At 39.7% G+C, this 121896-nt stretch overlaps 1 protein-coding gene and 1 long non-coding RNA gene across 3 annotated transcripts; both read right to left on the bottom strand.

Annotated features, from left to right (window-relative positions):
* Positions 1-2080: 2080 nt before the first annotated feature.
* Positions 2081-108460, bottom strand: Sdc2 (syndecan 2). 2 transcript variants are annotated; one of them, XM_034516691.2, is made up of 5 exons: positions 107810-108460; positions 16733-16844; positions 10158-10291; positions 5674-5809; positions 2081-4426 (listed from the first exon to the last, which is right to left on the bottom strand). In XM_034516691.2, the coding sequence occupies exons 1-5, from the start codon at positions 107867-107869 to the stop codon at positions 4263-4265; spliced, it is 606 nt and encodes a 201-aa protein (XP_034372582.1). In that variant the 5' UTR covers positions 107870-108460; the 3' UTR covers positions 2081-4262. The 2 variants fall into 2 exon arrangements, with proteins under 2 accessions (XP_034372582.1, XP_076767355.1); XM_076911240.1 differs by lacking the exon at positions 107810-108460 and adding an exon at positions 43947-44035.
* LOC143434044 (uncharacterized) lies at positions 91322-107803 on the bottom strand. Its single transcript, XR_013103211.1, has 2 exons — positions 106851-107803; positions 91322-93782 (listed from the first exon to the last, which is right to left on the bottom strand). It is a non-coding gene; the product is annotated as an uncharacterized LOC143434044 (long non-coding RNA).
* Positions 108461-121896: the final 13436 nt, after the last annotated feature.

Genomic DNA, 121896 nt, shown 5'->3' with positions numbered 1-121896 from the left:
ACACACTTGCTAACTTTATATATATTTACTGACTTAATCTGTCCACATCAGTCATCACTGTGTCCCTAACTTCCTAAAGTGTCCTGTGCATTCAGTAAGCAAATATTTGTCGATTGAACTTTCAGTTGCTGGCAAAAATAATTTTTACTTCAACAAAACGGGATCCAATGAATCCTGAGCCCAGTATGTTCAAAGCACCAAAGCCTAAGTCTTTATTTTGCCAGTATCAAGATGGACTGACAGCTTGGGTTACAGCCTTCCAGCCAGCTAACAGGAAATCAAATTGCTTCCAATGCCTCCAGGATTCTTTGGTTAGAAAAGGGCCTGCTTCAGAGCATAGGGAACAAGAAATGAGACCTTAAAATCCTTAGAGGGGCATTACCCCAGTCAGAAGGGGGTGGGACAAACTTCATTTGAACGCTATTTTTACTATTAATTCTACCTGTTTTAAAGTTTTAAATTCTACTTTCGTTTTAAAGTATGGCCTAATCTAATTTCTCAGAAAGGACCAAGTCTCAGATTTCACAATTAGTATAAGATATTAATACCAAAGAGGGCTTTACCTACTGACTTTAATATAGAGCAACCACTTTTCATTTGTTTTGACTGAAGTTCACTGGAAACTGCTAAGGATCTCACAGTTGCTTTCTAGAGACTTAGAAGGGAGAAGTTCACACTAGATATTGTCCTTATTTGCTTGTTGGCTTTCATTTTGGTGGATGGTGAGTATATGACCCAGGGCCTTTTGTATGCATACATGACAATAAAGGCAAAAGATCTATTAAAATCTGCCAGAACTTAGACCCAACCCCAGTACTTCAACCCTATCCTAGACTTTGTTCTGGGGAGTGTGTCCTTACTATATTGTCCAACCTGGTCCCATGTTCTTTGACCGGCATGATTCCCCTGACTTAGTTTCCAATGTAGCTGATTCTGTAGATATATATCATCCAAATATTTTTTTAAAAATACACTGCTTTTACTCTCATTTAACTGTAATAAGGTTAAAAAGATCCCACTTACCAAATTAATTTGTTTGCTTTGTGTTGCTGTGATAAAACATTGACCAAAACCAACCCAGAGAGGAAATGGCTATTTGGTATATATTTCCCTGTCATAGTTCATTATTTAGGGAAATCAAGGCAGGGACTCAAGCAGGAACCTGAAGGCAGGAACTGAAGCAGAGTCCATGGAGGAGTGGTCTTTACTGGTTTGTTCCTCATTGTTTGCTCATTCGAAATCAATGATGGCCCCGACCACAGTGGGCTAGGCCCTTCTACATATGATTAATCAAGAAAATACCCACTCAGACTTACCTATCAGCTGACCTATGGAAGCATTTTTTTCAATGAAGGTGCCCTCTTCCCAAATGATCCTAGTTTGGATCAAGTTGGCAAAAAATTAACCAGCACCCCAAACAAACCTAGTAATATTTTTAGGTTTTTGTTCCTCACTTAAATTTTTTTTGGAATTTTGAATATGTCTAAGATTTTGAACAAATAAGCACCTAAGAACTATGAAGGTATTTTTAGGGCATTTTAGTTTCTTTAAGTTGTCTGTATAAGACACCTATGCACTGCTTAGTTACAATTCTATCTACACCCTACATCAACTGTACTAAGTATATCCTCAACAAGGGAACTGCATCAAAGTGATAAATGGTGTTCCTAGCTATAAGTTCACTGGACATGTGACAGGAAGTTATCAACTATTAACATTGAGGGCAGTTTCTGCATTGTTCCAAGTTCTGGTGCTTTTTACCTGTAATGAAAAGTTTTATTTATTCTTTAGTGTGTTCTTCCCATTTGCCAACCATGAGCTAAAAACAGGGCAGTTCAAATGCTGCAGTCTCTCAAACAAAAAGCAGTACTCACACAGGGAGTTCATTCACATGTGGTTTTAAAAGCAGGAAATACCATACTGGCTTTAATATTTATATTCTACCAAAATTTTTCTGAACTCAGTAATGACTACTAACAGTTTTTTATGATATTATTTACCATGTCTTAAAGGTTAAAAAAAAAAAAAAAACACTAAGCAGAGAGCGTACAAGAAAACTGGATGTGAGTCTATACAATGATTTACTTTCGGCACGACAGACTTTATTTTGGCACTTTAACAAATTTGCTTTACAGCAGTGACAAAATATTTGCCAGGAATTTTTTCCCTGGCATAGATATTCCAAGCAAGTTATTCTACCAATAGAATTCCACTATTTTGCACAATTAGAGGTATACCCACTACATTCTCAGCCTCCGTGACTGAGGGGCATCGTGCAGCTTTGGAAGGGCCCATCATTATTTCCTCTTCATCCTAAACAAGGTGAATTACAGCTGTAATTGGACAGAAACTTAGGAATTAAGGCCATTGAGGATTCAGACACAACACTGTTCCAAGTGGTACTTTAGTTTTGTTTGAATGAGTTCTGTGACAAGCTCAGGGAAGGTGCTCAAGCATGGTCAAACTTTATCAAAAGTTAATTTTATGCTGGAAAACTTGTGGTTCTTGCTGTCTTCTTTCTACTTCCATGGCTCACAGTTTAAAACTAAAAACTAATGGTAAAATAGAAAATAGAACAGAAAAAGGAAAGGCTGGGTTCAGTGAGTACCCAACAGGGGTACCCCCATGCCTCCACCTCCTCCTCTGGCATTACTTTTTCTAGAAACATCCATCCTAAATAGCCAGGCTGTTATTTAGCATGCAGAGCCTCCCTCTCCTCCCTCCCCTCCTGCCCCATGGAGTGGCTGTGGTTGTCTCTCACAGGGTTCTTCTGCAGGGGAGCTTTAACAGGTTAGTCATTCTGTAGGTACCCCAGATACCTACTTCTAGAAAGGTCCCTTTGCTTCTTTGGAATTTATACTTTTAAGAGTAAATTACAAAAGAAGGCATCTGTCTCAATATTGTCAGTAGCTACACTACAAAGGTTGAAAACCTTGAAATCCCCTAGCAGTCATCCTATCCCTGCACCCACATGCAGGATAACACATACATTTCCTCTGACCAATTCAGAGGTAAATCTGGTAATAAACAGCCTCACTAAGGGGCTCTTTGGTCTTGACTTACAGACACCATGGGATACTCAGAAATCAAACCCACACAGTCACTGAGAGCAGACAGTCATAGCAAAGGGGAGATGTACATTTGATAAGAAATGTACAAAATTTATAAGAGTGACATTTTCAATATTAGGCCATGTGATTTATTCAGTAGTTGTTTGTTTCCAAATTACAATTTATGTCTATTCATGAGACTACAAAAGTTACCATTAGAATTTTCTGTGCTTATAAAATACCAACTTTTTTTAAACTGTTATATATACTCATTAACACCAGTCCGCAACACATTACATAGAATTATAGGCACTTCAAAGGCTTAAAAAGATGTTAACAACTTAAATGTGTATTTAAGAAAAAAAATTGATCTTTTTTCTTTAAACTCCTTCTTGTACCTTCAAATTGCAAGAAATTAACAAGTACAGTGGCCAAAGGAATCTGCAGCAATTTCTCAAAATACTGTTAGCATCTTTGGGTTTGCTGAGGCTTGTCAGTTATGTCAAATCATCCCAAAAGAATATCTGCTTAGATAGCTAGGACTCAACAGTTTCGTAGTAATAATCCAATTTTACACATTAATTTGCCTTTGCAAATCTGCCTGAAGCTATAGGTAATGAAAATTAACGCAAGTGTAAAATGGATAGTCTGACATTTAAAAAATTACATAAAGTGGAGGTTAAGGTTAACATATTTGAAAAAAAATCACATATACACTAAATTACCATCATTGTAATTATTCAAAGACAAATTGCACCATGACAGCTACAAAAGGCATAAGGTTTTGTTTTTAAGGAAGGGGACAAGAAGGGAGGGCAGAGAAGAGGGACAAGAGATAAATTAATGCAGACCAACTCAGTAAGGTCAACTGGAGACCTGCTGACAAGGGGAACAGCAGGCATCTTTGAACCAGAGGACAAACACAATCATTTTGTATTTGCACATAGTTGTTCAAATCAATTCCATGAATGTCAAGGGTTTTTGTAACATAATATTTTGCCACTGCTATTCACAGAACACTGCAGATGTTAAATTTTTACTTTTATGTCATTCTAAAGAAATACATGAAAATACAATGGGATTTTCATCATTAAAGGGCCAGGACGGCTCTGTAATGAACAAAACAGATAACAAAGATCTTCATTATTCTATGCCAAAGCTTTATTTTGAAAAGTTCAGTGATCTCCTAAATAGAGACACTAAGTGGGAGCTTTATGCATAAAACTCCTTAGTGGGTGCCTTCTGGTAAGCTGCGCTGGATGGTTTGCGTTCTCCAAGATCATAGCTCCCTTCATCTTTCTTCCGCATGCGGTACACCAACAGCAGGATGAGGAAAATGGCAAAGAGGAAGCCGATCACACCACCCGCAATTACAGCTGAGACAAGAGGAGAAAAAGAGGAGAGTCAAGGTTTTCTGGAATTAATTTGGCCAGTTCCAATCTATTGATTTTTTTTTTAAACAATTTGAGAACTCAACTTTTAAAAACAATAATCTGGAGTCACTCTTCAGAAAGGTACATTGTATCAACAACACAAAGCTTGCAAAGTTTTCCATAAGAAAAACCCAGCTGTAACTTCACCTAACTCTACACTGTCAGATACTTGTGTTTGGCGCTTGTATTTTTTAGTGTAATCTTCAAATCACAATGAAAGCATAAAACATGATATAATAGATTTTTTTTTAAATGAAGAACAAATACAAAAAGCATGCAGATGTCTACCTATTCTTGAATTTGAGGAGACCTTTGTATAAATTAGGTGTTGTTAAATCTTTCACATCTTGCTCTTTAAAACAAGTATCAGTGCAGGCTTCAGTGGCTATCTCTTTTCAGAAATATCCGGAACCAGGAGGGTTTCCATGTACGTATTTTTTTTTTAAATATTTACATACATGGAATGAATTATTAGGGATCACCTCCAAATCTAAACATGAAATATATTTATATTTTCATATATAGTTTATACACGTAGTTCAAGGGAAAACTTATAGAAGTTAACAAATAATTATGTTCATAGAATAAGGTTTATGTAGTGTCCTCCTGTTTTGGGTGCAATCCATCCTGAGCGCAGGAAATGGAGCATCCCATTTGTGGCATCATGTCAGGCTTGAAACATGTTGGAGGTTTGGAATTTTCCCGATGCTCAGGTCTGTGAGGCTTAACCTGTACTTTTATCAGGTGAATTTTAATCAGAGGCAAAATCCTTATCATGGCAGCAGCAGTAGCTGTGCCTTTTCCTTCACTGAAGTTGGTTCTGAACTCCAGAGTTTACCTGAACCAAGACTGTCTGACTGGCATCTCCTACACCCAACAGTTCCTAGCCTATTCAATTTACTACTTCAAGCTCCTGCCACTTTGATGTCCTTGCCAGAATGGACTGTAACCTGACATTGTGTCCCATCTTAGCCTCTTATCAATGGCTGGCTGAGGAATAGACTAGGGGAGTTAGGAGAAGATAGACAAAGTAGTCCTAACCTCTCACCTGTCATTCTCAAATAAAAACCTTGGAGATTGCTTCCAGGAGGCCAGTGATGTGCAGCAAGCTTTCATCTAGCCACGGAATGCCACCTATCCCAGGGAGGTCTCCTTAAGTTCCTTCCCACTTGACAAGGCTGGCAACTCACCTGCTAGAACTTCTGTCCGTTTAAACAGATTGTCTGAATGCTTCTCGGTGTACACGTCTGTGCTTTTTACAGCAGGGCCCAGCTTCTCTTCTGCCTCAGAGATGTCAACTTCCTCCTTGTCAGTTTCTTTAGGTGACTAGTGTGGGCAAGAAAAAAAAATCACAAATACCTCTCTTTCAATATGTTCTTGGAAGAAGAAACAATACTAACTATATTCTTAATTTTCTTTCTATTAAAAATTAGTTCAGTAAGTATCATTAATAATAATGTGTATGATGTTTATAAGCCAGTTGTTGAGGCCTTAGTTTGAACCCACGTAGCTTGTGGTTCTGGTATCATGGAAGCAAAGATGTGGAGTTAATGAGTTCCTAATATAAGAATGATAAGAATGATATGTATAGTTATTTTAGTTGACAATTCTCAGAATCTTTACTTTCTGGGCTGTGAAGATTGCCCCAGCATTAAAGTACTTGCTTGTTTGCAAGCATAAGAACCTGAGTTAGTCCCTCTGAAGTCCCATGAAAGCACTGTGTTGAGGGTATGGTGGAATCCCAAGGCTCTGGACAGCTTGTTAAGTGACTTGTAGGCCAATGAGGCAGCCAACCTCCACCGCTTCACACACACACACACACACACACACACACACACACACACACACACACACCCTTTGAATATGCTGTTCACTTGGTTTGCTGATTTTTATTGTCATTGAAAGTCCCTTAGATGACAGTATGGTTTGAGAAGCCCTGATTTAGAAAAGTTAGATTAAATAAGCTGCTATTTTCTAACAGGTGAATTTCTTTCTCATTGGCTAACACTACTGATGGGAAAACATTGTCAATTTCTTTAAGCTGTCTTAGTTAGGGTTTCTGTTGCTGTGGCCAAACACCATGACAAGAAAGCAAGGTAGGGAAAAGGGGGTTTATTTGGCTCACACTTTCATATTGCTGGTCATTCTTGAAGGAAGTCAGGAGAGGAACTAAAGCATGGCAGGATCCTAGCAGCAAGAGCTGATGGAGAAGCCATGGAATGGTGTGCTTACTGGCTGGCTTCCCCTAGCTTGCTAGCTTGCTTTCTTATAGAACCCAGGACCACCAGCACAGGGCTGGTAATACCCACAGTGGGCTGGGCCCTCCCACAATGATCGCTGACTGAGAAAATGCCTTATAGCTGGATCTCATGGAGGCAATTCCTTAACAGAGGCTCCTTCCTCTCTGATGACTCTTGTGTCAGGTTGACACAAAACCAGCCAGTACAAGCTATCAAGTCAGCAGACAATGAGTCTTCTCCCTATTCCAGTTTTTCCTATGAATTCCCAGCCATCTTAGCTAGAGTAATGTGTATCATTCAGATGCTTTGTGAAGTCTGGAATACATCCTAGTAAAGACAGCAAAAGACCTAAGAAAATAGTTCATTATCTTGGACTGCCTCAAAGTCATCTTTATGCCTAGAAAAAACCACAAAATAGACAAAGTGGATTCACTTGGACTCTAGTGAACACTGGCAATCAATGGGTACTCCTTTCAGTGACCAGAACACAACAAGGCTTCCAACAAACACAGTAATAACATGTGACAGAGTCATTTTTCCCAAGATACAAGAAACCCTGTACTTCATAAATCTTAAGCTGCCATAATTTTCACAAGTTATAATTTTTTTGTCACTGCATAAATATAAAGTCGTTTCACTGTTTTCTGTCTGAGTATAGAAGAAAACATGGTCAGTCTTCCTAAGTCGTGCTATGTCCAAGTAAAGCAGATGAGAGAAGCCTGTTTGCAGTATTTTGTAGGTTCTCCCCATTTTCTTCTTAGAGGATTCCCGTGGTAACTAGTTGTCTGGCAGGGAGGCGCAGTTTGGAGAATGGTTTATCTGAGTCCTCATCAAGGAAGCACATGGTTCCTTGCTCATTAGCATTGTTTTGGTTGCTAGGCTTTCAGAAGTTAGTAAAGGGAGAGAAAAAAAAATCAAGAAGATGGAATGACACCCATGTGCATCCAGGGAAAGAGGTGAGTGAACACTGTAGGAAATGAGAACGATACTGACGCTTTGACCCCAAGTTTATGTAATGCTTATCATCATTACTCTGTTATTAAGATAAGCCACAAGGCTCTACCTATTGTTAAGTCCCTAAAGTCATTTAAGAGTTGACTTGCTCTGTTCCCTTTGACTCAACTTCTGAATAAGAAGGACACAAAACAATTCATTTAAGTGATGATCTAGAAAGCTCTCAACAGAAATGGCACTTAAGACTAGCGGTCAATCAGTATATAAGCCTCAAGGTGCTCTAGACAAAGAAAACCTTTATAAAGTGAAATGCTCAGTTAAACAGAAGAAGCGCAGGCTCTATGCTTCTATGATGTAGAAACTATGACCCAATATGAATCTGAAGCGGCTCTCACATATATGTCTGTGTAATTATGAAACGGGAGCACTCATAATTGAATGAAGACAACTTAAAGGTTATTAGATTGATGTTTGGATTCTAGGAACTGTGGAAAAAACTAGGCTCCACAGAAAAAAGGAAGGGTTCTTTCTATTCTTCAGTCACATAGCTGTACAACACAGTGGATAGACTATCTATACATATGATAGTAATGCCATTGTGAGACCAATTAAAACACAAAATTGTCACTAATGGCAAGGTTTAATCTAGCTGTACCATGTAACTATAAAACAGAACGTTACATTGCTGCTATTGTTACTCATTATCAATATCTTCACCATGGGCACCTAGAACAGTGTTTGATGTACACCGAATAAAACTCCCATGAATAGATGAATTCTTGCCATCTCATTAAATAGAACTAAAAATAAAATATTTGCATTAACACGTTCAGGAATCTCTAATTTCTAAACTCACCTACCAAATGTCTGTTAACAAAGGCCAATTCATTGTGTTTTAGGGCTAATTTCTACAAACTTAAATCAATTTTCAATCTTTACTTGTCAGTAGTCCATAAATCTATATCAAACTGGGTTTGTTTAGGATAAAACTATTGAAGACTGAAAGCCAAAGCTTCTCCTAGAGAGTTTGACTCTGAGATATTGAGTCTTAATGGTCACTGAGTTGAAAACATTGTTATAAGAGATCAAGTAAAACTGTGGGAGAGACCAAGCGCATCTCTCCATGGGCACACAAGCTTCATTTAATTCTGCCACACCTGCCTGCTCTGACTATTGAGCCATCCTACCATCAACAGACCTGCTGCTTTTTGTTTCTTCTCTCCTCATCTCTTTTATTCATTCAACTTAGAAACCAATGGAATAGCTCCCAGAAAATGCTAGGTATGTCTGCCCCGGTTCTCAGAGTATCTCCTTGCCTTCCTCTTTCCTAGCTGTGGAATGGCTCTGCTTTCAATAGTGCCAATGCCTGTTAAGCCTAGAAAGAGAATGTTAATCCACACAGAGCTGAGCTCTTGGCTACTGCATGTCTGCAGGGAGCTATGTGCTATAACTTCATGATCCCAGGAGTCAGGAAAATCAAGAAAGAGGAGGAACAGAGTACTCTACTGAGTAAGAAAACACTCTGTGTGTTCTTGCTAGCACAGGGATGCTTCTAATACTGCAAAGATTGCCACAAAACCTGCGTGCCGCAAGGGCTTGGCAGCATCTTATTTGTAAATCAACAGATGGGCGAACTGAAAAACAGGATGCTTGTGTTGTTAAGTTTTCATAAGCAGTATGCCATCCCAAAACTGTGTAAAGTCTACCACTAAATGATTACGCACGCTCACTTGGTGAACTGGCTTGTCTCTTCTGCTCCACCAAATTCAAGTAACATTTACAAAGTGAAATGAGGAACCAGGTCTTGGGTACCTGCTACATAATATTCACATCCAATCTTTCTAATGATCCAAGAAATTTGACTAGATCCAGGAATCAACGCTTAGGCTCTCCTTGAGCGCTACTATGCAATTTCCATATTAAATAGCTAACTGCAAAGCAGTAACTCAGTGTTTTCATTACCAAGGTATTTTCCCTGTTCTAAGTCCAGTGGTCTCATTCGTATTAAGCTCTCACAACAAATAAATGCAGCTACACCAGATACATGTGTATCTGAGAGTAGATCAAGTGTATACAACACTGACGGTAGGTGTAGACACTCATTGAGACCTTAAGACAGGACCCAGAACTTCCCTCCTTAACCTGGTCCAATGGATCTAAAGTTTACAGTGTGTTTAACATGAGAAAAAAATCTGACTCTCAGCTAAGTAGCTTGAGAGTTTGCTTTATAACTGGGCTAAAAAAGTTCTGCCAAGAAAAGTGCATGTTAAAAACAGTATAGTCCTAAGGAAGATAGGCCTAGCTGATAAGAACAGTAAGCAGGTGAAGTGTAAAATGTTGGGAGTAAGAGCAAAGAGCCATTTACAGCAATAGAGTGGAAGGGCTATTAACCCCGATATAATTTTATGTGGGCCTTCTCCCACAGAGAACTGTTCTGTGCAGTCAAAAGGCAGCAGTATTCACAATGGCAGGCAACGCACCTCGGTCTGAGCAGGTGTAATGCTTTGTGTCTTCAATGTCATGGTTTCCACTTTGGGAGCAGCACTAGTGAGCGAGACCTTTGGAATCAGTCGGGATGTTGTCAGATCTGGACTTTCTATGTCTTCGTCAGCTCCTAGGAAAAAAGTAGAGATGAGCTGATCATGTGACTCATGACTCACATTGGTACACTATCAGGCAGTATCGCAGAATGTTGACTCAGAATCAAGCTCTCAAGTTGCCAGGCTTAAGTTTCTAGTACAGATCAACCTATGGTCTTCAGTAACTTTGCAGGGCCTCTGGGAATATGGCAATTTTTTTCCAGTTAGAAAGAGTGTTAATCCACACAATGCTGAGTCCTTGGCTACTTCATGGCTGCAGGGAGCCACCCTTGAGCCCTTCCCAATAGCCCTGCTTCTCTTGCATGTTCAGTCTCTTCCTCTATGTGATATTTTTGCCATCTCAAAACCCAGAACTACTCAAAACATGAAAAGGGTAAACTCTCTTTTACCTGACTGCTTATCTCATGGAGAGCTTCTGTCTTCTCTAACATTTTATAGTCAGTCTTCCCAAAGATGGTGTGCTGTGGTCCTTCACCAACTCCTGTCCTGCCCATGCCCTCCATCTGCCTGTCCCTGCCATCCACTACTGATACATTTTGTTAAGATTATCAATGTCTTCCATGTTGGTCTATCCAATGGCTTTATATTTAAACTCACTTAAACAGCCATTCTTGTACTGTTTGGATAAATGTCCCCCAAAGCCCACGTGCTAGACTGCCTATCAACTCTCAATGCTATTGGAAGATAGTGAAACCTTTAAAACAATAATTCTCAACCTTCCTAGTGCTGTGACCTTTAAATACAGTTCCTCATCTTGTGGTGACTCTCAACCATAAAATTATTTTGTTGTTGTTTTATAGCTGTGATTTTACTACCGTTATGAATTGTAATGTAAATATCTGATATGCAGAATATATGATATTTAACCCCCATAGGGTTTGTAAGACACAGGTTAAGAACTGCTGCTTTAAAAGGTGGGACTTCCAGGAAGATCAGTCCGAGATTAGTCCCTTCAACAGAATACTGTGAGCATGACCTCTTCCTGTATCTCTTTTATTAACAGACCCCCACGAGGCACTCCAAGCAGGATGCTTTGCCTGGCTACAGGCTCCAAAGCAACAGGTCATTCTACCATGGACTAAGCCTTCACACAAGGGAGCCAAATAATATTTCGTCTTCATTAAGTTGCTAAGTTTAGATATTTTGTTATGATAATAAAAATCTGACTAACACATTCCTATCACCATTGAACACTGCGAACTGCCACCTCCTTGATACACTCTATTTCTTTGACAGTTTACAACTTCCCAATTTTCTCCTACTTTTGTATAAACAGATATATTTACCCTCCTCCACTAAAATGGTAGCTAAGTTCCCTTTATGGCTAAGCTTTAGTCCTCCCCTTTTAAGAAGTTTTGTAGTGTGCATATGTGTGCATGCTTGAGCACCCACCAGGGCTGTGTTTAATAACAATACTTTCTCCGTATGCTATTCCCCACCCCAAGTTCAAAGGTGGAAACGTTGTCTCCACTACAATAGTAAAAAGGGACATTAAGGAGATGATGAGGTAATGAGGGTTCTATCTGCTCCTGTGAATGAAAGAAGCCAGTGAGAACCTGTTTGCCTATTCTATCAAGTAAAAATGCAGCAAAAAGGTATCACCTCTGAAGCAGAAAGAAAACACTCACATACACCACATCCACTGATGACTTGATCTTTGACTTTCCAGCCTACACAACTGTGACCAATATACTTAGGCTGTTGGTTAAGTTACCCACAGAAAAGTATTTTGTTATAGTATTCCAAATGGATCAAGATGATTTAGAACATGTTTTACAAATAAAATATTTGTAAATATTTCCAACATGGAAGACATTGATGATCTTAACAAAATGTATCAGTAGTGGATGGCAGGGACAGGCAGATGGAGGGCATGGGCAGGACAGGAGTTGGTGAAGGACCACAGCACACCATCTTTGGGAAGACTGACTATAAAATGTTAGAGAAGACAGAAGCTTGCCATGAGATAAGCAGTCAGGTAAAAGAGAGTTTACCCTTTTCATGTTTTGAGTAGTTCTGGGTTTTGAGATGGCAAAAATATCACATAGAGGAAGAGATTGAACATGCAAGAGAAGCAGGGCTATTGGGAAGGGTTCAAGGGTGGCTCCCTGCAGCCATGAAGTAGCCAAGGACTCAGCATTGTGTGGATTAACACTCTTTCTCACTGGAAAAAAAAATGAACAAAATGAACGAAATTTGGAAACATAGATAAAGGAATGAAGGGAAGTGCCTCTCCATCATAGAAAGTATTGTATTGTATTGTATTGTATCGTATTGTATTTATTTATTTACTGAGGTGTTCCTAGAATGAAGGATGTCTGTTCCCACATTAAAGTAGATGCTTCATAAATATGTGATCAATTAATAACTTAACTATCTTCTGCATCTCTTCATTTTCCAGTAAGTTTTCTTATTTCTAATACTGGAGTTCCACTTTCATGAACTGTTTGGTTGTGTCCCCTTCTTGTTTTACTATTAAAACATCTCCTTGCCTCTTGGAATTAGTTTTTCTGACATTTTCTTCTTTTTCTGAGTTTTCTTCTCTCTTGATTTTGAGCTTTTCAGGTCACTGTGCAGGAAATTTCTGCCACACATCCAGCTCAAATTCTTAGAGTTTTGTGTCTAAAATGCACGGTGTTTTCAGCAATAGGAACTTACCTTGAACTTCTAGGGGACAACCTATATTGTTTTAGGAGTCTCTTGGACTCCCTTGATCTTTGTTTTCAATAATTAATCTGTGAAGGGTTAACCTATGATGGAAGGAATGGTCTATTTGTTTCTTAAAGAGATTTTCAGCTATTAACCCTGAGGTTAGCCTCACTTTCATGCGCCCCCCCCACCCCCATTTATGCATCATCTCTGGGTCTGTGTGGCCTTCTGCAGCACTCTGGTTTATGTCCCGGTGCTTCCCAGTGCAAAATTCAGTTCTGAGCTCCATCTTTTCATGTCTACCAAGACTGGTGCTATACAACTATGTGCTTCTTTGGCTTTTATTGGAGTTACTGTATCACCATTCTCATGAGTTCATGTTCAACTCTTTTAATATCACTTTTATCTTGAATGTGGCAAGTTTTCTGCTCAATTTGTCATCTTTAACCAGAAGCATATTGTTTATTTTTGTTGGACAGTACCTTCTGTTGTCACCAATCACACGGCATTATGATTTTTTTTAAATTTCTAGAATTCTCTGAATACTTTCTCTCTTGGGTGTGAAAAATATTCTTTTCTCTGTGTGTTTTAAACGTTTAGCCCTTGGTGTGGAAGGCTTCACAAATGCTCGTGAAGACTCTCAGTTTGTTGGTTCCCACTCTGAATCTATATTTATGTAATATAAGTCCCTTCTTCTTGCTGGAATGTACTCTCTGGGCCTTTAGAGATCCTGTTCCAGGCCATTTACTTTCCTACTGGATAGCATGAGAGGAAGTAGGCCAGGAGGTACATTGAGCAAAATACTTATTGGTTTCATTGTTTACAGCTGGGACTGGGTATTTGTGAGGCAAAGCCTCTTAATGGTAAGATGGGGTTTTCCAACATAAGACGTAAAATAGCAAGGACTGAAAGGCAAGGCCTTCTCTCAAGCTGTATTTCTTGTTTCCTGGTCCCTTGCTTTCTGACAGCCTTACATGGTACAATGAGAGCAATCTCCTTCATCTCTCTGCATCATGTATTGTCTCAAGTGATAGTGGAAATGATAATAGAATCAGGAAGATCTTTATAACTGAGTTGTTACATGAATAAGGTACTTTCTATCACAAAGTACTTCACAAATATTACTTACACAGACTAGTAAGTGAAAAAAAAATCCATAGCAGAGCTCAAAGTAGTTTCTAAAATCAAGAAAAATTCTTTTTCTGTTTTGTTTTTCAGCAAAAATCTGTCTAAAGTTAGTTCTATGGCTGAAGAAATTTGCCCACATTTAAGCCTAATCTGGTCCATATGATGAGTGGGTTCAAAGCTTTGAAAGTGACACTCCAAGTAACCGGATGAGGCATGTACCCATTTCTCTTATACCATATGTAAACACAGTCTTGGGAGAAGTCAGCAAAATGAGTTAATCAACTTCTACTGATCACCAACAACCCTTGAATACTAAGATCTGTGAAGAAATGGGGGACCACAATGATGCATATTTATTATTTCCCAGGACATTTTGAAATGAAAGTTACAAGGCACTTTTGAGATATTAAACAAAAGAGGTATCATGAGTGAAAGATATTAATAGCGTTGTGGGCTTCAGAGAGCAACTATTTCACACTTGTTCTGCATGTGTGACATGCATCACACTCCCTTGAATAACTAGGTCTATTTTTACAGCAGGATGTTACTAGGTCAGCCACTGCCTCTCATCTTTTCAGATTGGTCATTTTAAAACTCAAACACTTATGAGTCTAGATCTTCACCAGAAACAATTGACCTTCATTTGTTCTAGGACATTCTGAAACCTAGGCCAACTGCATTGGCCCATATTTATATTCAGGATAGTAACTGTTACCATAGTTAGATCTTATCTGCAAGAGACACTCTAAGAAAGGAAGGTCTTGCTAAGAATTTCCTTACATGCTACACACCAGATATTTCTGGTTTGTCCACTGACTACATATTCAGCTCTTCCCTTTTCTCAGTTTCTTGGGAGCCATTCCTGGCACAGGTGAAACATTTCCAGGTAAACTACATTGAAAAAAAAAAAGTGTCCAGGCACCATTTCCTCCTCTCTGTACCTACATCCTCTGTAATATGATGATAGCTGCCTCAGTTAGGAGGTCATGCATCTTGGGGCTGGAAACATTGCTTAGTTGTATGCATGCATGGGACTCTGAGTGTTATGACTTGAATATGAAATGTGGCCCCACAGACTCATGTATTCAACCCTTGGTCCCTACCTAGTGGTGCTATTTTGCAAGGTATTATAAGCTTTAGATGGCAGGAGATGTTGACAGCAGGGTATGCCTTGGGAAGTTATACCTAGTTATCACTGCCTTCCTCCACATTATCTGCTTCCCGTCAACTATGAGGTGAATGGCTTCCTCCATTATTCCAATTGTTATGTTCTACATAAGCACATAAGACCAAACAAATCATCTGAAACTAAGAGTCTTCTTCTTTTGTGACAGTTCTTTCAGCTACTTGGTCACAGGGAAAAAAAAAAGCTAACATACTGGCTTTGATCATTATACCATCAACACACACATACACACAAGTGAACATGCACACAACACACACATGCATATGTATATACACATGCACTCATATTCATATGTACATGAGTGCACACATGCATACGCATGCACACACACAGACAAATGGTGTTGTATCAAACTGTAAGTTTAGGATTAGATTTTTGCTTCTGTCTGTGAAAATGTGGCTGGCTACCTGGAGATTGAAGGGCCATGTGGACTAAAGCCAAGTCTGCTCAGTTTTCCCAGACACATGACAGAGCTAAACTAAAATCAGCCAAGCTTCAGTTGCAAGCACATGTGGAGCCAGCCCCTAACCGGAAAACATGCAGAATAATGAATTAACCAAATGCCCACTGCTGCAAGGTACTGAGTGCTGGGAAGGTTTGTTAGACAGCATTGAAGAGGCAATAGATAACTAATCACTGAAGAAGTCAAAGACATAAATCTCTATATATTATATGGCTGCTGTGCTGTTCTCCTACTTACGAACAATATACTTTAAAAGCCTGTAAGTTTTTGGATTTGTGTATAACCTTAATATAAAACAGGCATTTTATGAAACTGATATTTGAAGGATCTTTTAGAGGGTGGTTTCTATGACAATACTGAGAAATTTTTAACAATAAAATTGAAGGCTAAAAACACCTCAACTCAATTTATACGTGAAAAACTTTATATGGTTGTGGTAGTTTGAATAGATATAGCCCTGATAGACTCATGTGTTTGAATGCTTGGCCATAGGAAGTGGCACTATTAGGAGGTGTGGCCTTGTTGAAGTAGGTGTGGCCTTATTGGAGGAAGTATGTCACTGTGAGGGTAGGCTTTGGGGTCTCCAAGCTATGCCTAGTGTGGCACACAGTCTCCTGCTGCCTGCAGACCACGATGTTGAACTCTAACTCTTCCAGCACAATGTCTGTGCACACTACCATGCTTGTTGCCGTGATGGTAATTACTAAGCCTCTGAAACTGTAGGCCAATCCCAATTAAAGGTTTTCCTTTATGAGTTGCTGTCAGGTGTCTGTCTCTTCACAGAGATGAATTTGTACCTAACTCGGTGGTAAATATAGTTATTTATTTCTACTTTATAAATGAAGAAACTGAGATTCAGCAAAGTTAGATTCCAAAGTTCTCATACCTTAAATTACAAAGAACTGGAATTTGTACCCTAAAACCAAAACCATACTCATGACTGCGGCACATGCTGTGTTTGTCCTGGAAGGCAAAGAGAAATGTGTGCATGCCCAGGTTTAGAGAACGGCATCCAGCAGGCAGCCTTACCTGAGCCAGAGGCAGAAGAATAGTCATCATCATCAATAGGATATACTCCCGAAGCTTCCTCAATGGAGCTGTTGTCAAGGTACATGTCTTTATCGGATGTCAGCTCTGCTCTCTGAGAAAGGAAAGACAAGCAATTCAGGACGGTCAGATTAAGAAAGACTCTGCTTTGTCTACAGTTCAAATTTTGCATATTGCTGCATTGAAGACCTGATGCTCTCTCTAGCTGTGCTCTCCATCCTCATGTCTAGCCACCCTTTACCAGACGACGTAGCAACTTATATGAAATCAAAGGCTGAAAACGCACACGCACACACGTGCACACGCGCACGCGCACACGTGCACACACACACACATTCATTCCCAATCCCCAAGGAAGCTCATGTGGTCTAATCCTATAGAATGATGACATCACAGACATCCATGGCTAGCATAGGTTTAGTTCATTCCACTCCACTTCACTAACCTGAGTATCTGTTATCCCAATTTACTAAACTATCTCAGAATTTGTTCTATCACAAATGAGATTCGTTGATGATTAAAGCTAAGCTACAGAATGCCTAAATCATTTACGACTTTCTTGGAAACATAAAGCAAGATGTTATGTATGACACTAGGCTAAATAATCACTCAGGAACCTATCAAGACACATCAGACACTCACAGGCTTGGCCATGCTTGGCTTTCTCACTACAGATAAATGTTCCCCGGTAGCTGTGGAATTCCAGAGATTTCTGTACAGACAAGACACACACTGACACCAGGCAAGGCAACCTGTGTAGAACAGGACCTGGGGGCTCATCTGCCAATGGCAAAAGTCCACAGCAAGCCTACTTCTCAGGCTTGCTGGCTTAGCAAAGTTTAATGACAAACACAGATAAACCCACAAGAGTACTTTTTCTTGTATTACTGGCACTTGGTGATAGCAAGTCATAGGCTTGATGTGGAGAGGGATCGAATCACCAAATATCCCATTTCTAGAGCTTCTCAGCCTTTCAATAAGAGGCCACGATTAAAATTCACTCTAATCTTGCCAAAGAAGTAACTTGCATGAACTGCAGACAGAGCAGAGAAAGAATTTTTTTTTTAAAGGATTTATAGTAAATTGATATTTTACTACCAGTATCTCAGACTAGCAGCTTTTGGAGCAGATGACATTCATTATTATTCTATTTTTAATGATCAAATTGGATGTTTGTCCCTCACAGAAATTATTTAAAAAAATGTTTCCTTTACTATGCTGGTTTCAACTAGATTTCTACTAAAACTAAACCTTGGTTTCAGCAATCCACATGAGTGAACCTCCTTGGGAAAACTAGCAGGCACACTCTGAACAGTAACACTTTATCCTCTCAAGTTTCAGGGGCTGGCTAGAGAGGCAGGAGGATGTTCAATGTGAGTTCACAATCTCCATAGGCCTTGATGCCAAGGAACAAAGAAGGATGGGAATCACTTTGAGATATCACACTGAGAGATTCAGAGGCCAGAGCTCTTAGGGATTTGGGTTCCAGCAGGCTGGTTTGCAGGCATGAGTAATACCCTTCCCACAGCAGACAAGAATGTTCTGGAGCTGTCCTGACACACAGTTAGAGGTTTTGTCTGTAATTTGTGGCAGTTTTACAAAATACCAGTTTCCAAGCCTCTGATCATTCCACACTTTAATTCTCAAAGCTTTCAAACTGAATAGGGACTTCTGCATACTTTAGCCCCGTGCACCTGACCCCATTACATTCTCAACACTCTTGTGGGAGAAGGCTGTGCACATAGCACCCCACATTGCTGGGTTACACACTTATACATCCATGGATCCAAACTACTGTAGGTTCAAAAAAATGTGTGTGTGTGTGTGTGTGTGTGTGTGTGTGTGTGTGTGTGTGTGTGTGTAAATATATGATGGTACTAATGAGTCTGAGGTAGGACAATCACAAGTTTGAGGGCATCCTGGGCTACCTAATAAGACCCTGTTTCAAAACAAATAAGTAAATATAAATTAGAAAATCAGTACTGAGCATTTACCATAATAAGCATCAGATATTAGCACAACCATTGTAAGTAGCCAGGAGATTACTTAAAGTATACAGGAAAAACCTGGGTATGTGGAACTATCATTTTATATAAAAAAGACTTCTCATTTTATATAAAAAACATAAGCATTTGTAAGTGTTGGTATACAAGGCATCCTAGACTCAACAATAGGATTTTCCTGAAAGCCTCCACACTGCATACTACTAAATCTTAGTGCCTAGAGTACAGTAGGTGCCCAGAAAACACTCCTTTAGTTGAACTAGTTTGTGCTCCCACCTCAAACTGCTGTTGATTCTGCCTGGATTAAACCTTGTCTTTATAAATTACCTAAGGAACCACCTACCCTGTCAAAGTCTGACTGCTTTTCAAAACACACTGACTTCTCCAGTCATTTTTCTTGTAAGCTATGAACTTGTTTTTGACTTTGTAGCACATGCACCAGGGAAGATAGAGGTTTGCTGTTGTTAACTGGCTCATGTGTATTCTCCTTGCCTCTGGATGAAAACAAAGTGTTGATGCAGGTCTGGAATAACCTGTATGACCTTGTTCTTTGTCCAGCTCAAAGTACATGAGTACTCAATAAATATTTGTCTATTGCGATTACTGAATCACACTGGCTTAAGCAACCTTTGACTCAGGTTTCAGTAACATACATTGACTGTTAGGATCCTTTTAGTTCAAAACTCTGGAATTCAAGCCTGGAAGGTAACCTGTCCCACACTTCCCACACTTTGCACTGCATCTACTTAAGTGACCCAGGGTCCTTAAAGTAAAATGAAGATTTTAGAAACCAGTTTCTCTTTCTCTCTCTCTTTTTTTAAACACCAAATACATTTCATTCTCTTCTTTGTTGTTTCTCAGAGAAATCTGACATGGCAGTGTTAATACCGAGATAATTAATTCTTACATACCAATCAAGTTTCTAGCTTTAGATGACCCAGTTATCAGGACAAGCATTCTGTCCCAATGCCTGGCATGTGGGATTCTCACAGAGAATCCCAGCAACATCATATTTTAGCACACTGAGTACCATGACCAGCCAGTGGCAGAGGTGATCACAAGGCTTGGACTTCAGACTTGAGACAGGACCAGGGGACATCTAGAGACAGAGTCTGGTTGAAGCCACTTTGGTACTGTAGCACCAGGGTAGTTCAGGGCTGCTCAGATGCCTGATGTATTTGGAGGCAGTCAAAAGTATTTGTTTCTCCATCATCCACTAGGATCAAAGTAATTTTGACATGAAATTAAAATCATTCCCCCCTGCTTTGATTTCAGGAACACTGGCAACAAAGTGGGGATCAGTCACATCCTTCTACAGAATCCACTTTGAGAGCAAGCAGGACCTTTTTCACCTATAGCAGCTAATGCTCTATGAACTCCCCAATGCCGCCCCCCCCCCCGAAACACTGTTCCAAACAAGACAAATGTTACTTCTGAAGACTTCACACCCTGTGTTGGTAAAAGATTTTGCAGTTTCTATGCTGAAAAGGCTAATAAATTATGTACCAGCATTCCCTTAAGATGTGATGTGCATCTCTCGAAGGCTATGCTAAGGGGATCTCACAACTATCGATTTTCCACCTAGATGAACATCCACTCCCCTAGACAGTATATGTTCCGCACATCCAGTCAGTTGGCTCAGTGTCACTGTGACTGGGTGGAAGTGACTGGGAGGAGAAACACAGAAGCCAGCAATGGAACTATGTGATTTCATACAGAGGCTGTTTAATTTGGGTCTCATCATGGCTATGAGGAGCTGATGCCCTTGGCTAATAGGATTCAGAGAACAAAGCTGGCCTTTCACACCTTCCCCCTCTTGGCTGCTGTAAGATGTGAAATCAGGGTCAGAAAGGAATCTGTGGAAAGCATGGAAGTGGAGAAAACTTGTTAGAGACTGAGCCAGGAGGAACTGTCTCAACAGTTCTAATCCCCCTCATGGAACAAAAATGCAACAACAAAAAAGAACTCTGGACAAAGTCACTCCTGTCCTTTACTGTGGTGGATCTGAGAGAGGAACAAGCCCTTAGATATTTACAAGCACTCATTTTAAGGGTTTAAAGAGACATGTCTACTATCTAACAATTTCCTAAGCTTATACCATTTTCTCATATACATTTCATCTAAGCTATTAGTAGAAAAAATGGAGTTGAATAGGGAAAAAAATTCTTAAAACCAACTCTTAAGAAACTCATAATTCAGTCTCCCAGCCAATTTGCTCCCCTCTGGAAACTGAGTCTGGAAGCACCTTAGAGAGGTCACGGACTACAGAGCTGCAGAGGTACCCAAGAGAGGTAAAGGACCACAGAGCTGCAGGCATCCTAGAGAGAACATGGCCCACAGAGCTGCAGAGCAGGGGACACCATATCCTGAAGCATTCAGAGCAGCAAACACCTAGCTGGTCTACTACCATGGGGACACCATATCCTGAAATATCCTAAAGAAGCCACTGTACCCAGAGCAGCTGGAGCTCAGGATCACAGAGTCATCCAGACCCCGAGGAGTTCTGACACAACCAAGATAACTGGAAAGGCAGACTACAGTCAGAACCAGTGAGTGCAAGTAGCACTACAGCTAACCAAATGGTGAAAGGCAAGCTTAAGAATGTAAACAACAGAAACCAAAGTTACTTGGCATCACCAGAACCCAGTTCTCCCACCACAGCAAGTCCTTAACACCACATCACACCAGAAAAGCACAACTCAGAATTAAAATCACTTCTCATGATGAGGATGGAGGACTTTAAAAAGGACATAAACAACACTCTCAAAGAATTTGAGGAGAAGGCAGGTAAACAGGTAGAAGCCCTTAAAGAAATGCAAGAAAACACAACCAAACAGGTGAAGGAATTACACAAAACTGTCCAGGATCTAAAAATTGAAGTACAAACAATAAAGAAATCTCAAATGGGAGACTACCCTGGAGATAGAAAACCTAGGAAAAAGATCAGGAGTCATAGACGCAAGCATCACCAACAGAATACAAGATATAGAAGAGAGAATTTCATGTGCAGGAGATACCATGGAAAACATTGACACAATGGTCAAAGAAAATGTGAAATGTAAAAAGCTCCTAACACAAAACATCCAGGAATTCCAGGACACAATGAGAAGACCAAACCTAAAGATAACAGGTATAGATGAAGGTGAAGACTCCCAACTTAAAGGGCCAGTAAATATCTTCAACAAAATTATAGAGGAAAACTTCCCTAACCTAAAGAAAGAGATGTCCATAAATATACAAGAAGCCTACAGAACCCCAAATAGACTAGAACAAAAAAGAAACACCTCCTGTCACATAATAATCTAAACATCAAATATACAAAACAAAGAGAAGATACTAAAAACAGTAAGGGAAAAAGGCAAAGTAACATCTAAAGGCAGACCTATAAGAATTACACCAGATTTCTCACCAAAGACTATAAAAGCCAGAAGATCCTGGACTGATATCATACAGGCCCTAAGAGAACACAAATGCCAGCCCAGACTACTATTCCCAGCAAAACTCTCAATACTATTGATGGAGAAACCAAAATATTCCATGACAAATCCAAATTTACACAATATCTTACCACAAATCCAGCACTTCAAAGGAAAATTGGTGGAAAACTCCAACACAAGGAGGGAAAGTACAACCTAGAAAAAGCAAGAAAGTAATCTTCCAACAACTCTAAAAGAAGGTCGCTATACAAACATAACACCACTGCCAAGAACAAAAATAACAGGAAACAGCATTCATTTTTCCTTAATAGCTCTTAATATCAACGGACTCAATTCTCCAATAAAAAGACATAGACTATCAGATTGGATACATAAACAGGACCCAACATTTTGCTGCATACAGGAAACACACCTTTATGAAAAAGACAGACACTACCTCAGAGTAAAAGGTTGGAAAACAATCTTCCAAGCAAATGGTCCCAAGAAACAAGCTGGAGTAGCAATTCTAATATCAAATAAAATCGTTTTTCAACCAAAAGTAATCAAAAAAGATAAAGAAGGACACTTCATATTCATCAAAGAAAAAATGTACCAAGAGGAACTTGCAATTCTGAACATCTATGCTCCAAATGCAAGGGCACCCACATACATAAAAGAAACTTTACTAAAGCTTAAAGCATACATTTCATCTCACACAATAATAGTGGGAGATTTCAACACTCCATTCTCAGCTATGGACAGATCTTGTAAACAGAAACTAAACCAAGACACAATGAAACTAACAGAAGTTATGAACCAATTGGACTTAACTGACATCTATAGAACATTTCATCCTAAAACAAAAGAATATACCCTCTTCTCAGCACTTCATGGTACCTTCTCCAAAATAGACCATATAATTGGTCACAAAACAGGCCTCAACAGATACAAAAAGATCGAAATAATCCTTCTTCCCTATCAGACCATGTACTAAGACTCGTCTTTGACATGGACAAAAACTACGGAAAGCCCACATACAGATGGAAACTGAACAATGCTCTACTCAATGATAACTTGGTCATTGAAGAAATAAAGAAAGAAATTAAAGACTTTTTAGATTTAAATTAAAATGAGGACACATCATATCAAAATTTGTGGGACTCCATGAATGCAGCACTAAGAGGAAAAATCATAGCTCTAAGTGCCCACAAAAAGAAAAGAAAATGGAAAGAGCATACATTAATAACCTGACAGCACACCTGAAAGCATTAGAACAAAAAGAAACTAATGTACCCAAGAGGAGTAGATGGCAGGAAATAATCAAACTCAGGGCTGAAATCAACCAAGTTGAAACAGAAAGAACTATACAAAATATCAACAAAACCAGGAGCTGGTTCTTTGAGAAAATCAACAAGATAGACAAACCCTTAGCCAGACTAACCAAAGGGCATAGAGACAACATTCAAATTAATAAAATCAGAACTGAAAAGGGAGACATAACAACAGAAACAGAGGAAATTTAAAAAATTATCAGATCCTACTACAAAGGCCTATACTCAACAAAATTGGAAAATCTGGAGGAAATGGACAATTTTCTAGATAGACACCAGGTACCAAAATTAAATCAGGAGCAGATAAACCATCTAAACAGTCGCATAACCCCTAAAGAAATAGAAGCAGTCATTAAAAATCTCCCCACCAAAAAAAGTCCGGGGCCAGATGGACTTAGTGCAGAATTCTATCAGACCTTCCAGGAAGACCTAATACCAATTCTCTTCAAACTATTCCACAGAATAGAAATAGAAGGAACAATACCCAATTTGTTCTATGAAGCTACAATTACGCTCATACCTAAGCCCCACAAAGACCCAACAAAGAAAGAGAACTACAGACCAATTTCTCTTATGAATATTGATGCAAAAATACTCAATAAAATTCTCGCAAACCGAATCCAAGAACACATCAAAGCAATCAGCCATCATGATCAAGTAGGCTTTATCCCAGGAATGTAGGGATGGTTCAATATTTGGAAATCCATCAATGTAATCCACTACATAAATAAACTCAAAGAAAAAAACCATATGATCGTCTCACTAGATGCTGAGAAAGCATTTGACAAAATTCAACATCCCTTCATGTTAAAAGTCTTGGAAAGATTAGGAATTCAAGGTCCATACCTAAACATAGTAAAAGCAATATACAACAAGCCAGTAGCCAACATCAAACTAAATGGAGAGAATCTTGAAGCAATCCCACTAAGATCAGAGACTAGACAAGACTGCCCACTCTCACCCTACCTATTCAATAGAGTACTGGAAGTCCTAGCTAGAGCGATTAGACAACAAAAGGAAGTCAAAGAGATACAAATAGGAAAGGAAGAAGTCAAAATTTCACTATTAGTAGATGATATGACAGTATACTTAAGTGACACTAAAACTTCCACCAGAGAACTCCTAAACCTGATAAACAACTTTAGCAACGTGGCTGGATATAAAATCAACTGAAACAAATGAGTAGCCTTCCTATACTCAAAAGATAAACAAGCTGAGAACGAAATTATGGAAATGACACCCTTCACAATAGTTACAAATAATATAAAATATCTTGGAGTGAATCTAACCAAGCAAGTGAAAGATCTGTATGACAAGAACTTCAAGTCTCTGAAGAAAGAAATAGAAGAAGATCTCAGAAGATGGAAAGATCTCCCAAGCTCCTAGATTGGCAGTATTAATTTAGTAAAAATGGCCATCTTGCCAAACGCAATCTATAGATTCAATGCAATCCCCATCAAAATTCCAAATCAATTCTTCATAGAGATAGAAAGAGCATTTTGCAAATTTATTTGGAACAACAAAAAACCCAGGATAGAGAGAACTATTCTCAACAATAAAAGAACATCTGGGGGAATCACCATCCCTGACCTCAAAGTGTACTACAGATCAGTAGTGATAAAAACTGCATGGTATTGGTACAGAGACAAGCAGGAATATCAGTGGAATAGAATTGAAGATCCAGAAATGAACCCACACACCTATGGTCACTTGATCTTTGACAAAGGGACTAAAACCATCCAGTGGAAAAAGGACAGCATTTTCAGCAAATGGTGCTGGTTCAGCTGGAGGTTAAGATGTAGAAGGATTCATATCAATCCATTCATATCTCCTTGTACAAAGCTCAAATCCAAGTGGATAAAAGACCTTCACTTAAAACCAGATACACTGAAACTAATAGAAGAGAAAGTGGGAAAGACCCTCGAATACCTCGGCACAGGGGAAAAGTTCCTGAACAGAACACCAATGGCTTATGCTCTAAGAATTGACAAATGGGACCTCATAAAATTGCAAAGCTTCTGTAAAGCAAAGGATATTGTCAATAAGACAAATCAGCAACCAACAGATTGGGTAAAGATCTTAACCAATCCTACATCCAATAGAGGGCTAATATCCAAGATATAGAAAGAACTCAAGAAATTATACTCCAGACAACCATATAACCCTATTAAAAATGGGGTACAGAGCTAAACAAAGAATTCTCAACTGAGGAAACTCAAATGGCTGAGAAGCACCTTAAGAAATGCTCCACATCCTTAGTCATCAGGGAAATGCAAATCAAAACAACCCTGAGATACCACCTCACACCAGTCAGAATGGCTAAGATCAAAAACTCAGGTGATAATAGATGCTGGCAAGGATGTGGAGAAAGAGGAACACTCCTCCATTGTTGGTGGGATTGCAAGCTGGTACAACCACTCTGGAAATCAGTTTAGCAGTTCCTCAGAAAACTGGACATAGCATTACCTGAGGATCCAGCTATACCACTCCTGGGCATATACCCAGAAGATGCTCTAACATATAATAAGGACATATGCTCCACTATGTTCATAGCAGCCTTATTTATAATAGCCAGAAGCTGGAAAGAACCAAGATGTCCCTCAACAGAGGAATGGATACAAAAAAATGTGGTACATCTACACAATGGAGTATTACTCAGCTATTAAAAATAATGAATTCAAGAAATTTTTAGGTAAATGGATGGATCTAGAAATTATCATCCTGAGTGAGTTAACCCAATCACAAAAGAACACAGATGGTATTTACTCACTGTTAAACTGATGTTAGCCCAAAAGCTTGGAATAGCAAAGACTCGACCCCCAGAACACATGAAGCTCATGAAGAAGGAAGACCAACAGGGGATGCCTCAGTTCTACTTAGAACGAGTAACAAAAATACTCAAGGGAGCAAATATGGAAACAAAACATGGAACTGAAACTGAAGGAGGGGCCATCAGGAGACCATTCCACCTGGGTATTCATCCCATGTACAGTCACCTAAGGTAGACACTGATGTGGATGGCTGGAAGTGCACGCTGTCAAGAATATGATATACCTGTCTACTTAGAGGTCTGCTAAAGACTAACACATTCAGAGGACAATGCTCACAGCTAACCACTGATATGATCAAAAGTTTTCCAATGGAGAACTTAGAGAGAAGACTGAAAGAGCAGAAAGGGTTTGTGACCCCAGGAGGAAAACAACAATACAAAACAACCAGAGTCCCCCCACCCCCCCAGGGTCTAAACCACCAGCCTGGGAGCACATAGGGAGGGACCCATGACTCCAGCAGTATATGTAGGGGAGGATGGCTTTGTTGGGCATAGGTGGGAGAGGAGTTTCTTGGTTCCATAAAAAATGAACACAGAGTGTGTGGGGGGGAATGTGAGGGTGGGGAGGGGGTGGTGGGGGGTAGGTGCGGGCACTGCCTCATAGAAGCATGAAGAGGGGGGATGGGATAGGAGGTTTCTGGGTGGTGGGAGGAAGTGGGGTAAGGGGATAAAATCTGAAAGGTAAATATAATACCCAATTTTAAAAAGAGAGATGAAAAAGGGGGGAAGGAGAAAAAAAGAGAAAAAAGAAAAAAAGAAAGAAAAAAGAAAAATAGGAGATTTAATAACACAAAGGGAAGGATTTAGAAACTTAGGAGGCAGTTTATGTTAATGGAAACAGCATCATAGAAACTGGAAAATCACACCCCCATAGAAGCACAAGGAGGGGGGATGGGATAAGGGGTTCCTGGGTGGTGGGGGGAATGGGATAAGGGGATAAAACTTGAAATGTAAATATTACAACCAATTTTAAAAAGGGGGGAAAAAAGAAAAGTTGTTAGAACCAACATCTTTTTAAAAATGTCAGCCCTTTAGGAAAAAAAATTTTTTTTTCTTGATACTAAAACTTGTTCTGAGAATTGTATATTGCAGAATACACAGCCTTGGTGTATCCACTCATCAAGCATACTGAGCAGACCTGCCCAAACCTCCAATGTCCTGAAATTCCATCTGGATGCAGTGAAGACACAGCATCAGAGGTTTATCAACTTACTCTTCCCCCCAACCCTCTTCTAATATCTCAATGCCAGTAATCAGCTTGAAGAAGTTAATGAAGAGTCGGCGCCCCATTCCCTGGGCTTGGGGACTAAGGTGGTTAATATTGATCTGTCTTTCTAGGGAAAAGTAGTGGTTTTGTTGGAACAGGGAGGATTAGCTAGGACTTATTGCATAGCCATAACCTATTGGTAGAAATCTGTATAATTATTATGAAGATGAAGTTATAATTTCTTAAATGGTACACAATTTACTTTGATTTCAAATTTAAGGTTTTCATTGGTATGAGCTTCTTATTGATATAAAAGTGAGATGAATATTGATACTCTCATGGGCATTGTGCCTGTATAACACATTTAGGAATACAAGGCTTAGACCCAGTCCTTCTTTAACTTTTTTAACTGATTTGGGACGGTTAGCCTATGAGTTAAGGGACTATAGCAAATTCATGACTTTGAGTTTATTGTTAGGGTGTTTTCCATATTTTATTTAGATATAGCTGAGAGGAGTTAACAGACAACAGTCCAGGTTACCTTACATGGATAGTTGGTTTTCAAAACATCAGAAGTCCATAGAATTGATGTTACAAATATTTCTATATTAATGTTCATTTTGATTAGAGACCTGTCTGCTCCTGACAGCTTCCTGTCATGGATTCTAAGAAGAAATTGTGCATCCTTGGAGTTACTCCAGTTGTGCAGTGACTAGGCAAGAATTGCCTCTTTCCATCTACAAACAAAATACTGTCCAGAAAAGTACACACATACAGAATAGTCGACTGATTATATCTGCCTAGACAGAGTAATCAGCCCTTAATAACTCTGCATCACTAGGTCTGTCAGATGATTCTAGGCCAGAAGCTGTAGATTTGATGCTCCAATGTTCAGTAGTATAGGGGCTTTCCAGGTGTTCAGCGGTCTCTATAAATTGGCTAAGTTTTAGAAGCTGTGTTTAGTGCTTTCCATAACTTCAGTTAACGCAGTCATTCTGGATTTCTGACGGGGTTGAAGACCTCTAGTCTCATAGCCAATCCTAGCTATTTACTTTGAGAGAAAAGATCTGAGTGGATGGTTTTCAGCTGACATTCATTCTAAAGCCAAGAAAAAAGCCAGGTTCAAAACTAAGTGTTTAGTTAGGACAGATGACAGAGGTTCTGATTAGTCAACAAAACGATGGACTGGGTATTAGGACTATCTTGTACCTCACTGATACAATTAGGAATGATCATGCTCTAATTGCATTTTGAGAGAAAAGTTTTATTTTAACAGGAAGGGTGAAGCTAGGTGATGAGAGAAAGATAGGGGGAGGCATGGAGGCAGATGTTCATGTGTCTCCACCAGTCATAGTTTATATATCTAGGTTGGGTATTGGGTTACACTTCTGATTGAGCACTACCAAACTTATAAAGCCTTTGATTAACATTTTTAAAAAATGTATAAAAGAAAAAAGGAAAAGGGGGCATGGGATAGGGGTTTTCTAGGGAGGGGAAATGGGGAAAGGAGATGGCATCTGAAATGTAAATAAAATAGAAAGAAAGAAAGAAAGAAAGAAAGAAAGAAAGAAAGAAAGAAAGAAAGAAAGAATTATGCAAAAAAAATAAGGTGGAGACCTTTATAGGAAGATACCTAACATTAACCTCTGACTAGCATATGTGCACATATACATGAATGTAATAAATGCATACTTATAAAAAGAAAACAAAAAAAAAACCTCATAATTCACACCTATATCAAATGGTACTTGTAGGTCCTTAACCACAGAGAAAGCTTAGTGATGTGGTGGTGTGGTGGTGTGGTGGTGTGGTGGTGTGGTGGTGTGGTGGTGTGGTGGTGTGTGGTGTGGTGGTGTGGTGGTGGTGTGTGTGTGCAGGTATGTATGTGCATGTGTATGTACATGTGTGTGTGTGTGTGTTTGTGTGTCTGTTTGCACTTGTGTGTAGAGAAGGAGAAGACTCATAGAAAAGTGAACACAAGCAAATTATTGTGTGTGTGTATGAAAACATATATGAAAATGTTGTAAGGAAATACTTGACTTTGCATTCTAACCAGAAGTTAATTTAAAAACTAATAAACATAGTTTGAGTGAGGATATAACTTAGTGGAAGAACCTGCTTCAGTGTCTTCTGCATTCTTCCTTGTCTACACCTTGCCTACACAAATACCAGTATGCTCTGGGAGGCAGCACGAGAAGGCTCAACAAAGAGAAGTCCAAGTTTCCTGATCTGCTGAGTCTTTAGGCCACTTAAAGACAACCTAGTTGACTCCACATCTGGGAAAAATCCATCCACATTTTCTTTCTTTCTTTTCTTTTTTAAAATTTTATTCACATTTCAGATGCCATCCCCTTTCCCCATTTCCCCTCCCTAGAAAACCACTATCCCATGCCCCCTTTTCCTACATCCACATTTTCTTGCCTTTACGGAAGGGTATTCTGAGTGAGCTCCAAATGTAAGGAAGGCTTGTGGGAGAAACCCCAACATTAAGAATGTCTCCAATGAGCTAGCTGATGGTGCTCACATGTAATTCCAACACTTAGGAAGGCGAGACAAGAGGATCAGAGTTTAAGGTCAGTTTGTTTGGCAAATCAACTTCAAGCTATACTGGGCTACATTGTGAGAGTCTGTCTCAAAAACAACAAAAGAAGGAAGCAGCTAAAGAAGGAAAGAAAGTAGAAGCATAGTGTTCTAATGCTCTCATGCACAGAAAAACTAAATGTTTCTAATGAGCCAACAAAACACCAGTTTTGGGAACAAATGAAAATGTCTGAAAATGGTTTTTAAAAAGTAACAGTGAGTAGTGCATGACACTGACTCTCTGATTAAAAAAAGAACAGCATCCAGTCAAAAGCAGCCATATTTCCTAAGCCAAAATTCTCATGTAAGATTGTGCTTTACTACAATGTTTAGTACAATAATCAATACACACACACACACACACACACACACACACACACACACACACACACACACACACGTGCGCAAGCACACCCTTTACCTAAGCCAAAACACCTTGCCAGGTTGTTGTATGGCCCCTGAACACTAAGTAGAATGAATCATTGCTTTCAGAAAAGGTGTCTCACTGCATGGATGCTGGTGTATACAGCACTACAGAACTATTTGGTTTCCCACTGTGTTGTTTATTGATTCTACTGAATAGTTCCTGGCTCAATCACTTGTTTGTTAGATAAATTTAAAGTAACAACTCAAATTTGTGGGTCCAAACAATCTTCTACTCCCATGCATTAGAATACACAAACAGGGTATCTCTTTCTCAGTCTCTTGTCTCTTGAATATAGAATTTGGTGACAATGAGTAACCCCAATCATATATACTACTGCATATATGTTCATTTGCTGACAACCGCATTCCTGGTATATTATTCGCCAAAACTAGAAACATAATCCCTTGGTTTTCACACTCCACATTTTCATGGTGAAGAACACTTACCTGAAGAAATCAAGCAAGAAAAACACCCAAATCTCTGCACCTAAATTCTTGACACATCTCTTGCTTAGTTACTTGCTTGCATAGTTACAGAGAAAACCTTACTAAGAGCAAAATATTCTATCTGAAGACAATTTTCACTTGTTGTCATTCGGAAACTCTAAAATTTAAAACCACTCCATTGTAAATCTTAATTAATATATCTGCTTTTAAAAAGTACCTTTCTGGGGCCAAAGAAGTAGCTCATCGGCAGACCACTTGCTTGCTTCGCACGTGTAAAGTCCTGGATTCCATGCCCAGCATCACAAACAAACACACAAACAAATCCTAAAACCAGTTGCTTTATTGCTCATCCTAAAAAAAATAAGAGTTTTCCTCCTTGGTAACAACCACAGCAGAAAATATGACCAAGGGAGGAAAGAAAAACATGAGCAGAAGACACTGCAAGCCACACTTCTGTATTCAGTGGTGGCTTCAGATTCCCAAGTCAGGGAAGAAGGGAAGCACCCTTTGTGTTGAATTAAATTTGTTGGCAACAGAAACAGGGATCTCCAAAGCAATACTCAGTAAGGCAGCGCCAGGGATGGTGAGTGGGTTATGATGAATATGCATGACACAGAAAAGGAAAATGTCCATTGCTTGCAGATGTCCTCCACCATGTGCCTGATTCCTTTTTTGGAATAGCAGAGAAAAGCAGGATGTCTGCAGCTATGTTATTGTAGGTATTACTGCCTTTTCCTCTCACATGTTAAAATCTTCCAGTATTTATTTTGATATCTATATGACCATAGCATAGACTACAGGAAAAAAAAAAGCACTATGGGTTAAACCTGAAAGATTCAAGTTTGGAGAAAGTCAGTATTAATAAATTCTAACTAAAGTAATGAGATGCTCTTTCTTGGTAGAGTTTACCAGGAGATGGGGGAATCATATTTGGAGTTTATTTTTTATTCATAAGTATTTTGTGAAAACTATCATCATAGAACAGATTCTAAGCTAAGCACAGGGAGCCAACTACCTCTGGTTTGGATTTAATAGTTCACTCTAAGGAAGTTTTCAATACCTACAATTCTAGGTCCATATGCATTCTCCACCCAAATCAGTGCCAGGGAAAACTTATGGGACAGAAAGATGGGAATGACCTTGACCTGAAAGATCAAGTTAGATGCTGCAGCCAATGCTGGGCATGAACCAGGACTCTCAGGCCTGCAGCAGTGACAGATGATTACCAACTCAGTGGTGTTGTAGGGAGCTGAACTCGAAGTGAGTCAAAAGTAAGGTAACTGCAGCACTCTACTGCTGCTACAAAAAGAATCCTGTGCTATCTAGCCAATGCTAACAGAGGCTCCCACCCTTTAGAAATCACCTTGGCATTTGTGGAGCTTCCAAGCTGGGTGTGTGGTCCCAGCAAGTGGCAAGAAAACAATGAACTCAAGGCTTGTCTGGGCTATGGTGGTGTATGCCCATTTCTAACCAAAAAGGGGGCAGGAAGAAGGAAAGAAAAAAAAAGAAGAGAAGATGGAAGGAGAGAAAAATGGAGGGAGAGAGAAAGGAGGAGATGGAAAGAGCAGAGGAAGAAAAGCTATGAGAATCTCACTATTCATGCGCTTATATCGTTCAGAAATTATCAGTTAGAAATGTATTAAATTCAAGAACAACAGTGGTATCTACTATCCTGACAAATGGCTGTGCTGTCCCTTAGCACATCAAAGACCAGGATAGCCTTGGGCTCATTCAGTACTTGTGGCTCTTTGGTCTTCTCACACTGCCCACGTCTTAAACGTCTCCAGCTCAAGGGCAGGGCTTCCCTCCAGACATCATATTATTCCTAAATAGCCTTTCCATTTAGGCAATATACTCTCTTGGTCTTCTTTTGTCTTCCTCTCTTCTCTTCCTCTCTCACTGTTACTCAGAGATGTCTCTCCTTACTGGCCCGGTTCTGCTGGCCCACATTTGAATACATGTTGACTATATTATTTTTTTCTCCCTCATCTGAACTCTTCTAGATGCCTCTGACTGGAGTCTCCCTCATATCTACAATAAAATTTTCCTCACATCCATACCTTGATGAGATCATGTCCCCACTTTATACATTGCCACAGGGCATACGTTCTAAAGCACATAGCCCTGCCTCTCCTGGGATGAGCTGAGAACCACATGGGCTACGCTCTACAGAAGTAAACAGTTTGTAGAGAGCAATCCTCATCAGAGAAACTTCCTATTGAGTAGATACCAATTACTACAGAAACTTTACAACTAGTCAGAGAATGGAGAATAACTCTGTAAAGTGCTCGGCCCCAAATGCTCAAGGATCATCACAGAGAGGGGGCAAGTTCTTAAGAATCAAAGACTGCAGAGAACTATTGAGAAACTTTTCCAGATGGAGCTGGAACTCACAGTGGCTGTGACTACATACACGAGTCCAAAGATCAAACCAGACAAAACTCCTACGTGAATGGGGGAGGAAGCTACTAACTTAGAAGCTACTGGCAGGTGAAGGTTACTGGGGAGGAAGAATCTGTTTTCTTCACAGATGTGTGCCCTAAGAAGTCGTCCATGTTCTAGCAATGGTCCTCTCCACATACATACTAGTAGCACTGAACAAACTCAGTGAGGAGAAATAAATAAATAAATAAAGCACATAAAGTTAGGAGAAGTGGTGGGGGATTATGGGAGAAGTTGAAGGGGGGGAAATGAGTAACTAAGATATACTGTATGCATGGACTTCTCAATAAATAAGTAAAAATTAACAGATAAGAGTGGGGGGTGGGATAGGTGCTAAATTCTGTTTGTGAGTACCTGGAAAGCATGTTATCCTGTGAAATGAGAGGAACAATAAAACCATGGACAGTAATATTATTTCCACCAACAATGAACATTCATAGCTGTGCATACTGATATGCTGGCCAAAGTCTGCAAAGCTCTGAAAGGGAACCTAATTCCCTGGGAATCTGTGTGGCCCTTTCTGATCCGCTTTCACCAGAACTTAGATCTGTTTATGAACATACTCTGACTTTCTGTTCATAAGATGACATAAGCATTTGCTGTAGGATTAGAGAGGATGTATCAGGTAAAAAAGAGATGACAAATGATAAAATTATGTGCTTTATTAAAACTGTTTTTAAGAATCACACTAAAGAAAGTATTTTTAAGAACCAGCATATTTTATTATTTTTTTGCCCCAAAGGAGGATAATATATGAAAATTAAAAGTAGTGATTGAAATGCTTATCCATAAACACCAATTTGTCTAACAAAACATTTAGTTTATTAAAAATATGAGAGATTGACGGGCCATGGTGGCGCACGCCTTTAATCCCAGCACTTGGGAGGCAGAGTCAGGCGGATTTCTGAGTTCGAGGCCAGCCTGGTCTACAGAGTGAGTTCCAGGACAGCCAGGGCTACACAGAAAAACCCTGTCTCGAAAAAGTAAAAAAAAAAAAAAAAAAAAAAAAAAAAAAAAGAGAGAGAGAGAGAGAGAGAGAGAGAGAGAGATTAACAAAAGTAAATCTTTGAGTCATATCCTTCTTATCATCCCAGAAACTCAAAGATTTCTTTCTCTAACTTAATCCAAGACCAGTGGAAGTTACCAGTTGATTCCTCCAGGTTTTGTCACAAGTCATTCAGAAGGTTTCCTTTCATGTTGATGCAGCATCCAAGGGTGCTGAGTACACACAATGATGCAATCATCAGTCACCCTCTATACCCTATGCTAAGCAGAATCTTCAGTGTGTCCAAAGTAACTAACAGACAGCCCCATTGAGTATGTATAAAAATGTTCACTGGCCAGGCATGGTGGCAGACATCTACAATGATGCCAGTGGGGAAGCTGAGGCAGGAGAGTCACAAGTTAAAGGCCAGCTTTGGCTACACAGTGAAAACCTGTCAAAACAGCAACACCCAAAAGATATTATCTAATGTTCTTCATTTTTTTTTTTTTTCAAAACGAAAGCCCCTCCTCAGTTTCATCTTAATTATCCAGGAAATGCAATTGGTGCAGAAGTAGAACTGGTGCAGATCGGCATGCAGTATGAGTAGCCAGGTCTCAGTGTAATGTGTGAAATACCAAAGGAAAATGTGCTTACTCCCAACAGCCTTGGCACAACAACAGAGTGGGGGTATTTAGAAAGTGAAGGCTGGGGAGCAATCGCTCGCCACTGCCCCCAGTTCTGAATGGAGGTCCCTAGCTCTGCCCAGTGCTCTGAAACACACCCATACTTCTGACTTCCCTTCTTGCAGCTTCTGACCCTTGTGCGCTGTGGCCTTTGTAAGAGCAACTTGTCTCTTTCTCTCCTGCTTTGCAGGGTGAAGAATCTGGCTGAATGAGTGCAGCTGCCAGGACAACCTCTCTGTAATGTATGCCAGTTACTCCTCATCTAAGTCCCTTTCTCCTGCCTAGATGCCACTGTCCCACTGGCAATGGGACAACCACAGCTTCTTCCAGTGGTCACATTGTAGGGCAGCCCCCATGGAAACCCATTTGGAACTGTTTCAAGTTCATACATGAGAATGATGTTTTTAATACAGATTGTTCTTTTAGATCCTGTACAAAAGCAGCTGTAATCAATTATGCTGGGATGGGTTGGGGCTCTGTAAAAAGCTGCCATTTCAAAAGCCTTAATATTGATTCTTTCCCTCTTCCACAGCTTTTAAGGAAACAATTTAATGCTAAGAAACCATAATCAATTCTTCTAAACTTCACTAACATGAAACATTCTTTAAATTATATATATGTACATATATACATATATATGTATATATATATACATACACACATGTGTATATACACACACATATATATATATATATATATAAAACATAGCACATATGACAAAGTCATCTGATACACTGCCTTTTGTTTAATGGAGACAGAGTGGAGGTGTTTTTTTCTTTGTAATGTCAGTTGAATAAACCCAATAATTGTTAAATACTGATTAAATACTGATTTGAATGGAAATTCATCTTCATTCAAGATCTGGCATTTCAAATTATCAATTTGCAAGATAATATATTATTTTCTTTGTGCCTATTTTTAGAGAAAGCTATCAATCTGTATTTATAGCCAGTTATGTTTCAAGTGCTCACACCCTGACTGAACTTCCAAATACTAGAATATGTTAAGTCTTTTTACAGGCATTATGGTAGATATATTATTCTGTCAAGTTCACTTTTTTGTACTATGTCTCTTCGAAACTTGGACTTTTTATAAGGCAAGAAATCAATACTTAAAGTTTGAATGTACAGACAGAGCAATTTGGCATTTGCATCCAAAATCATATTTTAAAACATCACTAATGTCAACAGCCAATTTCCAGGTTAGACACCAATGAAAAGCACTATTTAATGCAATGTTTGTTACTGGTGCTTTTGTTTCAAAGGGAAAACTGTGACTTTATTAAAATACTATATAGAAGATGAACATAAAATTGAAATCCAAATTGAGTGTCAACCTGCAACACTGTGCACCAGTGTGACACCCACCATGTGAATGAAATTAGATCTAACCACATCCAAAGAGCTGGCAAAAAGAAAAGAAAAACCTAATTGCTATTTGCTTTGCTTTCAAATAACAGTAATTTCGATTTCAAGGAGCTAGCTACAATTTCGGTGGCACATGTCCACTATCATTCAAGCTTCACATTCCTGGCATGCAGCATCCATAGCAATTTATGGAAGGGATGGACACAACCTTCTCCGTTTTTCCATGAGAAGTTGAACTCCCTCTCAACATCTATCCTATCCCCCCAAATTAGAGAAAGCCTTTGCCTCTTTCCCAACTAAATTAGCAAAGGTTGAGAATTCTGTAAGACTCCTTAACACTTAGCTGATCAAGGGCCCAGACTGTTTACAAGCCAAGCATCCTGGGGCTGTCACCTAGGGGCATTTCACAGCCTCACTGTTCCAGGCAGCCTTTTCATCCAAGCAACATTTCTCCCCAGCAAACAGATCTCTGGGATTCATCTCTTCTATTGTAAAGTGGCGATGGCACAAAAGAGCTAATGCATTAGAGAAACCAGAATCTGCTGGGTCAACTAATTCCAATCCCATACTCCAGTTGGAATGCTTTTATGTGAATCAGGGCTAGCCAGTGACAATTTCTGCAGTGAAGAAAATTTCTACATCTGTGCTATTCAAAATGGTAGCCACTAGCCATAGACAGCTACGGAACAGTGGGAAGGGAGCTGAACAACTGAGATCCTCCGTTTTTTATTTACCTTTAATAAATTTATGTTCCAGTAGCCACAAGTGTCTGGAGGCAACCGATATGGGACAATGTATTTCTAGGAGATTTGAGATCCTGGTTAAAAGTCTGGGCCTTCAAAAGCCATCTACTTTGCTAAGCTTTTCTGGCTTGGGTAAGCTGCTTAACTTACATTTGCAGTAGTCACTGCCTAACAACTTAATTCCCTGTCTACCTCAATTTATCTAACCAGATCATTTACTGGCCATTGCTTCAACAGCTTTTATGCACAGAAGCTTGCTATTATTTGATTGAAAAATACAACAGTAAAGGCCAGTGATGCTGTTCAGTGCATAAAGGTGCCTGCTGCCTTGAGGACTTGAGTTGGATCTCTAGGACCCATGTGGTGGAAGAGAGAATAGACATCCATAGCTGGACTTCTGACCTTCACACACTCACATTTTAAAATATACAGTAGTAAGTTATGCGAATAGGTAGATCAACTGGCCCATGAAGGCACTGGAATATTACAATACTTGTGGAATAAACACCAATGAGCTATTGAGAAATAGGGAAAAATTATGACTTGCATCTTGCTCAACAGAAAAAAGCCAGTATGAAAAGACTATGTATGTATCATATGGATTCCTTTTCAGGATATTTTGTAAAAGGCAAAATTATACAAATATTAAAAATATCAGTAGTTACCACGGAAATTGACATTAAAAAAGGAAGATAAACAGGTACAGAATGCTTGATTTGGGGCAATGAAATGTTCTGCATTATCCTATGACAGTGGACACATGACAATATGAAGTTATCAAAACCCCACAGAATAATGCAGTGTGAGTAACCAACCTTAATATCAATTCTAAATTATAGTTAATAATCATGTCTCATTATGAATAATCACGAATACTAGTTCACTGATTGCAAAAGTACACCTCACTAATCTCAATGTATTAGTATGCAAAATGGGGAAAGGAAGATATTAGCAGAAGGTTAGATTTAGTTGTCAACACGGCTCTGAAATACCTTGAAAGAGAGTCTCAATGAGGCATTATCTACACTGGGTTTTCTGACCAGTAGACACATCTGTCCAGGATTTTCCTGATTGAATTAGTTTCCTAGGCAGGGTGTCCCCAACTGTATGAAGACATTGAACTGAGCACAAGCAAGCAAGGCAAGGAGACATGCATCCATTACTTTCTGCTCCAGACTGTGCATGTGATGTGAATGGCTCTTAAGTTCCCACCACCTTAGCTTCCCTGCTATGGTGCATTGTAACCTGGAGTTATGACCCAAAATAGATCCTTTCTCCCCAAAGTTATTTCTGTCAGGACATTTTATCATAAAGACCGAAACTGAACTAAAATGATGGCATGTGAAATATTATGTACTGTCTACTCAGTTATTCTACAAACCTAAAATGTTACAAAAATTATGGCTATTAATTATCACAAAGCCAAATTCCTAGAGAATTTCTGAGGCCTCCCACGTATTCTGAGCAATAGCCTGGGTATGGTTCCTACTACAATAACAAGGTGTTTTCTTAGTAAATCAGTCTAGAACGAATACTTCCTGGTCAGTAATAATTTAGGTGCCCCTTTGTCTTATCTTCATAGTAAGACTCAATTAGCATCAGCAAACAGGCCGAGTAGCTCATTCATAAGTGTGTGAGTGTTTTCTATTCACTTTTAGTCAATTCTAGACAGCTTGAGGTACTAGTCAATTCTAGACAGCTAGAGGTGCTGCTGGTACATCAAGAGCCAGAGAAACTGCCAGGAAAGTGGAGTCTAGATTACAGATATAGGTCATTTGCCCACATATCTTATACAACTAGTTTTCGCTGATCCATCCATTTAGCTATCACAACTGCATGAACAGTCTCTGATGTATTAACTGAATTTCAGAATATAAAGATTCATTAGACCACAGTTTTTTTTTTTTCCAAAAACAAGCTGGGAAAGACATTTTTGGGACAACTGGAAAATCTGACTGTAGGCCGGATATTAGACAATATTGTTGAATCATTAACTTTCTTATATAAGATTATTCTTATAGTGGGGACTACTAAAGTCTTCAGGGGAGAAGTCTTATCTTACTTCCTACTGATGGAACTACCAAAAGATATAAATACATAATAGACATATACATAAATACACATATCATACATACTATTATGATAATGTATTACAAATTATTAAATTTAGATATATATTATCCTGTAATTTTAACTTCTCTAAATATTTAAAAGTTTACAATTAAAAAGTGGAGGTAGGGGACAATTCCAGCTGAAAAATTTTCACTGATTTCATGCTAGTTAGAAGAACAAGCTGAATTTCACTAAGAATTATGCCATCTTGTAGGTAATTGGGACCCAGGATGTACAGGAACAGGGCAGTGGTTATCAGATTGTCTTGGAGAAAAGGTGGCTCTCAACAGGTCATCACATCCTAAATGGAAGAGTATGCTTTAAGAATAGAAAGGGAAATACAATGTCTTAGGTGTGGTTTGTCCTGAGGCTCATGAGTTGTATAAAAGGTGGTAGGACATGGGCTGTTGTTGTTTAATTATTTCGTGTGGGGCTGGGGCACATATGGGCTACAGCATACATGTGGAACTCAGGCAAAAACTTGTAGAACTTGGTTCTCTCCTACCCATGGGCTTTGGAGATCAAGCTCAGAGTATGAAGCTTGCAGTAAGCACTTTTTAAGCCTAGTAGGAGCTTTCAGAAGTGAGACCAAGTAGGATCTTTAGGCCATTGGAAGAGCTTCCCTCCAATGGGATTAAAGTAGCCCTTGTAGAAGAAGTCTTGTACTCTTTCTTAAAAACTGAGTTGTTGTAAAAAGCAACTTGAGTCTTCCAGCTTCTTGTTTGGTGATGTGACCTCCCCTGACACATGACACTCCAGTCATTGTGATGCCTCTACTGTGGGTCCTCACTAGAGCTGAGCTGCTGACAGCACCATGCTTTTGAATTGCCCAAACATTGAGCTAAACGAGCCTTTCTTAGTGTACGGTTAGCCAGTGTTTGTTATGTCTTTATAGAAACAGAAAAAAAATCTATAAGGAGAAATGCTTAAAAGAACAGGATGTGTCTTCAAAGGGGAGAAAATAGAATCAATCAAGATAGAAATCTTGCTTATCTGAATTGCATGTGCAACCAATTCTTTGGTACCTTTCCACTGGACAAACAGATCCAATTCACAACAGAAACAATGTCTATATGTACGCAGCTGTGATGGAATTCCTGTGTTTATTCAAGGGCTAAAAGAAAATAGAATTGAAGGCTAAGAAAAGAAAATACAAGTTGTGAGTGACTCAGATATTATCACAGGGTGGGAGGAGACCCTTCACCTTCTCAAAAATGTGGAGAAGTTATTATATGACCATTTTAAGAGAGAATAATTCAGGTGCAGCCCAGTGACAGAATGCATACTTAGCATACACAAGACTCCAGGATCAGCCACCAATAGGAAAAAAAAAAAAAAGAAACAAGAAAGCATAATTCAAAATTTCTGTCTCCAACGTGGAGACAATTAAAGTAGCTAAAAAAAATAGACAATAATTTCAATATCTAAATTATTTATGGGTTACATATTACTTGATATATTTAAAAGACAATTTGAATTCAAGCTGCAGACTGCAGATTTGTGTACTTTTCTATTATACTTCAGTGTAATGTTGACTCAAATAAATTTAATATTTTAATTTTAGTTAAAATTAGTAAGTAATAAATTTACTTGTGCATGTGTGTATTTATGTATGTGAAGGTGTACATGCAATGTGTGCCACTTGTGTGTAGAGGCTGAATGTCAACTACAGATGATAATTAATTTTTAAAAGCTCTACCCACCTTGGTTTATTTATTTATTTATTTATTTATTTTTTTATTTTGAGTCTACTTCTAGGAACTGCAGCTGACTGATTAGATTATGCTGGCTGGCTGGCAATTGACCAAAAGATCTCCAGTCTCCGTTCCCATTGCCTAAATTACAAATACATACCACCATACCTAGATTTTTACATAAGTGCTCTGGTGAAATACAGGTTCTTACGCTTGCCTCTTAAACTTTACTAAGTGAGCTGCCTTCCCAGTGCTCATTTTCTAATGCATGCTTGCAATTGCATACACTTACAGCACCCATGCTGGATGCATCCCGTGGCTCTTTTCTAGGCATGCCTATATATGTGAGAGATAATTCAGAAGTGCAGCCAGAAATTCAAAGAACAGTTAAGAGTCTTGGCACCTTACAGAAGCAAAGCAAATCCTCCCCTCTCCACCTCATGTTCATAAAGAAGAAAATCTTTGCTTACTAATTGTTTGGAACATACACGTAACGTGTATTTTTCTATAGTCTATAGTTTCCCCTCCCAAACTAACCATGAAACAAAGCTGTGTGTCTCACAAAACGGAGAGGCTAGACTGGAGCCTCAACACCGTTAGTAGGGAGCTAAGCCTTCTATCATGATGGAGTAAGATTCTCAAGGCTTTAGAGACAGCAAATCTGTCTTGTTTCTCAGCTAGTTGAGGTTTAATTCACCGAAACCATAGATAACATACTCTTACCTGATTGCCACCTGAAGGAAAACTGAGATACTTTTGTGGGGCGTTCTTAGGAGGCAATTACGGTTTAAATGCTGAATAAGCTCATGATAGCAGCTCTAGACAAATTACTTTTGGGCCAAAGGCTGTTGCAGTCACCTCAAATTCAGAAAACCACAGGAAGCTTTCCTATTGTGGATAAAGCAAGCAGTTTGTGGTGACAGTGCTATTTCTTTTCTGCTGAGGCCCTGAGTGCTCTGATATTTACCCAAAGAACCCATGCTGTGCCATGTTCAAAATGGAGACTGTAAGGACTCCCTAGGCTAAAGATGCTGGCCACCATTGTACACCAAGAGCTAATTCGTATATTTATGTGCTTCTGAGGAATGAGGCAGTGGGACAAGCCAACTGGAGCTTCTGCAATAAAACTTGGAAACAATACTTGACAAAGAATTATCTTTTCAGCTTAGATAGTTGGGTTCTTGAAGCCCTCTGGCTACTTCCAAAATGCAAATCAACATGGGAGATGTGGGAAAAGAGAACCCAATCTGAAGCCAATAAAAATTCTGCACTGCCCATCCCATGGGCAACAACCAATCCCTAATACTCACTATTAATGATGCTCTGTCATGCTTGCAGACAGGAGCCTAGCATAACTGTCTTCTGAGAGTCTCCGTCCAGCAATTGACCAAAACAGATGCAGAGACTGACAGCCAAACATTAGATGGATCTAGGGGAGTCTAATTCAAGAGTTGGGGGAAGAACTGAGGAACCCAGAGGGGATAAGGACACCACAAGAAAATCAACAGAGTCAACTAATTTGGACCCTTGGGGGCCTCCCAGAGACTGAGCCACCAACCAAAGAGCATACAAGGACTGGACTTAGGCTACCCTGCACATATGTAGCAGATGGGAAGCTTGGTTTTTATGTGGGTCCCACAACAACTGGAGCAAGGACTGTCCCTGAACCTGTTTCCTGCCTGTGGATCCTGTTCCCCAACTGGGTTGCCTTGTCTGGCCTCAGTGGGAGAGGATATACCTAGTTCTGTAGTGACTTGAGGTGCCAGGGTGGGTTGACACATAGGTGGAAGGAATCTCCCCCTTCTCAGAGGTGAAGGGGAGGGATAGAAGACCCATGCGAGGGAGGAAGCTGGGAAAAATGGGGGTTACTGTGATGAGAAGGTAAGGTGAATAAATTAATTAATGAGGGGGAAGAAAATGTATAGAAAAAAAAAGAAGAAGATATAGTAGACAAATCGGCAAGAGTTTATTTTATAATACTTCTCTGGACCTGCTGAATTCTCACTCTCACCATAAATGTAATGGTATCATACCTTGTAGTAACTTTTTTCAGGTTAATATAACCTTCAAAGTTGAGATAGCTTGGCCAAAGGTAAGCAAAAAAACTGCACTGGAGCTCTGAAGTTGAGTCTACCTATAAAATGAGAAAATAGTAATGACTGACGCCAAGTTTTCATGGAAAGGCTAAAGAGAGGAAGTGGTTCATGTAAACCGCAATAGGAATCCATGCAAACAGTTCCTTCTATGTGTGAGGCTGTACCTGCCCTGTTGAGCAGGCAGGCAATGTGCCATGTGCAGAGACTGCTTGGAACTGAGCCAGGTGGTCAGCATGAATGGCCCATTGGCATGAACTTGGATTCCATGACAGTGATCCTACAGGAATGGCCCATCATATGCAGAGTTGAGCAATCTTCTAGACAGTGTATGTTCATTTCTAGATTGTGATTTATATGCCTATAGATATATAATGTGCAAAAGAGTAGATCTTTGCTGTTTTTAGCAAATTAATTTATACCACACCTAGGATGTGAGGCAATATCCAGGAATTCCAGTGGAGCACAAAGTGCCTAGTGAACCTGAAAATTCAACATGGTCTGAAGAACTTGCAGTTACCCCTCTACTTTCCAGAACCAGGGATGATGCTTGAACACTGTGAGAGTGGAGTCCACGTGTAACATAGAATACCTTTAAAAAGAGAGAACAAAGGAGTGCCTGCTATAACTGCTAGACCCAATGACCCCCTACACAAAGCCAGAGTTGTTTCAAAGCCAAGAAATATTTCTATGCAATGAAAGATTTCAAGGTATTAGAGCCAGCATGGATGGCCTTTAATAGGAGGCCAAACAAACTCAAACTTTCTTGCCTAACAACACGTCAATCCTTTAATTTTCTTGTCCTGTGCCATGACCTTTCTGGAGATAAAATTGTACCTGCACAGTAATAATGATGGTCCTGGTGACTTGACTGAGTCAGGATCCGAAGGTGCCAATAATAAACTTATGTCTTCCCCCGGGCTCCACAAACCAGCATGCTAAGGCAGAACCTGACCACAGTGAAAAGATTCAAGGTAAGGCTTTCCAACTTCTTACTATTTGTGACAGTTTTAGTGTATCCCCAGGTCTATAAAAAATCATAAATATATATATATATATATAAATAAAAATATTTGGTATGCTTTTTCCATACTGTTTTCATATCTGCCATGTGTTTTATGTTTACAGCATTTTGTGGTGTGGTTTAGCCACCTATCTAGGGCTCAACGGACACATGTCATGAGTACACTCGCAATGGCCACTTGTGGTATCTTATTTACTTTAATTACTTATTTAGTTTTTCAAATGACACTATTTCCATCCTGTGTTTAAACATTTCGCAATGCACCAGACTATACATTCCCAAGAGCATGGGTTCATCTCTAGTTTTCTTTGTTCCCTGCTCTATTCAAGCTCATATGAAATGAAATATAACCATATAAGTGTCTCTAGGTAAGTATTTTAAAGTAACTACTTTTGGAAATGCAGAGATCTGACTCCAAATGCCACAATGATCTTATAATATCTGAACAGAGATATCAATATTACTTGAGACATTATTTTTCCCCCAGATTTCTGGCCTTCTTAAGTTCCTGCTTTGGTTTTCCTCAATGGTGGACTATGATCCAGATGCGGAAGCCAAATAAACTTTTTCCTCTGCAAGTTATTTTTGGTCACTGTTTCATCATAGCAACAGAATGTAACTAATATAACAAATAACTGGTAAAATAGGGTTGGTAAGGACAAAACAGACATAATATGGATATTATTGATATATCTTTGATATTAGACCACAGTACCATCCAATAACTATGAATTCAATGGTTTGTGTATGAGTACCAACTATCTGTAGAATATACTCACTCAAAGCTACACTACACACCCTGACGAAAAAAGCTGCTTTAAATTCCCACTTTTGTGGGGTCCGTTGAGAATCCGATGTTTGCTTATGTTTTCAATTCATTTCACATGAGGCTGTTTGCTAATACCTAAAAGCCAGAAGTTGCCCAAGTGTCCCTGGGCTGTGTCCTACATGGCTGGGAGTTCAATATCCCTTTTCCTGTAGAACTGGAATTATAAAACTCACACTCTTGAAAGCCAATGACACGCCCAAACCAAGATACAAATGTAATACCTAGCTTTAATCACTAAACCATTACCAAAAATTTCCTTTTTGCCAATAAAGCAGGAAAGTGAAACATGCTGGAAGCAATACCTGGGGTGTGGCTCCACAAACAGCAAATTAGACTGACATCACCAGACAGTCTGCTTGCATTCACAGCTTCATTTTTCTGCTTCTCTCTGCAGTCTCCTCCTTTATAAACCTCAACTCCCCCGCCTGGCCCCACAATCCTACTTAGTTTACCACATCTTACTAACAGTCTACATTCCCTCCTCTTCATGCCACATAAAACACTGCCATCTCTAGCAACCCGGGATTCTGGAATCATTTCTTCTTTCTTTCTTCTGGTGAAACCTTTTAAATTCCATCCTGTGTCACCTTCCTCAGCCCCTTACTCTCTGTGAAGTCTCTCTTCTCACCCTAGTCTGCCAGATTCACTTGTGTCAGAAGCATAGACAGTTAGCTGAATCATCAGTTTTCTGGGTAAATGTACTTCTTAATCCGACTTAAGTCATGTAAAAACAATTCAAAAATAAACCAGAGGAATCTGGGCATTAACTGTGACTTTTTGAAGTAGAATCTGAGGGCTGACAAGATGGCTCAATGTGTTAAAAGTTCCTGCTGTAAAAGCCCACTGACCTGAATCCAAAGTGTGAAAAGCCACATGTGGTATCTTGTATCTGTCATTCCAGGACTCTGGCACAGAAGTAGCTGGAGACACCTGGAAGTTCCAGGACCAGCTAGTCTAAAACACATTGCACAGTGGCAGAAGCAAGAGTGTTCCTGCCTCATCAAATGGAAGAAAATTGGAAAAGTTCCTCAGGCCTTTGCATGCTATCATCCACTGTGATAACAATAATTACAAACAAACAAACAAACAAAAGAAAACCAATATCTGACTTGAGCCTTTATTGAAATGCTTCTCAAACATAAACATTTAATTTACTACTATAGTCACAATGATCAGAAATGGGAAAAACAAGTCATGTTTAAAAAAAGTGAATATTGATTTTCATAGACTTACCACATATCAAAATTATATTCACTCTTTTTCTCAACAGTATTTTTAGATACTGATTAGGTATCAGAAACTTGGTCACAGAACCCCAAGGCAGTCTGAGGAGGTAAAAAGTATTCACTGTTATACACTAGAATGTCAAAGGTAAATTTGAGGACAACCCAAACATATGCGTACACAGGAAGACACCTTCAGTGAAGGCTGTTCACCACAAACCTACCCAAAGCCCCATCCTTTGCTTAGTCAGTCTTTATTTTCCCAATCTTGAGAAAGAATCACAAATCTTCTTCTCCTCACCAAGAACAAAAGCAAACCCATTTCAGCTCAGCCTATCTCCACCCACCAGAGAAACAGCATGGCCGAACCCTCAATAACACCTAGCTGTACTCAACACTTATAATCTTCCCAACCACCAAGAATAGAATGGATCCTTTTCTCTCAAGCATATTCATGCAATTACAACTCCTCTGACTACTCGTGCAAGCCAATTATGGGTTTTCCTTACAAAGCACACTGAATGGAGACATGGTTTTGGCACACGCGTTTGTCCGCTGCATCAGCTCCATGTATTTATGCACTTCTGTTCTTCCATCCCTGCCTCTAAACATACCTGAAGTTGCCATTCTACTGCACACAAAAGCTATGGACTGAGGTTTAAAACAAGCCATTAAATAGACAAATGCCAGAAAAGAGGGAGACAAACTGTCTAGACACGTGGCAAAATACTAATGGTTATAATCTTTAAATTATTTTTTTAAAATTGTGTGTGGAGGAGTATGTTTCATATTTATTTTCTTTCTGATAGAATAAAATTCATTACTACAGCAAACATGTATATAACTTTTCAAAGTGTCACACACACACACACACACACACACAGAGTTTAAAAATATGCAATATGAGGATAGGAACTCCATAGGAAGACCAACAGAGTCAACTAACCTGGACCCTTGGGGCTCTCAAGAGTCTGAAACACCAGCCAAAGAACATACATGGGCTGGACCTAGGCCTCCCCACACATATATAGCAGATGTGCAGCTTGGTCTTCAAGTGGGTCCTGAACAACTGGAACAGGGGCTGTCCCAGAAGCTGTTGCCTGTAAGTGGGATATGTTTTAGCTGGGCAGCCTTGTCTGGCCTCAATAACCTTGCAGAAACTTGAAGTGCCAGGGTGGAGGGAATGCCCAGAGGGACCCCACTCGATCAGAGGACAAGGGGAAGGTGGATGAGGGGAGGAGAGTAGGGGGGTGACTGGGAGGGGACAGTGAGAGGGATGCAAAATGAATGATTTAAAAAAGTTAAATTAAATTTAAAAAAAGAAATACATACTATCATTACAGAAATAATCCAAGCTATACATTTCCTAGTTCAGTCTGACATTCAAGTATACCATGTATAATCAATCACATTTATGTATATTGTATATGTGCAATATTCTGAAACTTTATTTCAAACTCTAATGTCATACTGAGTTTAAAAAGCAGAAAGACAGCTTTTGGAAAGTTAAACAACTTATTCTTTAAGCCAAAAGCAAAACAAAACATCACCACAACCACCAATAACAAAAGCACAAAACACTGGCTCAAACCTATCCTGCACCAGGCAAAATAGTTTTTATTTGGTTGTGGTGTTATGTTATGTTGTCGCTCTTACTTTTGAGACGGGACCCCTCTAGGTAGTCCTGGCTACCTAGAAATCATTATGTAGACCAGGCTGGCTAGAACTCACACTGACTCCAAGTGCTTAGCCTCCAGGCCTGGCTATGAAGTTTTTAAATATGTGAATTTATATGTACATTCCAACTTGCAGGAAGAAGATGGGTGTGTAAGAAGACATTATACGTGAAGGCTATGCTTTAACAGAAACAAATTAGCAAGGATCTAATATTTTTAAAACTTTCAAAACCTACATATCAAAGGGGGGAAACCATAAAATCCTGCCTAGTTTCATTCATACTTTATGGATGGCACAGTCTGTGTGAGAATGGTCCTGCCTGTTTTCCTATTGGTATCTGTGCTCATCCATAGATAGCTGCCAGCAGCTAAAAAAGTATCATCTTCTACACTTGGTAAACATGGTCAAATGCTAATATATAGAAATAAAGAGAATGGCAGAGGTAAAACAGGTCCTGTTTCATACTCCACAAACACTGGTTAACTTATTGGAGCTGGAAGAAAACAAAACAAAGGGCTCCTGATATGTTTGAACCTAACTATACTAGATAAGTTCTGAGAAAGGAGGCAAGACAAAATCTGTACAATCAGTACATCTTTGCTGTACAAAATTAATCAGTACAGTCATTTATTCTTCCAACTATCCACCCATCCATCCATCCATCCATCCATCCATCCATCCATCCACCCATCTATCCATCCATCCATCCATCCACCCATCCATCCACCCACCTATCCATCCATCCATTCACCCACTCATCCATCCACCCACCTATCCATCCATCCATCCATCCATCCATCCATCCATCCATTCATCCACCCATCCACCCACCCACCCATCCACCCACCCACCCATCCACCCACCCATCCATCCATCCCTTCCTCCCTCCCTTCACCCAGATGTATAGTGCCTCTTACATGCCAAGCACTGTGCTAGGACCTGAGAATACAGTAAGGTGAAAGCTGGGCAAAAAGCTTTTTAAGGAAAGTTTAGTTTAATGCAAGAGAGAACCATTAGACACAAAAAGGTAAACTTTAGGAAAAAAAAAAAGTTTGAAAGAAGCCGGGAGTGGAACTCTGAGAGTCATGGTGGGGAGACTGGAGAAAGGTTCAAAAGGCTTTCACATCAGCCTAAAGGATGATTGGGTCTTAACCACAAGAAGGGAGAGAGAGAAAAAAACAAAGCAAGGAGAAAGGACGTATGTAGAAATAACGCATTACAGAAAAGCAACTGCAGAGAAGCTGGACACAGGAGAAAGATGAACTAACCTGCTAGCCTGAGGCAGGGCAGAGGACAGACAAGCAGACACAACCGGACCTGCAGCTCAGGTAGAGATCTGTCTTTATCTTTATACAAGAACAAATGAATTTCTGTAGCATGGATGACCATGAGATCTAGGTGCCAACCAGCTCAGACACTGACGGATGACCCTCATCCCACTGGTGTAGACTCGAGTTATAACTCCTATGCCAGCGTCCAAATGGGAGAAACGAAACAGACTATGGATATGGAAACTGCTTTGTAAAAATAAACTGTTCCAAAAATGAACATTATTATAGATCAACTTGAAAAACCAAATGCTAGAACACAAACCTGCTTAAACCACAACCTGCTTAAAGCTTACTTTTTCCTTTTAAAACTCAAAGATTTATATATATATATATATATATATATATATATATAGTGTCCAAAATGATAATAGTTTGAAAAAGCATATATTAATACTTTAAAAAGTGTTAAGAGAATAAGATCCATAAAAGTTAAAAGACTTTTATTAAAATGTATAAATTAATCTGTACTATAACTTTATAAATGTCAGGCTGTAAACATCCCACTGCATCAATCAAGCCTGGGCACACATGAGATCACAGAGATGGAAGTGGCAAGCACGAGGCCTGCATGGGTGTGCGTCAGGTTCTGTGTGTGTATGTTGTGGCTGTTATCTTGGTGGTTTTATAAGAATAGCTGTGGGAATCAGTGTTTCTCTGACTCTTTTGATGGTTCTTGGGACTTTTCCTCCTGTCAGTTTGCACTGTCCAGCTTCGGTGCAACTCGTGGTTTATTTATTTTGTCATGTATGGTTGTTGTCTCTTGGAGGCCTGCTTTTTCCTGAAGGGGGAGGGAGAAGGAGTGAATTTGGGGAAGAGGAGAGATGGGAGAGCTGGCAAGAGTGGAGGGAAAGAAACTGGTCAGGATGCATTTGCATAAGAGAATAATCTATTTTCAATAAAAAATAAATTAATCAATTAATTTAGAAAATGGCAGGCTATAAAATAACACAGACAATTATGCTTCCGTAGAGCACAGGCTTGCATTTAAAGCAATCATGCAAACTTCACCAAGAGAAAACAAAAAAAGCCTAGGTGTAAATCCAAAGCTGCCTGTCTTCAGCCCATTACCTTATTAAAGAGAGTTTAGAGCCAGCCACATGAAGAATCTTTATAAAACTACCAATATGCAGAAGGGCAGTTGCTCTTACCGTCTAGCCAGTATTTTAATGTCAAGTAATAAAGTCATGAGAGAGAATATCACAGTGAACTCAAACTAAAAGGAGATAAATGGCTATACCATCTGCTCCATTATTGATATGTACAGTTTTTTGTGCTGGAAAAAAAAAAAAGCAGAATGAGGAAAGTCCTCTGATATTGATGTTGGTATATTGAAGCCTATCTCTCCGACCCCTTCTCCCCTTATCTCTCTCCCAGAGAAGGCTGTTACTCTGCTACTGTAAGGAAACAGAGGCCCAGCACTAACTCATTAAGACAAAGTCATTTTCCAAGTTTAAAATTGTAAAGCATAACATGGGCCAATCATTCTTCTAATAAGTGAGTGACTAACTGAAAATATTCTTTGTAAAGTCAAACCGTATACAACTTGCATGGACAGAGAATGTATACAGAGGTCCGTGATCAAAATGATATTACATTTTTCTAAAATCAGGTCTTTCAAACCAATGAAACCAAAACTATTCTATATTTTTGCAATTTCTTCCTGAATGCAAAAGGACATTTTGTAAAATAACAGTGCAGATTTTTACATCACTGTTAAAAACTGCAACTTGCATTATCTCATGCCTAAAAACAGCTTTCTTTCCACTGGGCTGATTATAAAACAGCTATTCAGGAATTCCTGAAATACCTACAATTCTTCACTCAATACCAAAAGTCCCTTAGAAGATTAATGAATTGGAGAAACATTACTTTCTTAACAAGATGCTTCCGGACACCTGAGAAATGTCACCATTCAGAATGTCCTGACATGAGGGAGGTATGGCCGGAAGAATGTTATTTCACTTTACATGGAAAGTGACAACAGCAAACAGTAGAAACCTTCCACAGAACAAGGAGTACAAAAAACAAACAAACAAACAAACAAAACAAAACAAAAAAACAAAATCAGGTCTTCAAAAAAAAAAAAAAGATGCCACAATCCACCAGTCAGAAACAACCTCCACAAACCCATGTCCCCTTCAGTTTCAAAATTTGAAGTAGAGCAGGGAGCTTTACAGTGATGATCAGAATAAACCTCTCCCAGGGGCACAGAACTCATGCGTGAGCTGCTCACCTCTTCCCTTAGTTTTATTTTGTGCTTTAATTGGTGAACTTTTTCAAGATTTGAATGCAACTGTTCGTGTTTAAAAAACAAAAATCACATGAGAGTCCAGAGTTAGATTTCTCTATGTCAAATGTGTCATTTACCTATAGATTTAGATTCTGTGTTTCAGCAACTTGACACATTCAGCTTGTCTAAAAGGTCACTTTTTGTTTTGTGTTGTTTTCTTTTTAAGGTAAAGTGCGAACTGGCTTCATGGTGATGAAGATCATAGCTGCCTAAAGTCCCTTCCCTCAGTGGCTGGGCAGAATGCAGCCAAAAGCATGGTAACATGACACCACTTGCTGCTCTCTTGATTTTGAAACCTTTGGCCAAGATCAGTAACACGAGATACGATTCAAGAACTTTAATATATCAAAACAAGGGAATAAGCAAAACTCCCAGCCTGTAGATAGAACATAATCCCAAGATGGAGTCCAGAATAAAAACAAAGTTAAAGTTTGATATTAAATACTAGCATCAGTATTTCATACTTATTTCACCTGGAGGTGAGGCACCAACTGGAATACAATTTGGATAAATCAGGACTTCTGGTTGTGCCCATAGACAACATAGTACCATCATCCCTGTGCCCCTGATTCTACTGCAGAATAATGGGACTTGATGTTTTGGCCAAACCAGGGGGTATTCACATACTCTAAGGAGGCAGCGTAAATTGGGAATCCCTGCCAATCAGGTCCCTGCAGCCCCATAACCCACGCCCAACAAGAAACTGGCTGATCTCATTTCAGAAAATAGGAAAGGAGGAAAAAAAAATTGGAAAGAGGAGATACCTGAGAAAACCTATTCCAGGAAAATGGAAATGAGCCCAAGAGAACATGACTCCTAAGTCCAGGGAAGCTGAAGCAAAGGGAGCCTGGTGGCTGCCCAGGGCTAAGTGAGGGCTGTCCAGAGTGCAGGGCTATCCCGCGTGCGGGGCTAGTGAAGTCTTTTTGGTGGATCATGTCCCACCCAGTGTTTACAAAATGACCTGCCTGCACTTAAAGAGAAGCAAGCTCAATTGAACCCATCTTGCCCTTGGTGACAGAGGTGCGACTGGTTAAGACCAGGGATCTACAGCTACCTAGGGTTTTCCAGGGCCCACCATTCCCAAAACTTGGTTAAATAGCTGAACTGTTGTGTCTCTGCTCTTCTTCTGTGTGAATGACTGATGGCCATGTACCTGACCCAGGAGATGGCTGTGAAAGTTCAATGACTTCAGGCATATGATGCTGAGAGGATGGGTTTGCACTCAGTAAACACCACAAAGAAATGATTATCCCTGGTCACTACCCTCTGAAGAAGAGGCCCATTTCATGATGTGGCATGAGAAAAAGGTAAGCTTTGTCATTCTGAGGGGTTGGGGGGGTGTAAATATGGAGAATACATGAGGCTTCCTGGCCAGGCAGCTTACATCACTAGATAATCTCCAGGTAGGTAGAAATGCTTAAGTAAAAGACAAGGGGGGAGAGCTGCCAAGGAATAACACCTAAGGTTGCAGCACATATGTAACTACACAAATGCACACCCATATGCACGCAGACCAAAAATCATGTTTTGACTAGGAAAATGGTAAGCATGATCAGACTCTCTTCTAGTCATGTTTCATAGGGGCTTCCAGAAAGAATGTGATGCAACCTCTGGCCGCCACGACATGAACTCTGCATCGACGCTACCTGTCTAAAATAGGTGTGGGACCATGAAACTCTCTCCAGGCCAGGTTCCCCGGAGAAAGCCACCTACTATCTCTGCTCACTGGTGTTGCCAATGGAGACCTGTGCTGATCACTAGGGAAGCAGGAGGTAATTGCTCCTGAAGTAACTCCTGACCTGGAAAAACCTGCAGATCTCAACAGACATGACCATAGAGACTGCAGGTAAAAACAAACAAACAAGGACCAATAATCCCGAATCTAGAAAACAGCTTGAGAGAGCCATCAGTAGGAAGCCACTTGACCCTTGTTATTCGTGGGTGAGCCATGTGTAGGCGGCTGAGGGGGGGGGAACACTCAAAGAAGGGTATGGACCACTAACCATGACCTGCTCCCCTTGTCTAAGAACCACTGCAAGTATGCTTCAACTAGACCTTATCAAATGTTTCTCACCCAACATGCCTAGAGAGCAGAGGTTGGTTCTTGGAAACCCTTACTATACTATTTCCTAAGGACTCTGGTCATCCTTGTTTATATAGTAATTAATCCATGTCAGTGAGCATGTGACACATACCTGTTGGGGGAATATTGAAGCCACTATTTCATCAGCATCTTTGGAAACAGTTGCATGGATAATAGAAGACACCAGCAGCCACTCAATTTTGGAGTGGAATTTCTTTCTCTCTAAGAATAACTAAACATCTTGCACATGTGTTTGGATTATAATTATTCTCAAAGCCTCAATACCTTAGGGGCAGATACCTGTTTTCCATCCTGGTTTTAATTTTTATATTTAAAAGCATAGATAGCTATAGATCTGAGATCTCTGACGAGCTTTGCGGGTTTCTATTTTCTGAGAAGCAGAGCCACTCCTAGCCTGCAGAACCTCACTGTGTATTTGGGACTACTATATAAACCAGGGAGACGCTGAAATTCCAAGTGTAAATTTCCAAGCCCGGCTTGCCGGTTCAACACTTAACACTCAAGAGCCAAAAAGGTTGTAATATTCCAATCTGTCAGTGAAAAAAGGCACACACACTACCACATTTCAGCAGAAAGCGTATTTTAAATGTGCTCATAAGAAAAATTTTAAAAGCCTCAATACCTTAATACTATTCACTGAATTGCTAAATAAAATTATTTTTTTTTTGAAGAGATGTAACTATATTGTGTCAGAAACTGACATGAAGTCAGTTAAAACTGAATTTTTTTTTTTTTTTTTTTTTTTTTTTTTTTTTTTTTGGATGGGAGATACCATGGTAACAGTCTGGCGAAGCTACCCTAAATAAATAAATGAAACAAACGGGCAATTAGCAAGCATTCCTCAAATTATTGGCTCCCACTAGCCTATCAGGTGGAGGACGATTGCATCTATGCATCTGTCAGCTGGGTTAGAGTGCCCTTTCTCCCAGAGCTGTGCAGCCACCAATTTCTCCCCAAGCTGTGGCACTACCAACAGTCCATACAGAGTTCTCAAAGGTAAGACTTCATTTTCCAGGGCTACTTACACGATAAGGTTTTTGCTATTCCATTCTGAACCTCTTTTGTTTCCTTTGTGTCTGATTCAGGAGTCAGACATGTTAGAAAAATAAAAACAACTTATTTTGTTTTCTCTAAGCCAAGACCCATAGTTGGCAGAAAATGTGGAAGAGGTAAAAATGATGAGGGAAATTTGTAAATAGTCAAAACTCATTTTAAACAACATGGCTATTTAATGTTTTCATCACAAGAGGTCTCCTCAATTTTAGTACAAAGGGGTTCGGTTGAACACTGTCTTTAGATTCCTTCACCTAAAACTACTCAAGAAATGTTTCTGATAGATACAATTTGTATAGCAATACAAGACAGAAGAGGCTCTTGGGCACATTTCAGTTCAGTTTTCTGAGCATGCTGGTGAGGGAAGTTTGCACAACGCAGTATTGTGCTGTGGTTCCTATTAAATGACACATCTAGGCCGTGCCATGTGTGCACTGCTTGCTCAGATATGCTCGGCTGCCCTGTTCCATATAAAGAGCTGGAGCCAAAGCTTTCCTATATACAAATGCATGGGCTCAAAGCTTTCAAAGACATACTGTGTATTTCGAAGACATACTGTGAAGCCAGTCATGTCCACTACTCTCAACTCTGCAAAGTCCTTCCTTCTTTCATGTGTACTGCCAAGTAAAATTTCACTCTTCAAACTGATTTTTAAAGCTAGACTCAGACTTTGCACTCTGAGACTCAGACTCCAGCTGCAGCCATCTCCTGGACCTCTACACCTTGCACTAAAAGGCAGTACCACAGTGATGACATGAAATATAGGTTAAAAACGAGTTTTTGTTTTTGTTTTTTTAACGGGCCAAATACACACTCAAGCCTGAACACACAAAAAGAACTTCTCTGACAAGATGAATCACACCATATATCTACAGCAGAAAGTATTTGCGATTCTGAGACCTGTCTTTTTTCCTTTGGCAGACTCTGTTTGGGAAGACATCTGTCATACAGCAGACATTACAGCATCATGACTATTTTTATAATTGGAAATCACAAGCAGCAACAGAAAAAGTACCTTAAGGGTCTAAGAAAGTAGGACTCAGATCTCACCAGGAACAATATTAAGACAGTAGGCCACAAGAGGGTATTGGGTCCCCTAGAACTACAGTGACAGGTAGTTGTGAGCTGCCCAACATAGGTACCAAGAACTGAACTCAGGTCCTCTGGAAAAGCAGCAAGTACTCTTAACCACTGAACTGTCTCTCAAGCCTGTGGCATTTGTAATTCTTATGGAGAACTCACTGAACACTAGCCCTGTTGGCCTGACACACAAGCCACCTAACAACTTCCACAAATAGCCCAGTGCAGAGCATTGGTGGGGAGGGGTCTCCAAGTTTACAGGAGAGCTTGAGTCCTAACTAGGCCTTCTAGATCCACACTCACAGCAACTCACACTGTAGTGGAACTATAGAAGTCATTTCTCATGTAAAATAATGAATCGGATTTTCACATGTATGACTGAATCTTGAGTTGCAAGCAGACTTTCCACAAAAGGCAAGCACCATCACTGAAACATTGTCAGTGCAAAGCTTCAAGACATAGTAATAAATTGAAGAAGGAAAAAAAAAAAACAAACAGTCAGCATCTCCTTCTCAACTCAGATATGACACTATTCACTCTGACACAAAGAGGTTTTGCAAATCAATAGACCATTTAGAAGTGGCCTGTTTTCATTCTAACATAGTCACTTTTTAAAAACTGTCACACCCAATAGCAGGCTCCAGGGTCTGTGGAAGTGCCAGTTCAGAAAAGCTTTGCTTATTGTGATGGTTACCATTGGCAGAAGGAGTTCACAGCAGGATGCTCACCAGGTCCATAAATCAATATATGGAAATCCAGACAAAAGGCTTGTTTAGCTCTTCTTACTAAAAGCATTTTAAATTCCACAAAGGAATCAGAAGCCATAGACTGTAGCCTGGTTAGAGGGCTAACTGTTCTGACAAATCTTTAATGAAACACTTGAGGAACCCATTCACACAAGATCCTGTTTCATATATCAGCTTTTTTCTTCCAGCTGCAAAGCTGATAGTAATTCAGCTCCTCACTGTTAAAATTGCTATCCCTTTGTACTTCAGCCTAAACCAATGATACAGCTCCTTACAAAACAGAAAAATTTATCATACATGCTACAAAACACCTCTTTTTTTTTGTTACCCCTTTCCCAGTTAATGACAGCGGCCCACCCACAGAGAAGCAAGACAGCCAGCCTTGTCTTCCCCAGACACATCTCATGACTCTTTTGTCTTCTTTGACAAATCTAAGTGAGGGCATGTTTGAGAATATAGTCAAGGCTATGGCCCTTCTTCTCCAAAAAGCAAATCTGCACCATTCTACTATTTCAGGGAATTGGTTCAATGGGCTTCAGTACATTTAGGGTTCATGGTCCCAAGTGAAATATCTCTATAAGCTCAATTTCTAACCCTGGACTATATGGAGTATCTATGAGGATTTATTACCAGACCTGTTGAAGAATGTATTTAAAAGCTTGCCTTTTGAAAAAAATTTCAATGAATAGCAAATGAAAAACAAACAAACAAAAACCCAAAACACCCCAAACAAACCAAAATAAACCAACAAACAAATGCTTTGGAATTTCTCATCACTTCCCAGCTGCCCATACCTTCAAGCCTAGAAAAGTTCTACCTTGAATTTCTGTTTGCTATTTCTTTCTTGTATGAACTGCCTCTGAGGCTTCCTCAGCATCCCTGATAGAGACTCCCAGGTACAGCACTAGACTCCTCTTTCTGATTACTCCACTGCAAGCTGTAGGCACTGCCATCTGAGGAGTGGTTTCACAAAGCAGGGTTCCAACATTCCAAGCTCACTTAGGTGCCTCCTGGCAATGCAGATCCCAGGAGATACACTAATCCCAGAACACTACACTGAACAGAGTTTCAGGGTAAAAAGCAGGACTGTGAATGATTTCCTAGGGCATCTGAAGCTCCCTAGATCTCTCTCTCTCTCTGAAGAGATCCATCTTCCACTGAAATATGGTTATGCCTCTATGGCCACTTTCTTTTCAAATGCCATGTATTCATCCTTGTCCTGGACTTCGTCCTTACTTCTTCGTTCTTACTTCGTTCTTACTTCTGTAAGAGAATCATCTCCTCTCTACTTGCCTGTATCTTACACTTTTCAAAAAACATGTATCTAACTTTTTTATTCCTGGATACTATTTCTAGTCTTGTGTCTCTCTTGGTTAATTTTTGTCTGAGTCCTGACACCAGAATGACTTTAGTAGGGAGGGAGAAGGGAAGTGTGTGTGTGTGTGTGTGTGTGTGTGTGTGTGTGTGTGTGTGTGTAAAATCAGCATTCAAGAAACAATGTACATAAATAGAACTCTCACAAGACACCAACGACTTGTCTATAGAACTTTTATTTAAAACAATAACAATATAAAGCCAACCAAAATATTTCTAGAATGGTTTCCTAGGCAGAGAGTTGAAATAGTAAAACCTATCTCTTACTTAGCTAATGCAGGAATCAAAGCAGCAAAACTACTCAGCTATGCTCCAACTTAGCCCATTAGGATATACTGATAACAGGAGACAGAGAAGTGAGCTTAAAGAAAAAGCCCATCTCTGTACCTCTCCAAATCACTTATGTGACATCATGAAGTGGTGGGCCCATGAATGTATGGCAGCCTTCAAATAATGCATAATAACCAATACAAAAAATATCCAATTATGTTCCTTAATTATCTACAAACCAGATGATATTTATACTAAACAAGGTTTTCTGTAACATTCATGTGCTTTAAAAATCTACAATTGCTTCATCTCTTGTAAGTGGGTATGACTATCTCTAATCCCATTCATATACTAAGAAAGAAAAAAAAAAAAAAAGCCACAGAATTTCCTAGGGCTGCTGCTGCACTAAGCTAAGTACAGCAGGCCCATCACAATGAATGAGGAAGCTCCCGCCCTTGAGCAGTTCACACAGTCATGTAGGAGAAACACAGGAAAGACAAACAGCCACTGTGCAAAGCAGTATGTGATAAGGGCCAATGGAGAAATCTGAAGTACTGCAGGAGGAACAGCAGTTACCATAGTAGATGGAGGAAGCACCAGAGAAAGAGAGAGCAGCATTTGTGGTTATTGAAGGGTGAGCATAAGTCTTTCAAGCAGAGGTTGGGACTAAGAAGGTAGTCAGAAAGAAGAGTTTTGAAGAGTGGTAACACACAGGAACACTAACCCAGAAATGTAGCAAAAAGGCATTGAGGCAGTTGACCACAGACATGTGAACCCAGAATCCTTCATGTCAGTTCACCTGTAAGGTGGTCAGAATTTTACATCAGTTAAGTGTGCACTGCAAATGAGAAAGCCATATTTAGTGGATCCAAACTCATCTTGGTTCTTTTCCCTCTAAGAAGGTTAAGTGTGGCATAACCCTAAGTAAACCTAAATGATAAAGAAATATTAAGAACAGTTCTCTCTTAATATTCTGTGAAGAGGTTTAAGAGGTAGCCTCAAGCCTAGACTAAACAGAATAAAGTTAAAGACCTGGCTTTGAGTCCAATTTCATCCTCCATTCTTCCCATCATACCTAGAGTAAGACTGTTTCTTCCACACCCTGAAAAAACTCTGTGCAATTCATGATAGAGGGTTCCCTTTAAAAGGATAAAGTTTTTAAAAACACAGTGTAGTATTGCAGGGTAACTTTTTGAAAATACTTACTTTTAGAGCATACATACTTTATACACATATCTCACACCTACTCACACACACAAATACATAAATGCTGTTGTGATTAAAACAGGAAAACAGGAAGGTTCTCCACAGCAAGGGAGAGTCAGCTGTCAGGGACTATGGATGCTAAGATGCTGGGCTGCTGAGAAGTGCACAGGACCATCCATGCTAAGATGCTGGGCTGCTGAGCATATCAGCACTGAAAGAACCCTCTATCTTCTCTTTCCATTTATTTCAACTGATAGTATGCCTTCATATAAACTTAGCCTGTCATAGTTAATGTTTCTATTGCTGCAACACTACACTATAGCCAACTGTATTGTTGTTCACTATACAGGAAGTCAGGACAGGAACCCAAACTGGACAGAAACCTGGAGCCAGGAACTAATGCAGAGGCCAGGTAGGGTTGCTGCTTACTGACCTACACTCTACGGCTTGCTCATCATGCTTTCTTACAGCACTAAGGACCACCAAGCCCAGGGATGGAACCACATACAATGAACTGGGCCCTCCCCTACCAATCACTAATTAAGAAAATGCCTTGCAGCTGGATCTTATGGAAGCATCTCCTGAGTTGAAGTTCCCTCCTTTCAGATAGCTCTAGTTTGTGTTTCAAGTTGACAAAAAGAATAGTCAGCACATAGCACAAAATGGTTTAAGCTGAAACTTTGAGCATAAACATCCCCTAAGTGATACTTGATTCTAAAACACTCATTTTGTTCCTTGAATTTCATGTGTGTGTGTGTGTGTGTGTGTGTGTGTGTAAGTATAAATATTATGATCCTACCTTGCTTTCCAATATTAAATACTAGGTGATATTAATCAGTACTGAATATCCACTGTACAATTATCTAAGTCAAACAAACACTACTAATCAGAATTTTAACAAACCAAGTTGTTTCCCATAGTTACTGTAACAACAACAACAAAAAAGTGTATCTGAGCATGGTAAGTCATGTCTCTAATTCCAGATGCCACAAGTTTGAAGGCCTGCATGGTCTACACAGCAAAACTCAGCCTCAGAAGAAGAAAAACAAATGTAAAGGTAGAAATAAAAGAAAGAAATGCAAGTCTACATGTGTACACAAATCTATACACTAAAATTAATCTCTTAGCCTTAAAAATGTTTAATTCTAACATGTTAAGCTGTTAGTCAGAACTACACTATAACTAATTAAAATCATCTCTGAAGCAGTCTAAGCTCTTAGCATATAACATATTAGACTACATAATTAAAAGGGAAATATCTTTCCACCCCAAAACGAACATGCCAGCCTATATAGTTCTTCGCCAATTTCTTTTGGATCTGCCATCCTAGTTTGCCCTTGATCTTTCTTTTACCTCCACATATAACTGACTTTCTCTACTTATGACTTTTGTAGTAAAAAATAAAATTACCATTAAAAAATATTCTATAGACTAAAAAGAAGGTTCTTAACAATTGTAAGCTGGTACAACCACTATGGAAAGCAGTCTGGCGGTTCCTTAGAAAATCGAACATAGTATTACCTGAGGACCCAGCTATTCCACTCCTGGGTGTATACCCAAAAGATGCTCCAACATACAACAGGGACACATGCTCCACTGTGTTCATAGCAGCCTTATTTATAATAGCCAGAAGCTGGAAAGAACCCAGATGTCCTTCAACAGAGGAATGGATACAGAAAATGCGGTACATGTACACAATGGTGTACTACTCAGCTATTAAAAACAACGAATTAATGAAATTCTTAGGCAAATGGATGGAACTAGAAAATATCATTCTGAGTGAGGTAACCCAATCACAAAAGAACACACATAGTATTCACTTACTGATAAGTGGATATTAGCCTAAAAGCTCACAATACTAAGATACAATGCACAGACCACATGAAGCTCAAGAAGAAGTTAGACCAAAGTGCTTCAGTCCTCAGAAGGAGTGACAAAATACTCACAGGAGCAAATATGGAGACAAAGTGTGGAGGAAAGACTGGAGGAGGGACTGTCTGGAAACGGCCCCACGTGGGGATCCATCCCATGTGCAGTCACTAAATGCAGACACTGTTGTAGATGCCAGAAAATGCATGCTGACAGGAGCCTGGCATACCTGTCTCTTGAGAGGCTCTCCCAGTGCCTAACATAAACAGAGGCAGATGGTCAAAGCTAACCATTGAACTGAATGCACAGTCCCCAATGTGGGGGGTAGGGGGGTTGGTTAAAAAGAAGACTGAAGGAGCTGAAGGGGCTGGCAGCCACATGGGGAGTGCAACAATACCAAACAACCAGAGTTCCCAGGGTCCAAACCACCATCCTGGAAACACAAAGGGAGAGACTCATGGCTCCACCTGTATAGGTAGTTGAGGGTGGCCCTGTCAGACATCAGTGGAAGAGGAGGGCCTTGTTTCTTGAAAGTCTGGATGCCCTAGTGTGGGGGAATTCAAGAGCAGGGAGGCAGGCATGGGTGGATGGGTGGGGCACACCCTCATAGAAGTAGGAGGAGGGATGATGGGATAAGGGGTTTGGGGGAAATGGGGAGAGGGGATAACATTTGAAAGGTAAATATATAAAATATCCAATTAAAAAAAAAACAGATAATGGAACTGGCAATTGTAGTCGAGCAGTTGAGACTTTTTGTCAACAATTTATTACAGAGATTCCTTATAATCCTCAAGCACAAGGTATTGTGGAAGGGGCCCATGGAATTTTAAAACAGTATCTTCATAAAATAAAAAAGGGGGAGGTATATCCCCATATACCACAAATTTATTTCAATCATGCTCTTTTTATTTTTTACTTTAAATTTAAAAATAAACAAATTTGAATGCTAAGGAACTTTCTGCTGAGTGTCTATGGCACTCTACAACTAGGCATACTTATGCCTAGGTGAAAAGGAAGGATCCACTTACTGGCATGCAGCATGATCCCAACAAGGTACCTCATATGGGGAAGAGGTCATGTTTTGTATTTCTTCTGCAGGATGCTAAAAGATCATGATGGCTGCTAGAGTGATTGATGAGACATGTTGTTGCTGAGACAAAGAATGATGCTGACCTGAGAGCTTGCTGAGTGCCCTGACAAGGGTAACTGGGAAGCTGTATTGGACATATGTTCCTGACCCACCTTTGCTTGCCTATATCCCAAATGGTACAAACTCCCTTGCCTCAAGTTTTTAGACTTTGTGGGAGAGAAAATCAAAAAGAGAAATTATAATGATTTTTGTAGTTTTCTTAAACTTAACCAGTTATTCAAACTCAATCATGTATTGATCTAGAAATTAACCCAATATTGGAAATAACAGTCTTTGTTTGGAAGGCTGGATCTGGACATTTTCAGAGACATATCTGGAAGTTAGCTGCAGATCTCTATGATGTTATGACAGCAAGAGATAAAGTTGGGACAGGATCTAGATTTCAAACAAGGGTTGGTGCATGTTTTAAGGCTCTTTTAATTAACTGTCAAGCTAAAATTGGTTTTGTCTCTTCTACAGTATTTATTGTAAGTTGCATTGATTGTATAATTTCCAATTGTGTTAATGTGCTGAAACCTGGCATGTCTGTTACTGGGGTCTGTCAACCAGCTTTTGTCTTACTGCCCTGAGTATTAGAAAACCTTGATTTTCTGAAAAAAAATCTTGAAAGTGCTGGAAGAAATGAGTTAGGCTTTAAGCAGAAGCAAAAGGGTAGTGGGCTTGACTATTGCAAGTATAAAAGGTTTAATTACATTAATTGCTAGCATCACTGTTTTTGCAATAGCTTTGACACAAGAAGTTAAAACAGCTATTTTTGTTAAACATCTAGCAAAACAATGTTACTAATGTGTTGAGTATACAAGAGGATTTACATAGGTGTTTGGAACAACAGATTGATGCTCTATATCCTATTCAAATTATCCAAAGTAGGTTCAGGGTTTAAGAATTAGGAGCTATCTCAAGTGTTATGACAAATACCATTTGGAGTAGTGTTACTTCTAAAATTTACAATGATTATCATTATAATTAGAAAAAAGTTTACACACTTGTAGGGTATTTGGCATAATTCTAACACCTCTCTGGATGTTTTAACTTTGCATAGTGAGATTATGAATTTAAAGAATGCTGCTCTTTTGAGCTTTAATGCTGCAGATAATGCTGATGAAGTTATCTGTGGCCTGAAGTCAGTATTTCCATTTTGGACAAACCTCAGAAATGGCAAAAAATAGCTTGATCATGCTAGCCCCATTTGTCCTGGGAATACTGTTATTCCTGCCCATCATGTTAAAGCTTGTCTCTAACTACATCAACAGGTTGGCAGCTAAAGTACATGACTTGAAACTGTAAATGGACCCCCAGACAGAGTTATTAATTTAACAGGCTGGCAAGGCAAGGACGGGTAAGATTCTACACAGAGTTTTAGCAACCTAAGACAGAAGTGCACGGCTTTTGATAATACATATCCCATGATGGGTAAGGAAGGCATTCTTGTCAGAATGACTTAAGACAGGCTCAGTTTGGTTTATGCAATAAAAAAGGGGGAGATGTGGAGAGCTTCTGGGGCTGCCTGGCAGGAATCTAACATTGGCCAAAACCAAAGAAATGGGTTGCTTGAAAGTAATGTGGCATAGGCCAAGGACAAGGAAATGGACTGCAGGCAGGAATCTCAAATTAAAATAGAACAAAGAAGAAATTTCAGGCAGGAATCTAAATCTTAAGCTAGAACAAAGAAGTAAGCTTCAGGCATGCAAATGACTTTGGGCTAGAACAGGGAAGTAGGCTCAGGTATTTTAGTCATCCTGATAAGCCCTTAGAAATAGTGATCACAGGAGTGCTCTTGGGACTCTGTTTATTGTTCTTCGTGTTCTTTGATTATCTGAGTTTATTGTCTTGCTTTTTCCTTGACTATTTGCATCTACTGTATTGCTAGTTCCTCCACCTAGAACTGACCTTAATACTTGCATGTGATTTAAATGGTATAAAAGCTAAAAAGGAGGAAGAGGGATGGGACAGGGGGTTAATGGGGGTGGGGGTGGAAAATGGGGAAAGGGGATAACATCTGAAATGTAAATGAATAAAATATTGAATTACAAAAAAAAAAAACCACAAAACAGTTAAGCCAAGCAAACATATTTAAAAAGTAGGAATATGGTCACCCTTCTCACTATTATTCCATGTAGAGATAAAACTTTCTTCACTGAAGAAGAGAAGAAATTTATTTAGTAAATAGATGTACTTCAGTCATGGATTTTCCTTGAAATCACAAGCAGGACCCGTACATCCTTAAGTTCTCAATGGTGTACTACCACACTTCTCATCTCTCTAGAATACTAAGACAGACATACAGGGAAATAATGTGACAGAATTGCTTAGAACCAGTACAAAAAACCTAGGGTGGTTATTCATTCTCTGCTATAAAAAACAGGCCATCTTTTACCACTGAAGAGACATTAATAACCTTCAATTAAATAGGCATTAGCTATATCAGCTTCCAACTTCAGAGCTTCCTCCTTACCCAAAACATTCATTAAGTATGGTTTGCTGTGCTGGATGCTGCAAAAGTCAAATTTCAGAACCCACATCCTTTTTGAATTGAGATTCCAAGATGGAAAATGATGTGGACTGTAAAACGAAAGATACATGCAGAAGAAATAAGAGATATAAAAGAACTCACCAAGATGGAATCATAGTGCTGGATTTGGAAAAGAGCAGAAGGCATGACAATGAATAGAGTTGACAGAATGCTGTGGCCTTGGTTTGGAATACAGTAAGGATATAGCAGTTCTGCATGCTACAAGCAGGAGTTGAACAAAAGTGAATCACAGAGAGCATCGCAGTTATTTTCACAGCCAGGTTATGTCTGAGAACCAATTGAGAATCGGTGTCTCCTTGACTATGACCTATCCTGTGTCGCTGTAATCTCACCGGTCACTGTTTGTGAGCTCCCTCAAGTCCAGAAACTTTTATTGCTAACGACTGGAGAACACTGAACAAAACACAAATGTTCAATGCACATCATAATACAAATAACTGTGGTATAACAGTGCACATAAACTCTACCACCTTAACCACAAAGTTCAGTAGTTTAGTAGTGTCATGCACACTCATGCTGCTGTGCAACCACCATCCCATAAAACTCCTTCTGAACTTTCCTCATCTTGCTACATTGACGTTCATAAATCAAACACTAATCTTCAGTTTCCATCTCCCAATCCCTAGAAGCCCCATTGTTGTTTCCGTTTCTAAAAAAGTAACTGTTCTAGTAACTCCCAGAGTAAGTTTGGGGCCTTTTCTTCCAGTTTCTTTCAATTATAATGTTCTTGAGTTTTACCTCAGTAGTAGTGAATGTCAAGTTTTCTTTTCTTTAAAAAAATTTTGAGACAAGGCATCAGTGCAAAGCTATTAACTTGAAATATTCATGCTTCAGACTCCTGAATGCTGGAATTAGAGGTGTACAACACTGTATCTAGCTTCTGTAAGAGGTGCACACCATCACACCTACCTCTTCTACTCTGGGATTAGAAGTGCACACCACCACACCTAGATCATCCATTCTCTGTGTTCAAAACAGGCTGTTTACCATGATAAATCTGTTTGGAATTGATGAAGGAACTATACTTCAAAGACAGGAACACACTCACATTCAATGTTCAATCTGACAGGCACTTCAAGTCTCTTTCTTGTACCAGATAAAAGATTTGATATTTGCCAGAGAAAGAGAGATGTGCTGGAAATCAAAAAACCAAAAGTAGGTAAGGAAACGTTTCCCCAAGGCTGTTCTCAAATTCCTCCATCAAGCAAAATGGAGAACTTAATCCCCTTGACCTGTGTGAACTGAGACTTTCCTGGAAAACTGCTTTGTTTTTCCCAGCTTCTGTTCGAATGTGTCCATTCCAGTAAGACTTCCTTAACTGATGGCTGGGAGGACAACTCTTCATCTGGAAAGAGAAAAGTCACTGCTGCCAAGATAGAGTGCTAACCCTTTTGGGGTCCTGGTTTTGATGAGCCACAGAGATTTGTAAAACAGGTGTGTTTGGGGGTAGAAGAGTAGCACTGTCTCCACAAGCATGACCCCCGCACCCCCCTCCCCATAGAAGCAGGTGAACTTAGCTAACCCCTCATTGAAAGTGTCTGAACACTTGTGCTTGCCTGAAAGACTGAGGTCTAAGAGGTTCTTTTTTCCTTTTGGATCATCTTAAGGTTCCACATACAGATCTGTTATCAGTTACCTTTCTGTTGATGTGATAAAAACAAAAAAACCCTTTCTAAGGCAACTTATAGATGGAAGAGCTTATTTGTGCTCCAAGTTCCAGAGGGAAATTGTCCATCACCATCACAAAAGCATGGCCATGGCCGCAGGCAGGTAAAGTGACTGGAACAGAAGCTGACGGACACATCTTAAATCTCAAACTGGGATGGCAAAGAGGCTTTGAAACTTCAAAGGCAAACTCTGGTGATGTGCTTGCTCTAGCCACACCACTCCTCAGCCTCCCAAAACAGACACAACAACTGGGGAATCTGGTATTCAAATACCAGAACCTATGGGAGAGATTCTCATTAGAACATGACAGGATCCAAAAGCATAATTATAAATAATTTCCAGCTTCCATAACAGAACTACATTTTGTTTTTCTTTTTCTTAGTAGTCCTTTCTTGGGCACTTGATGCAATTATCTCAGTGGACTTAAGTGTAAAGGATCAGCTTTAAAAGTATATCTTGTAACAATATGGCCCATTTTTCCCATCCAAATTCATTGGTTAGAACTGTTTTCACTTAGTTATATCCTATGCTGTTCTGAGAGTAGAATAAGGGTAAATTATACCTTGATCCAGAAATGACACCTTCAAACACTGGGAAAGCTAAGCATGGGAATGACCAGTAAAGGCTATCAAGTTCATGATGTTTATAGTATAAATAGGGCCAAGGCTACTTACAGACATTTTTTTTGTTTTTTGCTTGTTTTTCCCTTGTTGGTTCTTTTGTTTTTCTTTTTTCTTTTTTTTAAAGGGAAAATGAAAGAAGACAGGATTTAAGATAAAAATGCATTTTATATTTCTTTTAAAACATCAACGAATTGTCGGGAAATAGACCAGGCATCTTTAATGGAGTACAGCCACTTCTTACATTTCTTTTGCTTCCTCCATTGCAGTGCAAGACAAGCACCAACCATCCTTAATATATGTTAATTTGCTTAAGTGTTAGCAGGAAGCCCAGAATCGATGTTGCTTTTCCCACCCTAAGACAAACTTTTAAAGCTTCAAATTCAACCAGGTAATGAGTCACTAGACTGTGAACGTACACATATGTAAAGACTTCACCACGTGCGCAGCCGCTCAAGCACAAACCTAGTTTGTAAGTAAGAAAAAGTAAGCACTCAAAAGTGTTTGAAGAAAATTCTTTAATGTCATCTCTTCTCATGCTGAGCTGTGTTTCATCTTTGAAAACATGGGAGATAAAAGACCTTCTTTAATGTCATTTCTGCCGAGACTCCAAGTTCACGTGGTGTTAGAAGAAAATTCCATGCTTGCCATTAGGCATTGGCAAGATGGAGATAAGTCTTGATTTGTCTTCTTACACTCAAAAGGAAAACCAGAAAATGATTACAGTTCGAACTATCTTTTGACCAAAATTAATCATTTGTTTACTTTGGGGGACGCACAGTCAAAAATGCTTTATTTTAACATGCTAATATAGGTATCAAATAAACACAGCTTATCTTGTAACTGCCTCCTATAGAATTCCCCCATCATCCTCTTTAAGGTTACTGTTTATAGATAATGTCTTGGTTAGCACCAGAGCAGAGCTGACCTGGATGAGAAGCCATAGACTTAGCCACCAATTTGTGTGTGTATGTTGGGGGGGGGGGGGTTGCTTTGATTTTGGTTTGGGGGTTTGTTTGTTTGTTTTGATCATGCTTAAGGCAAATGACTCTCTAGCAATTGCTCTTGTCATGGCAAAGATTTGATTGAATTCTTAATGTTGTATTCACAGCTCAGCAATGAAGATTCTTCTAAACTATAAAAGACTGGGTGACTGAAGAAGTTGCCATGGAAACTACCCTTCCTTCAACTTACAGCAATTAAGGAACTCATGTCTATCAATTTTTATATTGTAGAATTTGAGGCAAATAACTCTATTTTTAAAAAATAACACATTTTGAAGATGTTTTAAATAATAGAAAAAGAAAAACCCTTCATCTGTCTTAAGGAGATTTTACATTGAAATCATATAAGCTTCAGTCAATTTAGGCTAGTTAGAGAAAAATATCCAAAAGTAAAATTTATAGCAAATATCTTTTTACCTGTAGTATCTTTGGTTTGAAATATTTACTAAATACTTTTTAAAAACAACTGCACCTACAGTTTTGATACGTTTCTGTACCTGGTTTGTTATATAGTCTGAAATACATTTCTGGGAATGAAATGTAGGGGGGCTGGTCTGGTGCTCCTATGTATTCAATGTCCCCCAAGATATGGCTCCCCTGATCCTTAGAGCTGAGGAAATCCTCAAGTATACGAGCCTCTGTTGGGTAAACCTTACCCCACAAGTTATCACGGATTAACAACAATGCCTACAGCCTGGGCGTAATACACACCACATAACTTAACTTTCCATATAACACAGCCCACAAGAAGTAAGAGTTTGTGTATGATACACCTCACTTCTAAATGTACAGAAACCAATTAAGCCTGAAGTCAGGGCTCTCTTGTAAATAAAAAGAGGAAACTGACAGCTCTAAGTGCATAGTCCCCTAGGGAATGGAAAAAAATATCTGTATTCCACCCATTACCCTTAAAGCCAGTGACACCAACATAATATATAGGGCCCATTACAACAGTGTTTGAAACCAATAAAATAATAAAATCTCCAAAAGTAAGAACCGCTCAGAGAGAAGGCTATTAACTTCGTTCTGACTTGCATGCAGTCTTTCCTCTCTCATTATGCCTGTGCTGCCATTTCCCCCGATGGAGCCTCCACACCCACAGAATGTTCACACCATGTTCAGTTGTTTCTTAAGTATGCTATTTTCAAAATATTTCTGAGAATTAGAAATAGCTCTGGATATGAAGACATTAAATTCTCTGAACTTCAGACTAGGGACGTCAAGCAACTCAAGAAGTGTCATGTTCTACAAATGTAAGATTTCAAATCTCAAGCGGCTTCAGAAGAAGAAAGCCCCTCTCCCAACCATTGTCTTAAAAATATGAGAGTGGACTTTCAAAATCAATAGCTTTCTTTCTTCTTTACCTTCTATTCCTCCCTGTAATATTTATAAATTCTTTTGGTGAAGAGAAAAGCTATAAATCTTGCTAATACAGTATAATCTCCCTATTCTTCTAAAAATTGATTTTAGTCACTAAGATAAATCAAGTCCTACTGCTTTTCATAATAGTATTCCACAAAGGTATGACAAAGCACCAATAAGGAGGCCAACTGACTCCCTCCCTCCTTCCCTCCTTCTCTCCTTTCCTCCTTCCCTCCTCCCTCCCTTCCCTCCCCTCCATCTCTTTTTTCTTCCTTCTGCAAAGTCTTGCTAGTTACCTAGTCTGGCCTTTAATTGGAGATCCTCATGCCTCAACCTACTAATTATTAGGATTATGGGCATGTGTCACTAATTTTGTAAAGAAACATTATAACACGTGCTAGATCATGCCTTCATATTTAATAAAGAGATAAATTGATCGACAAACTATCTTACTGAATTTGGCTGCTGTCAGATTAGACTGTCCCAGATTTCCTAATAGGTACGGAAGAGCACAAATTCCACAGAGCACCACTTGTGTCTGGCTCATTCACTGCATTATCCCTAAGATGTACAATCCAAAGCCCTCTGGGCTCACAGAAGCTCTAGACATTCAGCTATCATAATGACAAAATCTGTAAGTTTCTTAAGAAACATGACTGAATGGGGCATGACCACACCAAGACCAGCCTTTACTCTACTGTTGCTGTGCAGAGCCATGACAAGCCTTTATTATTATTATTATTATTATTATTATTATTATTATTATTATTATTACTTCTGTTTTGGAGTAGAGAAGAAACAAAAAGAAGGAAAAAAAGGAAAAATTAAGATAAGCCCCTTTTCAAACTTCTCACCCATAAGTAAAACTCTTCTCCGGGCAAAGCCATCTGAGTAGTGTATCTCCATCCATGTTAGGAGATGTTAGGTGACAGACAAAATCATCCCCCTTTTGTCTTATTCCTTCAGCATCATGCCTTTGAGCTCCACGAAAATACCAACTTTTATGATTCGTAAAATGGCCTAATGTAGTTAACTGGCATAGCTGTCTTCTCAGAGTCTCTTCTGCATACATTCTTCAATTCAGACTTCCTGCTGTATTCTGAGAAAGCCAGATCTTTAGGCTTGTGACTTATGTAAGGAAGGTGAGCCTTTTCTATGTTTGGGAATGAGATGCAAAGCATGTGAATAACAATCTGGTAGGTGTCCCCTACCTCTTGGGATAAACACAGATTCCTTGTATTTGTCATGTGATCTCCTAAATTGAGGCTGATGCACATCTCAGGCCCTAAAATCCCAAAAACCCGTCTGGTTGTAAGGCTCTCATATTGACTAGCAGACATTTTCATGTTAGTAAAAGCAGGGTCTCAGGTAGGAATTAGCATCTTCTTTTACTCACCTCCTGGTCCTGAAGTCAAAATATGCCGCTTTGGAAGGAAAAGTTTTAATGAAGAAACTGGTATTCAAAGGATTACTAGACTCATATATGTAAATAAAGGGTATCTGGGTAAATATAAATTTCTGAAAACAAATATTTCTTAGCTTATCTCTCAAACAGTACACGGTTATATACTTAAACTAAACTAATTAACTAAATGAAATAAAACATATCCATTTTAATTGAGCATTCTGATCTACCTGGCACCACTATTTATGGTAGGAAACAACATGGCTAAGCCATTAAAGGGCAGAGGTCATGATGGAGTTAAGGGAAGGACAGACTTGGGAGACAAAACTAAGGATGGAAAAAGGTTCAAATGGCAAATTGCATGCTTGCTGCACAAGCATGAGGGCTTGAGTTCAGATCTCCTAGATGTTGAAATTATTTAACTCCCAGCCTGAGATCTCAAGGTTTCAAACCCACCTTAGCCTATTTAAGTTCCGGAATGAAAGACACACATACAGCCTTTATATTTACGATGATCCAGAAACAGCCCAAGATGTGGGCAAATACCTAGCCTCCCTGTTATGAGAATCTACTTTCACAACAAAAACCCTGAATTGTTACTTACTATTTACTATGTTTCATCTGGGCTGCTCTTAACCCCAATCAGGCAGACCACAGGGCCATCTTTTTTTATTTCTAACCCATGGTAGCTTGTTCTTTCTCCTCTTGCCCACCGCTGCAGTCCTCCTCCTCCTCCTCCTCCTCCTCCTCCTCCTCCTCCTCCTCCTCCTCCTCCTCCTTCCCCTCCTCCCTTTCCTCTTCTTCCTCCTCTCTTCCTCTCCCTCCTCCTCCCTTCTCCTCCTCCTCTCTTCTTCCCCCCTCCTCCTTTCTTCCTCTCCTCCTCCTCCTCCTCCTCCTCTCTTCTTCCCCCTCCTCCTCCCCCTCCTCCTACCCCCTCCCCTCCTCTCCTCCTCCTCCTCCTCTCTTCCTCCCCTCCTCCTCCTTTCTTCCTCCCTCTCCTCCTCTCTTCCTCCTCCTCCTCTCTTCCTTCCCCCTTTTCCTCCTCTCTTCCTTCCCCCTTTTCCTCCTCTCTTCCTTCCCCCCTCCTCCTCTTCCTTCTTCCTTCCTTCCTCCTCCTCCTTCATCCTTCTTCCTCCTCCCCTTTTCTTCCTCCTCCCCTTCTCCTCTTCCCCTTTCCTCCTCTTCCTGCTCCCTCCTCCTCCATCTTCCTCTTCCTCCACCTCCACTTTCTTCTTTATCTTCCTCCATCCCCAAGCCTAAGAATCCTAAACCCCACTGATGTCTCTTCTGCTGAGCTATTAACTGTTGGCATCTTTATTCACCAACCAGAAATAACCTGGGGCAGGGTCACAGGGGCTAAGGTTTGGGGGTGCACTTAGCATTACAATAGACAGTAAAAGACAAAACCTCAATGCCTGAACCCAAGTAAAAGCTAGGCATGGTAGCCCCCAATTACTGCGGAGACTTAGCCAGACAGACCCCACCAGCTAGCCAGTTAGTCTAGATGAACTGGAGGTCTAAGTTCAGTGAAGACCATAATTGTAAAAGAAAAGGAAAAGGAAAAGGTAGAGCATAGTAGAGAAATTGACTTCTGGGCTTCATACACACATGCACGGGACAATGTATCACATATACAAATACACCATACATACATGAAAACATACATAAGACTAAAGGAGGCAAAATAGTTTGAAAGGAGCTAAAATGTTTGTAGTGGAGAAGGGTATATAAGTAAGGGAACCTGAGAACCACTAACTGAAACTGAATCAGGCATTAGCATTAGATAGCTTCAAATGAGCCATAAAAAGAAACTGCCAAAATGTACACTAAAAAGATATTACTTTTGCCAGGTCTGGTAGCACACCATGTAACTCCAGTACTCCAAAAGTTGGTTTTGGAAGATGGTGAGCTGAAACAAATCTGGATTACATAGCAAGATCTTATCTCCAAATTAGTTAATTAATTAATTTAAAAATTAAAAGTCATTTCTGTAAAAGTGAAGTTACAGAAGTGAGTACAGACCTATGATTTATGGGTCACAACCTATGTTCCAAACACAGCTGTCTCAGAAGATTCAACAGATTGTTCCAGCCCAAGAATGTGGGGTAGTGCAAACAAAAAGGGCCCAGGACACTCTCAGCACCTCTGAATTCCTGTTCACACCTATCACTCAGCCAGAGGGTAGGAGTGCACACTGTTCACACCTATCACTCAGCCAGAGGGTAGGAGTGCACACTGTTCACACCTATCACTCAGACAGAGGGTAGGAGTGCACACTGTTCACACCTATCACTCAGACAGAGGGTAGGAGTGCACACTGTTCACACCTATCACTCAGCCAGAGGGTAGGAGTGCACACTGTTCACACCTATCACTCAGACAGAGGGTAGGAGTGCACACTGTTCACACCTATCACTCAGACAGAGGGTAGGAGTGAACACTGTTCACACCTATCACTCAGACAGAGGGTAGGAGTGCACACTGTTCACACCTATCACTCAGACAGAGGGTAAGAGTACACACTGTTCACACCTATCACTCAGACAGAGGGCAGGAGTGCACACTGTTCACACCTATCACTCAGACAGAGGGTAGGAGTACACACTGTTCACACCTATTACTCTGAGGGTAGAAGTGCACACTATTCACACCTATTACTCAGACAGAGGGTAGGAGTGTACACTGTTCACACCTATCACTCAGTCGGAGGGTAGGAGTGCACACTGAGCAAGCATGATGTTTCTGGGTGTCCATTATATCAACTTTTCTCCAAGACTGTAACTAGAGATAATGCTAAAAGAAGAAGCAAAACTACCAATGTCCTGGGAAACAGGTCTCTTATTTGCAGAGGGAAAAAAAAAAAACCACAAAAACACAATAGGTAGAGTTGCCAGGCTGTATACTAGGATAGTACTAAATATACATGGAGGTCCCTCACTGACCCCCAACTAATGGCAATCAAGCATGGCAATTAAAATCAATAGCAATGGGACTAGCTTGTGTTCACTATATTTACCTAGTTACTGTATCTATTTATGTATGGCAATTGTTATTCTTAAGACTTTTCAAAGATGTAACTTGTTTCTGTTATGGGTTATCTCCTACAGGATGGGATCACTCTCATTTCCCAGGTAAGGAAAGTCAAGGCAAGGAAGAATTAAGGAATATCCCAAGAACAAATTGGCAATGCTAGTCTGTAACTTCTGCCTTAAGACTAAGCTGTCCTGAGTGGCAACACAAACTCTGGAGTTTGTGGTTCTCGGAAGGAAATAAAATGAGAGTCCTCTTCTACATTAATATTGACTGGCACACATGAGCCTGTATAAGGGTGAACCAAGCAGAGTTACATTCAAATCAATGAATCCAGACAGGGGGCTGAAAGGAGTTTGAAAGTAAGCAGTAGGGACTTACAGAACCATACCATATGACCATGGTTTCTTAGTATTCCCAAAGGAACCTTATTGACCTGAAACTCACCACCCTCCTGCATCTACGTCTGTATAGGTGGGACTACAGGCATATGCCTGCACACCTAACTTGATTTTGACAAGTGAAACAATAGCTAATGTAGGTTTTCTGCACTGTGCAAACTCTTGGCTTGTGTAGACAAAATATTTTTAAAGTGGTTTTTACCGCATTTTGTAACTCAATAAAATTAGTCTTTGACAGTTTTGTACATGCATGTATTTTGATTCCTGTCACCTCTCGCTCTTTCGTTTGTCTGACTCACTTCTATTATCCCTCCTCCACCCTTCTTCACGTCTCTTTCACACATTCCTGTCTTTTTGTTTTACATAGGGCCATCTGTGTGAGCATGGGTCTGTGGTACATTAAGTGCCCACACAAATGGAGCCAACGGTTGTTTTTCCACTAGACTATGTCAGTAGCCAACAGGGAGGGGTTGGGCCCTATGACTTCCTGCCTAGATTCCTGGCTTACTGTTGACAGCATCCAGTCTTGTGCAATCCCACTCCACTACAGGCAGGCTTAGATAGCACCAGATTATGACCGAATTAGCTATGCAGTGCCCAGAAAATAACAGTTCATAGACTTTGCCCCTATTTTCCAGCTTTTACTTTACATTTTCTCTGGTTCCCTCTTCTACGATATTCCTTGGGCCTTAGAAGGGGTATTCACAACCTTAAGTTTTAAAATGACTTAAAAAATAGACTTATTTGTTTTTAATGATGTGAATATCTATGAGTCTTCTTGTGAACATGAGTGTGGGTGCCCACGAAGACCAGAAAAAAGCACTGGCTTCATGGGGCTGGACTTACAGATAAACCCCTGACATGCATACTAACAGAACTCAAAGCCTCTACATACAATTAATGGCTGAGCAAACATCTCCAAACATGGGCTTTTCAAGCAATCTGAATCCTGAGTTTTCCAAGAAATAAATCTAGTATTTGCAAGCCTAATCTTCTTCTCAACTGTATCAAAGTGAGAAGCCTTATGGGAAGATAGGCCTCTTTACGGATTCCCAATATTCTAGAACAACACCATGAGGCATCCTCTGTAAAAGAGAAGTATATATTAGATTTCAACATCTAAAATGCTTAAATTCTATATATAATATCAATAAGTCACTGTGTGACCTTGAATGAATCTTGCAGTACTTTACATCTCTTACTCTTGATGCAAATAAACAAATCTGGTTAATCTATTGGCTTAGACCACAATTTCTCAAAAGAAAAATCCTAGCCCCACTGTGCTAAGATCAGCACCCAGGACAAGTACCCAGCATTCATAATGAAGGTTCCCAGTATATCGCCTCTAGTTTAGAGTGCTGTTCTTTCTGCAATATATCCTGCAACACTTGCCAATGTGTCTGATAATATAAACTTGTTGGGAGTCACTGGATTAGTCCATGCTACCTGTGACATTTTGGCACTGTGACTTTGAGTCTTCTCAACATAGCACCCACAGCCAACCATGTGGTTCTATCATCTGCAACGAAGCACATCATGCTTTGTAAGCAGCAAGCACTCAAAACCCTGCAACAATGCTTCAAACTACAACAGACTGTTAAAAAGTAAAAGCTCTTTTAAATTTATATCTTTAATTGCAATAATACTTACTCATACTCTACTAGTTAGAAATTTCTATTAATATTTTGTTTTTGTTTATTCTCCAAATAAAATCTTAACATGGTATATAAATAAAAGAAAAAAAATCTATGCTTAACACAGTTTTAATAGTAACAGAATTATAGTAAATTGATGTATATGAGTGTAGCATGTTAACCGAGCTATTAATCACTCCAAACTTGTGTTTAAGAAGCACAGCAGTTCAGCAAATTTCCCTCTCGTGTTTTCTACCCAAATAATTGTATGATGCATGATCACATTTCATGGAAGTACTGTGCACTAACTTATTGTGATTCCAGAGCTCCACAGTCACATTTCAAAGGATTAAAGTGCCAAAGGTCAATGAAAACTCTTTTCAGAAGACCAAGAAAATGAGGCGTTTTACTAAAATGTGGATTGAAAGCACTAAAGATTAAGGGGAAAAAAAGGCACCTTAAAAAATCTGCATTAAACTGATGGATGGAAAGTTCTAGGCATCTCATTACAGGGAAGGAAGATGTAAATAAGCATGAGGGAGGGGGAGAAGGCAAACTATAATGAGTCAGGACAAGTTAAAAACAGAATCTCCATCACTTAGCTAAGTGGCCACAAGGGACATCTAACTATAAACACACAAGGGATTGAAAATAACAAAGAAAGAAATAATGATTCAACAGTCCCAAGAAAAAGAGAAAAAATATTTAGGAAGGAAAATAGGAAAAAAGCATCTGAAATCACCAACCCCAAATAAAAAACTTCTAAGGCCCACTCATAGGCTGCCTAGTAAGCCTTCAACAACCTTCAAAACAAGCACAAAAGAACCCCAGGATGCTAATGCCCTCAGTAATGGCCATGAGTGGGATGGGTTCTCTCTCTCACTTAGATTCTTAACCCTGACAGCCAAAACGATCAATTATTCCAAAATTTGGGATACAAGAGTGGTTACAAGTGTAAATCTGGTTGGTTTTGTTGTTAGTGTTTGTTTTGAGCCTAGCTGCCAACTCATAGCAATCCTCTTGCTTCCTCTGGGTTTGCAAGTGTGAGCCAATACAGCTGGAATTTGGTTACTTTAATAAATTTATCCTATTCTAAATCAAATACACTCTTAGCATAGGAAAATTTAAAGATGCATATTATAAACATGAAAATAAAAAAAAATCTTTAGATATCTTGTGATTGTCCAGTCACCAGAAATAATTACAGATAAGGTTTTAATATATTTTCTTGCATTCCTTTGTTTTTCACATGTTTCTGATATTGTAGGACTGATTCGTGGTCTATTATATTTAAAATTATCTCCTCTCCCATACAGGTGTCACTTCTAAATTTTAGATTAAGGCAAATGGCTACAAGCACATTGAATTTGTGGCAGGATTTTCACAACATATCAGAAACTAACAGCAGCTTTTGGCTGTGGCTGCAGGTGTCCTACCCAGAATCTTCCCTTGGTTGAGGGGGCGGGGATCATAGGGCTACCATCCAACGCACTCCAGGTGGGAAACTGTGAGAAGATAGTTCAGTGCCTCAGTGTCATAAACAGGAGAGTCTTGTAGTATCTGTTCCAGGGCACAAGCTAAAGACTATGGTGATGAAGAACACATTCCCTGTATAGAATTAAGTGACTTACTTAATTCAATATCACTCCATTGTTGGGGGTGGTGGGGCTTTTAAATAATCCAGAAACTTAAAAACCTGTCCCTGGGTGTGATCATCTCACCATGTTAAAAGATAAAGTCTGTTACACCTCTGGTCTTGGTGAAGTATACAAAGTACTTATGACGGTCCACCCAAAAAAATTCTCAGGGAAAAAAAAAATGTCCTTTTCACACATAACCCTTTCCCAATAAGGTACACATGCATTAGGTATACATTCCCTGAAGCTCTATGCTGGTATTCATAGAACACATAAAAGATAACTCCTATTGCCCATTTTGCCAAAAATAAGACATCTGGTATATTATCTTAAACTTCACAGAAAACAGAGAAGAAATTTGTGTAACTGTAAGAGATTGGCTATGCATTTTCTGATAATATACTTCACAACAAGTAACACACAGTTCTATAGTAACTAAGAAGTCTGTGCACTGCTTTAAGGAGATCAGTTCTGTGTTGCAGAATTGTAAGGCTCTAGTTGGTTTCATCCTTCTGAACAAAATGTAGATTAAAAAAAATTTCTAAAACAATTGTATCTAAACTGAACAAGTATATTTTGCTCTTGCCACATCCTAAACAATACTGAATAATAACTATTCACATAGTATTTATACATTGTTATTATAAACTATTACTTATAAGACATTATAAGTAATCAAAAAATTATCTGAGGTATGTGAGGAAATGTGCATGTAATTACTATTGTTATATACAAATACTATTTCTTGGCTAAGAATTTGAATATCCCATTCAGTTATCTGCGGGAACCATGAAGCTGGTTTCCACAACACAACATAAACGATGATTTTGAGGTGCTTTATTGTCTACAAAATTTGCGAAATTGTATATCTTTCAAGACTTCCATGTATAAATCCAGTCACATACAACCAGTTATATACTGACAGAATTCCTACTTCCATAAACAGCACAGTCACAGGAGAAGCCTGTAGAACCAAAATGTCAGAAAAGAACTATAAAGTAAAACATACCTGAGCCATATCCACAAGCCAGGACTGTCTATGACACATGATGCGTAAATACAGCCCAGATGTTCAGTTTGATAAGCTCCATTTGAACCTTTCTGGGACTTAATATCCACATCCATGAAACGAGGTCACTGACACCTAATCCACAGGCTATGCCAGGCCCAACTCTGGCAGTGTGTGTGCAAACAGCTATGTTCATGCCTTTGTCCTAAAGGATCTTATTTGTTCTCAACACCTTCCCCTTTGTACAAGGGAAGGGTCTTCCTCTGACTTCACATGTGGAGAAACTTAGGCCTAAGCAATGTATGAAGGACCCCACAAATCAAGAATTTCAAAGTTCTCAGAAACAAAGTTGGTGTTGCCTTTGCTAGTGAAATGAGGTACTAAGTAAGTTCTCTTAACACTTCCAAACACTAGCTTCCTTTTCAGTCAGAGATTTGTTAACTTGACTGGATGATGACGAGCTGGAAGAAGGTTTTGTCATCAAAGAGCTTGTAAGAGAAGACAGAGAGCAGAGAAACTACCTGAATGTTGTCCTCCAGAACAAGAACCCTCTTCTTGAGCCCTAAACAACTAATAAACAAAAGCCATCAAGGGACAGAAAAGATGTGTAAGATGAGGGAACAGGATAGGATTGGCTTTACCCTACGGAGTAGGTTCTTAAAAGAAACACCCAGAAAATAACGTATACCACTCCAGTACACAGGAGAGGAGGCCCACAACTCTAACTCAATCTGGGGAAGTGTGGTCCTTAGAGCTGGAACACACAATGGTGCATCTGTAATAATGGAGCAGTACTTCCATATGGTGGCCAAAAGCAAAATAGTGTTATCTCTGCCCTAAGGTCCTCATGTATTGGCCAAAAATCCTGCCACCTTTGAATCTAAGTAGAAACAGAGCACACCATGGAGAAGAGAATGGGAATCTACAAACATTGGGAGGTTAAAGTCATCCTGAGGATATGCAGGAAGAAGCGTCAGGAGGCGTTTCATTCATCTCTCTACAGTGACAGTAAAGTGCAGAACGTATTCCTTTACTACTGTGATTCAAATTCTCTGGTATCTTTAAGCTCAAATGGAAGTTGAGTTTACCCTTTAAATATCTTATTTCACTTGTATTCTAGTGTAATCAGAGGATGTTATTCGAGCAACCAGACATGGTGGCACATGCCTGAAGTCTGTTCATTGAAAGGTAGAGGTGGGAGATCAGGAGTTCAAGGACAACATTGTCTATCTCCTGAGTTCAGGGCCAGCCTAGGTTAATTTCAATGTCTTTAAAAAAAAAAAAAAACCATAATCTAGAGAGGCAGAGACAGAGAAAGAAAAAGAGAGAGAGAGAGAGAATGCAGACTGTCACTGGAAATTCTTCAGGCATCACATTTTGATCGCAAAAAAAAAAAAAAAAAATAAGAACCACCCACTGGTCTGCACAAATGGCACTACATTAGGTCTCATTAAACAGCCCAGTGAAGCTTGCAGGTATATATTAGGTGTATCCATGGCAGCACTCTGACTCTTATTGATAAGGAAGAGGATGGAGGAATGACTTTTAAATATCACCAAAGCTTGCTGATAACAAGCTTTGCAGGGTAGGCCCAGTATTCCCAGACACCCTGAAACCATTAACCATAGGTAAGAGAGGATGGGGCAAGACAATGAACCTTAGTGCTCACTCTGCATTGGAGACTTCCTAGTACAACCTTCAACAAGGCCATTTAAGAGATCCACAACTTCAGCATCTGAAACCAGAAAAGTTGTTATCCTAAACTGGAACGTCTAAAATTAGGTTCGAGTAGGTTTCATTGAGTTTTTTTTTCCCCCAGTTGTCAAGGTGTAGGGTGTGTGTGTAGATTTGCATGCATATCTCACATGCTTCACAGATGTGAGCAAAAATCAAAGCAGTGCTGCATGCAGCCCTGCAAAGCAGCTCCCTGAAACAAAGGTCGGCTACTTACAGTGACATCGCCAGAGTGATATATGTGCACATTAGAAAGTTAAATCTCATGAGAAGAATGTTCAATAAAGCCATCGGTTTTACTTGGGGTTCATCTGGCTGCAATTTCTGCCTCCAGTCATTTCATTGTGGGACAACTTAGCACCACACAGGCACCTGGATTCACTTCAGGGTCTCTGGTCCATGAACTATGGCATTCCTCACATAGTTTCCCAAAGCAAGGACTGTAATGTCAGCTCCCTAGCTCTTAGCTCACTGTAGAGCATTCCCTGCCCTTTGATGTGAAAGAAAAACACTCCACTTTACAATATTACAAGGACTGGAATTTTTTTTTTTTGAAGAAAGCCGAAACCACAGCACTCCTGAGGCCACCCTGATAGCCTTCCCAACATGGGAGACTATCTTCAAGTAATAAACACACTAAGAGTTCACCTCTTCTTAAAACCTCGTATGTCAAGAAAAAGAAGACATTTAAAAGTTTCCCCACAGTTATTGTCAAGCAAAAAGTCCACCTTATTTTCAGATGAATAGGTGTAAAAATTGTTAAGAATTTTTCCATCCTTTAAGTGCTTGGACAACTTGTTATTATTAAACGTATGTAAAGCCAACATTTTAGAACATTGCTGTTTTCAGTGATTTTTTTTTTCCTCTCTTTCCCAGCAGGAATTTGGAGCTATAATAACATTCCACAGTCACCTCCTACTGAATAATTATAATTGTGGGCCAATTAAACTAATTACCTTTTCACATATTTTTATCCAGTTTACAGATATAAATCCCTCCTGGACTGCCAAGATTGAAGGCTCCTCTCAGATGGCACCCAGGAATCTCCTAGAGAAGTCAGCATGGGGGCAAAATCAACTCCCAGGAAAGTTACTAAATAATGCTTCCAAATATGTTATATGAACAGGGGCCAGATATCCTACTGTGAGCCACTCAGAAAGGACTCCTCTAAGTCAAAACCCTCAACTTCCTGTTAATGTGGTTGAGTTTAAACAGAAATACTACGAAATCATCTAAAAAGGAGATTCCAAAAAGTACAAAATTTTAGATGCTTAATAATCTATCTCATATGTTTTTGGGGAAAAAAAAGAGTAAGGAGTAAGATGATGGATAAAGCTATCTTAAATCCTACGGTTTGTTACTGTAACAGGAACCACTAAGGATGGAACAACTGAGCTCAGAACCCATTGGAGAAATCTTCCTTGAAGACCTACATAATGCACTATCTTGGAAAGTAAAAACACACTTCTAGCCAGACATCTAGTGACAAGGAAAAGGGAAAATGCCAACCCCAGGCAAAGATAGCAGCGGGGAAACACTTCCCTTGTGTACAGCCCCTTTAGGGAGAGACATGCCAGTTCCCAGGTAAGGCACCATCTGATGAGATTTCCAACCGAGCTGACAGTGTAGAAGCAGTTCACACGGGACTTATACCTTCAGTCTGCTCATTTTGCTCTCTAAAAGTTAAATAGCACAGCTTAATAACAACTTCAAATATCCACATAGGTTACATCCTCTGCTTTAGCAGTTCAAATAGATTCTCCAAAGGTTGCAGAGTATAAATTTCATGAATTAGAACAACTGCCTAGAGAGATTACCACTTAAATTCTCTCTCAGATTCTATTCTTACCAAAAGAACAGTATTAAAAATCCTGGGATTTAAGAGACAGGAAAACAGGACTGCTTCTTTTAGTTTTAGTTTTGTTTCCTTCTTGCTTGTTTCTGTGTATCTTTGTTCACTTTAGTGTCTTTTAAGTAGCCAAAACTGTATCTCTGGTAAACAGTATCTTTTTTTTTTTTTTCCTAGGCGATGATATGGAACCCAGGTCACTGCTTGATGTGTTCATTTCCCAGCGACTTCAAAACCCTAATCGATCCAAATACATTCTGATGGGATGACTGAATAAAACCACTTCTCAAACCACAGCTGTCTGAAAGATGCTTTTCCTATGTGTGATATCAAAATCTTGGGGGGGGAAAAATAAGTGCAAAGAAAGATAATCTGTAGCATCTCAGTAAAGTGTCCTAAATACACCATTTAATTTCTAGTTTTACAGAAAGAATGGAAGAATCACAGGATCAACTACACACTGAGCTCACATTCAACCTTGAAAAATGAACAGAGTAATTAGAGATTCCACCCTTAAGAAGTTTAAAAATACAAGGCTGTGAAGACAGATCAGTCAGTAAAGTGCTTTCCACAGAAGCATTAAGAATCTGATTATAAGAATGCCCGAATAAAAACTGGGTGTGACTGTCAGGTGCCTATAATCGCGGTGCTGGAGAGGCACAGATGGCAAGATTCCCAAGGCTCAATGGCCAGCTAGCCTAGTCCAATAATTGGTGAACCCTAGGTCCCAGTAAGAAGCTTTTTCTCAAACAGTAAGGGAGAGAAACAAGTCAGGAAGACACCTAATGTCAAACTCTGGCCTCCACACTACACACATGCATGTATGTTGTGGGTGGTATTAGAAAAGAGCACATCCGGTTTGCTCCAGGCTTTGCAGCCATGTTTCTGCACTAATGCTGGCTACCCGGCCGGCCAGCCGACTAGTCCCAGCTGGGTGTCCTCCAAGCTACTCTCTCTAGCTAGCCCCAGTTGTGACCAGTCACTGTGCTTCCAGCTTCGGTTCACCCGTCCCTGGTCCCTGGAGCCGCTAGTTCCTTCACAGCCATAACCACCCTGTTGTCCACGGACCCACCTTCCAGTAACCCAGTAAATAAAAACTGTTGATGCTTAAAGTTAACCAATGAATTTATATTTATCAATATAATCTCAATACACAAGATGGCCACACAATTTAGAAGGTTATCCCAATTATCCTAAGCTTTAGAATTCATATCTTCCTATTTATTTGATGCCACGCGGCTACACGTCTGCAGCCATTTTCTTCTTTCTCCCTCTCCCCTGTGTCTCTCTGCCTTCCTTAGCTCCGCCTCACTTTTCCCCATCCAATCATAGGCCCCCCGCTGCAAATGAATTGGGCAGGGAAATTTCTGCCACACACGTATACATAAACAAGATAACACTCAAACACAAGATAGTAACTATAAAAATATGTTCCAAAACCACAAGAAATTTCAGTGGATAAGGCCATGCTGGTTTTGTTTTGTTGTTAGTGTTTGTTGGTTTGTTCCATTGAGTAGTTAAAACTCTCTAAAATAACAATATCAAAAACCCTAACCTAATAGCTCCATCCTTTAGTTGGACAAAAAAGAAGAAAACATTCACTGATTGGTTTGCATTTAATGTGTTAGTTCCTACATGAAATCATCAACACCAACCACCCAAAGGAATAACTCTATAGTTCTTGCTAAAACCATAAAGAAGGGAATCATTCAACACTCAATACACATGTTACAAAAACAGCAACGCATTAGAGAACTCAAGACAGACATCTCTGACAAAGCCTTCTCTGAAAAAGCCTTTTGTTACATGGGCAGCCTTAGGCTTAGCATCACACACTCTGAAACACCTACTTTCTCTAGGCTGCAGCCCATAATTCTCCCAGAGTACGGCCCTGGGCCACTGGAGTTGAACAAAAGAATCCACTCCATTAAAAAAGGCTCATTCTCAATGAAGCTTTCTTAGGTTCTACATTCCTTCCCAGCATACCTGCTCTGCCTTTGAGTATCACACACAGAATTTACTGTAATGATCCATCACCCACAAGTCTTATACACACTGATAAAATGCTACTTGAAAGAAAAATATCCCAGCATGCTGGATACTATACAGTGCTTAACATACAATTCCATGATTCATTTTTTTTAAAAAGTATTTTATACATATGTGTATTTTGTCTGCATACACACACACACACACACACACACTACATACAAGCCTAGTGTCCACGGAGGACAGCAGAGGGCACTGGATCTTCTGGACCTGGAGTTTGAGTGGGCAGTCTGAGGGTGTTGGGAAGTGAACCTGACTCCTTTGGTAGAATAGCTAACATTACTATTGAGCCATCTTTCCAGCCCCTGTGCTTTTTCTTTTTTTTTTTTTTTTCAAAAATATGTTTTTGTTATTTTTAACTATGTGTATGCATATATGTCTATATATGGGGATGTACACATGTGTGTGGATGCCCTTGGAGGCTGGAGACATTGAATCTCTGGGTGCTAGAGTTACAGGAAATTGTGAGTCCAGCAATGTAGGTGCTGGGAACTGAACTCAGGAATATGTATTCTTAACCATGGCTCCAGCTTTCATAATGTTTTCTCTAATGTTTCTTCTCTAAGATCAGTTTTCAAAAACACAAATGATTATCTCAAGGTGAGGATAACAACTTCAGAAATGTGGTGCCAGACTGCACTTCAGCTCTAGCTGGGGAATGGGAAGACATGAATTTCTCTGTGATAGTTTGAATGAAAATGGAGCCCGTAGGCTCATATATTTAAATGCTTGGTCCCCAGTGAGGGAAACTATTTGGGAAGGACTGGGGGGTGTCTCCTTGTTGAAGGAGGAGTGCCATTTGGGGCTGGGCTTTGAGATCTCAAATGTTATTTCCCTATTCACGAATTCTCTCTGCCTCATGCATGTGGAAAAAACTGTAAATTCTCAGCTACTATCCAGTGCTATGTCTACCTGCCTGCCGCAATCTATGCTCCCCACTATGATGGTCATAGACTCATCCTCTGAAACTATAAGTTCCCGTTAAATGCTTTCTCCCATAAGTTGCATGGTCATACTGTCTCTCTTCGTAGCGATAGAAAAATGCCTAAGAAGGTCACTTAACTTCTCTGAGCCTCTGCCCTCCTCAGCTGCTTAAGCCCTCCTGGTCCAGTCCTTTTCCCCCAAACCCCTGCCACCAGGTCTGCAAAGACAAATACTGTTCCCCAGTTCTTCTTCAGCTTTGGCTCAATGCTCCTTCAAGTTAAGTCTCCCAGAGAGCAGCCACCTTCTTTTGACCTCCACATTTTCGAGGCTTTAGTCCTTGGTTGTCCCTGGAAGAGTCTTTTGTTTAAAAAAAAACAAAAACAAAAACAAAAAAACCAGCCCTGAGGTTCCCCAGGGGCTGAGGGTTAATGCAGGTCTCTTAGAGCAGGATGTGCATAATCAGACTCAGACAGCAGCTGCTGAGCTGGAGCTAGTCCTTAGAGGACTGCTCAGCCCTCCTTGTTCTCTGGAAGTGAGATTGCCTGGCACCAGGCCTGCTCTGGCTGCTGGGCCCCGTATGTTTTCAGCATACTGCAAACAACATCATCTGTGGACTCCACTCTCAAAATGCCAACAGATTTCTCTGTTTTGCTTTATCAAGCTGCCTCTTCAGATGCAAGTACTTCAAACAGAAGCCTGGTTGGTGTCCACACACTAAAGATCATATATAAACGATGTGGGGGTGGGAAAGATGCCTAGAGAGCCATAGATGTGAAAGTCTGTGCTAACAGAACTGTTGCCATGCCTGTGTTCACATGAACAGGCAGTATTTCACGCAACACTAAAGGTGAGTCAAACATCCAAAGTCATCACTAAATATATAACTCTGACTCTACTTTCTAATCCCAATAGAATGTTCCCCTGTAGGTGTAACGCCCCTCCAATCCAATCCCATGGTACGCAAAAATAAAAATGATTCAGCTTTGTTCTCTTGGAAATATAACATGACTAACAACTTAGCTTTAGCAAAAATGTTTTCTTCGTGTAGGTTTGAGAGGATTTGCAGTATGCGTTTTAAAAATAAGAAGGTCATCATTATAAAGGTTTTTTTTGACTGGATTCTTAGATCAAACATAATTAGAACAACTCATCTTGTGCCAGGAAGTCTCAAAGTGTGTTTGAGAACCAGTCAATTCTAAGTAACAACTATGTACTGAATTTGTCAAGTTAAGGAGCAGCCTAAATCATGAGAGACTACTGATTTGTTCAGATAGTTAATATTATACTACTGTTTCTAACATACAAACAATCCAAACTCCATTGTGGTTTTAAAAATATTTTTCCATGTTAAGCATAAGTTTAGACAATTTGGTGACTGAGACTCCAGAAGCAAAGGCATTATCTTTTAATGATTCAATGTAATTAGATTTTCTTTAGTTGTTAATATTCCAAGAGTTCCCAGATCTCTATGCAAATCACTTTGTAAGTATTTACTTTTGTTACATTTTATGTATATGCATGTGCCTGTGTGAATGTGTGCAACCTGTGGATAGGTTCTAGAGTGAGAGTCACAGGTGCTGAGTGCCAAGAACCAAGATCAGAAAAGCTGTGCAAACCCTGAATGGCTGTGCTGTCTCTGCATCTGAAGCTTCAACGCTTTTCAATGCACATTCTTTGTTAGACTTACTCACTAACGAATACTTATAATTTTGGAACATTTTGAGAAACTCATTGAGACTTAAGAATCCATACTAAATAAATTCCACTCATAAATTATATTTTAGAATTTGAAGACTTCATTTAAAAACAGTGAGGGGAGAAAAATAACCTTGTAAATCTACTTTATGGTTTCAAGACAGTTATCTGGAGAATGGGAAAAGTCGCTATGCTAGTTCTGCTTCTACTTCTGCTACTGCTTCTGCTTCTACCTCTGCCTCCATCTCCTCCAGCCTGGTTCCCAACAAACTTCTGCGAAGGTGGGAGGCCCCACAGAACCTGGCAGCTCTCAAAGAAGACAGACATATTGTTGCTTCTGTTCAGACACCTCAAAGAAAGTGTTGAGGTGGATTTTGTTGGATATTGCCTGGTTTTGTGTTTTCATGTGGAAAACATTAAAATCAAACAATGAGAATCATTTTTAACAAATCAGAACAAGACAAAGTCTAAACACACTCTGACTAAAAACTAGAATGAGTGTCCTCCAAATGGTTCTACTTTACGACTTTGGCAGACTTCTGTTCAAAAACATTCAGTGGATTAAAGCTAACAGCTTAAGAGATTAAACCACATTATTTCCGATTATTATTATCATTATATTAATGTACCAGCTGCCAACAATTAAAAACACATACCATAGTGCTAAATCCCTACAGACCCAGAAATAAAATTCAAACATGTTGTAAGAACACACAGATATTTTCCCACAGTTAACAACTCTAAGTCTGACAGATGCTTCAAGAATGTCCGTGAGAGAAAACAGTCTAGAGTCAGAGCAGAGGGCTGGGTTAATGCCAGGTGTTTTATACTTTGAGAAGAAAGAAACAAGAAACCAGATCACAAATATAAACTTTCATACACCGTAAAATAAAATAACCTAGTATACTGGCACCTTATATGGGTGGGAACAATTTCACTGGTCATTTTGCTAAGTCCTTATTTACTAGCAGGTTGCAGGTCAAGGACAAGACCCACCCTATGAACTACTCCAGAAGACGCCATAATGTCTTCCATGCCAGAAAGAAAAGAAAAGGAATAAAACTATCAGCAAACCAATCAGTCTCCTATTTACTTTTCAATTTGTTGTTCTTGATTGGTTTAGGTTTTGTTGGTGGTGGTTTATTTGGTTTCTGAACAGGGCCCACTCTGTAGCCCAGGCTGGTCAGGTTGGTATAGAATTCACAGTATTGCCCACTCTGTATCCCAGGCTGGTCAGGTTGGTATAGAATTCACAGTATTGCCCAGGCTGGGCTTTAACTACAATCTTTTCTTTTTAATTTTTCTTTGTTTTTACTTTTTCTTTTATTTTTGAGATTCCAATATAATTACATTATTTCTCCCTTTTCTTTCCTCCTTTCAAACTTCCTATAAACCTCTCCTTGCTTTCTTTCAAATTCATGACGCCTCTTTACATTAAGTGTTGTTACATCCATATATGTAAATACATAGATATCCCTAACTATAACCAGCTCCATCTGCATAATGTTACTTGTATGTGTGTGTTCCGGGCTGACCTGAGACTCTGGTTCTTATGTTCTTTTCATCCCCTCTTCTGTGATGAACCCTGAACCTTAGGTCCTGTAGTTATTTTGTAGATGTGTCTATCCACTGGGACTGAGCTCCAGAACTCTGCATTTTGATTGGTTATGGCTTTCTGTTATTGTTTCTATCAGTTGTAGTGACAAGAATAGGAGGTAGACAGGAGGTAACATTATGGTTTCTAGAACTTGGTGTGGGTGGAAGAAGAAATGATTGATAATGGGGATATAAGGAGAGGGGATAAAAATGTTTTAGAATTTGACTGTGGTGACTGTTCATGCACAATTATAAATATATCGAAACCTACTGAGCATAACATCTTTAAAGGGTGAATATTTATGGTAGGTAAATCATATTTTAGCAAATCATTGTAGACAAACATCAACTATGAGCATAAAATTTTAAGGCATAAACAATTTCCAGATAAGACAAAGAATTACTTCATTTTTAGCTCAGTATTAAATTTTGCATTTGGTAGATAATCTTTTAAGTAGAACTAAAATGTTGGCACAGGGGTGAAGTCATCCTGAGCTTTCCATTTGTTAGTCTAAAGCAGTGAACTTAAAACGTCAGTGTGTTAGACAATGTGGAACAAAGGGTGGGAACCATGAATGCACATTCTACAGGGTGAGAATAAGCTGGAGTGAGCAAGCCACCTTCAGAGCATTCAGAGCACACTGGGGCTGAGAAACCAGGAGCTTCACGTGTACCTGAACTGTATTTTCAGTTTGGCCTCTAAGAATTCTTGCTGTCAAGTTCATAGACATTTGGGAGTCCTTTTGTTTTGGTTTTGGTTTTTGGTTTTTGGTTTTTCAACACAGGGTTTCTCTGTGTTACAAGCCCAGGCTGTCCTGGAACTCACTTTGTAGACCAGGCTGGCCTCAAACATAGAGATCCGCCTCCTCTTCCTTCCAAGTGCTGGGATTAAAGGCGTGCATCACCATGCCCAGCTTGGGAATCTTTCTAATAGAAAGGTCCTAGATACATCATGCTCGATAGAAGAGCTTCATCAAGCCCCTGAAATACAGTTGTTTTTTTGGCATGTACACTTGTTCACATTTGAGAAAACTATTCAGTTCCAAACAAGCCATATTGTATACTCAGTGGGTAAAATTCAGAGATTAAAAATTCAGAGAAGAAGCTGGGGTTCTCAGCTATAGAACAGGGACAGTTGGCCCTCACAACTCAGGTAGTTACCTCAGTTCTCTATCACATGGGTATTTCCTACCTACATTAAGAACTTCACCTTCTATTCCAACTTCTACTCCCTATAACAAGAGCGTCACCAATCCCATCTGAGAGGAGCTATGTGATGAAGTATCTCCAGGAGAAGATGGTTACTCATGAGTGATCAGTACATTCTACCTGACAACTACAACTGGTCTTCTTCAGGGTCAAGGAGAAGAGAAGAAGTGAGGCATAAGGCAGGACTGCATTGAAAATTTAAAGAATTTTACTCTAAGGCACTTGGTAAAAGTGTTGGAGAAATGACTTCCATAAGGAAAAGCAGAGCTATTGCATGGCCTTTGGGCATTTGTCTGTGGAGAACAACAGGAGAGCAGAAAAGAGGCTGTGCAACTTGACAAAATGGTCTGAGTTGGTGAATGACAGAAAAGCCAGCCTGTACAAACTCTAGCAAGGAAATGTGAAACCAAGAAGAAAAAGCAGTTTCTAAACTGAGTTTCCTGACCCTTGGATGATGTCAATGGTGCTTATCACTTAAGCTTCATACAGAAAGCTCAGTTTGATGTCGGTGGCAGAATGAGCATCTCAGAAGGAATGCTGATTCTTGTGGCAGACTAGAGCAGTGAACTCTTGGGTAACTCTGAGGACCTTTTAAACCCCAAGACTAGGACAGTGGCCCAGTCAGCTGTACTCCTTTGTGGTTTGCACTGCCTCTGACTGACTCCTTTGGAGGCCCTCTTCCTTCCTCAACAAGTCCACTTTTCTTGCCTTTGCCTAACTTGATACACCTCCTCCCCCAGCCTGCCCCCCCCACACACACACACCAGAATCATGCTTATCTGATTCACATGAGAGAATAAAACTGACTACTCTCCATGGTAGATGCCTATCAGAATCCTTGAAATCTAAGACAATGTCACAGTGCAATGGTTATGTTTCCCCTAACTAGACATTCGGCATTAATGTCATCTGATGCTAAAATTCCACAGTTCTACTAAAGACAGCAAGATTCCTAGCCTCTGTCAGACCAGGTCATCAATAAAGGAAGCAGAATGAATGCTAAGCTGCTTAGCACCCAACTTCAAACTGTAAGAACAGCAGCACCTCCTAAGGCTACACGGAATTGGAAAAGGCAAACTGAGCTCCACAGTCAGAGGATGTACAGTATCTCTTCTGAAGATCCAAAACCAAAGTTATCCATATGACCCAAGCATAAGCCCTATTAGCCATCACTGTCTACTTGGTCTATTCTTAATCTGCCTTCCGTTTAGAAAGCTCTTCCTTATATTCAACCCAAATCAATTCCCTCAGAGCTCCCTGTCACTGCTTCACACCAGTGTCCAAAAGAATGGGAGATCCAGGAAGAAACAATGTCCAGGCAAGTCATCACATCTGTCTAGAAACTTTCATTATTGTTTTTTTAAGTTTCTAGTAAAATAAAATCCAAACCTCTTGCACATATAAAATGCCAAAAAAAAATGTTTTTTTCATTCAATAAACAAAAAGGTCTTAACTCAATGAATACTAAACACATCTGTAAAAAGTTTATAGTATGGAATTTGTTAGAACCCTCTGGGTTTTCTGTCTTTATTTGTACCTCAAGGCACAAAACAACAAAAGCAGTCTGGTAAAGACTCACAAGAGTAGTTAATGCTCAGAGGAGAGAAATGGCAGACGCCAGGAGGCATATCGCAAATGTCCCCTTAATATTTATTAAACCAACGGCAGTGTTTGAAGTAAATCTTATTAATGGGATACACAGAGTTCTGGCAAATAAAATTTCAGTTCATTTGCATCAGATGTGCCCACAATCCTTATTTTTATTAAATGGACAATAAGCATTCAGTTGAAAAGCTTGGAATCGGTGTGTAATTTGACTATTGTGTATTACTTTTTTATCACTTTAGACGTCAAAAGTCTTTTTTAAAGCCTTACACAGAATATGTTAGACTTCGGCTGCTTATATGTCTAATTTTACTCTTTACATCATTCCTGCAGAATAATGCCTTTAGCTTTAGAAATCACTTCTAATCTTTTGTGCTCCTAGTAAGGCCTAACAAACATTAACATTCACAAAAGCTTGAGAAAGAGACGGGAAGTGAGTTCAAACCATTATTTTTATAAAACTCATTGTTTGGCTACACGCCTCTACACATTTGTAGGAATTAGACATTTAACTCATTTAATTTAGGGTATTTGAGAACAGCATTTTCCAAAAGTAAGTCTACCTCCACCTCGATTCAAATTTGCCAACCACTAAAGCATGTGATGCAGTGCTCAGAAACATACCAACACAGCCAGCAAGTGAACTTGTTCCCACAGAACCATAATTTCCAAATGTTGCAAATTCGAAGATGCCGAGAGACAGTCACACCCTTTGTCTACTTTAGGCCCCACTCCAAGTTCTCTACTTCTGTTTCTTGCCAGCTGTTTAAGCATTAGGTACAGCTCAGCCTCCACTAAGCCTGTTATTTAGTGTGTCAATGAACCGACATAGATATGAAGGGTGATAATGCCGGAACCATATTCATGATGGTGCCTCAGGACTGTGAGGCCAAGGCAGACGGCAATGTGTGCCACTCATTTCCTTCATTAAAGTCAGGATCAGGCTTGACATTGAAGGGAAGTTACAATAGGAAGTCAGAACACAGGCAATGGAAGGAGACAATGGGAGATGGGACCCATCCCACAGTATTCCCTCTTCCTTCTCAGGTAAGAATCTGTCCATCCATCTTTGGAAATCCTTCGTTCTCTACTAGAGTCCATGGGGTTCAGGTGACGAGTTCTCCATATGTGGTTCCAGTCTTGGTGCATGTATTCCAGGCCAAGGAAGGGTCAACAAGAAGCCAATCTGGGGTTCTTCCTGGAGTGGTTGACAGAGAGCTGGTAGAGAAAGAGGTTTTTTTTTTTTCCCTCCCACTGCAAATACTGAGGGAAGGCTATTAATCCAAAGATGCCATGCTCCATCTTGATGCACCCAGGGGTTAGTCTTTCCTGACCCATCAATATCTAAAAGTTGCCCTTTCTCTTCAGATGTAAGTAGGCACATCTCCTCATGTATGGAGACTGCATTCTCCACCAGGTATGGCACCATTCTAGACATGTAACTGAATTCCAACCAATGGGTTATGAGAAGAATGATGTGTTACACTTCTGGGCTCTGGCCCTTTTGATTCTTTCCTGGCTGGGAAATTAAATGGGACAGAGCCACACTGGACTTAACCAGTGAGAGGTGTATGAGAGCAAGGCAGAGCTTTTTCGCCTATCTTTGCAGTATTATGTAAAGAGGAATAAATTTATTTAAGCTACTATATTTGACGACCTTTGTGTAATAACTTAGCTGTTAGCTTAATTCTATGCCAGCAAGGAAGTGATGCACTGAGATGAGAAGCAGATCAGACTCTGCAACAATCACAGCATGTGCTTGGTGCAGTCTCACCCGATACCAGCACTTTTGCACCCTTCCACAGCTAAGATGTTGCTTTGCATTGGCCTGCCTTCAAGTGGGGTTTTCATTATGTGTCTCTTTAAAGGTCTTAACTGCCACCACTGATCTCCCAGTGGCTGACAGACTGCCACTGTTACAATACTCCTGGTCCCAAGCAACGGCTATGAAACTGTCCTTTGCTCTCTGTTGGTTGCCTTGCAAGTAACTGTCAGGCAGAAGTCAAACCAGCTGTTCTGCCTCCTCACAAAACTTGTAAATTAGAGTCATTCTCGAGGTTGACTTCTATAAAGGAAATTCGTTATTTCTATAAAGCAGCTTTTCCACAAACTCTAATGTGCTTATGAGTCACAAAAATCTTGTTAAAATGCAAACTGTAATTTAATAAGTCTCAGTGGGGTTCCAGAGTCTGGATTTCTAACTAGCTTTCAGATGATGCTCCTCCTTGCTGGTCTAGGCCACATTTTGGGTAGTAGTGTCCAAAAGCACTGGCCTCCAAGCCTGAGTATCAAAATCTCTCAGGAAGCTTCAAAGATTGAAATAAGCATCTAGGCCCTACAGCCAGGAGTTCTCATTTAACTGTCCAGGCTCTCAGTAATGAGAGCCAAGAGTCAGCTGGTCTCCAAAGCTAGCTGGCAACAGAATCCTTCTGAGGAATGTTCATAGTTCCCAGCACACAGCACCATTCTGACCATATGACTACCTGTAGACCAATGAGAAGTAAGGAGAATGATATGTAGGTGTGGAAGGAGGCACAAAATCTGCATTTCACACATGTTCCTGGCTGAGGCAGATGTTGTTGGCCCACAGACACTGACACACTGACAGCCACTGGTCCAAAGCTAGATATACGTTCACAGAGTACAACGTTACTACATAATAATTAATTAATTATTAATAATAATAATTAATGCTCTGGGATGCTAACCTACCTATCATGGATACAGTGGACGAAGAGGGAGAAGGGAATCCCATTTCTACTCACTTGACCTCTAAGATTAAGCTACACTGTGCTCAATACTTTCTGAAGGCACATTTAATTCTATCCTCACCCCAAACTAGGCCATAATATTGAATATCATTTTAGATACTAGACTTCTAAGCCTCTATTAGCAGGTTTCTCAGAACACTACTCTCCTCTCAACTCTAGACAGACACATGTAGAGTAGCAGTTTCTAAAAGGGTAGTGTTTTAATGCTATCCTACAGAGCAACTTTTAAAAGCTTTGAGCAATCCAGAATTTTTACGAAAATTCCTATGTCAATTAAAGATATCCATCCCTCTTTTATCTAACAGATGGGAAATTGTGGTTTTAAGGTTGAATGAGGGCAAACATTCTCCCAAATTAGATATGTGAACAAAATAAACTATGAATAGATTCGAAAATGGGCTGCTGCTTCTTGCTTAAGTTCAGATGTCTCGTGCCCAGCACAGCCTGAAGCCTTCTCTTCCTACTGAATGGCAAACAATGGTGCTGTGTGGGAGGTAGCAACTTAACCCAGGTCCGTGGCACAGAACTTAAGTCCAGGTACCATAAGAAGACAATCTTGAAACCATATGTGTAAGACTTAACACAAGATCAGTGCATTCAGACAAATCCTGAGCTTCATTCCAGTCAACCGCACAAGTCCTCTATCCAGAGTATACCCCAGGGAAAGTCTAGTAAGCTGATTAAACATGTTGCCTGCACCAGGACAAGCATCCATTGTTCCTCTAGGGAAAGCTTTCCTTAACAAATGTAAACGTTTCCATTTTGTGTGTGTTCACAAAACATGTACATTATGTGTATGCTGGTGCATGTGTATATGTGGGTGAATCTTTATGCGGACACCTCCACTGTTTCTATTTTTAAATGACATCCTTTTTTTGTTTAAGACAAAATTAATTTCCAAACATATCACCTTTTGTCTGAAGAATTCCCAGGTCTATCATAACACTAGGAAACAACTACCAAAAAGCACAGACAGCAGATAGCCATTTCCGAGTGGGAAAGAGAGGAAGGTGGAGGAGAACAAGGCACTGCCATTGTGTTCCTGGAGCTTGAAGTCTTGCCTGCCAGAGACTTCCTAGGACAGAGAAGTCCAAAAAGTCATAGCAAGCAAAGGTTCTCAAATCTTCTAGAAGATAAGACTCACCTGAGGAGTTTCTAAAAGACCAAGAGCTGGGCCCCATCCTAGTTTTATGCATGTGAGGCCTAGATGAAACACTGTAAGAGACAGGATCTCACTGACTAAAACTCACGAGTCTTCTCTTCCCTCAAGTCTCCTGAATGCTAGAATGACAAGCATGAGCAACCAAACTCCAGATGTGATCCTGCACATCATGAGTTGACAGCACTACTCTATAGTAAAACCTCCAAGACTCAGATGACAAGCCTATTGAGGTCAAAATACTCCCTCCTTCCACCCAAACAAAACAAAACAAACAACAACAAAACAGCCATAAAAAGAAGAGGGAAAAGAAAAGGGGAAAATCCATAATTTTCCTCTGATGTCCTTACCTGGTTAGTGGTACCTCATCCCCATCTTTTGTTCACAAGGCCTGATTAATGTATTTTACGAGCCATCCGTTTGACCCATCATCAGTGCTAAGACTGCAAACTCTATGCAGGATAGTCTTCTAAATGTTTGGCTTGATGGTATTAACATCTAACCATGCCATTATATCAGGAAGGTGACCGATGTGATTAATCACCTTCTTATACATGTGAACATTGAGGTCCAGATAAGTTGCATGACCTTTCCACAGCACAATAGAAATCAGGAACCTAGAATTCAATGAGATTCTCACTGAGACTTAGGAGTGCAGCTCAATGGTAAGAACTTAACCTTGATTCATATGGCCCCTGATGAAACCTCCAATACCTCAAACAAGTTTATCCCTCAGCTTCTCCACCATTAAAGGGAAGCATGTAGACAGAACCCATCAAAGCGACATATGACATGTTGGTAAAGAACTCTGAATTCCAATGGCCAAAAGAATTAAGCTAGTCAGGGCAAATACAGGAGCTGGTGCTTTGTCAGACCAGCCTACATACACATTAGGTGAATTAAAATTAAAAAAATACTGAAAGTTTCACTACATTTCTGACCCATTATGGTATCATGACAGGACCTTGCTGCCAGCCAGAGAGACTGAAGCTCTCTAACTTGGAGTGTAGGCTACAACATTGGTAAATCATTCTGCAGGGCAGTCAGGTGACAGTCACAAATAATGAATGGAAAGTACAAATCACATTCCTAACTCTAAAGTAGTAGATCAAAGATAGTCATCTTCAATAAATTCTCTTTAAAAATCGTCCCACAAACTTCTTTTCTGAGAATAGCTGAAACGCATGCACTTGTATGATGCAATAATTTAGGAGAGCAGTCTTCAAGAGAAAACTGTTGAGAGATTAATCTACTTTCTATGCTGGCAAAAAGAACATGACAAAGGATCATTTTCACCTGGGCCATAGGCACGCTTGACTCACCTCCTGAACACTGGTCAAGTACATTTTAGTGTAAAAATTTGAGGAATGCTCTGTACCCCTAGACCTAGAATAGCAGCAGTCAGAAAAATGCAGCTTTAACACAAGGGTTTTGCATATTGGTTCTTACCTCCAGGTAGCTTTTATCTCCACAGTATTCCTAAAATTTGCAAATTGACTTGATTTCAATCACTGCTCCATCTGGTTCTTCCAAATCCCTGGAATCTTCCTCCCACAACTAGCTAGGAGGTCCAAGACAGCAAAGGAATTAGCTAGAGTACAGGTTTTGCTAGGAATGAGTAAGTTAGCTAAAAATCGCCTTAAATTATTCATGTCACTCAAAGCATAAGAGCCACACTGGTAGCGTGTATTGCATATAACACACGTTCTGTTGGTGTTTCAGTTCTTCACATGTGTGTCAGAACAGTACTACCAGGAGTCAGGGAGAGCCAAAAAAAGAGATGCATGATGGCAAGAAGAAGAAGGAGAAGAAGAGGAAGAGGAGGAGAAAAAGAGGAAGAGTAAGAGGAGGAAGAGGAGGAGGAGGAGGAGGAAGAGGAGGAGGAGAAGGAGGAAGAATAAGAGGAGGAGGAGAAAGAGGAAGAGGAGGAAGAGGAGGAGGAAGAGGAGGAAACTAGTAGGTCAGACCACTTAGGTTAAACTATTCTATGGCACCGTGGTCAAGATGCTAAACGTCTCTCAATGTTCAGTGTGTCACTTTCTAAACATCTGATCCAGGGACCTGTGAGATAGCTCAGTAGGAAAAAAAAAAAAAAAAAAAAAAAAAAGATTGCAGCCAAGTCTGGGGACTTGAATTTCATCCTCAGAATCTATATGGTAAAAGGAAAGAAACAACTCCTGACAATGACCTTGGGGCTTACTTTCAATCCTCCACGTACATTGGTGTACACACACACACACAAATAAATTAAAAGTCAATGTTCAAACAAAACAAAGCTGGATGTGATGACACATGTTGATAATACTATCACTAGAGATGCTGAGGTAGGAAGATCCCAAGGTTACAGGCCAACATGGGCTATGTAATGAGACTCTGCCTTAAAAGAAGAAAGTTAGCCAAGTAGTTATTTTTTAAAATTACTATTCCAGTTCCACCATCCACTAATTATTACAACGGTTGAAAGGAAGGGTCAAAGAGAATGTAAGAGAATTATCCCAATGCTACTAAGTTCTGGATCTAAGCTGGCCACGTACCATCGTGACTCTAGGAGCCTACAGTATACATTATATGGAGAATGTGACTAACTAAAATATGAAGTCTCTTTCTCCTCTGATATAATAGCAACAGACTCTAGGCAACACTAACCACTTTACTGCTTTTGCATATATATATATATATATATATATATGTGTATATATATATATATATATATATATATATATATATATTACTCTTCGGAAGGCTTTTTTGGTGATCAGATGATAGAAGAAAAGACAAAATACAACACAGTTATGAAAAGTAGTGACTTAACTCTTGTCAGTGGTCCTGTATCTTTCTGGGCTGTAGCTTTTTGGCAGTTCAGATTACTAGACATATCCAACAGGATTTAGACAAAAAGGACATATATTTTACATGTCGTGTCTGTTGTGCATAGATTCAGTTCAGCTTCCTCTCCCCTAAGTAACCAAATGTGGATTGGGAGCAGATTGAAAGTAAGCCCCAAGTCACAATTTGTTTTTAGTTCAAAAAGGCAGCTGAGACTTTGCCCTTGGTAGAGGTATGACGTAAATTAAGTGTTAACAGACCAACTAAACATAAAACTTAATTCAATAACTAACCAAGATAATTACAGAATCGAAACAAATCTAATAATCAAATCAAAATATCTCTTTTAGATAAATGATGTCAAGTGGGACATAATTTTTTAATACGTTAGTGAACTTAGTGTAGTTGGTGTTTACAATTCAACGGGTCAGTATTGGCTTCTTTGAACATTTAAAATGATATTCTCAGAGTTACCCTTGGCTTTCCTGTCTTAGTGAAAACTGCTTTGTACATTTTCTGTGTGCTTTAAGTATAACCCAAGAAACGATGATAAAAAAAATCAGAGATATAACTCAGCAGCATATCCACTCTAGTCACGTAAACGAGTCCTGTATTTGTGACAATGTAAGCCACTTGGTATTTGCCACAAGACACAAGTGAGAAATGCAAGACATTCAAACATATTTGTATGTACACATTTTTAAAAAACTTTTTATCAGAGACTATTTCAGAACCACAAAGTTTAAAGAAAAATAAAACAAGCATGCTTAAAATGCCAACTATAGGTCAAGTTTTATGTCTGATATTAAAGTTAAATCTTCAAAGCAACAAAATATTAAAGCTAATCTTCAAAGTCTCAAAAAAGCAAACATTACAAGCCTCAGTTTTAAATCAGAGGAACAAGTTTGGAAGTGGTAAGAAACATCCTCACATCACATGGCTTTTAAATAGTGACACCAAAGCCAACTATGATTTACAGAACTCCAAAGCCTGAACATTATCTCCTGCAGTCATCTGAATGTGGGGAGTGCACAGCAGGGACTGGAAATGCTCAAAGTACAACTCCACATGAGGTAAAACCGATGTGTTATAGCCCTGCCTTTACTGGACTGTCACACACTTGTCACCCATACAACAAGACTGCCTAACAACTTCATAAGCAGTGACCTTTGGGTTCCTAAACATGTCAAGTGAATTAAGTCATTGGCCCAGATGTATCAACTCTAATACAGTAACCTCCCACTTATCAGAATTTAAGGGGCAGTGTATAGAACCTTTCCTATTGTTGTATAAGATGGTTTTCTGCATCTATTGAGATGATCATACTCCCCTTGAAGTGTTAATAACAGCACTGCTTTCTTGATGTTAAAACATCCCTTGGCTAGATCTTCTATGGTCTCACATTGTTTTTTTAATAAACATTGTGGGTGCATTGAATATGGCAATACCTATTTACAATTATGGCAACAGTGGTGTGGAACTAATAATTTGTTTTCCTGTATGTCTCTGATTCTGACATAGGATAATACTAACCTCATACATTAATTGGGAAAGAAGAACCTTTGATCGCTTCATTCTCTGTGCTCTGGAACAACAATCACTTGCTCCTTGAAGGGCCTGCAATACTGACTAGTAAAACCCTCCAGGTCTGGGGCCTTTTCTTTGGGGAGGCAATTACAGAAATAAGGTCTTTTACACCCACTAGCTGTTTTTCCTGCTGATAACATTTTATAGAACCATAGTAATAATATGATTATTAAAAAACAATAGTAATAATATCCACAATAAGGATATTAATATAATCCATCAACTTTATTCTGATATTCTTAATTTATAGCAAATGTATGTATTTGTTTGTGTGTATGTGTGTTTCTCATTCTCTATACAATTTCATCACATATACAAGATTGCATATATTATATATAGCAGAATAATATGTAGATATATAAATTCACACATCTATATATAGTCTTAAACACACAGTGACTTACTATACTTATTTTCAAATCCTACTACTTAATCTGTTAAAGTCTCCCAACTTATTTAAATTTTACAAATACATGAAATTTAGTGTGTGTTAGATCCTTTTATTTAGTCATTATTATATATTCAGGTTTTCATTTTTAAACTATTATAAGCAGAGCTTCAATGAGCACATTTGAAAACACTGTTTATCCAGTTATGAATATTCTCTCTGGATAGGCCTGTGGTGGTAAAATCACTACCAGAGATGGATTCTTAAGAGTTTGTCCCATCCCATTGAGGACAATCATAGATAATAAATGATGTATTTTCTCCTATCAGCTGAGTATCGGCATATGCTTTATAGATAAGCACAGAGCTTGCTTTCCCCAAGATGGGAGCATGAGCTAGCTGGCTCTGTTATGGACATTCTGAGCCCTTCTCAGCTAGAGTTTATCACTCAGCTAGAGTTATCCATGAATTGTGGATGCCAAGCTTCTACTCTTTAGGAAGCTGAAAACCAAGAGCTGTAACTAACACGTGGCATAAGAAATAAATATCCCAGTTGCTAAAAGGTTCTATTTTACTTCACAAAATCCTAAGAAATTATTTTAGCATGGCTCATTTAGCATGGTGACAAAACTGAGCTCAGAGATTAATAAATATGCCCAATGTTACAGGGTAAATGTATTCTATACCAGGCCAACTCTAGAACCCCAGCTTTGATGAGCCACCTACCTCTCTGTCTCTCTGTGTCTTTCTCTGTCTCTCTGTCTCTCTCTGTCTCTCTCTGTCTCTCTCTCTCTCTCTCTCTCTCTCTCTCTCTCTCTCTCTCTTTCTCTCTCTCTTTCTCTGTCTTCCCACCTCCTTCCCATTCTTGCTCATGTTCTTCACAGTGCCCACAGCACTGCTAAAGAAAGCAGTAGAAGGCACCTGTATGGAGTCTAAGGCCTCCCAAATGTCACAAAGTCATCCTGACCTCTATCTAGAATGACAGTTAATCCCACCCCATCAACTAATTATGATGCTACATTAGCTTGTGAGCATATGGGAAACCACTACTTGCTGGGTCATGAGTATCACAAGCAATAAAACCAATCAGAGTACACGATGAATAAATACTGTGCCCAAGCTAACACATCATTGCTGGCAACCAAATGATTTACCATCCTGAAATGTGAAAGCATCCCTGGCTTCAATGATAAACTCAGACTATCCCACTTTAAACAAATTTACGAAATAAGCATATATAATTTTGATTTAATTTCAATAAAATTTTAAACTCAAAAATCATTTGGCAAGGACTTGGTTACATATTAATCAGGTTAATCTAACATTTCCCCAATACCCTGAAAGAAGAAAAAACAAAACAAAAAAAACCTAAATACTAATGGTAGAAAGTTTCTTGAATTCAGCTCTGTCATTCTGGAGATGACCCACAGGATGCAGTCCTTAATAATGTGGATAATGTGCCACGTGGGCCTGACCTAAAGATGGCGTACATTTACTTTACTAATCTTTCAGTTCTAAGGGGAAATTACACAAAACATAAGCTTTCACTTTTCTTAACTCATAGTTTTCCTTTAATAAATGTAGATTTTGCTCCATGTGTCATTTTCCTATGAGACTCACTGTATTCACGGCAGGTTATATGTCAGTACTACTGGCATTTCAAGTACCTGTGTGTTAGGCCTGTGCGCTAGGGAAAGCAACAACAACAACAACAACAACAAAGTATTGTGGAAAGGTCACACTGTTTCTGCATCTTTGTTAAATGTTTCATAAAACAGATTCAACAGTAGAGGAAAGAAAATTGAAAGCATAGCAGTTTTCTCAGTTAGGAGGCCAGGTCATGAATGGGCATTGTTCTGATGCTGAGGAAATGAAAATGGAAAATCTCTGTTGACTTCAAGGTTCTCTCCTTCGCCAGTCATACCAGCTCTTTGAGATATTCCAAGAAAGAACTAACAGTCACAAATAGGTTTCAATCGTGTCCCAGTTCAGAGTACCCCACCCCATCTTGTTGTCTAAACTCAATCTGCCTAAAAACAGACCATCACAGTGTTATTTATATTTTCCCCTCCCTCCTTCCCTCCCTTCCCCTCTCTCAATGAATCTCTCTCTCCCTCTCCGTCTCCCTCCCTCTTTCTGTCTCTGTCTCTCTCTGTGTCTCTGTGTCTTTCTCTGTCTCTCTGCCTCTGTCTCTCTCTGTCTCTCTCTGTCTGTCTCTGTCTCTGTCTCTCTCTCTCTCTCTCTCTCTCTCTCTCTCTCTCTCTCTCTCTGTCTCTCTCTCTGCCCCTTTCCCCCATCTCTCTGTCTCTCTTTCTTTGTCTCTCAACATTGTATCTCTATGCATCCCTGCCTGGCTGCCTGGCTTAGAACTCACTATGTAAACCAGGCTACCCTCAAACTCAAAAGAAAAAAACCAACCTGTCTCTGCCTCCCAAGTGCTGGCATTAAAGATGGTGGTAGTGGTGGGTGTGTTTAAATAGGAGCTGAAGCTCCGATAGTTAAGGGGAGAGCTTCTTCCCATATGGAACCCTGAAACATTCTCTTTTTGAGTCCCATGTGTCCATATTTGCTAACATCCACACCACCATGTGACAGCGGCCTAACCCCTCTGACTGTTCGATCTCTGGACCCGGCTGAGGAATGCAGGAGCAAGAGTGAATGAACACTGCTAACCTGCTAGGTCTCTGCATCTGTGTATTGTTCATGCTCCTCCCTATTCCTATCACAGTAACGAAGCTGAGGCAGGAAAGACACCATGCTACAAACTGGCCCAGGCCACTTAGAGGTGGTGGATTCGGAGAAGCAGGAGCATGCTGCCATCAGTGAGCCCAGCAAAACTGCACTGAGGAAAAATGTCCATTAATCCATGTCTGCCAAGTCCTCCAGCACCCTGGCTAAAAATCTCAGGATCAATAATGTTTTACCAGGTCCTGACTCCTACCTGAGTCCTGTGCTGTGTACAGCACAGTTTTAGATACCACATGGTGGTATCTTCCCTCACATGGTGCCAGTCTCTATGGGAGAGACACAGTGGGGTAAGAAATCTTAAAGAACACTTCCTGTGGTGTCTGTATTTCATAGTCAAGAACACAACCTAAGAGAAGGAAGGAGGAAAGGCCATGTCATGTCATGCCTTTTGCCATTCATAGATGCCCTTATTGCACCCTCAAGATAAGTCAAAATTCATGTCATAAAATCATTTGGGGGGCCCAATTCACTCACACAAATGCGTTTTTTGAGACATTTCGAGCTTTGTGTTTTGTGTGAGCTCTGACATAATGAACGAGTGGCAAGCGCTGTCCCAGAAACACAGGCCTGTTGGCTTCCCAAGGGAAACGAGCTGTACTCTAAACCAGTCACGGCTGAGAGGTCTGGACGGGCTACAGGGCGGTCCATAATTAAGGTGTAACCTGTGATTCCCAGGGGCAGCTGACTCATAACAGTCATAGATGCTCTGTAAAAGATACAAATTATCCAACCACACACACACTGAGGCTCTGTCTGCTTAAGTCGGAGATAAATTTGTAAGATGTGTATTTTTATGCACTTCCCATGACCTTGTCAGTCTGTCTTGTGACTTACAGGAGGAGCATAAAAAGAGGCTGCACTGAAACAATCATGGACAGCTATTGAAGCTATTAAAGAAGGAATGCTTAAATGCCGCTGTGTCTAAGGAAGGATCACAACAGTGACCAAGAAGGAGCAACCTGGAAGCAGTGCTAGAATGGGACAGCTTACAAATCTGGCCACAACCAGCATACAAAGTCATTTCTGAACCACAGGCAACATCTCAAAGTGATGACGCGCAAACTACAGAGCAGACCAGCACCAGGCCAAGGATGGTTAGTATACAGCTACTAAGAAGATGCAAAGGACTTGCAGGCTTGCTCACTGCTTAATCCCAGCACCTAGCAGGAAAACCCACCTGCTGAGTAAAAGGTACAGTTAATACACTGGTGAGTTTAAAGGCAGGAACTATGATCAATGAATGACTCAAGGATTTCTTCAAAACTCCAATCGATGAGGCTGGAATTAAAACTGTATGTCGGCCTAAAAAGTTAAAACAGGACGGCCTTGTTTTCAGTCAAAGTTCTTCATGATGTGGGCTTTCTTTTGAGACTTTATATTGGCTCCTGCTCCAGGGAAGAATGAGATGACTTTGAGATGCTGGAATGTATTGTTGGCACAGGTCTGAATGGCAAGCCTTATTTCTGCTTTGGGAAAGAGAGAATGATGGGCGAGATCTTGTGGTTTGGTTTTCTGGCAAAGGAAGGAGGACAGCTTCTGCTCACAGGTATTCCTCCCAGGACCTGTTGGAGCACAACCAGCAGGCACAATGGTTTGACTAGACTCCTTGTAAATCTTAATGACAGAGCTGACTGGCTCTGTTTAGCCAGGTCAGCCTCAGAAAGGACAGCCCTGAGAAGATTCCAAACTCCCTACGATGAGGTCTTGGGGTGCTTCTGAAGGCTTGAAAGTGACTTTTGCTTTTGGAAAAAAAAAAACAAAAAAACAAAAAAACTAGCTGACTTTTTAAAATTCTTTCCCATCTTATGATTATCCTAGATGTCCTTCAGACGATCATGTCACACAGCCCCCTGTTAGGCTGCACTTTGAACGGCAGACAACACCAGAACAAGGTATACCACTTTGATTTGAATGTCATATAATGCATACATGAATCAAGATATCATAAATGTGCAAGAGTACTACTTATTGATCAACATTTTTTAATGAAATGAAATTGGCATTCCAGAGCAAGAGTGGAAAGGCGTACTCAAGTTCCTTCTTGAACACCCATTTCTGAGCTTTCCTTCCTAAATGGCAACCCTCTACTGCTATATAGAACTGAACGATAAAGAGCCTTTGTTTCTGTCAAACTCTCCAGCACAAGCAATTTGCCCCATTAGAACTGACAAAATACATTTAAAGAAAGACTGCTAAGAGCTATAGTATTTCAGCTTTAATTTCCTTTCTAGCGCAAAGTTTCCAGCGCCTGGCTTTCATAATGCCTTTGGAGGTAGTGCATGGCTCCAAATGACTTGACAGTTTCTTCTCATTTACAGACATCTAAGCATGTTTATAAAATTCCACCAGTTCAAAACGCTTCCTTCCCTTAAACATATTTTCAGTTTAAATTATATGTTTACACCAGTCTTACTGTATTATTTCTAAGATAAACAGTCATGTAAAAAATTGACAGAAAACCTAGCAACATGTCACTGCTGCCCCACTGTTGGCCTTTCCCTTCTCCATCCTTCCAACAGCAAAAGTCCTCAGCTGCCAATGGAAAGCATGCTTTCTTGGGTCCTAGGAACAGGCTTCCCTGCTGCCTGTTTCCTAAAGAAGGGACCCCTAGTTCCTTTCCCCAAACGGTTTTGAACCTTAGTGCCTGAGCAGCTTTCCTCCCCCTCTGAGCTAACTATAAAACTAAAAAATTCACTAGCTGCAGATATTTTTCCTTTCTTGCCCAAAGGAGTCTGAGCTCAGACAATCACTACTTTTAGATCGCAGTACACTACTGTAGTTTCCAAATTAAAATACAAAGTGCTGGAAATAATGCTCTGTAACAGCTAAACTTTAGAAAAAACAATCACGTCTTTCAAGTCTGGGTATATTTATGCCGCTTTAGGTGAAGCAAATAGAGACAGGAAAGCCACGTAAATGAATGACTAGCTGGCTTGGGTTTTGAAAACAGCTTTTACTGAGAAAGACTGACTCACTGCCCAACAAAGGCTGTACGTAGGATTGTCAAGTTGACATTTTAAAAATATTTAATCACCCTTTGAATGATAGTTCACCCTTTGGTTCTTTCCAATAAAGCTGCTCACTTGAAAAACATTCAATTCTGTTTTGAACTGAGAAAATGGTAGATCCCCAAACATAAAGAGATTTCAGGGGAAATCTGGCAGGGAGAAGAGACAAGGGAAAACATTTAACATCACATTTAAGGGAAAACAAACAACAGCAAACCCCATCAGGCTTTAAGAAGCTATCAAAGTCATACAGAAGCTCCAAAGGGCTGTTTTCCTAGCAAATCTCTGCACCAGGTTCTGCAAAGAAAAGGTCCCCAAGTTTGCACAATTTACGAGATCCTCTCTGGAAAAATAATTTAATTAAGCTGCTCCTTTGTCCCTTTTTGCACAGCTACACAATGCAATGGTTGTTGTTGTTTAGTGTTGTTTTGTTTTTCTCTGAAATACACACAGAATAGGTCCAATTTAGTTTACAGCCAGCCAAAGTTCAGACTAGCTGAGAGAGACTACTAATTTCAATGGATTAAACATCTTTTGCCAGTGAGAAATCCCAGTAAGTCTCAGACTTGCGTTTTTACATCACAATCGCTCAAATAGTCACCTACCCTACACAGTTTCCGATTCTAAGTTCCCCAGGCTCAAACACTATACAATGATCTGCTGGTCCACACAGCAGCGCCCCCACCCTACCCCGATCATAAATGTCCATCTCCTGCTGAATGCCAAAGGGTTTCCCAATCGTCCAAGGGTCAAAAGGGGAGAGACTATCCAGTCCAGCTAAAGATCTACAGTGTCTTCGAAACGGCTTTTCCATTAATTCGAATTGGGCAACTTACTGGATGCCAAAGGAATGGCAAAGGAAACAAGAGTAAAGGATGAGGAACACTCCCTAATTGAGCCGGCAGCCCTGGGACTGCATGTCAATAAAAGGTTCTTGGACTTCTACCTGACAAAACAGAGCTTTAGTGACCCAGGTAGGGGCCTCCACACTAGTCGTGAGCCTAGGAGTGCGTTCATTGGGCAACACAGAGAAACAAACTCCAACCCCAGAAACACAATGCTGACCAGAAATCAGGTTCCCACCGCCACCAAGAGGGAAGGATGCTGGTAGTGGAAGAAGACAGTCTCACAGGAATAGGAGATTCACAGGATCATGAGCTTGGCAGGAAAGAGGTCCTCATCCCCCAGCAGCTAGATGCTCTCAGGGCCAAAGCTATGTCACAACCACTCTCATCTTTCCATCTTGCGACATTCCAGAGCCACCCGGATTAAGATTTTTATCTCTCTCCTACAGCCCCGGGCTTCACTCCACGAGGGAGGTTCGTGAAAGATTGCAGAGGCCAGAGAGCCCGGGTCTGTTCCGCAAAGCTCCACGCGGCTAGGAGCCTCCTAATAGAACACCGACTGCATCTCCACGTAGTGTGAGTGCCTTGCCACAGCGACAGGGAGCATTAAACAAATGAACTTTTAGAAACTTCCTCTCCCGATACTCTCGGCTTCTTTAATATGGACCCTTTCTCCCTAAACTTGCCTTCAGTCGAGCTGAAAGTATGGAGTAGGGGGATGCTGTCTAGAGGAACAGATTCTCCCCAAAGTTTTGAACTCATCCCTGGGGCTTGTCCAGCGCGCAGAGCTTACCGGGATCCTTCCTGGCCCTTAGTGGTGCTCTAGTAACCGCAACTTTTAGCCCTCTGTCCTTCCTGGACCACACCACAAAATCCCCGAAGGCTGAAAGTTGGGAGTGACTTTAGGGGCTTTGGGGGTCACCAAACTCCAAGTCTTATGCCCCCACCCCCGAAGACATTGGGATAGGTGACTCATTGTAGCAGCTCAATTGTGCAAGAGGGAAAAGGAAGGGACCAGGGACAAGTGGTGGAAAGCAAGCTCATTTGTCTCAGTAGATCCTAGGCAGCCTCACGTTCAGGGGTGGTGGATCCCCCAGGTGGCGCTCCCCAATTACCCGCTGGCTCTTCTAGTTGCCTGGGCACCCATAACAGCGCGCATCCCCGGCTGGGCCCACTCACCGTCTCTGCGGACACACAGGCCATCAAGCCCAAGGTGAGCAGGATCCACGCGCGCTGCATATTCCCTGGGGACGTGGCTCGTACCCGGATAAAACGAAGCCCAGCGCACGCCGCAGAGGGCCTAGAAAAGGTAGAAGCTGAGCTGCCTCCGGGAGAAAGGCTTGGGCTCGGATTCCAGCTCTGGTTGTCTTCTCTGGCGCCTGCTCTAGCTTTCCCGCTGCGCCCCGGAAACGCAGCGCCTTCTCACTTGTTGGCTTCTGCACTCCCAACCCAGAGTTGCTGCTTCCCGAGGCTCTTTTTCTTGGTCTGGTCCTACTCGGCGTTGTGCTTTCACTCCGCGAACTCTGGTGTCCGGGTCGCGGTGCTGTATGATTTGAAGCAAGCAGTCGATGGGTTGAAACCAAGCTGCCGCTGAAGTTTAAGATGCCGAGCGGCGGGGACGCGCGATCCGCAGGGCCGGAGCTCCAGGAGTATCTGGAGTACAGCACTCCGCGGCTGGGTTGGTGGCTTGGCTGCAGCGCCCCTCCTTCTGCGCGCCGCCGCCCTCGGGTCCTCCCCTTGATCCCACCCCACCCCCCTCCGCGTCTTCTCCCTGGTCCTGGTCCTGCTCCGCCTCCACCTCTACCGCCCCCACCTTCCCTCCCTTCCTAGCCTGCAGCTCAGGGTTCCTCCGGGCAACTGGGGTAAAGAAGGTTGCCAGGACTCCATGATAAACCAGGGAGAAATTCTTACGGGATTACACTGCGATTGGCAGCTCCCAGAGCCAGTGGGAGCCCGCAGCTCCACGCCGTGGCTGTCCCTGGAACGTGCCTCTGTAAACCTTAGTGCTCTTTCATTTTCTCTCTCCTTCTTTCCCCTTCTCAACACCCTCTCCTCTCCCCACCACCGTTCTGTCTCCCTTTCCCTTTTCTTCTCCTTTTCTTCACTTTAATTGTCTAAAGAAAAATCGGTGAAGGTTTAATGGGCATACTGAGCCTTTTCTCACTTGTGAGGATTGGTTCACTAGAAAGATGAGAGTCGAAAAAAATGAGAAAGTTTATCGATCCCCCTTCAAGCAAGTACAGTGCCCATAGGTCACCAGGTCATGAAGACTGGAATTCAGAAAAGACCAAAAGGATTGTAACAAGTTCGTGTTAAGATTCTCCTCGGACCCTTCTCCCATTTCCCCCCATTCCCAGCCCCCCAAAAAAGAAGAGGAAGGAGTTTCCGAAAACCCAAAACGCAACAGCTCCGAAGCACAACTTTATTAAAGGCTTAAAAAACATTTCTGCTATTCACAGTTTGTGCTCCCTCACTCCTAGCCCCCCCCACCCCCCACACACACACCCTGACCCAGGCATCATCTAAGGTCAATTTCCACATTTTTACATTTGGAAAATGTAAAATTGTTTACATTTGGAAGCATCAAATAGGGATAAAAAATTCTAGATAACAGCAGATGAAATAAAAGTTCGGAGATTTAAGAAAACAATGAGTATGTATTTCCTGCATAAAGCAAGAGAATGTGCCATGCAGTTCGGTGCTGTATGGTGCTACAGAACCAGGCAGGCACATACCTTTCCAATGCCCACCACTGTTTTCTTTCCTCTTGAATTTAGGAACTGAATGAATTGTGGATCCATTTTCTTCTGTGATGCCCATTTATAAAGGACAGGGACTTTTCAGTATTAGTAAAGATTTTGTTATCGTGTGGGATGCATTAAAAATACACAATAACTATATTGTGGGTAAATACTACTCCAGACCTCATCATACCATATAAAAGCTCTGTCCCTTTACACACACACACACACACACACAGATACAGGCTTGAGGCCATAGTCATTTTAGAACTCAGACTAAACTGTAGTCACATCCTAAGTGACTATTACAATGTTTTAGTGATAAATCACTGTTATAAATCTCAAAAGAAAACATTAGCAGGCGAATCATGACTCTTTAAGACATCAACTCTGGCTCGGATAACTAACTCTCAACTCCCTGATTCTTATGAGCAGCCTAAGACACTGGCAGCCAAGGGAAGACAGGGAAGGATGCAACTAATGGCCACTAGTGGTCATCAGAAAGGTGTCTAAATCTTGGAATTCTGAAGGTATATTTCTACATCTACTAAATGAAATTTTATAAAAACTGGTGAAAACTAAAATTCAGTTGAATTTTGTGAGGTATATCTGGTACAGAAAAGATAAACCAGTGATTATTCTCCATATGTTCTGTGGTCCTCCAGCTGATAAGCTGGACTTTGAGGGGTATAAAAGAAAATATTCTTAACTGATGTCTTCTAAGAAGTGTTAATGGTGTCATCTCAGAAGAAAATACACATGACGAGGGCCAGTGATATGGCTCAGCAAGTTTAGGCAGTTGCTATCAGTCCTGACCACCTAAGTTCTATCCCTGGAACACACATGATGGAAAAAAGAAAATCAGCTCCCCAAAGTCGTTTTCTGACTACCACATGTGTGTCACAGAGTCACACAGGTACCTGTAAATAAATGTGCTTAGAATTGAGAATTAGAAAGCATATAAAACAAATAAAATGTAAAGACTAGCTGAAGAACCAAAAAAAAATTAAAGAGAACTGGACTTTTTTATTTTTATATTTTTATTTTACATATGTGTATTTTGTTTCCATGCAACATGGATGTATGTGTGACACGTACCTGCAGTACCCAAAGAGGCCAAAAGAGGTCATGAGAACCACTGGAACTGGAATTACTGAAGATGGTGAGTCACTAAATGAATTCTGGGAACTGAACTGGGATCTTCTGCAAGAGCGGCACATGGTCTTAACTGCTAAGCCATCTCCTCAGCCCCCAAGAGCCAGATAAAAATTTAAAAATAGAAATAACTGCCATTGGAGACACAGTGTTTCACCTAAGCACCACTGTCACTAGTGTAGTTATGACCATGGATAAACAGGTGCTTCATCCTAAGGTGGTTGACAAGTGTGTGAAGCTGCAAAAGCAACACGATGTCACTTCACAGATCTTGGTTGCTCTCCCATTTGCTGTTCCATGGAATGTTGCCATGACTTTAGGCTAGAAATCAATTTTAAGGACTCAGCCTGAAAGTAATAGAATTTGAAAGCAAAGGAAACCCAATCAGCCAACTATTAATCACTCATTGCTGGTAATGGCAGGTGAGCTAAGGCTGAGACAAAGATCTGCAGACACTCCAAACAAAATCTATTTTTAGCACAGAATTTTTACTGTTTCTTGGCCTCCGTCAGCCCTTCACCAGGGAAGTTGGCTGGTTTCAGTTGTACAAAACTGGCATGGTGTTGATGTTGAGCAAAATTCATGTTTCCATTACTAATGAAACAGACAGGAAAGACAAGAAACTGTAAAATTCATAAATTATCCCTTGAGTAGGATAGGAAACGAAACTGTTGAGTCTACTTACCTAGTGCAGTTCTTAAAAGGCAGTAACCAAATGTGCATGGCCATCTTGCTAGGTGCTGTCTGACTAGTGAATTTTCCTAAATCATTAAAAACTTACTGCAGTTTTAGTGTAAACGTGCAATCTCAGTACTGGTTAGTCTAACGCAGAAGGGCTGCAAGTTCAAGGTCAGCCCTGGCTACGTACTGAGACTCTAGCTCAGACCAAAACAAAAAGTGGAAAGAAAACAAACAAAAAGAAAAAAAATACATAAAATAATGTTGTACAACATTATATCCATACATATTCATTTTATAGTGTATATCTATTAAGCCAATTAGTTACCTTTTTGTGATAAAACAACCTTAAATTTTATTCCCTTAGAAATGTTTAAATGCATTAAATTCTTATTAACTACAGCCAAAATAGTTATAGTAGAATTCTTAAATTTATTCCTCTTGTCTAACTAGAATTTTGAATCATTTGACTGACATCCACTCTGGGTCTGGTAACCATTGCTGTATGAACTGAACTTTTACAGATTCCACATATCAGCGAGGTCACGTGACTTTCTGTGACTGTCTTTTTCATTTAACAGAAGGCCCTCCAGGTTCAAGTATATTATCACAAATAGATAATGAGATGTCCCTCTTCTTAAAGCTAAGTAGGACCCCGTTGTTTCCACACACTGCACTTGCTTTATCCAGCCACATCCACTTCCTCCATTAGAATCTTCAAGATATTTTGGGTTCCTTAAGGCAAATTTCTCCTCCTTTATTAAAAGCTATTAGAAGAGTGTTTCTTCAAAGAAGGAGCTGATCTGGGGGAGAATGGAGAGGAGGGACTAGGAAGAGTGGAGGGAGGGGAAACTGCCATTGTGATGTATTGTATGAGAGAACAGTACAGGTCAGAAAGGAAGAAGAGTGTTTATTTTGTTGTTATCAACAAATAATATCAATGAAGAAATTAAAATGAGGCCGGATTATGACTACCTTATCTTCATTCCAGGCTGGTATGAAATTCTTGCCATTTAGTGATCAATGAGGCATGTATAGGCTCACAGCAGTCTTAATAAAGACAGAATCTTGGTACACTTATTAGGTTCACATGAATTCACATCATCAAAAAGTTATTTAGTTGGGGGAAGGGCAAATTTTAAAGCAAAAGAGGCTTATAATTATTGAATTTCCTTAGGAGAAATGTTTTCCTGTAGAGTTAGGTATTTCAGATACTCAAAAACAAACAAACAAAAAAAAAACAAAAAAAAATGATAGACAGACAGACAGACAGACAGACAGACAGAGATCTGATGACAATTGGGCTAGGCACTAATCTATGAGGGTAGCAGAATATCATTAGGAATCGTTTCATTGACTGTTTTTTTTTCCATTTGTGTTTGGTTCTATATGAGGTCTCTGAGCTATCCAACCTCTGGTTCCTAGCCCTCCAGGAAATCTCAGGGGTTGGCTCCCTCTCATAGCATGGTTCTCAAGATGAACTAGTCACTGCTTGACCACTCCCACAATTTCTGCACCACCTTTACCCCAGCATATCTTATAGGCAGGAAAATTGTAGGTTGAAGGTATTGTGTCTGAGTTGGTGTCCCAGTCCCTCTAACAGAGGAAGTCTTGCGAGGTTACAGGAGATGGCTGACTCAGGGTTTGTATTCCTCATTGCTAGGAGTCTTTTTAGGGTCACTCTTATAAATTCCTGGGAGTTTCCGTTGCACTAGGTTTTTGGCTCATCCCAGAGGTCTATCTCTCCCATTCCAGTTGACTGTCCTAGTACTTTCTCCTTCCCTCCTTCCTCCCCCAACCTGATCACTCCTATAGCCATTTCCACCCATACATCCAGGCTACTCCCTGTGTCTACTAACAGTGGCTATTCTATTTCACCTTCACAGTGAGATTCATGCATCCCCTCTTGAGCTCTCCTCTTAGCTTCTCTGGGATTATGGATTGTAGCATAGTTATCCTTTATTTTACAACTAATATCAACTTATAAGTGAGTACACACCATGTTTGTCTTTATGTATCTGGGTTACCTTACTCAGGATGAACTTCTGTAATTCTGTTAAGTTGGCAGCAAATTTCATGGTGTCATGTTTCTAACAGCTGATAATATTCCATTGTGTACAAGTACCGCATTTTATTTATCTGTGTTTTGGTTGAGAGACATGTAGGTTATTTCTAGTTTCTCACTATTATGAATAAAGCTGTTATGAACATGTTTGAACAGGTGTCCTTGTGGTATGTTGAATCATCATTTCAGTATATACACAGGAGTGGTATTGAGATAGATCTATTCCCAATTTTCTGAGTAAACACTATTTGATTTCCACAGTGAATATACAAGTTCACCCTTGACCAGCAATGGATGAGTGATCCCATTTTTCAACATCCATACCAGGATAATAAGCTGTCACATGTATTTTTTACCTTAACCATTGAGATAAGTATAAGGTGGAATCTCAGTCATTTTAATTTTTGTTTCCCTGATTGCTAAGAACGTAGAACATTTCTTTAAGTGCTTCTCAACTATTTGAGATTGATCCATTGAGAACTGTCTGTTTAGTTCTGTACCCCCTTTTTAAATTAAATTATTTGTTTTGTTTTGTTTTACTTGATGTTTTAAATTAAATTATTTGTTTTGTTTTCTTGAGTTCTTTACATATTTTGGATATCAAAAGCTCTGACAGATGTGGGTGTTGGTCTGTGTACCGGACTCTCTCCAAAGAGATCTGTGGTGCTCTAGCCTGGCTGGAGTGGCCAAAGAGTTGTGCTCTCCAAAGGGGAGGGTGAGTCAGATCAAAGCAGTCTGTCCAGTCTCTTCCACAGCCACCACTGCTCCAGAGTTGGTGGCAGGTGCACAGCTGTCAGCTAGGAGTCAAGGTCGGAGCCACCGAGCAGAAAGTGACTGTGGTAAGTTCAAGCGGTTTCCAGCTATGAAAGCTTCAGGAGAGAATTCTCTTCCCCAAAGTGTTACAGCCCTGTAAGACAAACACTCTCAGATGGTCTTTGATGAAATACTTGTGAGTTCTACTCTTTGTGGACAGGTTCTTATAAAGATTTTGTGGTGGGTTGGGGTCTAAAGGCAGATGATTTCTATTGTCTTGGTTTGAAATGTTAGGGATGCCTCATCTGCATGTGGAGGAGCTTTGGGGGTTGCCCCTACATGACTGATTGTCACAGTGTGTTGACATGGTGTGTTGTGGTAACGTGTTCCAGGACAGGAACCTGGTCAGGAGTAGATGAAGCACCCACTGTCCTCAGATAAGAGAATATCGGGATTTCTGAATGCACGCTACCTTACTAAGTTTTCTGTCTTGTGACAGGGTCCATTGTCCTATTGGTGAAGATATTTTCTCATTCTGTAGGCTGCCATTTTGTCTTTTAGATAATGTACTTTGCCTTATAAAAGTTTGTTAATTTCATAAGGTCACATTTATCAATTGTTGAACTTAGTGTCTGTGCTATGGGTATTCTGTTCAGAAAGTTGTAGTGCATCCAGTTTTATATTGAGGTCTTTGATTCACTTGCATTTGTGTTTTGTGCAGAGTTATAGATATGAATCTATTTGCATTAGTCTCCCTGCTGATATCCTGTTCGACCAGCATCATTTTTTTCCCATTGTTCATAGATTTGTGGATTTACTTCTGGGTATTCAATTCCATTTTATTGATCAAGCTGTCTGTTTTTATGGCAATAGAATGCAGTTTTTATTACTGTTGCTTTGTAGTACAACTTGAAATCAAGGATGGTGATACCTTCCAAAGTTCTGTTATTGTATAGAGTTGTTTTAGCTAGGTTTCTAGGTTCTTTGTTTTTCTATAAAAAGTTGAGTATTTTTCTTTCAAGGTCTGTAAAGAATAGTGTTGGAATTCTGATGGGAATTTGTTGAATTTGTAGATTGCTTTTAATAATATGGACATTTTTACTATGTTAATCCTACCTATTTATGACCATGGGAGACCTTTTAATCTTCTAATATCCTCTCGAAATTCTTTCTTCAAAGACTTGAAGTTCTTGTCATTCAGGTGTTTTACTTGCTTGGTTAGAGTTACACCAAGCTATTTTATATTATTTGTGGCTATTGTAAAGGAAGTTGTTTTCCTGATTTCTTTCTTAGCCCATTGTTTTGTTTTGTATATAGAAGAACTACTGATTTTTTTTTTTTTAGTTAATTTTGTATTCAACTACTTCACTGAAGGGATTTATCAGCTGTAGGAGTTCCCTGATAGAATTTTTTGGGGTCATTTATGTATGTGTATACTATCATATCATCTGTGCATAGTGATACTTTGAATTCTTCCTCATAAAATGAATTTGGCAATGTTCCTTCTGTTTCTATTTTGGGGAATAATTTGAGGACTATTGGTATTCTAAAGTTTAGTAGAATTCTACACTAAAACCATCTGGCCTTGGCTTTTTTTTTTTTTTTTTTTGTAAGCTTTTTAATTACTGCTTCTATTTTTAGGGGGGAGTTACAGTTCTATTTAAATTGTTTATCTGATCTTGATTTAACTTTGGTAAGTGGTATCTACAAAGAACATTGTCCATTTTCCAATTTTTGGAGTACAGGTTGTTGAAGTAAGACCTAATGATTCATTGGATTTCCTCAGTGTCTATTGTTATGTCTCCCTTCTTCTGATTTTGTTAATTTGGATGTTCTCTGTCTGTATTTTAGTATGGAGTAGGATTTGTCTTTCTTGTTGATCTTTCTCAAGGAACCATCTCTTCATTCATTAATTCCTTGTATTGTTTCTTTGTTTTTATTTTATCGATTATAGCCTTTGGTATGATTATTTCTGCTGTCTCTTCCTCTTGAGTGAGCTTGCTTCTTTTTGTTCTACACATTTCAGGTGTGCTATTAAATTGCTAGGATGAGATTGTTCCATTTTTTTTTTTTTATGAAGACGCTTAATGCTATGAACTTACCTATCTCTTAGAATCACTTTGACTTTCCTCCATAAGTTTGAGTATGTTGTGCATTCATTTTCATTGAATTCTAGAAAGTCTTTAATTTTTTTTTTTTAATTTCTTCCTTGACCCTATAGTCATTCAGTAAAGAGTTGTTTAGTTTCCATGCGTTTGTAGGCTTTCTGCTGTTTCTGTTGTTGTTAAAACGCAGCTTTAATTTGTGATGGTTTGATTGGATACAGGAGGTTATTTCAATCTACTTGTATCTGTTGTGACATGCTCCTTTTTTAAAATTTTTAAATATTTATTTATTTATTTATTTATTTATTTATTTTATGTATATGAGTACACTGTAGCTGTCTTCAGACACACCAGAAGAGGGCATCAGATCTCATTAGATGATTGTGAGCCACCATGTGGTTGCTGAGAATTGAACTCAGGACTTCTGGAAGAACAGTCAGTGTTCTTACCCACTGAGCCATCTCTACAGCTATCGTATGCTTTGTAACCAAGTATGTGGTGAAATTGGAGAAGGTTCCATGAGGTGCTGTGAAAAAGGAATATTTTTTTGTGTTTGGGGGAAATGTTTTGTAGATATCTGTTAGGTCCATTTGATACAAAACATCTGCCTAGTTCTATTATTTCTCAGTTTAGTTCCTGTCTCAATGACCTGTCCATTGGTAAGTGCAGGGTGTTGAAGCCTTCCATCATTAATGTGTGGAGTTTAATGTGGGGTTTAAATTTCAGTAATATTTCTCTTGCAAATGGGGATGCCATTGCATTTGGGACATAGATGTTCAGAATTGAGACATTATCTTGGTGGATTTTTCCTTTGATGAGTATGAAGTGTATTTCCCTATCTCTTTTGATTAATTTTGTTTGGAAGGCTAAATATTAGAGTGGCTATACCTGCTTCCTTCTAGGGTCCATTTGCTTGGAAAACCTTTTTTCAGGACTTTACTCTGAGGTAATGTCAACCTTTGTGGCTGAAGTATACTTCTTGGATACAACAGAATAATGGATCTTATTTTTGCATTCATTCTATTAGCCTGTGTCTTTTTATTGGGGAATTGAGTCCATTGATTTTGAGAGATATTTATGACCAATTATTGTTAATTCCTGTTATTTTGATTTTGGCTATAGTAGTGTGTGTGTGTGTGTGTGTGTGTGTGTGTGTGTGTGTGTGTGTGCACGCGCTTTGCTTCTTTAGGTTTTGCTGGTCTGAAATTAATAATTTCTTGTGTTTTCTTGGGTAGGGTTATCCTCCTTGTGTTGGAGTTTTCCTTCTAGTATCTTCTGTAGGATGGATTTGAGGAAAGATATTGTTTAAATTTAATTTTGTTATGTAATATCTTGTTTTCTCCATCTTCAGTGATTGAAAGATTTCTAAGTGGTCTCTTAGGGTCTGCAAGACATTTACCCCAGCTCTTCTGACATTTACAGTCTCTTTTGAGAAGTCAGGTGGAATTCTAATTGGTCTACCTTTATATGTTACTTGGTTTTTTTTCTCTTGCTGTTTTCAATATTCTTTCTTTGTTCTTTACATTTAGTGTTTGAGTATTATGTAGCAGGATGATTTTTTTTTTCTCATCCAGCCAATTTGTTGTTCTGTAAGCTTCTTGTATATTTATATGAATCCCCTTAGGTTAAGGACATTTTGTTCTATTATTTTGTTGAAACTATTTTCTGGGACTTTGAGCTGAGAATCTTCTTCTTGTATTCCTATTATTATTATGCTTGATCTTTTCATAACGTTCCAGATTTTCTGGATGTTTTGTGCTAGGAACTTTTTAGATTTAACATTTTCTTTGACTGATATATCAATTCCTTCTTTTGTATCTTCTGTACCTGAGGTTCTTTCTCCTATCTCTTGTACCCTGTTAGTCCTGCTTACATTTGTTGTTCTTTTTCACTTACCTAGATCTTTCTATCTTCAGGATTCCCTCTGTGTGTTCTTTATTGTTCAACCTCACCATATAGCTGAGTTTGACCTTGAATGTTCAGGCCTCTTACTTCTGACTACTAGGATTGCATGTGTACACTGCCATACTTGGGTTTTATGTGGTGCTTGGAATTGGAATCATACCATCATGAATGGAAAGTTAAGCTACATCCTCAGTCCCATTTTAAAAGATTCAATAGTTTCCTTGTAGACTATATGAAGTTCTTGTTAAATCCCTATTACTTACTGTCTCATTATTGTCCAAGAACTTATATTTTTATTGAGCAACCTACTGGTAGGATAGAGGAAAACCTATCTATTTTTAGGTATTTGTTCTACATAATAGCATCTTACTAAATTCTTTACTGATGTCCTCATTCTTTTCTAATAGTCTTAGGGATTTCTAGGTACGAAATGATATCATCAGCTAAAAGTGGGGTTTGAACCTTTGCTGGTGTCCGCGCCAATTATTTTCCCTCTTTTATTAAACATAGATTCTTTTCTTGTGAAACATAATCTGAGTACAGCTTCCCTTCTTTCTTCTCCCAGTTTCTCCCACCTGGATCCTTTTTGTCTCTCATTTAAAAAAGAATAAGCTTCTAGGAGATAGCAAAACATAACAAAATAAAATATAATAAGGTAAAAGTAAAACCATTATATCAAAGTTAAACAAGATGAGCTAATAAATAATAAAAGAGTTCTGATAGAAATCACAAGAATCAGAGACCCACTCACTTACACATCCAGGAGTAACATAAAAGTAATAAACTGTAAGCTACAGTACATACACAAAGAACTTGAAGTTCTGGACCAGTTATTTAATAATGAAAATTTGTATAATGAAGTATTGATTTTAATGGAAATTATTTTAATGAGTCACAGTTTATAATTTTAGTTTATATGTTTGTGGTTGGTTTGTGTATAGTCATATGTTCATCAAAATACTTATTTGTGTTGAGTTTTTATTAGAAAAGACTAGAGGGTCTTACTGATGTCCCTTCAGGACTTGCTGACATTGTCCTGTAAATTTTACCTCTCAGTTTAAGGTAATAGAATCTGCTCATATTCCCAGAGGACTTTTTGATAGCTCACGTGTTTCTTGAATAAAATTTCTTGTTCTCAGAGCACTTTTTTTTTTCAACTTGCTAATGTCTCTTTTCTAACACTTTCTGCCAGAACAGGTCTCGCCCTTAAGTTACATTGATTGTGTAAAATTAACCAAAGAGTGCTTCCTCTCTGTCCTGGACTAATTTAAGTTGCATCAAAAGGTCATTTCTACACTCTCCAAACCCATTTGGACTGGAATCTGTTCAACGACAGCTCTCTTAGTTCTTTCTTCTGTCATAATTGGTCTGTTCAAGCTTAGTATTTCTTTAGGGTTAATTTTTGACATTTGTATTTTGCCACAACATTACTGTTCTCTGTCAAGTTTTAACATTTCTTCCCATGGCTTTGTGTCTAGAGATAATCAGTCTCTTGCCAGTCTTTCTTGCACCTGTCTCCTTTGCATTTGTCTCTCCTGCACCTGATTCCCCTGCATCTGTCTCCTGCAACTGTCTCTCCTATGTCTGTTTCTCATCTGTTTAACTCTCTAGAATCCTGAGGGATTTTAAAATCAATATTTACTAAAATTTTTTAAGCTTTGCATTTATTTCCCCTTACTATTTATTTTCTTCTTCCTTTATCTTGTTGATTCCTATTTATTGTTTAAGTTAATCATAAGCTGTATTAAGTAAATATTAAATTCTATTATTTCTCTCCTTTTACACACACACACACACACACACACACACACACACACACACACACACAACATTAGAAAGAATATATTCTCTATTCAATCTGTCTTTTCTACTCATGATCTTATAGATTTTTCCCAGTTACCCTCAGAATCCAGAGATGTGGTGTGCATGTGGACTGTGTAATGGTCCTTTCAGATTGCAATGTAATTCTTTCTCTGCAGATAAAAGATATCTGTATTAACTATAAAAATATTCTTCTTTGTTTTGATATATGTATTCTTTCTTGGGCTTTTTTTCTGTAAATTTTCGTAAGAGATGACATCCAGTTTTGTTTGTTTGTTTGTTTGATTGTTTGTTTTTGGTTGTAACTTTCCATTACTCCCACTGTAGCTTGATTGTGTTTGTGGGCTTCCAGGTCTTAGAAACAGTGAACATTCTCTGCTTTGATTTACCTTTTGAAACTTTAATTGGGACATGATGCTGTTTAGTGTTTTCTTATTAACTTAGTCATTGTCACCATTAATTTGAGGACACATTTAGTCTCTTCAAATGCTTCTGCAAATTTTAAAATTTTAATTTTAATGTCATCTGTCTCCTCTAGCACCTCTACTTTCTTAGTCTTTATGCTCTACCTGCTCTTCTTCTGAGTGGCCAAGTGACGGCAAGCAGAGTTTTGTGAGTGGCTGAGTAGAATAATATGTCTGCTTATGTATCCAATTGCCTGCTGAAGGACATCTGTATTGTTCCCTAATGTGAGCATGTATAAAGCTGGTATATGCATCCATGTTTATATGTACATAGATTTTCAAGTCTTTGGGTAATGATTCTTAAGGCATATAATAGGTACATTTTTAGATATTAAGAAATAGCCTGCTGTAACTATTTTTTTTTTCACTCACACCAGCTCTGTATCATCCACACCAGCATTTGGTGTTGTCAGTATTTTCATTTACTACTATAAAGGAGTGTAATGGAATGGTACCGCTGTGTTTGTTTGCATCTCTCTAATGGTACATGACGTAGAATGTCTTTACACGCTGGTTATTCCATATCTACATCTTCATTGGTGAGGTTTTTGACCCATTTTTAACTTGGTTGTTTATTTTCTCATTGTTTAGTATTAAGAGTTCTTTTTTTGTTTGTTTGATTGGTTGGTTTTGTTTGTTTGTTGAGACAGGATTTCTTTGTGTAACATCTCTGGCTGTTCAGGGACTTGCTCTGTAGACCAGGCTGAACTCAAACTCACAGAGATCCACCTGCCTATGCCTTCCAAGTGCAAGTATCAAGGGCATGTACCACCACTGCTTGGCATGAGTTCTTCATATGTTTAAAGAACAATCATTTATCAGGAATGTGTTTAAGAGTCCTTTATTTCAGTTACAGGAGTAGTGCTAGAGACTGAATAATGCAGGTATCCTGCACCTGACTGATATATTGAAGCCTAATCCACAATGTAATGACATTTGTTGGTGAAGCCTTCTGAGAAATAATTAGGTCATAAAAGACCCCATCTCTTCTGCTATGTGATAAAATAGAGCAAAGAAGGGTCTCTCTGAGCCAGGAAAGTTCTCCCCATAATAATTGTTTGTCTTCATTGCCTTCAGATAGGAAGACTGATAGTGATGCAGTAAGTTACCTGTCTTTAAGAGTTAAAGGGGACACGATCTTTCTACTCATTGTTGGAGACACAAATGTACAATAATGGCAAAAGGTTGGTCATCAGGTCATAGGAATGGAAGAGTCTTTAGCTACAGAACTCAGCGGCTAGCCTCTAGCATAACTTCACCTGGATTACCCCTGAAAGATCATGGTTGAGCTCATTTCAGATATTTCTGAAGAAAGTTTTCCATTTATAAGAAAGTTTTTTTTTCTAGTCATAGAATCATGCGACTCCTATAAGAAAACAACTCACTGTATTGTAATAATAATTTGTATGTGTATCACAAATTTCCCTGAAGATTTAAGCCTAAATTAGTTTAAATTAGCATTGCAGGCAAAGGTTTCGAAATTGACTTCATTACAAACTTTTAATGGCTTATAAAACATTTGTCTCTTTTGCCCCATTGTCTTATCATGCATATGCAGATGATAGCAGTTATCAGTAAA

The sequence above is a fragment of the Arvicanthis niloticus genome, chromosome 13, assembly GCF_011762505.2.
Source record: "Arvicanthis niloticus isolate mArvNil1 chromosome 13, mArvNil1.pat.X, whole genome shotgun sequence".
NCBI classification, from domain to species: Eukaryota; Metazoa; Chordata; class Mammalia; order Rodentia; family Muridae; genus Arvicanthis; species Arvicanthis niloticus.
Note: the sequence above shows the minus strand (reverse complement) of the source record. Positions and strands in the feature narration are given on the sequence as shown.

What these genes read in the sequence shown, in the direction of transcription:
- Sdc2 (XM_034516691.2), bottom strand. Translation starts at nt 107,869, where the DNA reads ATGCAGCGCGCGTGGATCCTGCTCACCTTGGGCTTGATGGCCTGTGTG. An exon ending in TTACACCTGCTCAGACCGAG is followed by an intron (nt 5,810 to 10,157) that starts GTGCGTTGCCTG and finishes TGCCCACACTAG; the next exon opens with TCACCTAAAGAAACTGACAA. An exon ending in ACGGACAGAAGTTCTAGCAG is followed by an intron (nt 4,427 to 5,673) that starts GTGAGTTGCCAG and finishes CTCTTGTCTCAG; the next exon opens with CTGTAATTGCGGGTGGTGTG.